Here is a 110,667-nt window from a genome sequence, read left to right on the forward strand (position 1 = left end):
TCCATTGAATCATGCGCATCTTTTTAGTGATGTCGGCATACCCGTCTATAAGCCTCAGGTAGCAAATTAGCAATAAAAACCATGTTTGTGGACATATTTTGGCTGGACTAAAACCTCTAGCTTCACCTCTTCCTCTCTGCTGTACTGTCTTCATTCATACTGTACTGTCTGAGTCAGCCCCATGTTCTGTCTTGGCCAATCATGTACTTACTGTAAGGTGGTTCTGTACACCTAGAATATTGTCCTCAAAAAACAGGAACGTTTCAAACCTTCTGGTTAGAAATAGCAGTAGTGACTGTATTCAGCATTATTTCAGTGTCTAAAAATGATTAAATAACCATTTCAGAAAGGAAATGATTTGTTCTGAGCACTTCCTGGTTGGAGTATTCCATTGCAAGAGTAAAACGTCACTCAAGTTTTTTACACTTGTATTTACATTCCTACAACCAGCAGATTTGTTCATTGTCAAAACAAATTAGCATTACAAAGGCAAAGCTTACAAATACATTATAAATTGAGAAAAGTTCACATTCCATGTCCTTCTTGTTCATAAAATGCACCTCCTAATCGATAATACCTTCATGTAGCCCTTGTAATCTCAAAACTACTGCTCTGGAGTTCCCTCCACCCAGGACTAAAGAAACGCTTTAAACCCCTCAGAGAATAACTCAAAAATATCCTCCCAATCCCTCCATATGCAATGTGTCTGTCACAAAGAGTAGCCATCCTCAATATAGACTGGGTTTTGACCTGTACATGGACCTCTTGCCTTTCTTTTCCAACAGTATGATTGCCATTCATTTAGTGCTTAATTGCTCATCCTGAAATAGTAAATTTAGCAGATCCTCAATTCTATCAATTGTGATGCCTTTGAGTGGCATGCTTTTTCACCTGTTCTTTTTCCATTGAAGAACTGAGGTCATCCTCAGCTGTCAGTCTTGTTATAAACAGACCCATTTTAAAGCAGAGAAGGATAGGTGAAGCAATAATCAAGGAATCAATAGTCAAAATCATCATCATGGATCAGACGTGGTTGGTCCAGCATAGTTGGACATCCCTCCCTGTAAGTCACTCAGCTTTCTCTCTGTAGCTGTGGCATCTCTAGACGTCGTAGAAGAGGCGAACCAGGTGATAGCGGATCCCAAAAGCCAACGCACTCCCCAGTACCTGAGACAGAGACAAATATGAATTATGCGTTAAAAGTTATTCAAAGATATCTTAGAAATGCTCACAAAGGGGCTTCATATACACTACATTACCAAACTGTTGCCACAAAGTCAGAAGCAAAAGAATAGTCTATAATGTAGCATTAAGATGTCCCTTCTCTGGAACAAAGGGGCCTAGCCCGAACCTTTAAAAACAGCCCCAGACCATTATTCCTCCTCCACCAAACTTTACAGTTGGCACTATGCATTGGGGCAGGTAGCGTTCTCCTGGCATCTGCCAAACCCAGATTTGTCCGTTGGGACTGCCAGATGGTGAAGCGTGATTCATCACTCCAGAGAATGTGTTTCCACTGCTCCAGAATCCAATGGCGGTGAGTTTTAAACCACTCCAGCCGATGATTGGTATTGTGCATGGTAATCCAAGGCTTGTGTGCGGCTGCTCGGCCATGGAAACCCATTTCATGAAGTTCCCAACGAACAGTTCTTGTGCTGACGTTGCTTCCAGGGGCAGTTTGGAACTCGGTAGTGAACTCAGTTTGGAACCCGTCCCGTTCTGTGAGCTTGTGTGGCCGACCACTTCCCGGCTGAGCCGTTGTTGCTCCTAGACGTTTCCACTTCACAATAACAGCACTTATAATTGACCGAGGCAGCTCTAGCAGGGCAGATATTTTACGAACTGACTTGTTGGAAAGGTGGCATCCTATGACAGTGCAACATTGAAAGTCACTGAGTTCTTCAGTAAGGCCATTTTACTGCAATCTCTGGAGATTGCATGGCTGTGTCCTCGATTTTATACACCCTGTCAGCAAACGGGTGTGGCTGAAATAGCCGAATCCACTAATTTAAAGGGGTGTTCACATCATTTTGTGTATATATATAAATGTACCTTAACTTATTCATTGAGTACAGCTCAATGTTCAACACCATCGTGCCCTCAAAGCTCATCAATAAGCTAAGGACCCTAGGATTAAACACCTCCCTCTGCAACTGGATCCTGGACTTTCTGACGGGTTGCCCCCAGGTGATAAGGGTAGGTAACAACACATCCGCCACATGGATCCTCAACACAGAGGCCCCTCAGGGTTGCGTGCTCAGTCTCCTCCTGTACTCCCTGTTCACTCATGACTGATCAAGACACAGGAGATGATTGTGGACTACAGGAAAAAGAGGACCAAGCACGCCCCCATTCTCATCGACGGGGCTGAAGTGGAGCAGGTTGAGAGCTTCAAGTTCCACCAACAAACTAACATGGTCCAAGCACACCAAGACAGTCGTGAAGAGGGCACAACAAAATCGATTCCCCCTCAGGAGACTGAAAAGATGTGTCATGGGTCCTCAGATCCTCAAAAGGTTTTACAGCTGCACCATTGAGAGCATCCTGACAGATTGTCACTGCCTGTTATAGCAACTGCTCGGCCTCCGACCACAAGACACTACAAAGGGTAGTGCGTACGGCCCAGTACATCACTGGGGCCAATCTTCCTGCCATCCAGGACCTCTATACCAGGTGGTGTCAGAGGAAAGCCCTAAAAATTGTCAAAGACTCCAGCCACCCTAGTCATAGACTGTTCTCACTGCTACCGCACGGCAAGTGGTACCGGAGCTAGGTACAAGAGGCTTCTAAACAGCTTCTACCCCCAAGCCATAAGACTCCTGAACATCTGAACAAATGGCTACCCAGACTATTTGCATTGCTCCCCCCCCCCTTTTACACCGCTGCTACTCTCTGTTGTTATCATCTATGCATAGTCCCTTTAATAACTCTACCTACATGTACATATTACCTCAACTAACCAGTGCCCCCACTCTGTACCGGTACCCCCCTGTATACAGTCTCACTATTGTTATTTCACAGCTACTCTTTAATTACTTGTTACTTTTATTTCTTATTCTTATTTTTTTTAAACTGCATTGTTGGTTAGGGGCTAGTTAAGTAAGCATTTCACTGTAAAGTCTACACCTGTATTCGGCGCATGTGACATATACAATTTGATTTGACTCAGAAATTAGACCCGTTGTCGATACCTGTATGAGTAGCATGATGGTGGTGAGATCTCTCTCGTGTGTGGGTCCCAGTATCTTCAGCACCAGGTTTATTAAGGTCATGTTGTTGCACTCCACAAACTCATCATCGCCCTCCTGTCCACGCTTCACTTCCAGCACCCGCAGCATCTCTGCCACCTGATGAGTGAAAAAAATACACAACAGCACAAATGATAAACACACTGTCATTCATTATCCACTCAAGTCAAAGCTTTCTTTCATTCATATCAATCTACCTGACCCAAGTCAAACATTTGCACTGATTCCACTCTTTTGGACAACCAAATAAATGTCAAATTCATACCCCAACATGTGTACATATTGATTACCTGTAAAATAAGATTTCCCAATTTGGAGAGGTCCCTCCTTTTGAATTTAGACCAACTCATTCCTAGTTTTCCTGTGTCTGGGTTCAGTCTTCATGCATCAGGCAAATTTAGGAGGGAAAGAAAAACACACAATGAGGATCACATTTATGAACAAGGGATTATCTGAAAAGAAAAGATCATGGAATTGTATCAAAAGTACTATACGATATGTATACGATATCAATGCTATCATAGGAGTAAGGGAGAAAGAGCTGTAGTGTTACCTGGGGAGGCGGTGCCTGGGACAGGGTACTACATGGAATAGCTGGGGTAGTGAGTAGACAAAGTTGACCACTTGAGGAATGAAGAAGAGCAGCATGGTTTTGCTGAAGTGCCCCAGGATTCCTACCACTGCAAAGGTCATCCCCGCAAAGTAGCAAAAGGTGTCTCCCACAAACACAGATGAAGGGTACCTGTAGTAAAGGCAACACATGTAAATTATTGCCAACATACACTACAACATGCTTTATAACAGCAACACCATAAACAATAGCCGTGTCTTGAATAGTAGGCATTTTAGGTATGAAAAAATAATGTTTTATAGTTAAATAAAATAGAGTTTGCTTAAATGCCAGGCTGTTAAACTCATTTCGGTTTTTCATTTAGCAGAATTAACTGCACACTTTTGAGGAAGAGAATTTTCTTTTGACATCAGCTGATAATGAGGTAAGAGACGCACTGTACCCAAATTAACAAATGGCGGTAATGCGCATTAGATGACACACTCTTAGGATGGGTGAGCCTAGTACAGTGCCTTCAGAAAGTATTCACACCCCTAGACTTTTTCCACATTTTGTTGGGTTACAGCCTGAATGTAAAATGGATTAAATCGAGATTTTGTGTCAATTGCCTACACACAATACCCCATAATGTCAAAGTGGAACTGTTTTTAGAAATGTTTACAAATTAATAAAAAATGAAAAGCTGAAATGTCTTGAGTGAATAAATAGGGTCAATAAATAGACAATGTGTGTCAATCCAATTAACATAATAAAGAAATCCCCATCAAAATCTGTCAATTTAAGCTAGAGATATGTTTTTTTTTGCATGGGTTGTGTCTCAATCCACCACATCTGCCTATGTAGGCCTTCCGCATCTGCAGTGGAAAGGGGCCAAGGTACAGAGGTGTTTGTCAGACCATTAGAGATACCGAAAATCGTTCTTCTCACGGGAACGTCTGTAGCGTCCGAACGGTTTGGCCTACAAAAAGAGGAGACTTATGAACACCATGGTGTTCTCCGTTTGGCGCTACTACCCCAACAAGTCTCAGTGGACTCGTCTGAAGGTAACTAATACACATGAATGGAAATATGAAGGTAGTTTTGTGCCCCAAAAAACAAGGGGTTAAATATGTGTCAAAACAAAAAAAAATATTTACTGAGCATTCTTATATCTCCTAAATACAGGACAGACACTTCAAAACCTAATTACTTATTTTGTGACTCTTTTTTTCCATTTATGAATGTGTTATTCAATATGTTTCTATGGGCTATAGTAGTAAAAGCCAAATTTAATATTTTATCAAAACATGTTCTTAAAATATTTGTTTTGATACTTAAAGGGGTCCTACAATTCTAAATCAAATAGCTAAATGAGCCATGGTATGACCATCTTAAAACAATTCCATATGTTAGCTTAATAGGACCCCCCCTTAGACTTTTAGAGGTTAACATGATTTTCAAATGACCCATCTCTGTACCCCACACATACAGCTAATTGTAAGGTCCCTCAATCGAGCAGTGAATTTCAAACACAGATTCAACCACAAAGACCAGAGACGTTTTCCAATGCTTCGCAAAGGCCACCTATTGGTAGATGGGTAAAAATAAAATAAGCAGACATTGAGCATGATGAAATCATGTTATGCGTCACGGTTGTTAGAATGGACGGACCAAGGCATGATTTGAGTTCCACATCTTATTTCACAGTGAAACTTCCAACAAAACAATTTAAAAAAATAAAAAACGTGACTTACGTGGTGCAACAAGCACATACACAAACAATATCCCACAACCCAGGTGGGAACAATGGAGAACTTAAGTAAGATCCCTAATTTGAGACAACGACAATCAGCTGCCTCTAAAACAAACATAGAAATATGAACTAGAACACCCCCCCTAGTCACGCCCTGACCTAGAACACCATAGAGAACCCGAGGGCTCTCTATGGTCAGGGCGTGACATTATGGGTATGCTTGACATCGGCAAGGACTAGGGAGTATTTTAGGATAAAAAGAAAGGGAATAGAGCTAAGCAGAGGCAAAATCCCAGAGGAAAACCTGGTTGTCTGCTTTCCAACAGACACTGGGAGACAAATTCACCTTTCAGCAGGGCAATAACTTAAAACATGAGGCCAGATATACACTGGAGTTTCTTACGAAGATGACATTGAATGTTCCTGAGTGGCCTAGTTAGTTTTGACTTAAATCGGCTCGAAAATCTATGGCAAAACTTAAAAATAGCTGTCTAGCAATGATCAAAAGCCAACTTGCAGCTTAAAGAATTTAAAAAAGAATAATGTGAAATATTGTACGATCCAGGTGTGCAAAGCTCTTAGAGACTTACCCAGAAAGGCTCACGACTGTAATTGCTGCCAAAGGTGATTCTAACATGTATTGACTCAGGGGTGTGAATACTTATGTAAATGAGATATCTGCATTTCATTTCCAATAAATTTGCTAACATTGCTTAAAACATCTTTCCAATTTGTCATTATGGGGTATTGTGTGTAGATGGGTAAGATTTTTAAAATGTATTTAATCAAATTTGCATTCAGGCTGTAACCCAATAAAATGTGGAATACATCAAAGAGTATAGATACTTTCTGAAGGTACTGTATTTTGATATTTGTTACTTACTGCATTCATTTTTGCTAAACAGTGCGTTCTAAATAGTATGAGGTACAATTAGTATGTCGGTTTAGTAAGTAGTCGACAAGACAGATTTCAGACACGGCCAGCGTCTCCAACTCACCAGTTGTGGTAGAAAAGTGCTAAAGTTGTGAAGAAGAACGGGAGCATGAAGTAAAGGGAGAAAATGTGGTCGTCTCTGTAATCTCCTGCAAAAGTCAAAAAGAGTGTGCACAATTACATCCACATTTCTACATATTAGACCAGGAAAGGTTCCTTGATTTAAAAAAAACATTTGGTAGGATGTGTAGACACATAATTGAAGCACTGAGAACAGGGGATGTTGATGAAAGATAGAAAACCGCCACTTACCACCAAGCTCAAGCAGGTTGAAGACGATGATGGAGCCAGAGATGAAGAGTGCCTGTCCTGACTCGATGCCGTTGATGCCTGCCAGGATGTTGATGGCATTAGTACAGAAAACTGCCAGCATGCCCATGTAGACATAGTAGAGAATACCTACAGAGAAGAGAGAACATCAATCAGCATAAGATGTACAACAAAGCATGGAGGATGACTTACAATGTTAGTGAAATTGATACAACACTGCCAGCGAGTAAAACGGATTGAAATGACGTCATTACAACCAGGTAACAAACAGATATACTGTTTGTAAAGTAGTTGGAATTTATATAATTTCAACCAGCTTTGCCTGAAGAAACACTATGGATATTTATAATCCAGCTCTCCTGCGGCTGTGTGCAAACTAAGTGGAACTTCAAGAGAAATTTGCATTGTGCCCAAACAAAATATGTGATACAGATGACGTTGTGTTTGCCTGTCTGTCATTTTTATTGTGACATTCACTCACCCAGATCCAAGTGCATCCCCAGTAAGAGCCTGAAGGGCTTGGGCACCACAATGACAGTGTTGCCGAAGTTGGTGAAGTAGACCATGAGCAGCGGCAGGGAGGCTATGGTGGGCAGCAGGAGCTTGTGTCTCCAGCGCAGGTTCAACACGTCATCAGCGAAACCCAGGAAGATCATACAGCAGATGGCGAGTAGAGCGCCAATTAGCTGGACAAACTGGTCAGGACAGGACAAGCAGGCAGAAATGTTGAGCAATGTCAGCCTGTCACATTACGAATGTAGGCCAGAGATATACTTTGTCTGGTATTTTTTGTCTTGCAGTCTCTGATTTTTGTGTATCGTGCTTTGTGTGGTCCGCAAGAAGAGTACCTGTTGCTATAGATGGGTTAGCTGACAACGCCACTAAAAACAATTAGCACGCTTCAATGGGGCAGAAGTCCATGTGCCGTTGTGATTCTGGATGGTCAGATAGCTAGCAACAATGACAATAAGCTGCCATGTGGGTACCGTAGGGGGCTTGTTTTAGCTAGTTTTATCTTGTTCTTGATACCATCTCTTGTTTTAAGGTGTTTTGGCTAAAAAAACAACTGTACTGATGTATGAGTGAAAACAAGTGTTCATTGTGCACATTTATTTATTATTGGAGATGAAATAGTTTACATGTTGTCAACGATCTATGCCAACCCCCTCTGTTTTGCACCATGGCGCACTCGTCAGTTCTCTTTCGTTTTCGTAATGGGTTGCCAAATTACTTAATATCAAAGATGTTTAAAGTCACACCACAACCTTACTGTACCCACATGACCTGTCACTATAAAAGGCAGTGTGACGTGACATACTGTATTTTCTTCACTCGTGTTTACACTATATATACAAATGTATGTGCACACACCTTCAAATTAGTGGATTCAACTATTTTAGCCACACCAGTTGCTGAAAGGTGTATCAAATCGAGCACACAGCCATGCGATCTCCATAGACAAACACTTGCAGTAGAATGGCCTTACTGAAGAGTGACTTTCAACATGGCACGGTCATAGGATGCCACCTTTTCAATAAGACAGTTCGTCAAATTTCTACCCTGCTAGGGTTGTCCTGGTCAACTGTAGGTGCTGTTATTGTGAAGTGGATACGTCTAGGAGCAAAAACGTCTCAGCCGCTAAGTGGTAGGCTACACAAGCTCACAGAATGGGACTGCAGAGTGCTGAAGCGCGTAAAAATCACCTGTCCTCGGTTGCAACACTCACTACTGAGCCATTGGATTCAGGAGCAGTGGAAATGCGTTTTTTGGAGTGACGAATCACGCTTCACCATCTGGCAGTCCGATGGACGAATCTGGGTTTGGCGGATGCCAGGAGAACGCTACCTGCCCCAGCCATTATGGGGTATTGTGTGTAGATTGATGAGGGGAAAAAATATTTGATCTATTTTAGAATAAGGCTGTAACGTAACAAAATTTTGAAAAAGTGAATGGGTCTGAATACTTTCCAAGTACACTATATTCTCTATTCTAGTCAAGTCATCCTATAACTAACACCTTTTCTATTTATATAATGTTCATGTCTATACACACCATCATACACATTTATATTCTGGACTGTCATTGCTCGTTCTGATAATTCTAAATTCCTTTATTTTTATGCTTTGGATTTGTGTGTATTGTTAGGTAATTACTGCACCGTTGGAGCTAGAAACATAAGCATTTCGCTGCACCTGGGTTAACTTCTGCAAAATATGTGTACGTGACCAATAACATTTCATTTGGGAGCTAGATGTTGTCCTACGATCACTTCTGAGATCATCATTTGAGCCACGGTTTTCACTAGAGCTATGTGAGCTCTCAGTCAAGAAAGCCTTTCTATTGGCTATTGTTTCAGCCAATCGTGTTAAAGAATTACATGTGCTTTATACCCTTCCTTCATGCCTCACATTAGCAGAAGATGGATCTAAGGCAGTGCTTCGGCCAAATCAAGCAGTCTTACCTAAGGTGCTTTCATGATCACATACTAAACAGCCCTTAATCATAGCGACATTTCACCCGCCTCTCCACAGGACACTTTGTCCGGTTAGGGCATTGAGTGCCTATCTTGCTGCAAAAATAACTGTTCGTCAAACTTTTTGTATGTTATGAGGAGAACACCAAAGGCACACTGTTTCAAAGCACATTGGGTTACGCTGCAGCAGGTAGACCAACTACAGACGGGACGGAAGCACACCAGGGGTATGGCCACTTCATGGGCCCTGTTGAGAAGGACCTCCCTGGACTCTTATCTTTACTGCTGCAAGTTGAGCAACACCGATGACTTTCATGAGGTACTACAGAATCTCCATCAGTGGGGTCTGTAGTTTTGGACACGGCACGCTCTCTCAACCCAGATACGTGAGCATAATGTGAACCTTGAACCTCATTTTGTAAGTTCTAACTTTCAGCTTGCTTATACAGTTGTATACCACCATTGTAATTCTGTGGTACCCTGTTGGGTAATTATATTCTATTGCATCCTGTGGTGGATGCAAGGACATCCCAGGGACTAAGTTAAAAGGTTAGTTATCCCCCTCTTTGGAATAGCATCTCCCATAGGTCGTTTGGCGACCTGGTACAAAAACGAAAGGGAACGTTGGGTTATGGATGTAACCTTGATTCTCTAAGTAGAGTAACGGGTCGCCAAGCTTTCATGTCATTCCTCCACCTCTGTGGGGTTCAAGTGAAGTAACAGACAGTATGTCACGCCACACCGCTTTTATAGTGACAGGTCACGAGGGTACAGTAAGGCTGTGGTATAACTTTAAGCATCTTTGATATTAAGCTTCTCAATCACATCGCTAAACAACCAAACCGTCTATTGCAACAGCTAATGGGGATACAAATAAACAAATAACAGACAGAATAATAGGTACAGTATAGTTAACTCCCCCAGTTCCCTCACCCACCTCATTGTGTGGGAAGCCAGTGCACTGCTCTTCTACAAAGCAGCTGAGGAAAGGCACGGGGATGAAGCAGAACATGATAATGAGGAACACGGTCCCACTGATGACGCCCTGAGACTCTGGCCTGCAAAGAGGAGAAATTAAAATAAGTCAGGACAAAACCACAACAAACAACGAGCCAATGTAAAATAGATTAACATAGGCTATTGGATAGTAGATCATTGGTAAACAATTTACATTGATAAACGTACACTTCCTTCTTGTTCGTTTTGTTGAGATCCATCCCATAGAGTCTGGCTGAGATGAAGTGGTCTTTGAAGGCTGGAATTAGCTTTAATGTGGCCAAGGACCCAAGTGCAGACATGCACCCATTGATAACAAGGGGTAGGACAGGAATTGGCGACATGTTTTCTGGATAAGACTTGCCTGACTGCCTATCTGATACCTATCTAACTACCTGTGTTAGATAGCTAGAGATATGTGATAGCAAGTTAACTAACTAGCTCAAGCCGACACTCAAACTTTGAGCAAGCTAGCTTACACTGTCAACAACTCCACATAATGTGTCTTCATATTGAGAGAATGAGCTTTAACAATTTAACAATAGTAGCTAGAAACTAAAGTTGTGTTTATCTGACAAGCTAGTTAACAAGCAAGCTAAATGATCTGACAGGTAGCTAGCTGGTACAGACTGCCTCTCTTTGTATCATCAGCATTCGCAGAATCTTCTACCGAAGCATGTGTTCAATCATTTTTCAAATAATATAAATCGCGAAATGACATGCATATTATCCGAAAAATACAGCTTGCTAAAACGACAATCCCTATATTCTCAGTTCTTGTTCTTTCCAATGTTTAACTCAGTAGTTCCTAGTCGAACGCTGGGACAACCATAGAGAATGCTAGAGAGTGCATCGCTATTTTACTATCCATTATGGCGTCTGTGAGCGCACGAGCAGCGCTATTGAGGCAATCTATATTTTGAAGTAGTCAATGTTTTTCTTCACATTTGGCTGATCCCTCCTGACCTCAACATGGTCATCAGGAAGGACCAGCCAATGAAGTCGGAAATACCACCCAGTTGACTACATTAAAATGGTGGAAATAACCTTTTAGCTACTAGAAGCCTTTATCATTCTCTATGGGGACAACCGAAGTTCCACGTCTACTTCCGGTTATGTGAACCCTGGTAAGGTTATTATTAATGTGACAACAACTCTCTTCACAACTCTCTTCACAATTATTTCAATTATTTCTCACGTAATTGGTTTCACTATCTATCCAAATTAGACCTCTTCATTCTGATCGAAAATGGGTTTTAAAAATGGGTTTTAATCCGTTTCAGACGGACGCATTACAGGGTAACACGGAAGTTTGCTGTAACTCTTATTCTTCGTTTCTGAATGTATCGTAAATCCGATGTCATTGTATACAATGACACTTACTCAGTGGCGGTTCTAGCTTGTATGGCTCCCTGGGTGAAAACTAAATTGCACAAATCCTATATCACACAGATATAATAACACACATAAAGAAGAGAACCTGATTAGTACACTATTGCACTTCAAACAAGAAACACACAAACTAAATTGCACTACTAATTTAATTACTAATTGCATCAGTACTGTACAAAGTCAGAGGTGCGCTATTTGTTAGCGCACCTTTGTTAGCGCTCCCCCTACCTTGGGCTTCCAGTGGGGAGACCTGAGGTCAACCTACCCCGCCCCCTCCCCATCTCGTACTGAGTGGGAGACCTTTCCAGGCAGTAGCCTGCCTAGCTCACAAACTAAAATCAGGGCGCCCACTCCGACAAGGTTAATTGACCCACAGTCCCACACGGTGACATGATGTCATTGACATGACGTGCAAATGAGAGATAGAAAACGGATCACGCAAATGTCACATTTCGGAAGATTTATTTAATTTGTTTATTTATTTATTTTGTGTGGGTGCCCCATGCCGCCCCGGCAACATGCCGCCTTGGGCGGCTGCCCATGTCGCGTATGCCTAAATCTGCCACTGCACTTACTGTTGGACTGCATGGGCAGCGGTAGGTTAAACCTTTTCCTCTCCTCTGGTAATACTTTAGTTAGTTTGCATTATTATCAGGCTGTTGTGTTGCCAATTTATGACTGGCATAACAGGATCGCTATATTCTCTCCTATTAAAACATGTTACACATATTCTTGTACAAGCCTTCATTTCTCTAAAATGTGTGCATATGCCTGACAATGACTGAATGCCATGGAAAGTTCCAATCCTTCCACCAGCAGTAGCTGCGGTGGGTAAAATCACTAAGGAAGCCTGAAAAAAGCCGTAAGTCAGACGTTTACAAACACTTAGATTGGAGTCATTAAAACTCGTTTATCAACCACTCCACAAATGTCTTGTTAACAAACTATAGTTTTGGCAAGTTGGTTAGAACATCTACTTTGTGCATGACACAAGTAATTTTTCCAACAATTGTTTACAGACAGATTATTTCACTAATAATTCCCTGTATCACAATTCCAGTGGGTCAGAAGTTTACATACACTAAATTGACTGTGGAAAATTGCAGAAAATTATGTCATGACTTTAGACCTTCTGATAGATTAATTGTCATAATTTGAGTCAATTGGAGGTGTACCTGTGGATGTATTTCAAGGCCTACCTTCAAAAACCCTCAGTGCCTCTTTGCTTGACATCATTGAAAAATCAAAATAAATCAGCCAAGACCTCAGAAATAGAATTGTAGGCATCCACAAGTCTGGTTCATACTTGGGAGCAATTTCCAAACACCTGAAGGTACCACGTTCATCTGTACAAACAATAGTAAACACCATGCGATCATGTGTAACAGTATAACTTTATAGACCGTCCCCTCGCCCATACCCGGGCGCAAACCAGGGACCCTTTGCACATATCAACAACAGTCACCCACAAAGCATCGTTAACCATCGCTCCACAAAAGCTGTGGCCCTTGCAGAGCAAGGGGAACCACTACTTCAAGGTCTCAGAGCAAGTGACGTCACCGATTGAAACGGTATTTAGCGTGTACCACCGCTAACTAAGCTAGCCGTTTCACATCCGTTACACATGCAGCCGTCATACCGCTCAGGAAGGAGACGCGTTCTGTCTCTTAGAGATGAACGTACTTTGGTGCGAAATGTGCAAATCAATCCCAGAACAACAGCAAAGGACCTTGTGAAGATGCTGGAGGAAACAGGTACAAAAGTATCCATATCCACAGTAAACCGAGTCCTATATCAACATAACCTGAAAGGCCGCTCAGCAAGGAAGAAGCCACCGCTCCAAAACTACCATAAAAAAGCAACTGCACATGGGGACAAAGATCATACTTTTTGGAGAAATTGTCCTCTGGTCTGATGAAACAAAATAGAACTGTTTGGCCAAAATGACCATCGTTATGTTTGGAGGAAAAAGGGGGAGGCTTTTGCAAGCCGAAGAACCCCATTCCAATCGTGAAGCACGGGGTGGCAGCATCATGTTGTGGGGGTGCTTTGGTGCACTTCACAAAATAGATGGCTCATGAGACAGGAAAATTACGTGGATATTTTGAAGCAGCATCTCAAGAAATCAGTCAGGAAGATAAAGCTTGGTCGCAAATGGGTCTTCAAAATGGACAAAGACCCCAAGAATACTTCCAAAGTTGTGGCAAAATGGCTTAAGGACAACAAAGTCAAGGTATTGGAAATGGCCATCACAAAGCGCTGACCTCAATCCAATAGAACAGTTGTGGCTAGAGCTGAAAAAAGCGTGTGCGAGCAAGGAGGCCTACAAACCTGACTCAGTTACAACAGTTCTGTCATGAGGAATGGGCCAAAATTTACCCACCTTATTGTGGAAAGCTTGTGGAAGGCTACCTGAAACATTTGACCCAAGTTAAACAATTTAAAGGCAATGCTACCAAATACTAATTGAGTGTATGTAAACTTCTGACCCACTAGGAATGTGATGAAAGAAATAAAAGCTGAAATGAATCATTCTCTCTACTATTATTCTGACATTTCACATTCTTAAAATAAAGTGGTGATCCTAACTGACCTAAGACAGGGAATTGTTACTAGGATGAAATGTCAGGACTGGTGAAAAACTGAGTTTACATGTATTTGGCTACGGTGTATGTAAACTTCCGACTTCAACTGTATATACAGTGCCTTGCGAAAGTATTTGGCCCCCTTGAACTTTGCGACCTTTTGCCACATTTCAGGCTTCAAACATAAAGATATAAAACTGTATTTTTTTTTGTGAAGAATCAACAACAAGTGGGACACAATCATGAAGTGGAACGACATTTATTGGATATTTCAAACTTTTTTAACAAATCAAAAACTGAAAAATTGGGCGTGCAAAATTATTCAGCCCCTTTACTTTCACTGCAGCAAACTCTCTCCAGAAGTTCAGTGAGGATCTCTGAATGATCCAATGTTGACCTAAATGACTAATGATGATAAATACAATCCACCTGTGTGTAATCAAGTCTCCGTATAAATGCACCTGCACTGTGATAGTCTCAGAAGTCCGTTAAAAGCGCAGAGAGCATCATGAAGAACAAGGAACACACCAGGCAGGTCCGAGATACTGTTGTGAAGAAGTTTAAAGCCGGATTTGGATACAAAAATATGTCCCAAGCTTTAAACATCCCAAGGAGCACTGTGCAAGTGATAATATTGAAATGGAAGGAGTATCAGACCACTGCAAATCTACCAAGACCTGGCCGTCCCTCTAAACTTTCAGCTCATACAAGGAGAAGACTGATCAGAGATGCAGCCAAGAGGCCCATGATCACTCTGGATGAACTGCAGAGATCTACAGCTGAGGTGGGAGACTCTGTCCATAGGACAACAATCAGTCGTATATTGCACAAATCTGGCCTTTATGGAAGAGTGGAAAGAAGAAAGCCATTTCTTAAAGATATCCATAAAAAGTGTCGTTTAAAGTTTGCCACAAGCCACCTGGGAGACACACCAAACATGTGGAAGAAGGTGCTCTGGTCAGATGAAACCAAAATTGAACTTTTTGGCAACGATGCAAAACATTATGTTTGGCGTAAAAGCAACACCCTGAACACACCATCCCCACTGTCAAACATGGTGGTGGCAGCATCATGGTTTGGGCCTGCTTTTCTTCATCAGGGACAGGGAAGATGGTTGAAATTGATGAGAAGATGGATGGAGCCAAATACAGGACCATTCTGGAAGAAACCCTGATGGAGTCTGCAAAAGACCTGAGACTGGGGCGGAGATTTGTCTTTCAACAAGACAATGATCCAAAACATAAAGCAAAATCTACAATGGAATGGTTCAAAAATAAACATATCCAGGTGTTAGAATGGCCAAGTCAAAGTCCAGACCTGAATCCAATCGAGAATCTGTGGAAATAACTGAAAACTGCTGTTCACAAATGCTCTCCATCCAACCTCACTGAGCTCGAGCTGTTTTGCAAGGAGGAATGGGAAAAAATTTCAGTCTCTCGCTGTGCAAAACTGATGGAGACATACCCCAAGCGACTTACAGCTGTAATCGCAGCAAAAGGTGGCGCTACAAAGTATTAACTTAAGTATTACATTTTACATTTTACATTTACATTTAAGTCATTTAGCAGACACTCTTATCCAGAGCGACATACAAATTGGTGCATTCACCTTATGACATCCAGTGGAACAGTCACTTTACATTAGTGCATCTAAATCTTAAAGGGGGGGGGGGGGGTGAGAAGGATTACTTATCCTATCCTAGGTATTCCTTAAAGAGGTGGGGTTTCAGGTGTCTCCGGAAGGTGGTGATTGACTCCGCTGTCCTGGCGTCGTGAGGGAGTTTGTTCCACCATTGGGGGGGCCAGAGCAGCGAACAGTTTTGACTGGGCTGAGCGGGAACTGTACTTCCTTAGTGGTAGGGAGGCGAGCAGGCCAGAGGTGGATGAACGCAGTGCCCTTGTTTGGGTGTAGGGCCTGATCAGAGCCTGGAGGTACTGAGGTGCCGTTCCCCTCACAGCTCCGTAGGCAAGCACCATGGTCTTGTAGCGGATGCGAGCTTCAACTGGAAGCCAGTGGAGGGAGCGGAGGAGCGGGGTGACGTGAGAGAACTTGGGAAGGTTGAACACCAGACGGGCTGCGGCGTTCTGGATGAGTTGTAGGGGTTTAATGGCACAGGCAGGGAGCCCAGCCAACAGCGAGTTGCAGTAATCCAGACGGGAGATGACAAGTGCCTGGATTAGGACCTGCGCCGCTTCCTGTGTGAGGCAGGGTCTTACTCTGCGGATGTTGTAGAGCATGAACCTACAGGAACGGGCCACCGCCTTGATGTTAGTTGAGAACGACAGGGTGTTGTCCAGGATCACGCCAAGGTTCTTAGCGCTCTGGGAGGAGGACACAATGGAGTTGTCAACCGTGATGGCGAGATCATGGAACTGGCAGTCCTTCCCCGGGAGGAAGAGCAGCTTATATTTTATTTTATTATATTAGCAGCTCCGTCTTGCCGAGGTTCAGCTTGAGGTGTTGATCCGTCATCCACACTGATATGTCTGCCAGACATGCAGAGATGCGATTCGCCACCTGGTCATCAGAAGGGGGAAAGGAGAAGATTAATTGTGTGTCGTCTGCATAGCAATGATAGGAGAGACCATGTGAGGTTATGACAGAGCCAAGTGACTTGGTGTATAGCGAGAATAGGAGAGGGCCTAGAACAGAGCCCTGGGGGACACCAGTGGTGAGAGCGCGTGTTGAGGAGACAGATTCTCGCCACGCCACCTGGTAGGAGCGACCTGTCAGGTAGGACGCAATCCAAGCGTGGGCCGTGCCGGAGATGCCCAACTCGGAGAGGGTGGAGAGGAGTATCGAAGGCAGCCGATAGGTCTAGAAGGATGAGAGCAGAGGAGAGAGAGTTAGCTTTAGCGGTGCGGAGCGCCTCCGTGATACAGAGAAGAGCAGTCTCAGTTGAATGACTAGTCTTGAAACCTGACTGATTTGGATCAAGAAGGTCATTCTGAGAGAGATAGCGGGAGAGCTGGCCAAGGACGGCACGTTCAAGAGTTTTGGAGAGAAAAGAAAGAAGGGATACTGGTCTGTAGTTGTTGACATCGGAGGGATCGAGTGTAGGTTTTTTCAGAAGGGGTGCAACTCTCGCTCTCTTGAAGACGGAAGGGACGTAGCCAGCGGTCAGGGATGAGTTGATGAGCGAGGTGAGGTAAGGGAGAAGGTCTCCGGAAATGGTCTGGAGAAGAGAGGAGGGGATAGGGTCAAGCGGGCAGGTTGTTGGGCGGCCGGCCGTCTCAAGACGGCCGGCCGTCTTAATTAATTTTGCACACCCAATTTTTCAGTTTTTGATTTGTTAAAAAAGTTTGAAATATCCAATAAATGTCGTTCCACTTCATGATTGTGTCCCACTTGTTGTTGATTCTTCACAAAACAATACAGTTTTATATCTTTATGTTTGAAGCCTGAAATGTGACAAAAGGTCGCAAAGTTCAAGGGGGCCGAATACTTTCGCAAGGCACTGTATATATATTTATGTTTTTTTCTTGGTAATTTTTTTGCGGAAGCCTGGCTTCCCTTGTCATCCATGAATACATGCCACTGTCCACCGGGAAGATAATGTGATAATGTATCATGTTATCATGTGCCAGTAACCATGCCAGTAGGCTATTATATTTCGTCAATGTCTCTAGGTGTTGGGGCATTTGACTGTCGCTGCCAGGACACCAGTAAAACAGTGCAGGTTCCGGTTAAGGCACACTGCTCTGAAGATGAAGCATTCTAATTTTATGGACATAACATGGACCAATAAAAGACCAGTTCTCATTTTGTCCTGAATTTTTACAGTAATTTACTTCATCTTGGCACTCCCCCATTGTAAAAAATATTTTGGAAGCTATAGAAATGCATTTATTAATGCCTACATTCATTTTTGCCATATTTATTATCTTACAAACAACTTAATGTATAGACACTTTTAAGGTATACAATGTGAGCTAAACATACACCAACAAATCCATATAAAAACATTTTCCTTGGAGTATCATTTTTTGAGATGACTAATGTTACTGTCCCCACTACAACAACAAAAAATACACAAATACACGTCCTTGAAAAGTGTAATTGAAATACTGTAGAATTCCATTCATTCAATATGGAGGCCTGCGTCTACTGGGAAGTGCCAATATGGCCTACCGGCAGCTTTGAAATGCCTTGAAATGGCCAATAGTAACAAAAGCAATCCAGGGTTGATTTACATCATTGGTGCGCGTCCAAGGAGGACTTGCCGAAAAATAAAATGTTGCGTGGCCCTTTAAATGTATGGTTCAGAGTGGTTGTGCACGCGCTGTTTGTGCGACTTGACAGTTCATCAGTTACTGCGCAATAGCGTACCATTGCCGAATTTGTACTGGATCGGATGATCGGAGGGCATGCAGGCTATAAAACAGTTGATATCCAATCATGCAACTTATTGAGGATATAAATAGCAGTTGCACATTGATCGGGAAACGGCACAACCGCTGATCATGACAACCGAAGCACATTCGGATGACGGACACAATGTATCCCGCGGTTACCGATTTCTTGCTGTCGATGCCTCCACTGACTTAAATGGTGGCGCTGTCAGATCCGACCTTTCGTGAATTACACTGTAGGCTAATTCCGTGTTTTACTATTTTAAAGGCTAATGCAATAGGATTACACTCACTCTTCAATCAAGAGCAACAATATAGCACCAGCATTTGTTTTATTTATGCATGGTTTATTCTACTGTAGAGTTACGTAATGCATGTTGTGTTACTAAATATGGCAACCTTTTGATATGACGACGCAATGTGCCTGCAAACACACATGCAGCGTTTTGCATGTGACTACAGCCTATAGTGCCATAAGTGCACAGCATTTTAGTAACACACAGTTGTAATTACAGTTGTCATGCATTTACAAATCTAACTTGTGATTCTTGTCATGGCTAGATCTATTCAGGTTCATTTCAAATAACCAACCTAATTAGTCCAATCTTTCTTGAATATTTCTTAATATATTATTAATAAATATGCTCTTGAAATATGTAAACCTAAATGACTCATGAATGACTGTTCTCTGGCCCTCCACCCCTATAGGCATACAAAAGAAGACCCAAACTTAATCCTCCAGTCTGATGATATGAGAAGCACTAGATGATGATGGAGATGCTCTGGTACATAAACTGGCTGTGCCTGATGGGTCTTTTCCTGGCCTCCCTACTCATCGTGTTGGCCTGGCTTGTCCAGTACTCCCTGGATGTACTACACCCGACGAGCCCCAAGTCACTCACCCAGGGCTGGGGTGCCACATCCAGGCTACTCCCACCTATCACCCTCTCCCACCGGACTCAGGCTGGGGGTGTGTGGGGCACCCTGCTCAAGCTCTGGCTCGGACGGGATCGAGGAGGAGCAGCGTCCGAGGCCGGGGTGAAGGGTCTGCTCACATCACTGTTCTCCTTCAAGTCTTTCCGGGAACATTGGCAGAGGGCTTGGGTCAAAGTTCTCAATGAACAAGCCTGCAGACATGGGGTAAGTTATTTTTGTTGTTGCTCCTGGCTGTTCTATGGCAAGATTGACTAATTCATTAGACGTGGAAGAAATCATGTCGATAAGAGCATTGAGCATCAAAACCCAATATATAATTAGCCTGTTACAGATTGCTTGTTTTGACATTACCTGTCAAGCAACACATCAGCAGTTGAAATCTGAAAACGTTGTGCCATAATGTGTGTCTGTGTGCTGTAAGTATGTGTAGGCAGTGGTATCTCCATCATTCCAGGCAGCAGGCTGGGAGGTGGGCAGTGCTTCTCATTGTTGGAGTTTTGTGTGGGAGTTTGAGTGTCACGATAAGCAGGCGAGAGAGACCGGTTATTGTGTAACCGCACTGAATCAATCCACATGTGAGTGGTGAGACCATAGAGATGTGTTATAATATGTTCAATTTATTTCTGTGGGTGTGAGACAATCCCACAAAGACCAAAGTATGAATGTTCATCTGTGTCCCAAATGGCACCATATTCCCTACATGGTGCACTATTTTTGACCAGGGCCCATAGCGCTCAGGTCAAAAGTAGTACACTATGTAGTGAATAGGGTGCCATTTGGAATGCCGGCCATGTGTTATATAATCAATAACTATCCCTTTTCACCTGTATGGCAACACAGAGATGGTGGTATCAAGGAAAGGGCTGAAATAAGCAGCCACTCTCTGATGACTGTATGCATGCACTCAAATGGATGCCAATACACAATTTCTCTATTACTGGGTAATGCACATCCACTTTCAGTACAAAGTCCGAGCCTAGAAAACCCTTTCATTTCTCCCTGTCATGCTGCCAGTCACAAAGAGACCGTCTGCCCCCTACTGTTGTAAGTCCTGTGTTTGCGGTGGACACCAGACTGTTAATGTACTCTTACTTTATTCAAACTCTACGTTTGATGTGCCTGTATCAAATCCCACTGCTCTGTCTACTGCCTTAGTGGGCACCTTCGACCACGATCTGTGTGGGTGAGTGCATGTGTAAGAATGTGTGCGTGTTAAAGTTTAAAGGGGCTCAAACTACCACCAGTCAGCTCAAAATGTGTGTGCTGTGTACGTGCACATATGTACGTGCGTCCATGCGCGTTTTTGTGTGTGTATGTGTGTTAGTTTAAAGGTAGTCGAACTGCAACTCCCTAGGGTGAAAGGGGACACTGCTCAGAGCTCTCCTGTTGTTCTGACCAACAAAGGCTATTGTAGACCCAAAGATGGTACTGTACAAAGACCAGAGCGTCAACAAAACCCTGTAAGTCTAGTCCAGGAAGACATAGAGGAAAATCCAGTTTGTGTGTTACTACAATGCAGCCAACAATAACATCCTGGTGCAATGGATCAGATGCAATTATAATGTTGAGGCATGGTCCAAAAGCATTCTTGTAGAATGTATCACTTCATATTTTCCACACTGTTATATTCCTTCAACAAGCTCTGCAACGGAACTCTCTTTCTAATCAAAGAGGGTCAAATGGGTGTTTTATAGAGAACAGAAGGCTTGTTAAGTTAAATGCTTTGCACACCGTTTCCACCCCTCTGCCTAGCGAATTAAATACTAGTGCTTGTTCTGCAACCCAGATATAGCCTCCCCGTTGTCAGGGGGTTAAGAACACGGTTACATCATTTTTTGCTTACATTTCACAGCCAGTCTGCAAATAAATGAGAAGACAAGGACAAGACCGCATAAGAAAAAAGCTGTTTACCCATGTGGTGTTTAATTTGTACTCTGGCTAACTGCCAAAGCTGATAGAGGCACCTAATGTTGCTATTTCCTCTGTGTTACGAAAAAACCCGCAATCAACTCTCATTGGTGTAATCTGTGTGCTATCTTGGATTAGGCCAACAAGTATTTTGTGTGGGCAACTTGGCATCCCAAGCACATCAAAGTCTCTGGTAAATTTTACATCTGTGAGTAGGTTGGTTGTAGAAGGAATGTCATTGTATCCTTCACCGACTAAAGCCTTACATGTTGACCTCACACAATCATCCAATAACAGTGTTCACCCCCCTCATTTTGCTAGGCCCAACAACAGACTCTTACTCGATTTAATGGACTGTATGTATATTAACCCACATTTTAACCTATGACCTACTGTATTTGAAGGCAAAACACAGTTCCACAATGAACCTGTGGTGTTTAGCATGAGGTGGTCACATGCCTGTGTCTTAGTAAGAGGTCTTTGGTTCCTCCTTACCAGCTCCCCTCATCTTCAAATACACCTGACCTGAAAAACCAGCCGGAAGGGTTGTGCTGCTACAGTATGACAAGTGTTAGATAACCAAGGGTAGGGCTGTGGCGGTCATGCCATTTTGTCAGCCGGTGATTGTCAAGCAAATATCTGCTAGTCTCGCAGTAATTGATTAACATAAACACATTTAGCATCTCCTGTCTTCTATGCATAGCCTACAAGCCACTGATGCAGACCTTTGGAACATCTACATTTTAAAAAGTCAAATAAATCCATGTAATGTAGCCTATACCATCACAATAAATCCATCATTTATTGTAGACGGGTCTAAAGAAACATGATATTAAGAAAATGTAGTCTATTTCAGAAGAATAGAATAGCATACTCGGAGTTGTCCTTATGTTAGGCCCTGATCTGGCTATACGACAGTGGGCTCAAATGACTGGCACCCCTGACTGGCAATGCACAAAATATAAACAATGTAATTGTAGAGAAACTCAAAATACTAACATGTGAGAAATACTGTACTTTATTAATGTCCTCCAAATCAAGGTTTCACTATTAATGGCATCCTTAAAGATTATTGTAAATAACAACTACCAAAATTAAATCAGGAATTCAATTCCACTTATTTATGTTTATCTAAGTCTTAAGGAACTATATTGAGCCGTTACATCACTTCCTGTTTCACTAGTGTATAAAAATGAGGTAACACGCTGGCTAATATTAATAATATGCGTGTCAATCTCTCCTGGCTGAAAGTGGAGTGTGAAGCAACACAAACACAGACACATGCTTACACACACACACACACAATGACACACGCATTATACATGCACATGGATTTAGTACTGTAGATATGTGGTGGAGTAGGGGCCAGAGGGCACACACAGTATGTTATAAAATCTGTGAATGTATTGTAATGTTTTTTTTAATTGTATAAACTGCCTTAATTTTGCTAGACCCCAGGAAAAGTATGTTAGGCCCTGATCTAATAGGGATCCATAATAAATACAAAATACAAATATCCCTTTGTCATCCAACACCATGAAAAAAACAAATGAACTGGCAGTTCAAAAGAGACAGATGTTCATATACCTTTATTAATCTGGTAGTGGCTACAAGAATATCCAAAAACAATTGAATATACCACTGAGCACTGTCAGGGCAATTATTTAAAAAAATCAAAAGATATGGAACAGTTGAAAACCTCACGGGTAGAGGACTGAAATGCATTTTGCCCCCGAGGATAGGGAGGAGGATGGTGAGGGAAGCAACAAAATCCCCAAGAATCACTGTGAAATAATTGCAGGCCTTGGTGGCATCTTGGAGTCACCAGGTTTCAAAAAGCACCATCAGATGCCACCTCCACAACCACAGGCTCTTTGGAAGGGTTGCCAGAAGAAAGCCCTTTCTGACCCCAAGACACAGACGCAAGCACTTGGAGTTTGCCAGACGTCATTTCAATTATGACTAGAAGAAGGTGCTCTCCAAAATTGAACGTTTTGGTCAGATACAGCATTGGAATGTTTGGCATTGAAACAGATGCATACAAGGAGAGGCATCTCATACCCACGGTGAAATATGGTGTTGGGTCAGTGATGATTTGGGGCTGTTTTAATTCCAGAGGTCCATGGGCACTGGTTAAGATTAATAGCATAATGAATTCCACCAAGTATCAGGCAATTTTGGCTGACAATCAGGTTGCCTCTGCCAGAAGGCTGTGACTTGGCCGTAGGTGGACTTTCCAACAAGACAATGACCCAAAACATACCTCAAGATCCACACAGAAATGATTTTGTTGTCACAGAACCAATGTTCTGCCATGGCCATCTTAGTTGCCGGACCTCAATCCAATCCTAAACCTGTGGGCTGACTTGAAGAGGGCAGTTGATAAGCGCAAACCCAAGAATGTGAAGGATCTTGAAAGGATCTGCATAGAGGAATGATCCAAAATCCCTCCAAATGTGTTCCTTAACCTTGTCAAACATTAAACCTGACTCCATGCCGTTATCCTTGCCAGAGGTGGTTGCACTAAGTACTAAATGAGGAGTGCCAATAATTATGAAATCTTGATTATCCTTATCCAATTCCAAGACGCATATTGAAGATATTGGAAGAACTGTCCACATTTACTTTTCGTCAGCCAAGAAGATGAGTAGGACTAACAAACAACAAAAGCACTAGTTTATGTCAATCTACTATCCCCCATAGTACAAAAGTTGACCTATTCTGTGGGACAAGTAAATATTCCAAACATAGTCCGGGACTGTTGTGGGATGCGATAGATCCCAAAAAGTGTACAATGTAATAATGTGCAGGTTTGCCCAAAGATATTGCTTTTGTTGTTTTGAACTTGACAGTAACACATGTGAGTCTTGGGGGATTATTGCATTTTTTTACTCAGTGAACGTTATTTTTGCACACAGGTGTAGCCTTGTGCACTTGATCGATGTCTACTATAGTGGCCACTATAATTGAGCAAAAATAGAATGCCTGTTTGTTTCATTCTATTTCTACTTAAGATGTTTTTTTTCCAAAGTGAAATATTTAGATGTGTGTGTTTAGAGGTCGACCGATTATGATTTTTCAACACCGATACCGATTTATTGGAGGACCAAAAAAAGCCAATGCCGATTTATATAAAAAAAAAATGGGGGATTTAAATAATGCAAAAGCAAAGTGTTGGAGAAGAACGTAAAAGTGCAATATGTGCTATGTAAGAAAGCTAACGTTTCAGTTCCTTGTTCAGAACATGAGAACATCTGAAAGCTGGTGGTTCCTTTTATCATAAGTCTTCAATATTCCCAGGTAAGAGGTTTTTAGGTTGTAGTTGTTATTATAGGACTATTTCCCTCTTATACCATTTGTATTTCATTAACCTTTGACTATTGGATGTTCTTATAGGCACTTTAGTATTGCCAGTGTAACAGTATAGCCTCCGTCCCTCTTCCTCTCCTCCCTGGGCTCGAACCAGCAACACAACGACAACAGCCACCACATCGAAGCAGCGTTACCCATGCAGAGCAAGGGGAACAACCACTCCAAGGCTCAGAGCGAGTGAAGTTTGAAAAGCTATTAGCGCGCGCTAACTAGCCAGCCATTTCACTTCGGTCACACCAGCCTCATCTCGGGAGTTGATAGGTTTGAAGTCATAAACAGCGCAATGCTTGACTCACAACGAAGAGCTGCTGGCAAAACACACGAAAGGGCTGTTTGAATGAATGTTTACGTGCCTGCTTCTGCCTACCACCGCTCAGTCAGATACTTAGATACTTGTATGCACAGTCAGATTATATGCAACACAGGACACGCTAGATAATATCTAGTAATATCATCAACCATGTGTAGTTAACTAGTGATTATGATTGATTGTTTTTTATAAGATAAGTTTAATGCTAGCTAGCAACTTACCTTGGCTTACTGCATTTGCGTAACAGGCAGTCTCCTTGTGGAGTGCAACGAGAAAGAGGCAGGTCGTAATTGCATTGGACTAGTTAAATGTAAGGTTGCAAGATTGAATCCCCCGAGCTGACAAGGTGAAAATCTCTTTCTGCCCCTGAACGAGGCAGTTAACCCACCGTTCCAAAAATAAGAATGTGTTCTTAACTGACTTGCCTAGCTAAATAAAGATTAAATAAAGGTGTAAAAATATATCTAAAAATCGGCGCCCAAAAATACCGATTTCCGATTGTTATGAAAACTTTAAATCGGCCCTAATTAATCGGCCATTCTGATTAATCGGTCAACCTCTAGTGTGTGTGTGTGGTCACAAGCGTTCTATTATAAAGGCTGTCATGGCTACCTGCAATATTAGTGTATTGTTTTTTTTCTCAAGATCTCCGAAGTACATGTCTATAGTCTAAATCAATCACGCAGGTACAGCACCGATTACACGGAGTACCAGGCAGTTAGCAGGTTTGGTAGGCTACTAATGACCATCAGCAGCATCAGAGTTTGGCTTACCATGACTAAACGCTCACATGGAATTTGACTGCCTTCATGACTCGTGGCGGTAAAATGGTCACCATAACAGCCTTAACCAAGGGGCGAGCCATGTCACCGTCATCAAGCTCTCCGCTCCTCACACACAGGCACCTGCCAGGCATGTTGCCCTGGACACTCGGTAACAGATACCTTGGCAACAGTCCCAAACCATGGTGTCTGCGACTGACTCACGTTCACACTGACCTGTGCACTGTCACGATTATGTTTCTGCATCGGGCAAAATAGGCATCAGTGTCATTACATGGTCGTTACGTCGGGATGGAGAAACCTGAGTAATTTTATTACATTATCCTAAAATGCTGCTCTGGCACCATCCACTCATGTTGTTATAGAATACTTGTTGTGCTATGAAGACATGGCTATTCAAGTTTAAAATTACCACCAAGATTACCATTACCATATCCTACACAGCATCATCAGATATGTGATAATCCACTAAAGGCTATATTTTGTAATAGAAATTAGAAAAGTTGTATCTTACTCATAAATAAGTATGTCTGTCTTCTGATACACTTAAATCCTTACACTCTAGGCATACAGTATGTCACCACCTGACATCAAACTGTAGAGTCCCATGGCCTTATTAGTCTTGCATTACCAAACTCCCAGGTCTCATTCCCACGTGTCGTGCAGGGAGCATGGAATCAACTGAGGCTACCATAGCCTTAACCTGAGTGTACACCCAAGTCCGTCTTTGCTTGGAACTAAGCTGTCATGCTGTAAACCATGGCCCAAACACGCAGACACTGAGGCAAAGAGCTTGCATTCGGAAAGTATTCATATCTGGACTTTTTCCACATTTTGTTACATTGCATTCTTATTCTAAAATGGATTAAATTGTTGTTTATTTCTCATTAATCCACACACACATAATGACAAAGCAAAAACATTTTTTAAATAATTTTTTGCTAATGTATTAAAAATAAAACACTGTATTCAGACCCTTTACTCAGTACTTTGTTGAAGCACCTTTGGCAGCGATTACAGCCTCATCTTCTTGGGTATGATGGTAAAAGCTTGGCACACCTGTATTTGGGGAGTTTCTCCCATTCTTCTCCACAGATCCTCTCAAGCTCTGTCAGGTTGAATGGAGAGCGTCGCTGCACAGCTATTTTCACGTTTCTCCAGAGATGTTCGGGCTCTGGCTGGGCCACTCAAGGACATTCAGAGACTTGTCCAGAAGCCACTCCTGTGTTGTCTTGGCTGTGTGCTTAGGGTCGTTGTCCCGTTGGAAGGTTAACCTTCACCTCAGTCAGGTCCTGAGCTCTCTGGAGCAGGTGTTCATCAAGGATCTCTCTGTAGGCCTCCCGAGTGGTGCAACGGTCTAAGGCACTGCATCGCAATGCTTGAGCTGTCACTACAGACCCGGGTTTGATCCCAGGCTGTGTCGCAGCCAGCCGCGACCGAGAGACCCATGAGGCAGCGCACAATTTTCCCAGCATCATCTGGGTTAGGGGAGGGTTTGGCTGGCCGGGATGTCCTTGTCCCATCGCCCTCTAACGACTCCTTGTGGTGGGCCGGAGCGGATGCACGCTGACTTCGGTTGCCAGTTGTACAGTGTTTCCTCCAACACATGGGTGCGGCTTGCTTCCGGGTTGAACGAGAGTGTGTCAAGAAGCAGTGCGTCTTGTCAGGGTTGGAGGACACATGACTCTCGACCTTCGCCTCTCCCGAGTTTGTACGGGTGTTGCAGTAATGGGACAATACTGTAACTACCAATTGAATATCACGAAATTGGGAAGACAAAGGGGTAAAAATAAAAATAAATAAAAGGATCTCTCAGTACTTTGCTCCGTTCATCTTTCCCTCGATCCTGACTAGTCTCCCAGTCTCTGCCTCTGAAAAACATCCCACAGCATGATGCTGCTTCACTGTAGCGATGGTACCAGGTTTGACGCTTGGCATTCAGGTCAAAGAGTTCAATCTTGGTTTCATCAGACCAGAGAATCTTATTTCTCATGGTCAGAGTTCTTTAGGTGACTTTTGGCAAATTCCAAGTGGGCGGCAGGTAGCCTAGTGGTTAGAGCATTGGGCCAGTAGCGAAAAGTTGCTAGATCGAATCCCTGAACAAGTTGCTAGATCGAATCCCTGAACAAGGTAAAAATCGGTTGTTCGAACAAGGCAGTTAACCTACTGTTCCTAGGCCGTCATTGTAAATAAGAATTTGTTCTTAACTGACTTGACTAGTTAAATAAAGGTTTAAAATAAAATAAAAAAATGCTGCATTAATGTTTTGGTACCCTTCCCCAGATCTGTGGGGAAGGGTACCGGATTCTAACCTCAACATCCAAACCTTACTACCAAGGATTATCAAGAAAAAAACTTCTAACAAACCAAACCTGCATAAGAAACACAGCAGAACCTGGAAATACTATCTTACTCAAAACTGAGTGATTAATGTTCAGTCAGAACCTATTTCTGAAGTCAAGTTTTTTTTACTGACTTCTGGCCACTATCATAAAGGCCTGATTTTATTTGAGATGGGATAACTTTCCTGAAGGACAACCATCTCCACAGAGGAACTCTGGAGCTCTGTCAGAGTGACCATTGGGTTCTTGGTCAACTCCCTGACCAAGGGCCTTCTTTTCCGATTGTACAGTATGGCCGGGCGGCCAGTTCTAGGAAGAGTTTTGGGGGTTCCAAACTTCTTCTATTTTAAGAATGATTGGGGCCACTGTGTTCTTGGGGACCTTCAATGCTGCAGACATTTTTTTGGTACCCTTCCCCAGATCTGTGCCTCGACACAATCCTGTCTCTGAGCTCCTTGGACAATTCCTTCGACATCACTGCTTGGTTTTCGCGCTGACATGCAGTACACTGTCAACTGTGGGACCTTATATAAACAGGTGTGCCTTTCCAAATCATGTACAATCAATTGAATTTACCAGGTGGATTTACAGGTGGACTCCAAGTTGTAGAAACATCTCAATGATGATCAATGGAAACAGGATGCACCTGAGCTCAATTTTAAGTCCCATAGCGAAGGGTCTGAATACTTATGTAAATAAGGTATTTCTGTTTTTTTTAAAACCTGTTTTTACTGTGTCATTATGGGGTATTGTGTGTAGATCGATGAGGAAAACAATTAATTTTAATTAATTTTAGAATAAGGCTGTAATGGAACGTGGAAAAAAAATCAAGGGGTCTGAATACTTTCCAAATGCACTGTAGGTGAGGAAGCCAGGGACACACGAGTGTGTGTATGTCTGCGTGCGTGCGCCGTGCGGGTCTGGGCTGTCCTGGCATCCAAGTGTCTGATACTATGTGATGGATGTGTTCCATTTCCACACACAGACTTTGGCGTCGATACCCACACATCATTTGGTGTGACGGACACGGGTGTACCCCCACTCTCCTGAAGATGCTGGATCAGGATATTGTCATCCGTGTTAATCGGTTCTGCAAACACAATTCCACAGTGCCATTTTAGTCCGATTTACCACTGGTGTGCTGCTGATGGAGACGGCTCAAAGGAGTGCATATGCCTATGTGAATGGGAGAAAGACTGGAGGGGAGGAATGCAGAAGTGTGTGTGTGTGTGTCCGGTTAAATGATGATGATCAACAGGGTAAACTAAGAAGCTTTCCCGTCTCTCTCGCGCTCTGTAATCCAGGGATTTGGCATAAGGCCTCAGCACAGCTGGTTACGTGTGACTCGGGATGTCAACAGAAGGACGTCCTCTGGGAGGACGCACACACACACAATTACACATGGTGCTGTGTAATTACAATTATAATCACCTCTATTGACTAGTACTGTACAAAATCATAAGTACACGCCTCTGGCTAATGTATCAACACATGCTCCTATCCACATGGTGGGTAGCACATATGATGGCGGATCATATAGATTTTCATTTAAAACACAACGCACATCAGACAGACACAGCTCTGACCGGCGGACTCATTCCACAGCGTAATGCTCCAGACTAATGCACACAGAGAGAGAGCAGATGCTTACAAACACTAACATAGTGGCTCCAGCTTCACTTATGCATGAGAATGCTAAAGCAATTAAGCACACAAACACACACTGACCTCTTTGATACTGCGTACGTAGAACATGCACATATACAGTACTCTCCTCCGATGGATGCACATGAGGGTCCTCTCTTCTGATGTAGTTGTTTACTAGTGTGTGATGCAACAGCTTCACTGCTTCCACCTTGGGAGATAATTTTGGAAGTCCTTTGATGAGAGATTGAGGAGCTGTGGCATTGTCTGTGTGATGTTACTCAGCCAGAGGTTAAGGTCTATGAGTAGAAGTAGTGTTATTGCCGGGTTCCGAAACATTTAGTGACATGTTGACAAACAAAATTGTGACGTCATTTGAATGGTAAGAACGAGTATAAAATAGTAACCCTATTTGAAGAAAGACTTGAGTTTTATATAGCAAGGCTTTATGCTGAGCAGGGCCAAGAAGGTACTCGGAGCAAGCTGGTGTAGGAGAAGGCTTGGTTGGCATCTGCATCATCAGTAATGTCATCCCATTGTCTAAGTGGTCTCTACACTACAGGTGGTGGGTCAGTTTGGGAGGAGCAGGTTACAGCCTCACTGTGTGCATCACTGTGCATCTGGAGGAAAGGAAAGAAGACTGTCTGCTGATGGGTGGCTAGGGGGGGGATCTTCAATTATAATTAGCCTGATGATTATCTCAAGACCAAGGTTCTCTCTCTCTTTCTGTGACCGGTGCTTTGTTGGTCAACAAATGGCGTCCTTCAAAAAGCTTCCTTCAAAAACATTTATCTTCATTTTCCAACACCAGTAGATGGTTTTGTGTGGGAAATCTGTGCATCCTCTCTGATTTAATGCTGCACAAAAATATAACTTAATTTAAAATGTAAAACACGCAGTATGAGTCATGGGTAGTAGCGTATCCATTGAAATGTGATTTGCCGACTGCATTATGCCATGTGGGCAATTCCACTCCAGTGGGAGTGGGAAATATGTTGTTGTTGTATGCCAGATTGTTTCCATCGCAGTCATTTAGCTTTGGCGGTGCACCTCAGCAAAAATCATTATGCCATCACAAAAAAATATAGAGCATGAAGAAATATGTCTGCCTAGGTGCATTTTTTTAAAGATGCTAGAACAGTCCATATTTAAATTGACTCTGCAAACAAAACGAGTAATGAATAGACAAATCTAACAACCCCATAGTAGAATAGTTTAGTGCTTTCACAAAGTGGGGCAAAAAAGTATTTAGTCAGCCACCAATTGTGCAAGTTATCCCACTTAAAAAGATGAGGCCTGTAATTTTCATCATATAGGTACACTTCAACTATGTGTTTGGCTGTCATTTTAAGTGTGTGTGGATAGTCCAGTGTGTGTACATAGAGTCAGTGCAACAGAGTTATTTTTTAAAAAAATGGGTAAATGTAGGTATCCATTTGAATAGCTATTTAGCAGTCTTGTTTAGAAGTCTTATGGCTTAGGTGTAGAAGCTATTCAGGGTTCTGTTGGTTCCAGACTTGGTACCACTTGCCGTGCAGTAGCAGAGAACAGTCTGTGGCTTGCGTGGCTGGAGTCTTCCTCTGACACCGCCTGGTATAGAGGTAATGGATGGCAGGGAGCCCAGCCCCAGTGATGTACTGGGCCATACTCACTACGCTCTGTAGCGCCTTGCGGTCAGATGCCAAGCAGTTGCCATACCAAGCGGTGATGGCGTTGAACGCTGAACTGTAGTTAAAGAACAGCATTCTCACGAAGGTGTTCCTTTTGTCCAAGTGGGAAAGGGAAGTGTGGAATGCAATAGAGATTGGGTCATCTGTGGATCTATTGGGGCAATATGCAAATTGAAGTAGTTACAGGTTGTTTGGGATGATGGTGCTGATGTGAGCCATGACCAGCCTTTCAAAGTATTTCATGGCTACAGATGTGAGTGCTACAGGGCGAGGTTGAAAATGTCAGTGACACCACTTTCCATCTGGTCAGCGCATTCTCTAAGTACGCATCCTGGTATTCCGTCTTGTGAATGTTAACCTGTTTTAAAAGTGTTTCTTCGGCTATGGAGAGTGTGATCACACAGTCATCTGGAACAGTTGTGCTCTCACACATGGTTCAGTGTTGCTTGCCTCAAAGTGATCATAGAAGGCATTTAGCTCATCTGGTAGGCTTGTGTCATTGGGCATCTTGTGGCTGGGTTTCCCTTTGTAATCCGTGATCGAGCCGGAGTAGTAGGATTCAATCTTAATCCTGTATTGATGCTTTGCTGGTTTGATGGTCCGTCGGCGGGCGTAGCAGGATTTCTTATAAGTGTCTGCCAGGTTCTTTATACCATGACTGTGGAACAAGCCAACATATCCATTAACTTCCATATTCACCAATTTTTACATGTTACCTCATCCTTAATTAATTAACAGCTAGAACTTTGCCAAATAATATCAAACGTCATGACTATCAATTACTTCTAGAAATTCACATGATCAACAGTGGTGGGAACCCTTTCATAAAAAGGGGCTGAATGTGCCATCACTTCCTTTACAACACCCAGGATGAGATGAAGCAAATGGAATGCACATCAAGCTAAGTACACTGCTCAGGTTCTGAAAACAAATGCAGTTAGCTAACAGACATTCAAATACAGAAAGAGCACAACATAACGACTCTTAAAAATATAAGGGGATCATTTTAACAATGGACCAGAGATCACTAAAATGTGGTGTTTGTTTGTTTATGTTACAGCTTGCTGTGTGCCCACTGTTTTGTCTTCCCCCGGCTCCCAACACCTCGCTCATATGGCACTCTGTGGCACATTACACACACCGGTGCTCAGTAAACAACTAAATAGTAACTTGTAATTCGTGAAAATCTGAAATAGATGGTGACGGAAATGAGAACCGTCACAGGGTGTGAATACTTTCTGAAGGCACTGTAGTTACCCAGAGACCCGTGGGCCTTAGGACAGTGACGCAAACACAAAGTGACACCCTGGACATCCTCAGGAAGGATCTCGCTCTATAAATTCCCCCTGTAGAGACTCCCACTCTCTCAAGAACAAAGCTGTAACCGCTGTAACTCCCACATGAGGAGTAAGCCAATCTTTAACGACTCGGTTGTTCAACCATATAGCATCAGGTGCGGTAAAGAATGGATTTTAGACGATTTAAATAAGAAAAGTTTCATTGTAATGACTCAGGATATATGAATGTAGTCTCATTGTATTACACAAATGACTGAGGATGATGGTATTGACCTTTTCAATGTTTTTTTTGTGCACCGTGTTGGGATTCAAAGTGATTGATAATAGTGGGGGGAAAGTACAGTAGATGCTGCTCTACACTAGCTTAACCTCATGGTGAGGGTAAATGTTTGTCATGCCATGTTTTTGATTTATTGAAATTGTATGGTCATAGCTATTATTGAAGGCAAAGTGAAATCCGAGAGTATATGCAAAGTTATATAAACTGGAGGGTCGAGTCACTGTCTAATCAAAACCTTCACTGCACACCGCGTAGCTATGGGGGGGGGGGGGGTGTTGAGTAAGCGCTCCATATGCCAGGACAAACGGATGTTGCCTCATGACTCTTCTGCTGCGCAATGATCGCTACATATTTCTGTCTGAGACTGTCGTCATTGAAGTCGTTTGTGGTGATGTCAAAATTGTACAAAACAAAGTCCTCAGCGATTGGCTCGTCTAACCAATCGAGTAATAAAAATAATGACATATACATATTTACAACTGTAACAATGATAAATGTCCATTGGAGGGTGTGCGCAGGGTATATGTCCATACAAGGTGCAGCAGGAGGGGGAGGTATCTGCCTAGTATTCAGCAGCCTGATGGTCTGGGGGTAGACGCTATTGGCCAGTCTGATCGTTTTTGCCATGATTTAATTATTATTATTATTTTTTTAACCTTTTACTATTTATTTATGATGCTCATATACTGTGATGGAAGCGAGGAGAACAGGCTGTGGCTCGGGGGCTGAGGTACTTTATGCTCTTTTTGGCCTTCCTGTGACACTAGTGATGGATTTTTGTTTTAGATTCCGTCTCTCACAGTTGAAATGTACCTATGATAAAAATTACAGACCTCTACATGCTTTGTAAGTTAGAAAACCTGCAGATTTTGCAGGTTATCAAATACTTGTTCTCCCCACTGTATGTCCTCTGTGGAGACCATAAGCACGTAGCCCTTGTTATCCTATGGGGCTCTCCTCTGCAGCTCAGAGTTTTTACGCTCGAAGCGTGAAAACAAAAGGTGTTTAGCTCGTCCGGTAGGATGCGACGGACGTGACTGGCTTTCTTTTTGTAATCCGTGATCTTTAGAAGCCACACACCTGGTGTCCTAACCGCTGAACCTCCACTTTATCCCTATACCTGTGTCTTGCAATCTCTCCTTCTGTTTCCTGACAAGGCTGCAATCAATCTAAGGTTTTTAATTCAGTAAGTTTTGAAAGACACCATCGGTATCACATCATCTATGTATGTATTGATGAATCCGGTGGTTCAGTCAGTGTATACCACAGGCCACAATAATCATCCTGATCAACTCTATGCAAAGGCGATGTGTCGCGTTGCATGAGGAAAATGGTGGTGACACCAGATACTGACTGGTTTTCTGATCCACGCCCCTACCGTTTATTAAGGTATCTGTGACTAACAGATGCATATGTGAAATGTTTTTTAAAAGTTTCTTTTTTACATTGAATAAAAGCAGAGACACAGAGCTACAAAATGGTATGCCATACACTGCAGTTGATGAACAACGGGAAATTAATCCTGCTTTGAAAGTTGATAAACTTGTAACTTCACTTTTGAGAAAATGGCCTTTGAGTGTTTTGGTACCTACTGGAGAGCTCTTCTTTGTCTACACCCATTCAGCATTGTTCACACCCTCTTAATCTTTAGCATCACCCTTCTCTTTAAGGGTTGATTGAGTGTTCTGTTCTGTCCTAACAACAACAGTCAGGCACTCAAGCTAACTGGCTAGTGTAAGAGAACCATTCACTGACCATTTTACTCGCCCTAGCAGAGATGTTTAGGCTGTTTTTATGTCATCCAGAGCATTGGTGAGTGCAACTGTGCTGCTGGCAACAATTTACGTTTTTTTGCCATTGTTGACTGACAACGTCCATATTCAATGGGTGTTGAGCATTTGTAAATTTGTCAGTTATTCTGCACTCTGGCACACTCAAACAAGAGTGCTCTGAGATCGGCGTAGATAGCCAGAGCGAATTTACCAGCTACATCTATCAACAGTTGTCACAGTGATATTCTATTTAAATGGTTACTATTTTGTTAAAACATGTAGCTTCCTATCTAGGTAAACAATGAACCATAATCCTAACTCATGACAATACTACCCTGCATATATCTACAGGTAGCTAACCAACCAGGTTCAATGTTAACTAGCTGACATTAGGCTATAACTAGCAAAGCAAATGGCTCTGAGATACAAATAGTAAGATCAGACATATAACATTAGCAGCGAGCTAACAGTACACTAACTTGAAATTAAAACAACTTTGTCAAAATTAGAAATGTGTAATGTCTAAAAATGTAGCTATCTTACACATCATCACATCATGGATGGACTCCTCTCCCTGTCACAGATGCCATGGTTGCCCTTAGATTGAAGATGTAATCTGGAGACAGGGGTTTTCTCCATCTCCTTAGCTATCATACTCTAATTTCACTGATTTCGAAACTTGTTCTTCCAGAAAGAGAGGACCTGCATAAGGTCCTCTGCATAAGTGTTGGAGAGCAACACTTATGCAGTTCTACTAAGTGATGATAAAAAAAAAGCTGCATTAGACAGGATTACCTACACATACTGACCAGCTCAAATAGACAGACTCGTTCAATATGGCAGACCAATCCGAACTCCTCTCTCGGCATGTCCAGCTCACTCATTATCTCAGACAATAATGGCTAGCAGGGAAGGTTGCTGTCTTTTTTTCTGTGGCTAAACCAACTAGGCTCGTAATTTAACAATTGTATTCATATTTACAGATGGCATACAAGTCTGTTGAAAGTGTGCTCCAGAAGGCATTTCTGCCAAAAACGCATTTTGATAATAAAAAAAGTTTACGTTCAAATGGCTCACCTGCGACATACGCCTAGTTTCCTAAAACGAGTCACATTCCCAGTCATGTGAAGTCCAGAGATTAGGGCCTAATGAATTTATTTAAATGGACTGATTTCCTTATTATGAACTATAATTCAGTAAAATCTTTGAAATGTTGCATTTTATATATATTTTTCTTATCAAATAAATGTGGAAGTATAAAATATTGAATGAATAAACAAAAGGCACCCGATGGACTATCAGACCATGAGAAAAAGGATTCTCTGGTCTAATGAAACCAAGATTGAACTCTTTGGCCTGAATGACAAGCGTCACCTCTGGAGAAAACCAGGCACCGCTCATCACTTTTTGAATACCACATCTGGAGATAATGTGACTTTTGGTTCATGAGAAGATTTTTATGTATTTTCTGCATTAGCATATGTGCTAACAAGCATCTATAGGTCCGGTGTGACCATATTTGAATGCAGCATCTAATGAAGACATTAAAAACTGTTGTAATTAGTCTAAATACAAAATCTGGAGTGAATATGACATGTTTCATGAGAATAAGATGATTGCAGATGATCTTTGAGCATTAGTGTTACACCTGCAAAGAATGAGTTAATAGTGTTTTTGTTTTTTGAAATATCAATACGTCCAGGGACATCCATGATAGCGATGACAAACTTGATAGGCCACTGTGGAGTGGATTTACAGTAGCTTAAATGGACACGTAAAATCAGAATACTTTTTTTTTACTCCGGCATCTTTTGACCAATTGCTTAGCTTTTCTCAAACTAAGTATACCCTTTACAGCAGTTGGCAAATCAGGGTCACACAGAGTGCTTCTTAGAAGTCTTAAACAAAACTATGTTGAAACAAAAGTTGACACCTCACACATGGTTATGGGCTTAAAAAAGGAAGACCATGTACCATGTTAGATATAGAAATAAATTACATCCAAATATTACACTTAGTATACATCAGAAGACTGAAATATAACAAAACCCTTTGACTTAGAAACACCAGATTTTCGGCGGGTTTTTAGAAGTAATGTTTATTAATTATAGGGCTTTTTGAAATCATGATTAATAATAAAAAATATGAATAACATTCCACCCATCTACTGGTGGCCATCTTTGAATGCATCAACGTTATTTTCACAAACTCTGAATGCATCAACGTTATTTTCACAAACTCTTTAGGGACTCCCATATACTACCCACCATTGCGACCTGTACGCTCTCGTTGGCTGGCCCTCGCTTCATACTCATCGCCAAACCCACTGGCTCCATGTCATCTACAAGACCCTGCTAGGTAAAGTCCCCCCTTATCTCAGCTCGCTGGTCACCATAGCATCTCCCACCTGTAGCACACGCTCCAGCAGGTATATCTCTCTAGACACCCCCAAAACTAATTCTTTCTTTGGCCGCCTCTCCTTCCAGTTCTCTGCTGCCAATGACTTGAACGAACTACAAAAATCTCTGAAACTGGAAACACTTATCTCCCTCACTAGCTTTAAGCACCAACTGTCAGAGCATCTTACAGATTACTGCACCTGTACATAGCCCACCTATAATTTAGCCCAAACAACTACCTCTTTCCCAACTGTATTTAATTAATTAATTTATTTTGCTCCTTTGCACCCCATTATTTTTATGTCTACTTTGGACATTCTTCCATTGCAAAACTACCATTCCAGTGTTTTACTTGCTATATTGTATTTACTTTGCCACCATGGCCTTTTTTGCCTTTACCTCCCTTCTCACCTCATTTGCTCACTTTGTATATAGACTTGTTTATACTGTATTATTGACTGTATGTTTGTTTTACTCCATGTGTAACTCTGTGTCGTTGTATCTGTCGAACTGCTTTGCTTTATCTTGGCCAGGTCGCAATTGTAAATGAGAACTTGTTCTCAACTTGCCTACCTGGTTAAATAAAGGTGAAATAAAAAAATAAAAAAATATGTCTTTCAGCTTCATTAAGTAGTACCCGCAAAACACCAGTCTCAACATCAACAGTGAAGAGGTGACTCCGGGATGCTGGCATTCTAGGCAGAGTTCCTCTGTCCAGTGTCTGTTCTTTTGCCCATCTTAATTTTTATGTTTATTAGCCAGTCTGGGATATGGCTTTTTCTTTGCAACTCTGTCTAGAAGGCCAGCATCCCAGCATCGCCTCTTCACTGTTGACATTGAGACTGATGTTTTGCGGGTACTATTAAATGAAGCTGCCAGTTGAGGACTTGTGTGGCGTCTGTTTCTCAAACTAGACATTCTAATATACTTGTCCTCTGGCTCAGTTTTGTACCAGGGCCTCCCACTCCTTTTTCTATTTTCTGGTTAGAGCCAGTTTGCACTGTTCTGTGAAGGGAGGCCCTTAAATACACAGCGTTGTACGAGATCTTCAGTTTCTTGGCAATTTCTCGCATGGAATAGCCTTCATTTCTCAGAACGAGAATAGACTGATGAGTTTCAGAAGAAAGTATTTTGTTTCTGGCCATTTTGAGCCTGTAATCAAACCCACAAATGCTGATGCTCCAGATACTCGACTAGTCTAAAGAAGGCCAGTTTTTTGCTTCTTTAATCAGTCAGTTTTCAGCTGTGCTAACATAATTGCAAAAGGGTTTTCTAATGATCAATTAGCCTTTTAAATTATTAACTTGGATTGGCTAACACAATGTGTCATTGGAACACAGGAGTGATGGTTGCTGATAATGGGCCTCTGTACGCCTATGTAGATATTCCATAACAAATCATCCGTTTCCAGCTACAATAGTCATTTACAACGTTACCAATGTCTACACTGTATTTCTGACCAATGTGAGGTTATTTTAATGGACAATTTTTAAAATTTTCTTTAAAAAACAAGGACATTTTTAAGTGACCCCAAACTTTTGGACATTTTTCAAAGGTTTTCAAAAAGGAAAATCTATCCTGATGGACCTTATGGGTCCTCATGCAAATTTGTTCAGCATGAGGAAAGACCCCTACGTACAAAGTTGAAATTTTGTAGGTCAAACGAGGTGGCGGATATGAGGGTTTAAGTGAGACTGCTTGTAACTGCGCTACCTATAGGCCAATCAGTGACATTCTTCTTGACAAAGTTTCTCGTGGCCTTTAGTTTCTATGTCCCTGGCAGATGAGCCAGGGACATAAAGCCCTTAGTCAGTGTCATCGCCTTGACCCCAATTATTATTTTATTTTTTTCAGCTTCATTTACCTGGTCCTCCATCAGTGCGATCAATGGGAATATGCCAATGATTATGGGCCTTTGACAGACCATTTCTTTGAGTACCAGCAGGGGCTGCTGGAAAATGTAAATTCTTCCCAAACCCTGTGAGAAGTATCCTGACAACATCTTCTCCTCGAAGGAAGGTCTTCAACACTGAAAACTGTTCTTTCAGAGCATGCATCTCCTCCATGCACACAAGCACATGTGTACTTACAGACACAAACACAACATGGCCGCATCACACCAGCCACCTCTTGCTTCCCTATAGTTCCATTTGATGGCGATTTCAGTAAGACGATGAGCAACACATGCTCTGACAATAGGGGATTTGTTTCCCACTCCCAGCTCTCTCCTCCTGAGACAGTTAAAGCTACTCATTGAAACTTAACTTCTAATCCTCTGTCACCGGTACACAGAGATTCACAAAGGGGTCTCCAATCTCAAGTCATATTGGGGGGGCGGCAGGTAGCATAGTGGTGGGCCAGTGACCGAAAGGTTGCTGGATCGAATCTTTGAGCTGACAAGGTAAAAATCTGTCATTCTGCCCCTAAACAAGGCAGTTAACCCATTGTTCCCTGGTAGGCCATCATTTGAAATAAGAATGTTTTCTTAACTGACTTGCCTAATTAAATAAAGGTTAAATAAATAAAACATTGAAATATCCTCTGCTCTGAATCTAGTTGACTGGGTTATGTATTACCAATTGGCAAAATATCTAGCAGAATTTGATCAACACGAACTGACAACTCTCCGACTGTGGGATTTGGTTTTCATCATGGAGACCGGATGCGATTGCTGCTGTCAACCACGTGCACCTGGTCTGTGATGATGGCACTGGCCCTGCCCACAACACAACAGGGAATTTAACATGTGAATGAATCATAGCAGTTCATTAAAATAAGCCTTTTCAATGAGCGTGCCATGGCAGCCGGGCTACTGGAGCATTCAGAACATGTTTCATCTCCTTGCCAATTCCTATGCACTTGCCAACAGCACAGAGAATCTAACTGTATTTTCCTTTTTACTGAAGTGACTGCAGTCTTTGCTCTGTCATTCTCACATGGAACAGATGGTGGTAGCAGACAGACAGACGTATGGGAGAACCTGTGTAGTATTATGCCACAGAATGGATTCAATGGGGACATGAAGTCATGGGTCTTGAACTAATGTACTATGACAGAGAATGTGTCCCTATCCTTACAATAAATATATTCTGTTGGTATTGCAAGGAAGCATTTGCATTTTTCACATACAAGCAATGGATTTGTGTCAGCCACATGCTTTGCATGGGCATTGTATCTCTCTCTATCAGGTGGTACGAAGTGCTGGGAATTGTTTAATTGATGGGAAGCATATGCAATTTGTTTCAAGAGGAGTGTTACTAGAGGTACTTTTCACTGCAGGAAAAGCTCCGAATCTGATGTATTTGCATTTCAATGAAGTCAAGTCATAGTGAGGTCTCTTAGCAGCTGTTGGAGTTTAAGCCTGAGCAGGCAAGGCCAACTCTATTATAATCTATATCATTGCTACAAAAAATCTGCTTAAATACTTCCTCGTGTGTTTAAGCCCTCTAGATTAGACTGATGTACAATGTCTGTTTTTGCTTTTTGCTCTCTCTTCCTCAGAGCTCCATCCAGATCACCTTTGACAACAGTCTCCAGCTCCCTGCCTCTGCTATTGTAGATAGTGTGACCTGCACAGACCAATCACCTACCACTATGGTGAGTATCAACTGAACATGCATGCCTTTTCTGGAGGTTAACATGATATAGAACACATAATGTGTTATTTTTTTATCAAGACAAGACTTCTCATAGATCCATTTCTTCTAGTACATTATAGATTCTAATGGTGGTCTCTTCCCTCTCCCTGCTCCAGGTCTTACAGTGTAAGTGTGCGGTTGACACTGTAACGTTCCCTGTGACTGTCACCCAGCAGTCACCTGCAGCTGTTTCCATGGATACCTACCAGATCACCATAAAGCCGATGCTGGCCCAGGTATGACCCATCACCATGGTTTTGCATTTGTAAGTTTGCATGTGTGTGCCTCTCAAAAAAAAGTTAACCCTGTTGAGCTTTCACTTCATTGATTTGCCCTCAAATGGAATGGTGTACCTGCGTTGGATGAAACCTCATAGGCATATGTAAAATCACTTTCATTAAAATGAACTCTCCCACGCTTCATGTCTATTCCATTGAGTTGAGCTATACTAAGTAGGGATAGTTCACTCAAATTACAAAATGACATTGGTTTCCTTACACTGTAAGCAGTCTATGGACAAGGTATGAAAGCAATCCATGCTTTGGATTTTTTTACCTGGCCACTGTTTAAAATGCTAACTTTTTAGCATTTGTGGCAATAATCCAATACAGGTAAATTTGCACCTTTTGCGCTTCATGTCCAAATCATCCTAAAGTATCCAAAAATGTATTGTGTAACTTAATGAAGTTACTTTAAGATGGTTTGGACATGAAGTGACAAAATGCTAATATAGATACCATTGACTTGCATTGGAGTTGTGCCACAAATGCTAAAATGTTAGCATTTGAAACAGTGGCCAAGTAAACACAACCAAAGCATGGATTGCTGTCATACCTTATCCATAGACTGCTTTCAGTGTAAAGAAAGCAATTTGTCCTTTTGTAATTTGGGTGAACTATCCCTTTAAACCAGCTTGCGACTGACTGTAACCTGCCTGTCCCCCTCTCCCCCCAATCAGTTGGTGGTGCGTCTGGAGGAAGTAGAAGAAGAGGGTCTGCTGGTGTCCTGGACTTTCTCCCAGCAGCCGATCTCCCTCACCGTGGCCCCACGCAGGATCCAGAGAGAGGTGAGAAACAGTCACACTAAAGGTCCATTTATATCTTGCCAGGTCGAAAGAATGAAGTACCGTCGCTTATATGTGAATTCAATTCGGAGCATGTTGGGAATGTGTTGGAGGCCGTTGGTTGACAATGTCCCCCTTATGGAGAATCTGATGGTCTCATCGGTTTGGCCTCCTATGACAGTAGCAAATTACGATGGTCCTATTTTTATTCTTTATTTATTTTACCTCTATTTAACTAGGAAAGTCAGTTAAGAACAAATTCTTATTTTCAATGACGGCCTAGGAACAGTGGGTTAACTGCCTTGTTCAGGGGCAGAACGACAGATTTGTACTTTGTCAGCTCGGGGATTCGATCTTGCAACCTTTCGGTTACTAGTCCAACGCTCTAACCTGCCGCCCAATAAATAATATAATAATACTCGTAGGAAAGGTTTATCTTTAGCTCACAATCTGTCGATACTATACTATTAGAAAGGTACATCTTTTTTATTATTTTTTAAATCTTGTGCATATTGTTTTGTATTACTACTGCACTATTGGAGCTAGAAACACAAGCCTGCGATAACATCTGCAAATCAGTATACATGATCAATACACTTTGATTTGATTGGAACCCTCTATGGGAAAAGGTTCTACATGGAACCCAAAAGCAAAAGGGTTCTACCGGGAACCAAAAAGGGTTATTCAAAAGGTTCTCCTATGGGGACAGCCAAAGAACCCTTTTAGGTAGCACTTTTTTTTCAGTGTGGGGCCCAGAGTTTTTTCAGTCCAGTTCACCATACACTTAATCTGTTTACTATCTAATATATTTTAGTCTGTTTGGTGTTCTTCTTGGTGGCAGGTAGCTTACTTTAGTGGTCTTTTGTGCTCAGGAGAGTGATGCAGAGATAGACCCGGACATGATTCGGGAGCTGGTGAAGGATACTCTGTTCAGCACACAGCCAGCCATGATCCTCAACCTCAGGGCCTGTGTGTCCAGCACTACGGTAAGACCATTGCACTACAACTACGCTGCAAGTGTTTTCCTTCCATTAGAGTTGTTTTTAGCCTGCTACATCAGACTAGAAGCATTGAAACTGAGGCAGAAATCAAAAGCAGCGAGAGCTCACATCACTGACTTGATGCTTCTGCATACGGAACAGCGTGTCTCATTGAAACGCACCCAATGTAGTCAACTGCGGCTAGTAGGCATGGGAAAAACCACCATGCGAAACATGCAGTATAATTACCATTACCACTGGTAAAACCTTCCTGATAGGCTGAACCAACAGCTATAACTAAATGTTTTATGTTCTAGTGATTTGACTCTCTGGTCTGTAATTCCATTTCTCTCTTTATGACTTCCAGTTCCCCAGGGCAACAGGCCTAACCCCGACAGGTCTGACCCCCCCCGTCCCAGAGTTTACCCCCCATACGAAGGCTCCTGCTTCGCCAGCTCAGGGGGAACCTGCCTCAGAGCAGGTCAGCTATATTCCATCAGCCACGACCCACCATCTTCTCCCAAAAACCAGAGTCGATTACTGTGTGTGTGTGTTTGTGTGTGTGTGTAGCCAAGTCATGCAGTTCAGGGGAGCTGTGCTGTACCGTGAGCCTGGACCAGCCATCAACAGAAAGGAGGACCTGCTTCCTGCCTGCAACCCCCAGCCCTGACACCTCACTGGACTGGAGTGAGGACATCTCACTGTAAGACAGCTAGCCATAGCCCAGCCAGCCGCTGGCAGTCACACACATATGACCCGATTATAGATATGAATTATTGCTATTTTACAACAGAAATAAACTACAATAATAGTTCAACAATGATTTTACCATCAAGTGAAAACTCTAAATAGCATGCACTCATTGTTTGACACTGTTATGCCTACTGTGAGTCTAACATACAATCTTTGATTATCTGTGATTGTGTTCTGCAGGGATCTGGCTCCAGAAACCAAAGAGCTGAGAGTGAGAATGCTGGAGAAGACCACCAAGGGGGAACGTAAGGCTCCTCTCAATTAGATACTTATTATTAAAGGTCATAGATTAATGAGAAATTGCCTATCTGCTTTTGTAAAGACTATAGACCCTCTACACCAGTGGTTCCCAAACTTTTTATAGTCCCGTACCCCTTCAACCTCCAGCTGCGTACCCCCTCTACTAGCACCAGGGTCAGTGTACTCTCAAATGTTTTTTGTTTTTGTTGCCATTATTGTAAGCCTGCCATGCACACTATACGATACATTTATTAAACATAAGAATGAGTGTGTCACAACCCACCTCGTGGGAAGTGACAAAGAGCTTTTATAGAAACAGGGCACAAATAATAATATAATAATAATCAATCATTTTTCTCTTTATTTAGCAATCTTACATATAAAACCTTACTTGTTCATCAAAAATTGTGAATAACTCACCACAGGTTAATGAGAAGGGTGTGCTTGAAAGGATGCACAGAACTCTGCAGTGTTGGGTTGTATTGGAGAGAGTCTCAGTCTTAAATCCTTTTCCACACACAGTCTGTGCCTGTATTTTGTTTTCATGCTAGTGAGGGCCGAGAATCCACTCTCACATAGGTACGTGGTTGCAAAGGGCATCAGTGTCTTAACAGTGCAATTTTCCAAGGCAGGATACCTTGAGCGCAGCCCAATCCAGAAATCTGACAGTAGCTTTTGATTAAATTCAATTTTCACAGAACCCCTTTTCAATTTTGATGAGGCTCTCTTGTTCAGATATCGGTAAGTCGACTGGAGGCAGGGCATGAAAGGGATAATGAATCCAGTTGTTTGTGTCATCTGTTTCGGGAAAGTACCTGTGTAATTGCGCACCAAACTCACTCAGGTGCTTCGCTATATCACATTTTACATTGTCCGTAAGCTTGAGTTCATTTGCACACAAAATTATACAATGATGGAAAGACCTGTGTGTTGTCCTTGTTAATGCAGACAGATAAGAGCTCCAACTTCTTAATCCATAGCCTCAATTTTGTTCCACACATTAAATATAGTTACGGAGAGTCCCTGTAATCCTAGATTCAGATCATTCAGGCGGGAAAAAACATCACCCTGATAGGCCAGTCGTGTGAGAAACTCGTCATCATGCAAGTGGTCAGACAAGTGAAAAATGATGGTCAGTGAAAACTTTAATCTCGTCTCTCAATTCCAAAAAACATGTCAATACTTTGCCCCTTGATAACCAGCGCACTTCTGTATGTTGTAAAAGCATTACATGGTCACTGCCCATATCATTGTATAATGCAGAAAATACACAAGAGTTCAGGGGCCTTGCTTTAAAAGTTAACCATTTTCACTGTAGTGTCCAAAACGTCTTTCAAGCTGTCAGGCATTCCCTAAGGGAATGGTGGATGCTGCAGTGTATCCAAGTAGTGTCGGGAGCAACTGCTTGCAGGCTTTTTACCATCTGTACAGATACCAACACATTTTGACCACCAAAATCCATTGATGTCACAAAGCTGTCCAGTATTTTAAAAAGACCCTCTCCTGTTGGCCTGGTTTCCAGTGGTTTGCAGAAGATGTCTTCCTCTTCTGCAAACCACTGGATACGGACATATACCAGGAGCTGCCCCATGGCCTGACACATCTGTTGACTCATCCAGCTGTAATGCATAGAATTCACTGGGTTGTATGTGAAGCGGTAATTGTTTCAAAACATCTCCTGCCATGTCACTGATGCGTCGTGAAACGGTGTGGTATGATGATAGCATTGTCCCAACCATACTTGCGGCAGCAGGGAGAATTAAGTCCTCCACAATAGTATGGGGCTTGCCTGTCCTAGCCACTCGGTAGCTCACCATATATGACGCTTATAGCCCCTTCTTATTAATGGCATCTGTTGTGTCTTTATAAGGACACAAGGTGAGACACAAATGCAAACACAGGAAGCAGATGGTCGCGCTCCGATATTTATTAATCCAAGGGGTAGGTAGGTCGGGGACAGGCAAGAGTTCAATAACCAGATCCGAGTCCAAACAGTACAAGGGGAAAGGCAGGATTGAAGACAGAACAGGCAGAGTGGTCAGGCAGGTGGGTTCAGAGTCAGGACAGGCAAGGGTCGAAACCAGGAGGACTAGAACCAAAAGAGACTGGGGAAAAAAATAGGAGCAAGGAAAACCGCTTGTTGACTTAGCAAACAAGGCCAACTGGCAGAGAGACAGGTAACAGGGATATATACACCGGGGATAATTAGCGACACCTGGAGGGGGTGGAGACAATCAAAAGGACAGGTGAAACAGTCTGACAGTCTTAATTCTCGCTCAAAAAACTCCTGTTTTTTTTCTTCTTCAAATTGGAATGTTTTGTTTCTAAATGTCTGTGAAAGAGTAAAGGTTTCCCACGAGAGAGTAACGGAGTAATGGATGTTAATTATTTGACTAGGCTACCTGTATTTGACATTGTGTTGTTATTTCGCTGAGCACTGAATGGTTTCATTTTATTTTGGCAGTGAAACGAGGCTATTCAGGCGAGAGAGAAAAAAATCACCCAAATGTATAGCCCTGTTTAAAAATATAAAAAGATCTTTATGTGAATCAGATTTTTATTTGGCGTACCCCCGACGGCATTGTGCGTACCCCAATGAGCACAATTCCTGCCTGCATTATAATCCAAAATTTGTGCCCGACCTTGATTTGTTGGGAGATTTGTCCAAGAGAATCCTTTGTGATTCCCAGAAGTAGGGCTGTTGCCCTAGTTTGGGATTTCCAATACTATAAAGACTATATTCAAACCATTTTTCAAATGTCATGTTATACTCTAAGTAAGCAAAACACTGTGATGTTGTCTTCTCTGTATTTCTATGCTTAGTCTTTCTCTTTTGGCAGAATTCTTGTCTGGCTTTGCCTCGCTACCCTTGGACCTCACCCACAGAGCTCCTACTGGTCAGCATGTGCTGTCAGTTAGCCCAGGGCACGGCCTGGCACCCAATGCTACGGTCACCTTTGAGGTGAATGGCATGTGATAGGTGGAATGCTGTTCTAAAGTGTGTAGATAATAAGTTGGTGTGTTACAACATAGATGACATAGAAATACAATGACAGAACATTGATTTGAATGGAGAGTGTTCTCTCTTATCATATTAATGTATTGTGGAGCACTCCACATGATAATCCTAGAGGGTAAAACATAGTACATAACAATACTTCCAACACAGTCCATAACATGAATGGTAATCTGGGTCCCTCTCCACCTGTAGCTGGTGTACCTGGAGGTAGTGGACCCCCTTGGAGCTCACTACACCACACCCCTCCGCACCTCCATCACCCCGACCAAGAAGGTGGATGTGGACCGGACCATCATGCCAGACGGCACCATCGTCACCACCGTTACCACCATACAGTCACGACCCAGACCGGGAAAACTAGGTACAGTAGGTCTGGGTGAGTTAGCATATGGAGGGGCCGGAGAGTGGACTGTAGCTAATCATAATGACAAATATGATATTGATTTCTTGATAGTACTGATTCTATGAAAAAAAGAGGATTGCAACCCTGCACCCAATCCTTCATTTTACTATACTCTATTGCAATGGTGGAAAAATACTCAATTGTCATACTTAAGTAAAAGTAAAGATACCTTAATAGAAAGTGACTCAAGTAAAAGTGAGTCACCCAGTAAAATACTACTTGAGTAAAAGTCTAAAAGTATTTGGTTTTAAATATACTTAACTATCAAAATTAAATGCAATCTCTAAAATGTACTTAAGTATCAAAAGTAAAGGTATAAACCATTTCAAATTCCATATATGAAGTAAACCAGACGGCATAAATGACTCAAAGTGATCTTGACTCAGAAAAGGTTTGTGACCACTGCAATAGAGCAGTGGTGTAAAGTACTTCTTAAGTCGTTTTTTGGGGTATCTGTACTTTACTTTTTATTTTGGTTAACTTTTACTTCACTACATTCCTCAAGAAAATAATGTACTTTTTATTCCTTACATTTTCCCTGACACCCAAAAAGATGGGTGTGTGAATTTGACCATTTTCCTGTCAAAATGTAATGAGTACTCAGAACGTACGCCTATGCAACATTAACCTCTAAACATATGGAATAGGGAGAATATGTATTTTGATACTTGAGTACATTTTAGAGATTGCTTATAGATCAGGCTTATAAAGTGTTGAACAAAGTGTTGACAGTGCTGAATAAACTAAATCATAAATCTACTCATAAAAACATCAGCTCTTTGCTGTATTCGTTGAGTCGCTCTCTAGTCATGGTTTTTAAATCTCATAGTATCAACTTTGCTGTGCATTTTAGGCTTATTTTTACAGTCTATGGCTTGAGGAAATCTGATTGGCCAGCGGTAGGCCCATAGGTGCACTTAATTTGCTCTCTGGGCCTGCCGGGTAGGTGGAGTTCTACCTTCAGACACATGAAATGGTTCAAAATGGGAACACTTTGCCTTCCCGGTGCTAGGGCTGCTGAATCAAGTGCACCTACGGCCAACAGCATGAAGAAAAAAATAAATAAATAGGAACGCAAGGCTTTATCATCTGGGTTTTTCTCAAAATGTTTGGTAATCTACAAGAAATGCGTTGGAGATCGACCTGTTGGTCGAGTTGGTGACCACTGCTCTGTTGCTTCTATTGACCCTCACATCCTCTGTCTCTGCGTTTACTCAGGTGACTCTCCCTCGCGGTCCCCGTCCAAAGTGGAGGTGACAGAGAAAGGGACCATATTCCTCACTGATGGCTGCCATAGCAGGACCAGCTCCAGCCCTACTCTAAGCAGTGAGTTATGTTCCTCCATCGTTTCATAGCCTGGTCTCAGATCTGTTTGTGCTGTCTTGCCAACTCCTATGGTCATTGTTATAGTCATTATTATCACAAACAGATCTGGGGCCAGGCTAATGGCTCCACACTCTTTAACACTTACTTCCACAGATATTTATTCTATTATTTTTCAACATGATACATCCAGTGGGTCCTCATTTAGTAGTTGTGTCACGTTATGGTGCATTACAGCGCATGCCGTTATGGCTCATTCAAGGCACCAGAGGGCATCTTTGAGCACATCTACTCCAGCCTGAGTTAAATAAATACTGTGGTAAGCAGTAGTGGTGCGTGGGTCAGCTGTTTGTTCACCCGTAATTGCTAATAACCCATCTGCAACACATGATATATGTGAAAATCTTAGGCCCGCACCCGACTCTAACCGTCAAATCTAGAAAATGTGCTGTAGGCTACAGTTAGAGAAGCCAGAAAGATTTCTTGACAAGGGGTGCAGGATTTTTTGTTGTTGCCTAATTTTATATATGGTTCTGCTTATAATTTCCAACATTTTAGTAGGCTATTTGTTAGTCAACTTGTCTATAATTAGATACATGCATCTTCTCCTCTGTCATTACATGTTTCCCTAGAAGACTCCAGAAACCCTTGCTCACCAGAATGTCATAAATGATCAAATGAATGTTTCAATCTAGTTTACATCAGTAAAGTTTTCTGTCATCTCTGCTTCTTTCGTGGTGCAAAGATGTTAAGCAATAACTCAGCCCCCAAAAATGTGAAAGATTTTGACTGGTGGTAAGTAAATAGAAAGCTGTGAAAACGATCCAACATGTTTCTGATGAGATTTCAGTTTGCATATATTATGTGGTTGAAATACTATCAGCTTTTATGATGCTGATAAAGACAGCACAGACGGTCCCTAACTGTGCATTCACATTCTCTCAAGCTTAAATGCTTAAAGAAAGAAATCATATCTCCACTCTTGTTCCCGAGTGAAAATGTACAATTTGTGTATTATTTTACTGCAAGAAATGCTTAATTCTGCAGGAGTTAATATTAAGACAATGTGAGAGGTTATAGACCTACAGTCAGTGTAATAATTAAAATAGCACTTTGATAGACCAGAGCCTTAGATATGCAGTTTTAGAAACTGTTCTTCATTTTGTAAGCATTACATAGCAAAGTAGCCAGAAGGTTGTGGATTCACAGACCACTGTGGACAAGGGTAGGGGTGAAATGATATCATTATAATAAAAGCACTGCATGAATCTATCATTGTTGTTTGCGGTCCGAGGAAAAAATAGCTTTTCATAAATGCATTTCATGCAATTCTGCATCATTTTACATAACTGAAGACAGGCAGAATATATTTATATTTTTTTTATACCACAACAGAGCATGACAGCGAATGAGCGCTTGCTGCAGCACCGGAGATGTTTGCTTACTACAGTGGCTTGCGAAAGTATTCACCCCCCCTTGGCATTTTTCCTATTTTGTTGCCCTACATCCTAGAATTAAAATTGATTCTTGGGGTGAGTTTGTATCATTTGATTTACACAACATGCCTACCACTTTTTAAGATGCAAAATATTTTTTATTGTGAACCAAACAAGAAATAAGACAAAAATATGTCAATAGTTTGTAGAGCCACCTTTTGCAGCAATTACAGCTGCAAGTCTCTTGGGGTATGTCTCTATAAGCTTGGCACATCTGGCCACTGGGATCTTTGCCCATTCTTCAAGGCAAAACTGTTCCAGCTCCTTCAAGTTGGATGGGTTCCACTGGTGTACAGCAATATTTAAGTCATACCACAGATTCTCAATTGGATTGAGGTCTGGGCTTTGACTAGGCCATTCCAAGACATTTAAATGTTAACCCCTTAAACCACTCAAGTGTTGCTTTACCAGAATGCTTAGGGTCATTTTCCGACTGGAAGGTGAACCTCCGTCCCAGTCTCAAATCTCTGGAAGACTGAAACAGGTTTCCCTCAAGAATTTCCCTGTATTTAGCTCCATCCTTCAAATCTGAATACAGATATTAAGCTGTTGGTCAAAGATACCTTTTTTTAAGTAGGGGCGTGGATCAGAAAACCAGTCAATATCTGGCATAACTAACATTTTCCTCATGCAGCGCCACACATTTCCTTTGCATAGAGTTGATCAGGGTGTTGATTGTGGAATGTTGTCCCACTCCTCTTCAATGGCTGTGTGAAGTTGCTAGATATTAACGGGAACTGGATCACGCTGTCGTACACGTTGATCCAGAGCATCCCAAACATGCTCAATGGGTGACATGTCTGGTGAGTATTGTCACGAACCGGCTTGAAGTCCGTGGCAAGAGGAGACAACGTGGAGATTAGGAATAACAAAAATATATTTATTAACTTAAGTAACGTAAATACAATTAACAATGGTGTATGTAGTCATTAATCAGTCGTGTAAGTGAGTGGTTGCATCCATAAATGTGATAATGAGGGGTGTTGAAAGGTGCCAAAGCAGACAAACAAAACAGTCACAAAAATGCCACAACCAAAATCAGTGTGTCTGCATGGAGAGAGTCTTCTCAATGAATGGGGAAGAGGTGTATTTATCCCAGGACACACCCGGGCCCAGGTGTGTCCCATGTCGCTCACCACCCTGTCAGCTCCACCAACTGACATCCTGTTAAGGAAAGCAAGAGCAAAGAGAAAGAATTCGGCAGACAGAGTGGGAGGGTTGTCACAGTATTCAGGCCATGGAAGAATTGGGACATTTTCAGCATCCAGGAATTGTGTACAAATCCTTGAGACATTATCATGCTGAAACATTAGAAGATGGTGGCAGATGAATGGCACGGCAATGGGTCTTAGGATCTCGTCACGGTATCTTGGTGCATTCAAATTGCCATAGATAAAATGCAATTGTGTTCAATGTCCATAGCTTATGCCTGCCCATACCATAACCCCACCGCCACCATGCGGCACTCTGTTCAATGTTGCCATCAGCAAACCGCTCGCCCACAAGACGTCATACCATCTGGCCGGTACAGTTGAAACCGGTATTCATCCGTGAAGAGCACACTTCTCCAGCGTGCCAGTGGCCATCAAAGGTGAGAATTTTCCCGCTGAAGTTGATTACGACGCCAAGCTGCAGTCAGCTCTAGACCATGGTGAGGACGATGAGCACGCAGATGAGCTTCCCTGAGACGATTTCTGAGAGTTTTGCAGAAATTCTTCGGTTGCGCAAACCCACAGATTCATCAGCTGTCCAAGTGGCAGGTCTCAGACGATCCCGCAGGTGAAGAAGTTGGATGTGGAGGTCCTGGGCTGGTATAGTTACACGTGGTCAGCAATTGTGGGACCGAGTGAACATACTGTCAAATTCTCTAAAATGACGTTGGAGGCGGCATATGGTAGAGAAATTAACATTCAATTCTCTGGTAACAGCTGTGTTGGACATTCCTGCAGTCAGCATGTCAACTGCACGCTCCCTCAACTTGAGACCTCTGTGGCAATGTGTTGTGTAACAAAACTGCACATTGTAGAGTGACCTTTATTTGCCCCAGTACAAGGTGCACCTGTGTAATCCTGTTTGATCAGCTTCTTGATATGCCACACCTGTCAGGTGGATGGATTATCTTGGTAGAAATGCTCACTAACTGGTGTAAACAAATTTGTTAATAACATATCTGGGAACTTTTATTTGAGCTCATTAAAAACATGTGACCAACACTTTACATGATGCGTTTATATTTTTGTTCAGTGTAATTGCCTAATACAGTGTGCATAAATGAGGCCCGTACAGATGACTTGCCTGTCAGTTTTTCCTCCCTGTACTCTTTCATTCAGTTTCTTCTTCACATCAGAAAAGAATGACTCTAGTCCTTAAGAAACTCACTTTATATAGACTAGAACTATTACCCTTTCCACACTGTGGTAATTAAAGCCAGTTTGTTATTTTATAATTATTTGTTTTTCTTTTGTCTACTGCCCACATCTTATTGTCACAATAGAAACATTCTCCATTTTTTCTTATTCGTGCTTATGAATTTAACATGTTAAATCTGACTGCACTATTTAATTGGTCTGTTTGTTTAAAAGAGGGAGCGAAACCAAAAGCAAATCAGCATTCTAACTCCCCCCTTGCGATGATGTGACGCGGTCGACCACGACCTGCCGCAGTTTACCGCAAATGTGCTGCAGCATAACTTCAACTTTTAATTGAGGAACAACTGTGTATGACTAGTGTTTTGTGTGTTTGTGTCTAGCTGATAGTCCCCTGTCCAATGGGCTGGACCCGGTGGCTGACACGGCTATAAGACAGCTGACGGAGAACGCCAGCAAGGTGTCCAAGAAGACTCCCACTAAACGGAGCACGCTCATCATCTCTGGCGTGTCAAAGGTTAGAAACAAACAGTGGTGTCCAAACCATAGAAATAGAATCTAGAGCAGCTAGCTGTTTTCTGCCAATCTCACAACACACTGCGCTGATGGGTCTGGTGCTGGAGTAGCTAGGAATACATATATTGTGTACATACTGTATATACATATTGTTACATTTAGGTTTTGTAATCATGTAGGACATTAGTTTCATTAGGCTCAAATAGATGTACCGTAGTTTGGGCCTCAGTGTCTGTCTCCTGTGGGTGAAATTTAAATGGATTTAATACCTCAGGTTCCCATCTCGGAGGATGACTGTGGCCTGTCTTGTGGCTACGCTGCAGCCATGGATGCTGCCCTGCAGGGAGGAGGAGCCTCCAACTACTATGGGGCGGGGCAACATCAGGAAGCAGACGAGACCACGCCCTCGGATGTGTCTGAGCGGCCGTCTGTCGATGACGTGGAGTCAGAAACGGGCTCCACTGGGGCCCTGGAGACACGAAGCCTCAAAGACCATAAAGGTACCAGGCTGCCAGAGCCCTGGCTGGGCCTGCTTCAGACCAATTCTACTCATACTCTGGCTGTCCCGAGTACTTCTCTCTGGAAATGTCCAGTATTTTATTGAATCAAGAAAATACAATAAGAGGAAATTGTGTTGTGGTTTGCATCATCTTACGAGGATAATTAGATATGGATGTAAATTAATATGTAAATGTTTTGATATAAATTTACGGTATTTATGTAAACTGCAATATCAATATTGTATTTTCCAAATCACCATAATACACCATGATGTAACTCCTGTCTCTATTACGCTCTTCTAGTGGGCTTCCTCCGCAGCGGAACCAAGCTACTATTCCGTACAAGACACCGAAAGAAGGACCCAACCTTCAGCCAATCCCACGAGGACCTCTCCAACCTGGCCAGTGTCTCTGCCTCTTCTGCCTCTGGCACCATTGTGCGTAAGAAGTCCGGCAGCTTCTCCCGACGACTCATCAAGCGCTTCTCCTTCAAGTCGAAGTCGAAGGACAAAGCCAGTGCCACCAATGGAGGGCCAAGCACAGCAGACAACTGATAGACAACTGAATGGTGTAGTGGATGGCTAATGGCATTGCTACCGCCTTCCTGAGACTTAGAAGTAGGCTACTGTTGCCGTGGACCCAGAAATCGCCCTGGCTTTTCTGGGTCAATGGTATTGGGTTGGGTAGGATTGTAGGACTGCTTGGTTGGAGGATGCTTAGCATTGGTCATCCTGTCCCACCATTTCTTCTTCTGTTTTCACCATCAGATGAGGAACCCAAATTTGCCACTTTTATTTAGTTTTTGCAGGCAGAACACGTACACCCCAGGTTGGTGGTTACCTATCCTGCATCTCTTACCTCTGATAGGACTCCTTTTCCGCTGGATGAGAAACGCACACGTCAGGGACAGATAGATGGATCCAGGGACTGTTTGCTTATTATCAAAGCCATTTCTTTTCAGAAGGAGCCTCTGCTGCTCTGGTGGATTTAAAGGGGGTTAAGGGGGATAACGAAAGTAGGAATAAACTTGAAGATGTTGCAATTCAACACTAAAGGGGCAGTAGGTAGAGTGAGTGTGGCCTCTTCCAAATCAATTTATTTAAAAATATGATTTTCTTGGTTGCACTTTATCAGATTGTTTACAGCACTTGACAGCTTCTTCTTGTGTTAATTTTATTGGTATTTGTATTGTTTGCTCTCTGATTCACATGATTATCCTTCTGTTTCCCCAAAAAAATATTGGGTCACGTTTGGTGGTTTGCATTATGTAGGCCTAGTAGAGCCATGACTAGGCCTTTCTTTCCTGCTTAGGTTGTAAATGTAATCTTAAATAACAAACTTAGTTGAAGAACAAATATCAACCCCTCGCATAGGTCTTAAGTTGGTGGTAATGTTGACATTCATAGTGGCTTATACATTATGTTTTAACAATGTTGTTCATAATTGTAAGTTGTACAAAAACCAAATGCAGGCATACTTATGTCTGTGTTTTGTATTTTGTTTTTTTTAGAAAGGGAAATCTTCAAGGCAAAACTGTTTTAAATGATCAGCTCAGACCCTTTTTAATTTGTATCTACTAGGCAAGTTGAAATACCTCAATCGCCTGAGTACTAACGTTACACATTCTCTGGGTCAGAATTATTGATGGAGGATATGCCATAAATATCTTTAATAGTTGAATGGTAAATGATATACAGATTGAGTCCTCTTAATATTAATATCAGGGAATTATCATGGTTGAGGTAATAAAAAAAAATGGTCAGATGGTTATTATGACTTTCTCCCCCTGTAATGCAAGATTGTTGCTCCTTAATTCAAGTTGAGCTTAAGATGTCACAGTCCTCCAGGACATGCGTTGTCACGCACAGAACATAGGGTAGTGTAAAGATGTACATAAAAGTAGTTATCTTGTACAGTATTGGTATATGCGTTTTGTAAGACAATTATTTTGCCATCCTCTCAGAATTTGTATTGTGTATCCCTAAAATATATTTGATGTTATAGTAAGGGAATGTGGTTCAGTAGTAATAGACAAGGAAATATTGTTACTCCTGCCCCACCTCTACTATTTAAGACAGACTCCCATAATCATCATAACATAGTACTGTTTGCCAAGTAAAGTCACACACATAATTTAAGTTTTCTTTATGAAATTGTCACTGAGGTAACATCACTTTTTTTGTTGGTTGAAACCCATAAACATTACTACTTGAAGTTACAGCTTGTCTGAAGACAATGTATAACAGCATACAGTGCCTTCAAAAAGTATTCACACCCCTACACATTGGGATTCAAATTGATTTAAGTGCGGGGGGAAAAAAATCTAAATTGTTCAAAGCTTAATAAAAAATCAAACACTAATATATCTTGATTCGACAAGTGTTCAACCCCCTGAGTCAATACATGTTAGAATCACCTTTGTTAGCGATTTACAGCTGTGAGTCTTTTGGGTTAAGTCTCTTAGGAGCTTTGTACATCTGGAATGTACAATATTTATTATTTTTTAAACACTTCAAGCTCTGTGAAGTTGGTTGTAGATCATTGCTAGATAGCCATTTTAAGTGTTGCCATAGATTTTCAAGCCGTTTTAAGTCAAAACTGTAATTAGGAACATTCAATGTCGTCTTGGTAAGCAACTCCTGTGTATATTTGGCCTTGTGTCTTAGGTTATTGTCCTGCTGAAATGTGAATTTGTTTCCCAATGTCTGTTGGAAAGCAGAATGAACCAGGTTTTCCTCAATGATTTTCCCTGCGCTTAAAGCTCTATTCCGTTTCTTTTTATTGAAAAAATAAAATCCCTAGTCCTTGCAGATGACGAGCATATTCATAACATGATGTAGCCCCCACCATGCTTGAAAATATGAAGAGTGGTACTTAGTGATCTGTTTTGTTGGATTTGCCCCAAACATAATGCTTTGAATTTAGGACAAAAAAATGCATTTCTTTGCCAACTTTTTGGGAAATATTACTTTAGCGCCTGCAAACAGGATGCATGTTTTGGAATATTTGTATTCTGTACAGACTTCCTTCTTTTCACTCTGTCATTTAGGTTAGTATTGTGGAGTAACTACAACATTATTGATCCATCCTCAGTTCTCCTATCACAGCCATTAAACTCTATTTATTTAACCTTTATTTAACTAGGCAAGTCCGTTAAGAACAAATTCTTATTTACAATGATGGCCGACTTGTAAAGCCCAAACCCTCCCCTATCCCGGACGACGCTGGGACAATTGTGCGCTGTCCTATGGGACTCCCAATCACGGGCCAGTTGTGATACAGCCCAGGTTTGAACCCGGGTCTGTAGTGATGTCTCTAGCACTGCGATGCACCACTCGGGAGGCCTGTAACAGTTAAAATCACTATTGGCCTCATGGTGAAATCCCTTAGAGGTTTCTTTCCTCTCCAGCAACTGAATTAGGAAGGACGCCTGGATGTATTGATACACCATCCAAAGTGTAATTATTAACATTTACATTGCCATGCTTAAAGCGATATTCAGTGTCTGCTTTAAAAAAATGTTTTACCCATCTACCAATAGGTACCCTTCATGCGATTACAATTATCTGTATGTGTGGGGTTAATTTAATTTATTACCCCTTTTTCTCCACAATTTCATGGTATCTAATTGGTAGTTAGTCTTGTCCCATCGCTGCAACTCTCATACGGACTTGGGAGAGGCGAAGGTCGTGAGCCGTGCGTCCTCCGAACCACAACCCAGCCAAGCCGCACTGCTTCTTCACACAATGCCCGCTTAATCCAAAAGCCATCCGCACCAATGTGTCGGAGGAAACACCGTACACCTGGCGACAGTGTAGGCGTGTATTGTGCCCAGCCCGCCACAGGAGTCGCTATTGTGTGATGGAACAAGAACATCCCTGCCGGCCAAACCCTCCTCTAACCCGGACGATACTGGGCCAATTGTGCGCAGCCCCATGGGTCTCCGGTCGCGACCGGCTGCGACAGAGCCTGGACACGAATCAGGATCTTTAGTGGCACAGCTAGCACTGTGATGCAGTGCCTTAGACTACTGCACCATTCGGTTGGCTGTGGGGTAAATTTTTACTCCTGAACGTATTTAGGTTTGCCATAACAAAGGGGTTGACTACATATTGACTCAATTTAGATTTTTTTTAAATAAAATCTAAAGCTGAAAACTAAATTCCACATTGACATTGTACGGTATTGTGTTTAGATCAGTGGCAGATAACCTCAATATAATGCATTTTAAATTGAGGCTGTAACACAACAAAATTTGGAAAAAGTCAAGGGATGTGAATACTTTCTGAAGGAGCTATATGTTTTTTTTTTAGGGGTTCAAGCAATTTGATGGAAAACTCAAATTCCTGCGAAACAGTAAGCTATTTTGGTGCAACATTGTAGGATGGTAAAGGGCCATGGACCACACAGTCTCATGCCATGCCAATTGTACACTTGCCGCTATAATAAACTATTGAAAATGGAAACTTTGAAAGCTCACGCCCCTCTGCCCGTGTGATGCAGCGTCATAAATTCGGTACATAGGTCGCTCTCCTTACAAGGAACAAATGTGCATTAAGGACCCATAACAAACAAAAAAAAGTTTAACTAACCCAAACTAGACCCACAGCCTGTCGTTTCCAATGGGAACCAATTCGTCAGTGGACAGAACCTGCAAGAAGGGGCAAGCTAGATCCTTTCTATTTGAAGCCTATAAAGTATGATGTGATCATTTTAAATGTTTAATTTATTTGAAATAAATGTATTTTTTAAAACACTGATACTCATCATTTGTCACACTCTAGTGTAGGGATGTGTTGTTTGAATGTCATACTGTATGTGGAACAATACTGAACATTATGTTGAATTGACCAACTTTAGGTTTCCTCCCCAAAATACTTTCTCTACCTGTCGTCAGCTTGCTGGAGTTCGAGGTGCTTATTCCTCCTTTGGGTCCAGAGTTAAGAGAATGAGAGAAAGGGGAGCATTACTTTTCTAGTCCTGCCAGGTCACATGGTATCACAACTAGGCGTCTAGAGCCATTATTACAACCCATTGTCTTTTTAGGGAATTGTACTTGAAATTGGGACGGAAGTGCCCACGCACTAAAAAGGCTCAGAAGAAGACGAGAGTTAAAAGAGCTAGTGTAGCCTGAACGGCACACTTGAGCTAACCTTCTTCAAGGAAAGAAGAAGACTAGAGCACAGCCACTGCAACTCAAGCAAGGAGTCAACAGAGAAAAGCAACAAGCATAAGGACACCAACTCCGGACCAAAGGAGGAACCCCAACTCAAGAAGAAAGGACATCTTCTTCCTTTGTTCTTCACATGCAGCCTGAACAATCAAGAAGCCACAATGGACTTTGATCACAGACTGAGAATAACATAATTTAATGTTCAGGATCTCAAGCTCTTCAATTCTTGTCTTTCATTCTATTTCCTAACTTTTCATGATCATTCTCATTATGTTTGTAAATATTTAGATTAGTGTTATTAAATGTTGATTGCATAAATACATTGTGTTTGTCTTGTTATTCTGGTAAAGAACTCTCAATTGATTCTCAAAATAAATTCATACCTTCAGATTAGTCAACTATTACTATTGTTCCTATTTTAGTCTTAAGAGTTATTACTAAAATATCTCATAAACCACATCTTCTTAGAATACTATTTTTGTCCAATACAGGACTGATGCCTTGTTAATAATCTCATAGACATGTGTACCACTACCACACTAGGCTAAATGTGTGACTGAGAAAGGAGCCCCAAAGTTTCACTTTTGCTTGGGGGTAGAATGACAGAGACGGTGGAGATTGCCCAGTGAACATGCCGACCAGTGGAGGCTCCTTAGGGGCTCCTAATAATGACTGGAACAGAGCAAATGGAATGGCATCAAACATTTGGAAACCATGTGTTAGATGTATTTGATACCATTCCACTGATGCTGCTCCAGCCATTACCATGAGCCAGTCATCCACAATTAAGGTGTCACCAACCTCCTGTGATGCCGTCTCCTGTGAATGTCTACAGAGAGACTACAATTTCCATAAGTGATGGAGGCAGGCGATGGCCCATACCTAGCCCATTTAACCATCTAATCAAGGGACACATTCCATTTTTTTCTTTGAGGGATACTTTTTTTGCAGGCGGGGTGAGCAGATTATGTTCCAAAACAGATTCCAAACTAACAACATGGCTGTGCAGACATAATATTTTTTTTATGGAAAATAAATCATGCATTTTATTTTTCACAACCAGATCTGACCTACCCTATATACCCAGCTACCTCAGGAGTCGCCCCTAGGTGGCAGCAAATCTATGACTCACAAGCAATGAAAAGACAAAACTACTATTGTTAACCCAACCTGTAAATGGTGAATGTACACTAGATTGCGGTAAATTGCCGCGTGCCGTTTAGGCCGCCCATTGTGACTCGCTTGCTGGCAGCATGATCGATTGTGCGTCAATTGTCCACATGGCTGGGAGAACCTATTCAAGTAAGTAAATACTTTTCGAAAATGTAAAAAAAAGAGGTATTATTAGCTACAGTGCAGGCTAGCTCAAATGAGCTAGCTGGTTGGCTAGCTAACGTAAACTCACCCCATTCGGTACAAATGTGCGCAACCGTAACATTCACACGAGGCTACAAAGAAAACGAATGGGACTGTGTTGACTTCAAAATCGGGGGTGTGAACTACGTTTCTATATTCAAGCATTGATCGACATGGTAATGGCTCTATAGTATTGGAGAAAAGTTGAAAAAACGGACCCTCCGTTACTTCGTGACGTGTCGTAACGTACAGCACGCATAAAGCAACTATTTCTGTCTTACAATCTCTCTCCACCAGGTGTAGTACTTCTCTCATCCTTTAAAAACAAGAAATGGACAGTGACGGGGGGATACCTAGAATTTTTTTGTTTCATCATTGCATGCGATCATCATTCTCAAAGCCACTCTTTACTTCTAAGATCACTTTAGCACCGCCCTAAAAACCTGATTCAAATTCGACACAAACCTTCATATAATATAAACTCTTTATAGTGTTTTACTTAAATTTTTGAGGCGATAAGATGATAAGTTGGACAGATCGAGTGAAAAAAATCAATTTTCCCACACAACATCTCCCTTCTCACTATCACGCATTAGTTTCACTTCTCCACCTCCCATTTTTAAAAAGACCCGACGGGGCTCATTGTTTTCTTGAATCATGCAGAAACGGGCAGCTTGGAGGTCATGTCATTCTTTTTGTTGGAAATGGGTGAAATTGTGCATTACAATGGTATTGACATTACAGTTGATCTGGAAGTATTACATTTTTGGGGCGCTAAAATAAGGTCAATTGTACAGACCAAGGTGATGTACAAAAGTGAGTGAGTTTACGTTAGCTATCTAGCCAACTTCACATACTGTATAGAAAGCTAGCTAAGTGAATTAAATATCACCAGCTACATAACTTCATATTAGCTAGCTATCTTGATGTATTTATCACTATAAAAAACAAACTCCAAATGCATTTGTAGGTAGCTAGCCAACAGCCATGGAGGAGGGTGAAAGGATAGCAGCCCCAACTGTCAAAGTGAGAGAGTAGGCTATTCTGGATAGGGCAGGTAACGTTATTTTTGTGTAGTTCCTGTCCCTAAAAGTGAGGACAGAGATAATATTAACATAATATTCAGTGCGGTGTAATTTGACTATAATGAAGTCTGTTTCTTGTGAGGTTTTCTGTCCTCAGATAAAGAGGGCTATGAAAGCCTGTCTACATATGAAGAGGTCCCAATGAAGAGCAGTGGTTCTCAGTCCTGGTCCTGGGGACTCATTTTTGTTTTTGCATTAGCACTGCACAGCTGATTCAAAATTCAAATGATCAACTTATCATCCAGCTTCAAGTGGTATTTATGTATTCATTTGTGATGCTATCCTTGATAGGATCCTGTTATTATCATATGCACATATGTGTGCCCATGCATCTATATATCCAATGTTATCATGATTTGTTATCAGGGATATTATACTTTAGTATTCCACAATGACCTGGTGATGTAAAAGTCAAATAATTACATTGTCTTCCATATTCCTAGATTCCTTGTAACTGGAGATTCCTTCAAAACGGTTGCCTACAGTTACTGTGTAGGGCACTGCAATGTTGGGTGACCAGGGCTATCTGAGACTGCCTCCTGGATAAATTCAGGTGTGTGAAGGCTACCCAGTGTCCTGCATAACTTCATGAAGATGGACACGAGATCCAGGAGGGGATCTGCAGCTCGCCGTCGTGTGCCAGAGGAGAAGTCTTCTGCTCTGCAGGATGTTTCAAGGATGGGGTCCAACAATACAGCAAGAGAGGCAATCCGTGTGCAGGAGATCTTCACCTCCTACTTCTTCGAAGAGGGTGCTGTTCCCTGGCAACACCATAGACCACACTGTGCACAACCAAAGTCTATTGTATGAGTCATTCACATTGCAATTACGAGTCTTCTTCCATTTACTTAGCTATGTCAACTGCAGTTATTCAATTCTCTGTTTCTCTCCCTTTGATTTCTACTTCTCATGTGAGGGTGCTGTTTAGGTAAGGGTCTGTACAAAAACAAAACAGGCTATTTCAGATCACCCATATTGAAAAAATGTAGAACAATTAGACACCCTATAACCCACACCTACACACTCATGTATCAATCTGATTGATTGATTGTGTTGTGCACTAAGTAGGCTCGTGTGTATAACTATGTTTTTTTTCTACCTTCAAAGAATATACAATGACGCGGCTAATTTATGGATTTTTCCCGCTTTCACAAGATTCATGGCCCCTGCATCATATGCATTTCTCTGTGTCTTTGCCATGATGAGGGTGACAAAATTACTACCGTAATCAGAATGATGGGAAGTTTGAGCGCGCTCGATTTTACGTCACATTATGTGATGGTGCTCATTTTTTTGGGGCCATGAATCTTGTGAAAGCGGGAAAAATCCATAAATTAGCCGCGTCATTGTATAGACCGCGAGGTTCAAAGCGTGGGAATAAAGTAGCGGCTTATAGTCAAGCAATTACATTACTTTGCGTGTTTGTGGTGCTTTCAAGACAACTGGTGCCATGTTCAAAACAAATGGGAACTTGGAAATCTCAGACTTCAGTGCGTTCAAGACAACTAGGAACTAAGGACAAAAAAATTGCTCCGACTGGAAAAAAATGTTTTCAATGAAAGGTCATCCAACTCGGGAACCCAGGCCTCTTTCTAGAGCTCTGACTTTCCGACCTGAAGATCACTAACGTCATGATTCGACCTTGTATTTTTCTGTTTAAAAAAACAAGGTCATATCATGATGTTGGTGATCAGAGCTTGAAACATGGAATTCCGAGTTGGATGACCATTCAAAAAGATTTTCCCCTGTCGGAGCTCGTTTTTTCTGAGTTCCCAGTTATTTTGAACACACTGAAGTTAGAGATTTCCGAGTTCCCAGTTGTTTTGAACGCGGCATAGAGCTCGCCAGTTTGTAGTCTTAAAACTGGGAACTAAATTACCTCTGGTTCATTCAGCCATCCCTTTGGGGGAAATAAATAGGGAAAGAGTAACGTTTTGGAATAAACGGCGAAGATAAAGTCTGAAGTTAACACAAGTTTAGGAGCAGGGTTGGAAATGAACACCCCCAAAAGCTCAATCAGAGCTCAGTGTCGCTGCTCTTCAATGGCGGTGTTTGTGGACTCACTCTACCTATGTTTCTTGGGTTTGGGACCACAGCATGCCAGGAGAGGCCTCACGGATCCTTTTTTTTCAGGAGGATATCCCTCAAGAGGACGTACTCTCAGTATCAAGAATATGCATATCCTTAGTTTCATGTCCTCGGCTACAGACAATAAGATTTGGGTATGTCATTTTAGGCGATTATTTTTTTAAAGGGTCCGATCCTTGGGATGGCGGAGCCTATGTGTTGTTTGCTCCATAAAGAGATGACTTTGTCACAAGAGAACCTCTCACTCACACACACACACACACACACACACACACACACACACACGCCCCTCTGGTTGTAGGACTGCCCAACACGGGTGCATAGTTTAGCACTCACACAAGGTTGGTTTAAGTAGGGCTAATGACAAGGTAGCAGGGTGGACACCTTTAATGACCCCCGCGCTACACTTCATAAAAACCTCACACCACAGTCTCCTATGAGCAAGGTGGCTCGGGTTTCACATAACAGCCTGCATACACAGCCCGTTTCTGGTCAGGTGACGCAATCCCTGTTCGGGGACGGCGCTCTGACTCAAGCGAGCGCCTCTGTCAGTGCAGTACAGACCCGTGCTGCAATCACGGAGGGCTTGGACAGCAAGTTTACAAGTATAACCAATCTGTCATCACCCCTGTTTCTCACAGAATGCGCTATTGTTTCCTCTCCCTTTCATGGGAGGCTCGCCTTGGGCTGTACCGCCGCTTTATTGTCGGCAGACAGCGGCGGCAAGGGCTATAGGGGATTACAGGCATTTCCTACTGAATGCACCAAAGCTTCGCACTTTCCCGCTTTGTCATTATTATTGGACCGGGCGCTGGAGAAGGGTTATACCATCCAATTTCACTGGACCCCTCCCCATTTACGGGGTTGGTGTAGACGGTAATGAAATCGCACCAAAAAGTCACCGCTCGTTGCAGAGATCACAGAACTTTTGGCGAAGGATGCGGTCACAGTGGTTTCACGAGAGCTAAGGAACAGCGGGCTATATTCGCTCTACTTCCTAGTGTCAAAAAAAGATGAGGGGGGGGGGGGTGAGGCCGATACTGGATCGACGCATTTGCAAGAGCGTAGCCAAATGAATGCTCGGAATGCTCACGACAAAATGTCTGCTGGGATGTGTCCATGCGAAAGACTTTTGCATAGACCTGAAGGACGCATACATTCATGTGCCGGTGCATCCGTTTTGCCTTTCAATGGGTGGCATACGAATACACAAGGATGCTGTTTGGGTACGCCCTGGCACCTCGCATCTTTTCCAAATGCGTGGAGGTGGCAATAGAACCATTGCATTGCCAGGGGATAAGGGATTTGGATTACCTGGACGACCTACTGGTGCATGCCCCGTCAGCAGAGATGCCGATCGCACACACAACACAGATGGTGATTCATCTCACACATTTGGGGTTCATGTGAATTGTGAAGAGCGCACCTTGGCCCAGTCAACAGGATTGTCTACCTGTGTATACAGCTAGACAAATCAAATCAAATTTTATTGGTGACATACACATGGTTAGCAGATGTTAATGTGAGTGTTGCGAAATGCTTGCGCTTCTAGTTCCGACCTTGCAGTAATATCAAACAAGTAATCTAACAATTCCACAACAACTACCTAATACACACAAATCTAAGTAAAGGGATGGAATAAGAATATGCACATATAAATATATATATTAGCGATGACCGAGCGGCATAGGCAAGATGCAATAGATGGTATAGAATACAGTATCTACATATGAGATGAGTAATGTAAGATATGTTCTCCTGTAAACATTTCCACCACTGTCCTCCATTCTCCTGCTACTAGCTCCGGTGAGTTCAGGCGGGTTGTTAGCTCCCGATCGCTCAGGGGCTCCATAGTTTGCGGAGATGATTCAGATGCTGATTTCGCCACCTCGTCTCATTCCACATCGATGGGACACGTTGTTTCAGGCAGGAGGCTGAGTGGGCTGATGGTCTGGTTCCTGAGAGGAACAGGTTAGAGTGCTGTGGGTTATCTGATGCAGTGATCAGAACCATACAGGGCTCACGTGCCAGTTCCACATCCAGGAACGTGTTTTCACAGTGGTGCGTCACAAAGAACGTTGACCCGTGTGCTGTCAAGTTGAGAGCGTCCTCTCATTCCTACAGTGTATATTTGATAAGCAGTGCTCACCCGTCACTATTAAGGTGTTCGCGGTGGCGATTTCAGCTTGTCATGGGGGTTTTGGCAGAGACACCGTCTTCAGTCACCCACTAGTGAAATGCATCCTATTGGGAACGCTTCGGCCAATGCCTGGAGCCACGCTCCCTCAGTGGGATAAGACTTTGGTACTCTAAGCGCTTTATAAGCCTCCGTTCGAGCCATTGAACCAAATCCCCTTCAAAATGTTCTTTGAAGATGGCACTGTTACTCTGACCACTGCTAAGCGTGTCAGGGATTTGTGCGCTCTTTTGATGAGGCCCGACCGCCTTGCCATTAATGGCAATCAGAGCAGGGCTGTGTTACGTCCTAACCTCTTAAATTTATTAAGATTTCATACAGATAACAGATTGTAGATTTGTGGACCTTCTCTACCCCTCCGCATGTTGATAGGAGAGGAACGGCTCCATCGCCTGTGCCTTGGCTTACCACTTGGAGCGCACGGCGGCCATTAGGTCATCCCCTCAGCTGTTTGTGTGTCACGGTGCTGCGACACTCGGTAGACCACTCTCTAAACAGCGTCAGTTTCATTGGCTTTGTGAAAGCATTGAGATGGCTTATGAGGCTGCAGAGCGTCCATTGCCTCTGGGTAGAAGAGCCCACTCCACCGATGGAGTTGTGGCTTCTGCTGCTCTTTTCGGAGGAACAGGGATAGAGGATATTTGCCCGGCGGCATCCTGGTCGTCACAGTCCCCTTTTATCAGTTTATATCTTTCAGATATGTCTTCCAACTCTCTGGCTCAGTCCGTACTCAGTGTTGCTGATGGGAGGACTTGAACTAAAGGAGAAAGATGCTGGGTCAATGGGCATGTTCCCAAGAGGCCCGCTTTTTCTCTATTAGAGTGACATATGAGACTTGTCTGAACTGACTGACGTTCAGTGCAGTAGATTTCATGTATTATTTTTTTTACATGCCAACAGTTTAAGACTGTGTTGGGGCAGAATGATGAGGGAAATAGTATTTGTAACCTTGTATTACATTACTATTATACCAATCTTTGAAATTACATTGGAGCGTTATTACTGTCTGAGCGTTCAGTTCAGCATTTGCCCATGTTTTATATACTCTTTTCCCTGTCATCATATATTAACTGTCTGCATGTGCAGTACAGTTTCTAGGTTGATGTTTTTTCAGTGAAGCGGATTTACTGATAATACGGTCTAGGGTGACACCTTGTGACGATTCACTGTAATATCAGTTGTGCGGGAATATTGGAATGCAAACTGCCTGATGGTTCAGGTCGTCCTTTTCTTTGCCCGCTAGTCTGTTGATTATTCCTCAGACTAGGTGCGGTGGATTTACTGATGACACGGTGAAGGATGACACCTTGAGTTGTATCACTGTTGAGTGTCAGTTATTGAAGGAATATTGGAGAGGTAACTGTCAGCTTGTTCAGTTCAGTTGGGCTCGTGTAATTACTTTTCAGCCCACTAGTCTTCGGTTTCCTTAAGACTTGGGGAGGCGGATTACTAGAAGCACGCTGTAGGGCGACACCTTGTGTTGCAAACACTGTAGTACAAGTTGTTATAGGGATATTAGAGCATTAATTAACGTCTGCTTGGTTCAGTTAATTTCAGCTCATGTCCTGCATCTCTACCCACCAGTCTTTGTGTTCCTCAGATTGAGTGTGGTGGGTTACCGAAAACACAGTGTAGGGTGACACTTTGTGTCACTTCTCTGGTGGGTCTGTTTTTCTTGACAGGATATTGGAGCACTATCTATCTGCTTGTTCAGATTAGCTGTGTTTCATATTCTAGTTGTCTGTTCACTAGTCATTGGCTTTGCCTTAGACTGAGTGTTGCAGATTTACTGAGGACACAGTATATTGTGAGACCTTGTGTTACTGTACTGTGGGACTCGGTCAGGGGCGGACTGAAACAATAATTCAGGCTGGGAATTTGACTCCATCCCAGGCCAACCTGTTCATGCATACCACCAAACCGCTAATTTTGTAGGCTAACCCTATTTGTTGATGCAACGGGTACCAAACTAGTTATACATTTGGCCATTATGTTCATCTGGGAAGAAAGTTATCCACATTACAAAATACAAACATTTGGGACTGACCAACAAGTAGCCTATCTGAAAACTGAGTTTAAGGTATGCTATGGCTATGGGTGCACCCTCAAAAACTCACTAGGAATACACCAATCATAGCACATACAAATGTACAAGGTATGCCCCCGATTACAGTCCTACTGATAATCTCATAAATACAGCACATATTAATCTAAAATCATAGCCTACATGTTTAGGTTTGTGCATTTAAGTTGTACCTGAAGGTTCCTGCTCTGAGTCTGACTCTGAACTGACCACCATCTCCAGTTCTGCAGGAGCACCTGAAGCTCTAGTGCTGCTGCTGCTGCCTTCTTCACCTTTGCAAAGAACATTACTGTAGCCTGTTTCTCTGTACGGTGTATGTGCACTTTCCCTAGCTTATGTGGCATGAGTCATGACCGAATGCTGGCAAGTCCATAGTCTAGGTTTACTATTTTTTTACTAGTTTAAACATATTGCCTTCAAATGTCATATTATGATCGCTATGTTGCACTCATTGCTATGATATAATTACTCCACGAAGACGTGCAAACTGTTTAGCCTACCGGCCGTTATGTCACCATTATTAGCTAGGCTACTTAGCTAGCCATGCTGGGTGTCGTGTGTGTGTGTGTGTTTTAGCTAGTGGTTTTGACTGACCTGTTCCCTTACTAGCGAACATGTCGTTTATTTTGCAGCATTTAGCTGCGTCTGTGGCAAGGGCCTTTCTCTTTTTTATTCTCTCCCTCTCTGCTCCACCTTTCCTTTTCTGACCGTCCATTTCACCGTACGACTTGTCTAAAATGTTATCGGTAGAGAAGCAGGTAGACGGTTGCTAATATGCGTCGCAGAGACCTGATGTCATTTTTGGCGTGGGGACACTGCAGCGAGAGAGTGTAGCGCTTGATGCGTGGCTTCTCCGTCAACTCATTCCTGCTTGCAATATTATCGCTGGTCAAGTTGACTATTCACCGCAGGCCAAAACGACCCTCAGGCCACCGGGAAATGTCACGGTGCTCCTGACGACCAGTCCGCCATTGGACTCGGTCACAGCTATTGCTAGGCCCAACCTTGTCATTACGTGGGAAGTGTTGGGCTCGGGAGCGTTTCGCTACACCTTAAACATTAGGGAGCGTTTCGCTACACCTTAAACCAATAGGAGAAGAGGCGGAGCTCCACGATATAGAACGATAGTTATCAAAGTTGTAACTCCAGCTCTATATGTGGAGCAGAGCCCCATGGGCCTTAAGGCCTTATCAACCCACAGTCTCGCTGAAGATCATTTTCAGGAGGCTGATTGTGGGGAGGCAATCCCCATATATAGGGACACATGTACTCCCATTTGCTGCAGGTGTGTGCATAATACATTTCTCAGGCTACTCACTGCCTCAGCAGCAGGGTAAACCAACAAGAGCAGAGCTGCATTATGGGGCTCCCCGCCACTCATAGAACTGGAGTTTTAAAAAAATCATCATAGACCCCTGAACTATAATTTTTTTTGTATTAATTTTATTTCACCTTTATTTAACCAGATAGGCTAGTTGAGAACAAGTTCTCATTTGCAACTGCGACCTGGCCAAGATAAAGCATGGCAGTGTGAACAGACAACAACACAGAGTTACACATGGAGTAAACAATAAACAAGTCAATAACATAGTGGGGGAATAATAATCTATATACATTGTGTGCAAAAGGCATATGAGGAGGTAGGCAATAAATAGGCCATAGGAGTGAATAATTACAATTTAGCAGATTAACACTGCAGTGATAAATGATCAGAGGAACATGTACAGGTAGAGATACTGGTGTGCAAAAGAGCAGAAAAGTATATAAATAAAAACAGTATGGGGATGAGGTAGGTAAATTGGGTGGGCTATATACCGATGGACTATGTACAGCTGCAGCGATCGGTTAGCTGCTCAGATAGCAGATGTGTAAAGTTGGTGAGGGAGATAAAAGTCTCCAACTTCAAAGATTTTTGCAATTCGTTCCAGTCACAGGCAGCAGAGAACTGGAAGGAAAGGCGGCCAAATGAGGTTTTGGCATTAGGGATGATCAGTGAGATCCAACTGCTGGAGCGCGTGCTACGGGTGGGTGTTGCCATCGTGACCAGTGAACTGAGATAAGGCAGAGCTTTACCTAGCATAGACTTGTAGATGACCTGGAGCCAGTGGGTCTGGGGACGAACATGTAGCGAGGGCCAGCCGACTAGAGCATACAGGTCGCAGTGGTGGGTGGTATAAGGTGCTTTAGTAACAAAACGGATGGCACTGTGATAAACTGCATCCAGTTTGCTGAGTAGAGTATTGGAAGCTATTTTGTAGATGACGTCGCCAAAGTCGAGGATCGGTAGGATAGTCAGTTTTACAAGGGTAAGTTTTGCGACTTGAGTGAAGGAGGCTTTGTTGCGGAATAGAAAGCCCACTCTTGATTTGATTTTGGATTGGAGATGTTTGATATGAGTCTGGAAGGAGAGTTAGCAGTCTAGCCAGACACCTAGGTACTTATAGATGTCCACATATTCTAGGTCGGAACCATCCAGGCTGGTGATGCTAGTCGGGCGTGCGAGTGCTGGCAGCGAACGGTTGAAAAGCATGCATTTGGTTTTACTAGCATTTAAGAGCAGTTGGAGGCCACGGAAGGAGTGTTGTATGGCATTGAAGCTGGTTTGGAGGTTAGATAGCACAGTGTCCAAGGAAGGGCCGGAAGTATACAGAATGGTGTCGTCTGCGTAGAGGTGGATCAGGGAATCGCCTGCAGCAAGAGCAACATCATTGATAATAATAATAATGAATAAGCTGTATCACTCAGCATTTTGTGGAAGGACATGCACTTTATTGATTCTTGATGTTTATCTTTTTATTATTGGATCCAAATTATTTATTTTAACACATTGAGGCAGGTCACAAAAATGTTATTAAACATTATACCCTATTAATAGTAATACATGATCTTTTAAACATCAGAAAGCATGCTCACCGTTGTTTATGTATTTTCATTGCGTAATTATGGAGCAAAGTATTATTTTGATAGGTAAAAATCTGAGTGTCTGCTAGATTTTTTGTATCTAACGTTACCTACCACATTGGCTGTTGAAAGAAAAAGTTAAATTTCCCACCGTGCTTATGAGATCTTCTTTGTTTTGATCTATGATATAATGGCAGTCAGTTAACATGACCTTTACGAATTATGAAGCATTTGTGATTTGTTTGTATTATTACATATTCTAAATTCTTCAAAATTCAAAAAAGTGAGGTTAGATGAAGATTACCTCATAGAACAAAACATATAAGATGCCTAAACCTGTGTTAACCATAGACCGAACGGCGTTCATCCAAAAACACCATCCATTTTCCTCATAGGCTTTGTCCAACGAACCATTCATTGCCTACAAAAAGACGCCATTAATATGTCTCTCTGTCGTTGGTAGCAGTAGCTCTACCCCCGCTCCCCAACAATTCGTTGTTTACCAAATTCATCTGTGATATACCTTGCTACAAACACGCTGATTCATGTAACAAATAATTGTTTCGTCTTCATAGACTGCTGGCTTTCCACCAAAAATTAAAATAGGGAGGGAGGGTATTTGATTGGCGTGACATTTCCCCCCAAATTTGAGAGAGCAATGTGATCCAATGACAACAGCGATAAACACAACAAACCAATCAAACACGGTCCTCAACTACTCTGATATGCACAGAACATTCAGGCCAATGAGGGTTCATCTCTTTCAAGCAGTTACAACTCAAAGCCAATTATATGCGCCTTCTCATTTCAATATCCAATAGGATTTGAAGGCGGGATTAAATTGCAGTGTTTATATTCCGCAGTAGTTCCTTTAGCGTTCATTATTTCCTTGAACCACAGCCTGTTTGATCTCTGTTATACCTGAGTCTTGAGAATCTGCATCATGTCTGGAAGAGGAAAAACCGGAGGAAAGGCCCGCGCTAAGGCAAAGTCCCGCAGCTCCCGCGCTGGTCTTCAGTTCCCTGTAGGTCGTGTCCATCGCCTGCTGAGGAAGGGCAACTACGCTCACAGAGTAGGTGCTGGTGCTCCCGTGTACATGGCTGCTGTCCTCGAGTACCTGACGGCTGAGATCCTGGAGTTGGCTGGCAATGCCGCTCGGGACAACAAGAAGTCCCGTATCATCCCCCGCCATCTACAGCTGGCTGTTCGTAACGACGAGGAGTTGAACAAACTACTCGGCGGTGTAACCATCGCCCAGGGAGGTGTGTTGCCCAACATCCAGGCTGTTTTGCTACCAAAGAAGACAGGGGCGGCCGCTGCACCAAGCGGGAAGGCGGGAAAGAAGGCTTCCTCACAGTCCCAAGAATATTAGTTGGCGATTTAAATAAACCTCCACCGAACTCTTCAACCAAAAGGCCCTTTTAAGGGCCACCCACACATTCTGAAAATTGTTAAATTTCCATTCCTATTTTCCTTTGTTGAAAATGTGCTGTTTTTTCGCGCTTAAAATTCTTTAGGTTGCAATAAATGTTCTTTTGATACATCTTGTCACGTTTTGTATCCATTCGAAGGTTATAAACAAGTGAGTAAAATCAATGTTTGAGCTTACCTTAAGTGTTTGCGACAGGGTTGAGCATGCTAACAATAGCCATTACACTACTGTTGGGGGAACTTGGCTAACCAATATACCAACCGTAGTTCTCAAAAGACATGGCGATTACCTTTGCCTAGTTTGTCGAGACCACAAATGAACTAGATAACTATGTGTACTGTGTCTCTACATCTCGTTGTGACAGGTTCGGGTGGACTCCAGACAATCTGATGAAACAAAGGCGATGTGTAGTTTGTACCCAATGAAGTGTTCAGGAGCCGCACTCCTGCAGCTGAATTATCTAACGACCTTGTTTCCAGTGCTGAGAAAATAATCGAAAAACTGACCTACATCGGTTCAATTTGAATTAAATTTCGTTCTTCCTGTTCGCAGTTTCTCTAGAGAAATCAGATCAAACGACGATTTAGGGAGTTGTAGTTTTATACAGTTTAACGCAGAAGGTAATTAACTACAATGACCATTATCCATTGAGCGCATACGCGGTCTGTTTCTCTTTTACTCCTGCTACAGACATAATTCAAGAGGGATACATGAGCTCTACCTGATAGTTGGTAATGACAAATGTATGCACTTCAGTAACTAAAACAGCAGCTAAGCAAATGAAATATCAAACAAGTAATATATAAATGACGTTTGGTAAACTGATGGGCAGTCACCATCATGGGACTTTTGTTTTAGTCTGTTACTGCATTTAATGTATAACTTTTAAATAATTGAAACGACCTCAAAAAGCACTAAACACTCAGTACAACTGGTCGGTATTTATAGAGCTGAAGCAGATATGAAGGCTTCATAGAAAGCACATAATGTATACATACATGGCACTATCGGTATGATGCATTTTCCAGTAAGAGTTGATAGTTATATATTCACTTGTGACAACATTCTCTTGCTGTCAATAGATTCCAGGTTTGAACATCATTTTGTTCTTGCTTAGAAAAGTGATTAAAAAAAAGTCCAGGGGCCTTGCCTGAGATGTGTCATATGGTTCAGTTGTAATACTGTGTGTGGAGTTGGTCAGTCATACTCACAGAAATCTTTTGTTTGGTACATTCTTAACCCTCAGCATCTATACAAATTTTCACCTAGTATTTACCCAGAGTAGTAGCTCATACATAAATAGGATCATATACATTTAGCTTATACAATACAACTGAGGTGAATCTGTACATATTCAGAGTAAACATTATTCAAGACCCTGCCGACTTCTGCTGGTCTTGGATGCTGACGATGGCTTGCACAGTGTTAGGCAGCCAGTCCCAATCCACTCCCTACTTGTTCCCCTTGTCCGAAAGGTTAGAGAGCCAAAGGAAGGGGTAGGGAGCAAATTGGGACCCGCTGTAGGAGTGGAGAGAGGGCCTTAGCGTGCGTCGTTGAGTTTCCGAGCAGTGGTCAGGATCTCCATGGCTCCTTTGCTGAGCAGGAGATCGGCCAGGTCCACCCCCAGCTTCTCAGCTGCTACCTGGGCACACTGAGGCACATTGTGGGCTGTAACCCCAACATGCTGGATGTCTGCCGCCGACACTAACTGAGAAGAGGAAAATGGAGACAATCAATTGGCTAAAATATCACATTCACTTTCTAGGAATAAAATGACACTAGCCATAAATCCAAACGTTCACCACAATGTTGAAACTGAGCATATCAGTTTAGATTCCAGGATAATCGTAAGCATGACCACCATACAAAAACAGAAAATATCACATACAGTAAATAATACATTAAGAATATGGCATGACGGCCATATAAAAATAGGTCCTGTCCCCAACCTTATTTCCTGGGTCTACACTGGTTTCCATGGCCTCCTTCAAGCTGTCAGCTCCATCTAGGCTGTACACAGCACCAGTCAGAGAGAGCTGGAGCAGGAGAGAAGAGCATTAAACTCATGAGCACACCCACGCATCAATTACAGAAAACTTCCATCTGTAGATCATTTCGACAGTCTACTGATTATTTTAAATAGGCCATTGGAAGTGACCGAATAAAATCAGTACAGTACAGCAATCTGCTTAGAGGTAATTCTGCTCAGCTCTACGGTTGGTGGTTTCTGCATCTATTCCCGATTCTGATTAGATGTCTAACTATTTCCTTACCACCGAGTCCTTCACTTCTGTGTTCACAGCAACTGGTACACTGCAACCTCCCTCCTGTTTACAAAAACGATCAAAGCAGCAAGGGTCAGAGTGATAATATAGAAGGCTTTGTAATATTGATGCACACAAATTATGATCCATGCAACAAATTGATTGTGTGAGGCAAGAAAAATACACATTCAGTTCTATAAGCTGCAGCTTTTGAACTGCACTATCAGCAGGTGCAGCTGCCAGCTAGTGTCTTGTTTATGTTTTTGTCAGGCGTGTGTATGGGGAAATGCATGGTTAACTTGCCAGGCGTCTGAGAAAGGCCCTCTCTGCTATGCAGCGCAGCACAGTCTCTGAGTGGTGCAGGGTAGACACCATCTCCAAGATGTCACAGTCTCGCGCCCGCACCTCCACGGCAAGGGCACCCTGGGGGATACAGACTCTCTTAAAGTCTCAGTGCAGTCAAAAATGTGATTTACCTGTGACACATTGGTGTCCTTTAGTAGTGGTTTCTTTGCAGCAAATCGAACATGAAGGCCTGATTCATGCAGTGTCCTTCGAACAGCTGATGTTGAGATGTCTGTTACTTGAACTCTGAAGCATTTATTTATTTGTGCTGCAATTTCTGAGGCTGGTAACTAATTAACTTATCCTCTGCAGCAGAGGTAACTCTGGGCCATCCTTTCCTGTGGGGGTCCTCATGAGAGCCAGTTTCATCATAGTGCTTGATGGTTTTTGCAACTGCACTTGAAGAAACTTTCAAAGTTCTTGACATTTTCTGGATTGACTGACCTTCACTGGATTGACTGACCTTCACGTCTTAAAGTAATGATGGACTGTCATTTCTCTTTGCTTATTTGAACTGTTCTTGCCCTAACAAATAGGGCTATCTTCTGTATACCACCCCTACCTTGTCACAACACAATTAATTGTCTCAAACGCATTAAGAAGAAAATAAATTCCACAAATGTACCTTTAACAAGGCACATCTGTTAATTTAAACAAATTAAAGCAGCATGGCCCCATCCTATCTTTTGTCAACAGTACAGGCTGCTGGCAGTGGTGTAATGGTGTGGGGAATGTTTTCTTGGCACATGCCCCAAAGAATTCAGGCTGTTCTGGAGGAAACGAGGGGTCCGGCCCGGTACTAGATGGGTGTACCTAATAAACTGTCCACTGCGTGTATATTTCCACATTGATGTTGGAATAATACTGTGAAATTGTGAAAATGATAATGCCCTTTTAGTAAATTAGTTAATAAACCAACAAGAAAGAGATCCAAAGTTCTCTGCCAATAATAGCTAGTTTTCAATGTTCCCCTCCCCAATCAGACCACTCCCAGACAGTCCTAACAGAATTCTTACTTGAGAAATGTCTCTGCTATTTTTGTGTTTTTTTTTGAATATTTGATTGAAAACAATCAGAGTAATGTGCTTTATTGTTACCAAGACATTTTTTAATATTGAGATAAAAACAGCTGTATTGGACCTTTAAATATCATCAAAGGATTCATAAGCCTTCAGTCTCCCAAGATGAAATAATTTACAGTGAATCTACGCCAACATGCAGAATAGATGTGTACGGTGTGGCACTCATGGTGTAACGGTTATAACGGCTGGCACCCCAGGTGCTTCCTGTAACCAACAACAATAGCTAAAAACTGTACCCACCTGGCCAACAGCATACATACAGTCCTCAGGGCCAAGAACCTGTGGAGACAAACCCAACAAACATTTCATTTCTACAGCAGCTTCTATAGCTACCAAGAGACATACAACACAACAACATTATCAAATCAATTTTCCTAGCATATTTATCAACTTAAGGAAAGGGGGATACCTAGTCAATTTATAGGTATGCACTCTGAAATTGTATTGTTTGGTGAAACGTATGTGTCTTGTGTTATGCCATGACATTTGCCTTGAGGCTGGTTGCATTGTACCTGGCTGACTCGTGCCTCCCACCCCATCCTCTTCAGCCCTGCTGCCGCCAGGATGATGGCAGCATAGTCCTCCTTTTCATCCAGCTTCTTCAGACGAGTGTTGAGGTTACCTCGCTATAGCGCTCAGGTTAAGGAACAATTACTAGGGGAGACTGGGGGCAATTGTAACACCTTGAATTTTGCCAAACAGAAGCTAGCTAGAGTGATGAAACACACAGTACATGCCCATTTAGTTTTTTCCTGCTTGAAATATCTCACATTTTATGGGCAATTTTGTAAACTTATTTTTTTTTAGGGGTTGAAAGTAGTTTTGTGTATTTAAAAGAATTGGCTGTATTTTTCTTATATTGCGCTGAGCATTAATGTCTAATAAATCCAACTAGCATAATTTGTTCACTATATGTTGGCTAAATATTGACGTGGTCACTATTCAAGATAGCGCCTAAGCAACTTTGCAGTATTCAGTTTTTTTGTGTGTTATTTCTTACATAAAAATGTTCACAAGTGTTTCACTACACCGCAATAACATCTGCGAAATTTGTGTATGTGACCAATAAAATTAGATTTAATTTGTTGTCTCTTGCTAGAGGCACATGAGGTTGTGACATGGCTGCTGGGTTGGGGGCATTCGTAACACAGTGTTAAAATGACCCTGAGCCAAGCAGCCAAATGATGAAAACAAGTGAATTTAACTTTAAGATTGTATGAATTATACATATAATAACAGTAAATAGCCTTGGGGTCCTGTAAAGTGCCAAATAAGTTGTAAACTGATATAATCTCGGTACCATCGACTATTCAGATGTTTTGAGAGGAACCAAATGGCCATGTAATTATTGGTTACGTACGTAGAAATTGTCATATTTCTTGCAAAATCATTACATACGTCTCTGATATGATTATTCATAAACATTACTTTTAAAAATTTTAATACATGTATTTGGTTGATTTTGTAGGTGTTACATTTGACCGCAGCTACTATTACAATTGCCCCTGCATGACTTTTCCGATTAAAATCAATATTGTGATCCGACAGGTATGAATGATTAGGTGACAGATATATAAGACACTTGAATGACTGGCCGAGTTCAAGTCTTCTCTGAGCAATAAATAGAGTAGGACAAAAACTGTTATAGTTGCCTCCAGTCTCCCCTGCAATAGCTACATGCATGAATACTGACAGCAATAAGACACACAGATGGACAGACAGTAAATCATAGCAGTTCTGCATTAGAAAACGATACAATGTCTTTAAACTCCAGATGAGGAAACCTCTTCTTCAGCTGAGCAGCTCGACGCAGAGAGCTAGTACCAATCACACTGTGAGAACAGAACAGACACAGACGTCAGTGGAGTTTGGTCTGAAAATCATCCATTGAAGTTCTCAAAAGGATCAAATATAGACATACACATTGAGCATTGCATTGTAACAGTCAGTAATTCAAAAGGGCGTGGTCGCAAAAAACAAAATAAAAAAACAACCTAAGTTTAGTCTTTTTTTGCAGGTGCAGTTTTGCAATTGCTCCAACTGAATATCATAGGATATGTCATGTCCTAGTCTTAAAGCTTGATGAAGACATTATAGGCTGTGTGATGCGTGTCAAGTTTACCACAGAACACTGAGAATTGGTCTCTTTCATTCACTATTCTCCCTGGCATAGTGGCACACCTACCTGCCATCTGGCAAAGTGTCCAGGGTCAGTCCACTGTTCTTTGGATGTAGCACCACTGCATCATGTGGGCTTTCACGCCTTTGAGAAACATTGGAAAGGAAGAGAAACATATACACAGAGAATCTTAGTATTCAAAAGGGAAACTTATTTAGCAAAAAAGACATAGGCCCAGACTCAATGAATGTGAAAACTAAAACGAATTTCCATAGATGGGACATTTATTGGAAGACATCAGCTTCCGGCTGTTGTTGTTGGTACTATCCATCCCACAACACTGTCACTGCTTAGTCCAACTATAAGAAGAGTGTGGATGACAATGGACAGTGCTGATGATGTACTAAGTAGGGTTTGTACTCACTGAAGCACGGCTCCTATAGTGAAGCCATTGGGCAGAGTTGTAGGGAGGTCTTTGAGAGAGTGCACTACTAGGTCTACCCTGTTAGAAAGAGAAATGCTGGTTATAGAATAGTTGTACACTCCAAGTTTTTGCATTAACTCCACAGCCTTGTCATTTCCAAACACCAAAATAAACCCCCATTTCACAATATGGTTAATAATATAATAAAGAACTGCTCTTTATTTTCCAACCTCTAACGCACTCATCTACAAGTTACTGACAAAATAAAGGAAACACCAATATAGTGTCTTAATACGATGTTGGGCCACCACGAGCCGCCAGAACAGCTTCAATGTACCTTGGCATAGGTTCTACAAGTGTCTTGAACTCTATTGGAGGGATGCAACACAATTCTTCAACGAGAAATTACATAATTTGGTGTTTTGTTGATGGTGGTAGAAAACGCTTCAGAATCTTCCTTAAGTGTTCAAGTTGGTTGAGATCTGGTGGTCTAGCCATGGTAGTCAAAATAATGGGCAACTGAGCTTTCTCACACATGACTCTAAGCATGATGGGATGGGGGCTTTGTCATCCTTTGGGGACATAGCCATGGTAGCCAAAATAATGGCATGCCCACCATTTTTATACATGACCTTAAGCATGATGCAATGTTAATTGCTTAATTAACTCAGGAACCACACATGTACGGAAGTACTTGCTTTCAATATTCTTTTGTATTCTTTGTTTCTTTTATTTTGGCAGTTACCTGTACGTGTTCTTATGCAATGAAATCTGATAGAGTTCAGAGTTGTGTCAACAGAGGGAGCTATTTATCAGACTTGCTACTTGTCACCAGGAGAGTGTCAGTCAAATCAATACTTCCATTAACATTGTCCATACTTACTCATTCCTCTCCAGAGCATTCTCGAGCTCCTTTGTGAAAAGACTTTTCTCACCTATCTGAAACAACCAAGACACATTTGTAGACGCTAAATACAGACATACCAGCCACGTTGCCATACCAACAGCATTGATAAAGTTAATAAAATTAGCATCATGCAATGGATTGACAATGATCTCAAACTTACAAATACAATTCAAGCATTATTTATTCTGAACTAACCTTTGATAATGCAGTGTCCAAGATTTTGTCACCAATTGTGGACATGGCAACTGGAAGGAATGAAAAAGTAGTGTATTACAATCATGACTATGAATGACAGTGGTAGTGAGGTCATCAGTTCCATTTCAGCAGATTCTCTTTAAAAGACAGTCAGAGCAACAAAGCCGAAAGACAGTAAACTGTGTGTCAGTACAGTTGTATGCTTTACACCATCTTCTCCCAAACACAATCTACTATTTGTTCAGTAACTGAAAGGCTGACAAACAGAGGAAAGAAATACAGAGAGAGAGTCAGGGAGGGAAAGAGAGAGCGGGAGGAAAAGTGAGAGAGCGAGAGAGATTGTATGGCTGTATGAGTGTTTTTGTATTACGCATCTCTACTTTTCTCACCTATTTCAAGATGGACATCTGGATAAAGTGTCTTCAGTTTCTCTGCCACATAATTAGTCTGGATGCGAGCCAACTGAAATATAAAAATACATTATTTTATATTATTACATACATTATGTAGATATAAAAGGAATGATGTGCCAGGTGAAACTGATTTATCATCATTGCTTAGAGCAAATGTGGGCACTTTCTTTGATAAATGCTACGACATGGACATTAATGTGAAAAAATATGAATAGTGAACATTGAACAGTGAACCATCGTATTTTTATATAAAAGATCTAATAATGAGAGAAAGAATAGCGGGTTTTGCATTTGGTCAAGTTAGTGTGGGAGAGGTTGAAGAACTATTGTTATCCATCAATAATGATAAGCCACCATTTATTGGTATTGACAACCTCGATGGGAAACTATTGAGAATGGTAGCAGACTGTATTGCCACCCCTATTTGTCATGTCTTTAACCAAAGCCTAAAAGGAGTGTCCCCCCACAGGTGTGGAAGGAAGCTAAAGTAAGTCCACTACATAAAATTGTAAAGCACCATTTGCTGTCTCTAACAGCCATCCAATTTGTTTGCTGCCTATTCTTAGTAAATGCTATTTTTCTAAATAACAAGTTAACTACTGACCATTCAGTGACCACTCGTGTCCTGTGGATGGGGGCTATGTCATCCTATGAGGGCATAGCCATGGTAGCGAAAATAATGGCCTGCCCAACATTTTTATACATGATAAGCATGATGCGATGTTAATTGCTTAATTAACTCAGGAACCATGCCTGTGTGGAAGCACCTGCATTCAATATACTTTGTATCCCTCATTTACTCAAATGTTTGCATTATTTAGGCAGCTAGCTGTAACTCTCCAACCATGTGATGTAAAGGTGATGTTTTTTCAATAACAAATGAGGATCAATAACATTAAAGGCTGCACTGAAATCTAACAAAACAGCTCCAACTATCATCTTATTATACATTTCCTTTAGCCAATCATCAGTCATCTGAATCAGTACAGTACAAGGGGGAGTCCACACCGGAGTAGGCAGAAAATATTTTGGTATCTCGGATTGTCCTGGCAATGGGAGGAAGGATGCTTGACAAACTTTTTATTTATTTTTATCATGATGAAAGTGACCATTTCAGGTCCTTTTTTAGATCTATACATGACTCCTGTAAGATGTTATGATATGTGAATCGTACATAAGACAGACAACCTCTTGGTGTCATTATCCTCCTTATCGTGTGGTCTAACATATGGAGTATATCTAGATTCTGAAATAAAAATGTTCACATTGAACATAAAAAATATTAATATCTCAAAAAGTACACTAGTATTTTGCCTTTATAGACAGTATTTGGAACAATATACTCTTTAAACATGTCACATTTTAGAGTAGGCTCTCTGCTAATTCTGAAGTGATGATACATTTTATGAGCAACACCAACACAGTAAATGGGTCAATGGAGCTGTGCATAACGAGTGTGACCATTGAGCAAGTCGAGGAAGCTGAGCTCCTAGGAGTAACATTGGATGGTCAAGTAAGTTATATTGACTAGGTTGCATTAAAGAAGGGGTGAGGTATGTCTGTTACAAAAAGTTTGTGTTTTTGACTAAACTAGACTGTACTAGTTGTTCAGGCGCTGGTCTTGTCCGATCTTGATTACTGTCCAGTAATATGGTCAGCAGCAGCAAAGAATGACCTAGTGAAGCTGCAGCTGGCTCAAAACAGAGCAGCACAACTTGCCCTTAACTGCACACACAGAACTAATATCAACAACATCAATTATAGTCTTTCCTGGTTGAAGAGAGATAGACTATTTCTCTTCTAGTCTTTTTAAAAACATTTGTGTATTGAAAATTCCAAACCACTTGTATAATATATTTGCATACACTTCAGTTAGACATACATATCCCACTAGACACGCCACTATGGGTTTCTTCACGCTACCCCAAAAAAAAAAAACTGATTTAATGCGTCAATCAGTTATGTAGAGCAATGTCATCATGGAATGTTCTGCCACCAGAGGTGGCAAAAAGCAAGTTCAGTAAAAACTTGCACCTCTTCTCTTTCTAAAGATCTAAATGAACTGTACTGTATATACAGTTGAAGTCGGAAGTTTAAATACACTTAGGTTGGAGTCATTAAAACTTGTTTTTCAACTACTCCACAAATTTCTTGTTAACAAACTATAGTTTTGGCAAGTCGGTTAGGACATCTACTTTGTGCATGACACAAGTAATTTTTCCAACAATTGTTTACAGACAGATTATTTCACTGCATCACAATTCCAGTGGGTCAGAAGTTTACATATGACACTAAATGGTGTCATGACTTTAGAAGCTTCTGATTGACTCAAATGATGTCAATTAGCCTATTGGAGGTGTACCTGTGGATGTATTTCAAGGCCGATCTTCAAACTCAGTGCCTCTTTGCTTGACATCATGGGAAAATCAAAAGAAATCAGCCAAGACCTCAGAAAAATAATTGTAGACCTCCACAAGTCTGGTTCATCCTTGGGAGCAATTTCCAAACCCCTGAAGGTACAATGTTTATCTGTACAAACAATAGTACGCAAGTACAAATACCCTGGGACCACTCAGCCATCATACCACTCAGGAAGGAGACACGTTCTGTCTCCTAGAGATGAACGTACGTTGGTGCGAAATGCAAATCAATCCCAGAACAACAGTAAAGGACATTGTGAAGATGCTGGAGGAAACAGGTACAAAAGTATCTATATCCACAGTAAAACGAATCCTATAATCGACATAACCTGAAAGGCCGCTCAGCAAGGAAGTAGTCACTGCTCCAAAACCGCCATAAAAAAGCCAGACTACGCAACTGCACATGTGGACAAAGATTGTATTTTTGGAGAAACATCCTCTGGTCTGATGAAACAAAAACAGAGCTGTTTGGTCGTAATGACCATTGTTATGTTTGGAGAAAAAAGGGGGAGGCTTGCAAGCCGAAGAACACCAGCCAACCGTGAAGCACGGGGGTGGCAGCATCATGTTGTGAGGGTGCTTTGCTGCAGGAGGGACTTGTGCACTTCACAAAATAGATGGCATCATGAGGTAGGAAAATTATGTGGATATATTGAAGCAACATCTCAAGACATCCGTCAGGAAGTTAAAGCTTGGTTGCAAAAGGGTCTTCCAAATGGACAATGACCCCAAGCATACTTCAAAATTGTGTCAAAATGGCTTAAGGACAAGAAAGTCAAGGTATTGGAATGGCCATCACAAAGCCCTGACCTCAATCCAATAAAACATTTGTGGGCAGAACTGAAAAAGAGTGTATGAGCAAGGAGGCCTACAAACCTGACTCAGTTACACCAGCTCTGTCAGGAGGAATGGGCCAAAATTCACCCAACTTATTGTGGGAAGCCTGTGGAAGGCTACACCGAAGCGTTTCACCCAAGTTAAACAATTTTAAGGCAATGCTACCAAATACTAATTGAGTGTATGTAAAATTCTGACCATCTGATGAAATACATAAAAGCTTAAATAAATCACTCTCTTCTATTATTCTGACATTTCACCTTCTTAAAATAAAATGGTGATCCTAACTGACCTAAAACAGGGAATTTTTACTAGGATTAAATGTCAGGAATTGTGAAAAACTGAGTTTAAATGTATTTGGCTAAGGTGTATGTAAACTCCCGACTTCAACTGTAGGTATGTGAATATGTATACATTAAGAGTGTGTAAATAGTTTTTAAATAATTGTCTCTTGGTGCCTTGACAATATATTACTTTTAATTTTAATGTAATAATATCTAAGGCCGTTCTTATCTATAACTGTTCTTTACCTTTTCATGTATTTTCTGTTTTATGTGGACCCAAAGAAGAGTAAATGCTGCATGTGCAACAGCTAATTGGGATATGAATAACATCAAGTTAACCACAAACGTATGCATTGTCATCAGTTATATAGCCTGTGCAGTATCTGTGACACAAGGCCACAGCCACTTGTGTGACTATCACAATGGTGACAGATCAGGGATGAGCTCTTATCAGATGAGTACACACAGACCCACCCTTTTCAAGTTGACCTCCCTTCCTAACCTCTTCCTAACTAATATGGAGGTTAATACAGGGGCTTTTTGAGAGGACATTTTACTATGATGACTGAATGATTTTAAGTCAACATTTGGTGACCAGAATTAGTGAACGGTAATATTAATGACATGAAAGTGTTCAAATATCCTACAGTGGATCATCTGAACAAGCTTGTGAATCAATTAATGATTCCATTTTTATTTAGTCACATGCACAGATGTAGTTGCTGTGTACAGTGAAAATCTTAAGCTCTGAGAGCCAACAGTGCAGGTGTGAATAAAAATAATTATTATAATGATATACATTTACAACTAAATGAATGAATGAATTTACCTGGCTCTTCCTGGTCCCCATCCTAATGACCCGATTCACTGTTCCGTTTCCATCCTGTTAATAAAATAACAAAAATACATCAACGACCTTATAAGCCATCTTCCTAATAACTCCAGCTTATTAGGCAAGTACCAGGTTAAACCTTAAATCACTCACTCTAACACACTTATAAGGTCCTTCCTCCATTCTTTCGGGTGACTTTAAAAAGGGGGATCTTCCTGGTAAGGGTGAAAAAAGACGAGAGCTCTTCCTCAGGCTCTACAATGATGTGTCTGTGAGGAGTATGTGAAGAGCACTGCTATGAGTGTCCTTGCCCTGTAGTGTCTTAGACTCTAGCCTCCACCCTCCTGGCATATGCTGATAAATTAAGAATGCAGATTCATTGTGTCAGTTGTTGGGTGGTGTGTGGTAAGCCTACACATAGCCTTCACACTGTATTATTTAGGGACAAATTAAGAATTTAGGCTATTCTTTTCGCATTTTTTCTTGTCATTGTCAGTGCATGTAACACTTATCAATCCAATAATAATACAATCATTCAAATTGAATTACATAATATTATTTTAATTGTTTAAAAAAAATGTCTGATCCACTCATAAAATTGAAAATGTTCAACCCTGCAAAATTGAGATTGATATAGTTTTTCCAATTTTCTAGTTGATCTTTTTTTGTTTGTAGAGTAACAGCTAGGCCTAGCCTGTATGTAGAAACGGAAGGTTAACTTACAAATCTGCACATAATGGCATTTTATGTACACTTCCTATGAAGTCGCCTTATAGGCCTATGCTTATCCATGCTTACCTAAATCTTGTGAATTTAGCCTTATGCATGGATTGCGTAAAGAAGAAAGATTAAGCTTCCCTGCCAGACCCCGAACCCCTGTGATGGCTACCTTGCATAGCCACTGGACAGCGGGCATGGGTATAGACCCATCTGGGACAAAAATCAGAAAAAGTCAAGCGGTCTGAATACTTTCTGAATGCACTGTAGACAGGTGTGTGCCTTTCCAAATCATGTCCAATCAATTTAATTTACCACAGGTGGACTCCAAGTTGTAGAAACATCTCAAGGATGATCAATGGAAACAGGATGCATCTGAGCTCATTTTCGAGTCTCATGGCAAAATATCTCAATACTTATGTAAATAAAGGTATCTGTTAATTTTTTAAAAATGTGCAAACATTTCTAAAAACCTGTTTCCACTTTGTCATTGTTGGGCAATCTGTGTATATTGATAATGATTTTCTTTTAAAAATTAATATTAGAATAAGGCTGTAACGTAACAAAATATAGTAGGAGAAAAGGGGTCTGAATTCTTTCTGAAGGCACTGTATGTAGCCTATTGGCCTACTGGATTTAGTTTTTTAATGCAGTCATCTCGGTTTGCATTTGAAATATATTTGTATCCTTTGCTTGTTCAATTGCAAAGACATTGCCAATTATGTATTGTAGTCAACTTTGTTTCTGAATTATCAACGGTCACAGAGAGACAAACAAACAACTTGATTCTATGTTGAGCAGAGATCTTCTGTGTATAAAGTGATGCGGAATTGAAAAAAAAAACATCTTACAAAGCTGTTCTAGGAGTAGTCTGAGGCAATCAGTAAATAAATAGCAACTTTAGTAACGATGGTTTTGGGAAACAGCTGGTCGATTTAACAATGCTCCTAAGAAGGTTCTATAAATTAAACTTAGCCTTAAAATGCTTTTGGGAAACTGGACCCTGATGAATTACAGATACTCACAGCCAAGACACTTTGAACGTGTTAATTCAGATTTCCACGCCAAAGATTTTTATAACTAAACCAATATAGACCACAGCCTGTCGTTTCCAATGGGAGCAAATTAATCAAAGTGGGCACAACAAGCAAGGAGGTGGGCAGAGCCAAGCACGAGCTAGCGAAATCCTATTGGCACGCTCTAGCATGTATTTGCATATTTCTGTTAGGGAATGCCTGCTCTGAAGTGCGTGTGTGCAATAACTCAATCCGCCCTTACACTCCAAACAACGTATAAAACAGTAGCAGTTAGACATGGCAGTTAGATTGCAGTTAGATTTATTTATTTTAATATACCAGCCACTCAGATTTTTTACCAGACAAAAAAAAAATCTGCCATAATTACACACCAAAAATGGATGAGCATACTTAATTATTCCTTACTATTAAGAAGTAAATGTGGTATATTGCTCAATTTAATATTCTGCAACCTGAGTCTTCAGAGACTAAAATGTTCAGCTGCCCCTTTTAATTGGTAACAGGGCCACTGAGCATAGATAGAACAAATAGAATCATTCATATATAAATGTGAAGCACCCAGTTGGTTTCCACTCACTACCAAAATATGGTGGCGAGAACAAGCCCAGTGGCCGGCAGTGGGGAGAAATGGATTTGGGTCGACGTCCTGCAAATTCTCTCATCGATGAAGCATTTGATGTCAATACAGTTCTGTTTCCAAAACTAGAATATGTTACTAACAGAGTGGACTACCTTTTGTAAACTTAACCCTTTGCCAAATATTTTTTTAAATGGGTTGTTTAGGAGTGCAAGGGCGAATTGAGTTATTGCACTTCACCGAGTAGGCGTTCCTTAAGGGAAATATGCAAATACATGCTAGAGTGTGCCAATAGGCTCTCACCTCCTTGCTTGTTGTGTGATTAATGATTCATTTGCTTCCATTGGAAAAGACAGGATGTGGTCTATCTGGCGTTAGTTATACAAATATATGACTCGAGTCATCACGTCTGCCTGTGAGAATCTTACTAGTAGAGGCTGACGATGTCTCTTTCTGCTAGCTAGTGAACAAAACAATGTAAATATCCAAGATACACAAGGACAAAGGCACACTTTAGTAGACTTGAGTAAATTAGACCAACTTTTATGCCTGTGCGCATTACTTCTAAAAACATATATTTTAGCACTTCACTAGCAGTGCTCACAGCCCCCCAGACAGGCAGTGTTGCTGCGTAAGGTGGGATAACGTTAAGATTCAGATTTCTTTGTGCATTACAAGATATGAAACAAAACGGCAGAAATACTTTGAAAACAGATATTGCAGCATTTATTTAGCCACAAATCACAACTCGCACTATTTGTATGAAATGCTGCACTGTTGAGCCTTGACTGTGAACCTCCACAGGTGTCAGCTGTTAATTTTAGGCCCTGATATAGGCAAAAGGGTCAAGTCTACAAAACGTACTCCACTCTGTGGGTAAACTAAAGATAAATACACTGATTTACAGTTCATATAAGGAAATCAGTCAAATAAATAAATTATGCCCTAATCTATGGATTTCACATGACTGGGCAGGTCTGCAGCCATGGAGGGGCTTGGGAGGGCATAGGCCACCCACTTGCCAGCCAGGCTCACCCTTTGTGGAGCCAGTAGCAGCCAATCAGAGCTTTTCCCCCACAAAATGGCTTTATTACAGTCAGAAATCACCCCCCCCCCCCCCCCAAGACAATCCCGCAGGTGAAGAAATCGGATGTGGAGGTCCGGGGCTGGCATGGGTACACGTGGTCTGCGGTTGTGAGGCCGGTTGGACATTTCTGCAGTCAGCACACTTCCTCGAAACTTGAGACATCTGTGGCATTGTGTTGTGACAAAACTGCACATTTTAAAGTGATCTTTTATTGTCCCCAGCACAAGGTGCACTTGTGTAATGATCATGCTGTTTAATCAGCTTCTTGATATGATTATCTTGGCAAAGGAGAAATGCTCACTAACAGGGATATAAACAAATTTGTACACAAAAATCTGAGAGAAATATGAAAATTTCTGGGATTTTTTTCATCAGACCAACACTTTTACATGTTGTGTTTAAATTTTTGCTCAGTGTAATTTTGGGAACAAGAAAAACATATTGACATCAAATGTTTAATTGATCAGAACATTTGCAGAATGTTGGCTAAAATGTATCTCGTTCCTTCTTCTCCCACTAGGCTTCCTCTTATCACCATATTTGGTGGCGAGTGGAAATGCCAACTGGATAATTATACATCCAGTGAAACATCTGGCTCATTGTTCCATCTGTGGCTACGCTAGCTTCGACCTTATGTTGGTGCTAGCAAGTAGGCAAGGTGTCAACAGCCCCCTTCAAATTAGTGGATTTGTTTATTTCAGCCAAATTCGTTGCTGACAGGTATATAAAATCGAGCACCAAGCCATGCAATCTCACTAGACAAACTTTATTAGTAAAATGGCCTTACTGAATAGCTCAGTGACTTTTATCGTGGCACCGTGATAAGAACTAGTCAGTTAATCAAATTTCTGCCCTGCTAGAGCTTCCCCGGTCAACTGTAAGTGCTGTTATTGTGAAGTGGAAACATCTAGGAGCAACAACAGCTCAGCCGCGAAGTGGTAGGCAACACAAGCTCAGAGAACGGGACCACCGAGGGCTGAATCGTAGAACAGAATGGTCTGTCCTTGGTGGATTGCAACACTCACTACAGATTTCTAAACTGCCTCCAGAAGCAACGTCAGCACAAGAACTGTTAGTCGGGAGCTTCAATGGGTTTCCATGGCCGAACAGCCGCGCACAAGCCTAAGACCAGCATGCGCAATGCCAAGCGTCGGCTGGAGAGGTGTAAAGCTCGCCGCCATTGGACGAAACGCGTTTTCTGGAGTGATGAATCACGCTTCACCATCTGGCTGTCTGACGGACAAATCTGAGTTTGGTGGGTGCCAGGAGAACGCTACCCACCCGAATGCTTAGAGCCAACTGTAAAGTTTGGTGGAGTAAGAATAAGGGTCTGGGGTTGTTTTTCATGGTCCGGGCCCCTTAGTTCCAGTGAAGGGAAATCTTAACGCTGCAGCATACAATGACATTCTTGACGATTCTGTGGTTCCAACTTTGTGGCAACAGTTTTGGGAAGGCCCTTTCCTGTTTCAGCATGATAATGCCCCATGCACAAAGTGAGGTCCATACAACTTTTTTTTTATCGAGATCGGAGTGGAAGAACTTGACTTCGCCCAACATCAGTGCCTGACCTCACTAATGCTCTTGTGGCTGAATGGAAGCAAGTCCCCGCGGCAATATTCTGCTAGTAGAAAGACTTCCTAGAAAAGTGGAGGGTGTTATAGCAGCAAAGGGGAACCAACTCCATATTAATGCCAATGATTTTGGAATGAGATGTTCGACGAGCAAGTGTCCACATATGTACAATACATGACGAAAAGTGTCTCTCCGCCCTAACAATGGCAGTCGTTGTCCACCAAGCGGCACTACGGCATCTTCATGCTTGTGTGACACTTTTGAATTTGCGTCAAAAAGGTTTTAAAAAGTGTTTTTAGATCGTGTCCTTCGCTTCCCGCCTGCCGAACACCTGCCCTCACTGTCGTTAACAGAGCTGCAGGAGAACAGTGCCCGACAGGCGGGGGTGAAGGACACCGTCAACCTGTCGTCCCCACCTCCCGCTAAGCACAGCATCAGACGGAAGGCTAAGGCAACACTGTGTATTAGCTGGCTTGCTAGTTAGCTAGCACACGGTGTCGCTCTTGCCTCCAACCTGCTGTGTACCGGAGTCCTCCTGAGGACTAGCTGGCAAAGCTACCACAGAGTCCTTTGCTCCCGCCTGCCGAACACCTGCCCACGACATCTTTAACAGACCTGCAAGAAAACAGTGCTTGACAGGCGGGGGTGAAGGACAGTCTACCAGTGTACGGATAACTATCTACCGTTAGGTTGGACAATAGAATGAGTCAAAATTCACCCAAGGCTGAAAAATGTTTAAGGAACGTTGGCTGAGCTGGAACACTAGAGCAAGGCCATAGAATATAAACTTTGCCGAGCCTCTTCTGATTAGAGTGATGCTTAGAATTCCATTTACCATAAATGTCACAAAAAATGTATCCCTTTTTATTTTACCACTACAATCTGTTCTTAGGACAAATCTGAAAAAGAACAACTTGTGTAGAAAATAAACATCCGCACCTCGATGGTGTCAACTGTGCTTACATCTGCATAATGAGGAATTATTGAAAAAAAAATGAAAAAACTTCTGACTTATTTCTCTAAAATGAATAACATAAAATACAAATCCTCAGCAATCTACACATTTTTGCAAATGAGACTCAAAACTGAGCGCAGGTGCATTCTGTTTCCATTGATCATCCTTGAGATGTTTCTACAACTTGATTGAAGTCGACCTGTGGTAAATTCAATTGATTGGACATGATTTGGAAAGGCACACACCTGTCTATAAAAAGGTCCCACCGTTGATAGAGCATGTCAGAGCAAAAACCAAGACACGAGGTTAAAGGAATTGTCCTTAGAGCTCAGTGACAGGATTGTGTCGAGACACAGATCTGGGGAAGAGAACCAAAACATGTCTGCAGCATTGAAGGTCGCCAAGAACACAGTGACCTCCATCATTCTTAAACGGAAGAAGTTTGGAACCACCAAGACACTTCCTAGAGCTGGCTGCCCGGCAAAACTGAGCAGTCAGGTAGCAGACAGAGAGGTGACCAAGAACCCGATGGTCACTCTGACAGAACTCCAGAGTTCCTCTGTGGAGATGGGAGAAGCTTTCAGAAGAACAACCATCTCTGCAGCACTCCACCAATCAGGCCTTTATGGTAGAGTCGCCAGACGGAACCACTCCTCAATAAAAGGCACATGACAGCCCGGTTGGAGTTTTCCCAAAAGGCACCTAAAGACTCTCAGACCATGAGAAACACGATAACCTGGTCTGATGAAACCAAGATAGAACTCTTTGGCCGATTTCCAAGCATCACATCTGGAGGAAACATGGCACCATCACTACAGTGAAGCATGGTGGTGGCAGCATCATGCTGTAAGGATGTTTTTCAGCGGTAGGGACTGGGAGACTTTTCAGGATTGAGGGAAAATGAACAGAGCAAAGTACAGAGAGATCCTTGATGAAAACCTGCTCCAGAGCGCTCAGGACCTCAGACTGGGGTGAAGGTTCACCTTCCAACAGGACATTGAGCATAAGCACACAGCCAAGACAACACTAGAGTGCCTTCAGGACAAGTCTCTGAATGTTCTTGAGTGGCCCACGCAGAGCCCGGATTTGAACCGGGGATTTATAATTTTTAATAAATTAGCAAAAATTTATAAAAACCTGGGGTATTGTGTGAATAAGGGGAGAAAAACTATTTTTATCATTTTTATAAATAAGGCGGTAACCTAACAAAATGTGGAAAAAGTCAAGGGATCTGAAAACTTTCCAAAGGTACTGTATACTAGGTTGAGGTTAGTTGTATTACTTTTACCCATTTTTCTCCCCAATTGGTAGTTACAGTCTTGTCCCATTGCTGCAACTCCTGTACGGACTCGGGAGAGGGGAAGGTTGAGAGCCATGCGTCCCCCGAAACACGACACTGCCAAGCCACACTGCTTCTTGACACACTGCACACTTAACCCAGAAGCCAGCTGCACCAATGTGGCAGAGGAAACACCATACAGCTGGCATCTGAAGTCAGCGTGCATGCGCCTGGCCCCCCCAAAGTCGATAGAGCGCAATGGGACAAGGACATCCCGGCTGGCCAAAGCCTCCCCTAACCGAGACAATGCCGGGCCAATTGTGCGCTGCCTCATGGGTCTCCTGGTTGCAGCCGGCTGCAAAACAGCCCGGGATCGAAACCGGGTCTGTAGTGATGTAGTACCTTAGACTGCTGCGCCACTCGAGAGCCCAAATAAATAAACAAATAAATATTACTGTAAAAGTAATGAGTAATCATTTTAGAAAATCATGGGACATATAGTCTTTGGTTGCATGCTACTTTATGTCAAACATATTGCTGCTATAGCCTATACCTGATGCTTAGTGATCTTATGCTGCCATCTATTGGAAATATTTATCAGTTAATTTATTCATTCATATAAAGACTGAGAAATAAAGTGTATTTTTCTTATTAATACCTGAGATCAGTCTCAAACCTGCCCCACCTATCTCACCCCAATTGCTGGAATTTTACATAGAGGTTACTAGGTCACACCCAGTTCAAACCACATTTGAAATATAAAACATAACATGTGGCTTGTTTATCAAGTGTTCTGCCTTGCAATAATAAATACACTGCTCAAAAAAATAAAGGGAACACTTAAACACAATGTAACTCTGAGTCAATCACACTTCTGTGAAATCAAACTGTCCACTTAGGAAGCAACACTGATTGACAATAAATTTCACATGCTGTTGTGCAAATGGAATAGACAACAGGTGGAAATTATAGGCAATTAGCAAGACACCCCCAATAAAGGAGTGGTTCTGCAGGTGATAACCACTTCTCAGTTCCTATGCTTCCTGGCTGATGTTTTGGTCACTTTGAATGCTGGCGGTGCTTTCACTCTAGTGGTAGCATGAGACGGAGTCTACAACCCACACAAGTGGCTCAGGTAGTGCAGCTCATCCAGGATTGCACATCAATGCGAGCTGTGGCAAGAAGGTTTGCTGTGTCTGTCAGCGTAGTGTCCAGAGCATGGAGGCGCTACCAGGAGACAGGCCAGTACATCAGGAGACATGGAAAGAGGCTGTAGGAGGGCAACAACCCAGCAGCAGGACAGCTACCTCCGCCTTTGTGCAAGGAGGAGCAGGAGGAGCACTGCCAGAGCCCTACAAAATGACCTCCAGCAGGCCACAAATGTGCATGTGTCTGCTCAAACGGTCAGAAACAGACTCCATGAGTCTGTGCTTACAGCCCAACGCCGTGCAGGATGTTTTGCATTTGCCAGAGAACACCAAGATTGGCAAATTTGCTACTGGCGCCCTGTGCTCTTCACTGATGAAGACTGAGCACATGTGACAGACATGACAGTCTGGAGACGCCGTGGAGAACATTCTGCTGCCTGCAACATCCTCCAGCATGACCGGTTTGGCGGTGGGTCAGTCATGGTGTGGGGTGGCATTTCTTTGGGGGGGGGGGCGCACAGCCCTCCATGTGCTCGCCAGAGGTAGCCTGACTGCCATTAGGTACCGAGATGAGATCCTCAGACCCCTTGTGAGACCATATGCTGGTGCGGTTAGCCCTGGGTTCCTCCTAATGCAAGACAATGCTAGACCTCATGTTGCTGGAGTGTGTCAGCAGTTCCTGCAAGAGGAAGGCATTGATGCTATGGAATGGCCCGCCCGTTCCCCAGACCTGAATCCAATTGAGCACATCTGGGACATCATGTCTCGCTCCATCCACCAACGCTACGTTGCACCACAGACTGTCCAGGAGTTGGCGGATGCTTTAGTCCAGGTCTGGGAGGAGATCCCTCAGGAGACCATCCGCCACCTCATCAGGAGCATGCCCAGGCATTGTAGGGAGGTCATACAGGCACGTGGAGGCCACACACACTACTCAGCCTCATTTGGACTTGTTTTAAGGACATTACATCAAAGTTGGATCAGCCTGTAGTGTGGTTTTCCACATTAATTTTGAGTGTGACCTCCATAGGTTGATACATGATTTCCATTGATCATTTTTGTGTGATTTTGTTGTCAGCACGTTCAACTATGTAAAGAAAAAAGTATTTAATAAGAATATTTCATTCATTCAGATCTAGGATGTGTTATTTTAGTGTTCCCTTTATTTTTTTGAGCAGCGTATAATAACTAATACAAAATAATACAGCAAAAAAAAAATGTTTTGATTTTTTAAATGATCAAAATGCTACTAAGTACTATAATGGCATATACTAACGTAATATTACTACTAAAATAGTTTCTAAAGTGTTTTAGGCTACCCTACCCTAGAATTAGGTTTTAGGGTTAAGGCTAAAATAGGTTATACATAGGTTTAGGGTTTTTAAGGCAAAAACCAGTATGGGTTTATGGCCTTCTGCAAGTACTAGATAACTCATTTGCGACACTTTTTTTCCCTCCCTTTTTTATTAACAACAAATCAATACAGGAAGTACATGAGGGACCACAAGTATATATGGATAATAATATAGATAATATACAATGGACAATTGAGCTTGGGGGTACAATATCACATAATATAAAAATATAATAATATATGCCATTTAGCAGACGCTTTTATCCAAAGCGACTTACAGTCATGTGTGCATACATTCTACGTATGGGTGGTCCCGGGAACTGAACCCACTACCCTGGCGTTACAAGCGCCATGCTCTACCAACTGAGCTACAGAAGGACCACATTACACAATACCTTAAGGGACATACATACACTTGTAATTCTAACAGCTTTTCTGTTAGTAGAGTATTTAATTATTTTTGTAGGGTAAGAAAATTTGTTTTTTTTGTTTGTAGATTTACATTTGTGAATATGAAATTTTCCCAAAAGAATAATGAAATTAATTACATAAAAATGTTTCAGCTTATTCCTAACGTAGGTAAAGAATCCAAGCAGTACATCTCTCCACAATAATGTTAAACCTTCATAAAATTGTTCAATTATAAATCTACTGATGTCTTGCCCCAGTTTTCTTACATGAATACAATGCCAAAGAAGATGCACTGTTTCTGGGTGGTCATTACAAAAAGAGCAATTTGAGTTGATGTTTTCCTTAAACTTCTTCATATAGTGGTTGGCAGGATAATATTTATGAATAATTTTAAAGGAAACTTCCTTAATTTTGTTAACAAGTATGTGTGTGGCAACATCCAAACTTTTTTCTAACGGATATGATCAATAAATCCATTCCAATAAGAAATGACATAAGGTATACAACATCCTGCTGAAACAAGGTTTATATCGCTCTGTTGTTGAATGGACCAAAAGAGAAACAAATCTTTCCTACTGATAAGTCAACAGGGTCAATACAAGGTAGGCTCTGAGGCTCAGGTCTTGACACGTTCCTGAATAACAGAGCAACACCCGAGGGAATGGCATCTAAAACAATTGCAAAATCTTACTTGGACCTTGTAAAGTGATAAGAATTCCTTATAACCGAGTAAAAGACCCTCTGCATTTACAAGTTGGCTCACCAATAGGATATTATTTCGGAACCAATATTCTAAACACAAAGAAGTATTTTTATACAATATATCCCAATTATTTCATATATAATATCTGTGTGGAGAAAAATTGTGTTTATAAAATAAGGGCCATGACAAGAAAACCTGCTGATGAAAAGCAGAAAGTTTCACTGAAACTTTGTCAATATTATAATTGCAAAACAACATGAAGGCCACCAAAAGTAGAGAATATATGATGAGGAATAAAATTCCAGATAGAAGTGGGTCTTCTTAGGAATTGTTTTATCCAATTGATCGTAAAAGTATTATTTAAGGTAGTAAAGTCCAGAAAATTCAGCCCATCATTCTAATCAGTGTTCATTACAACAGTTTTCCTAATGTAATGGGTACGGTTTCTCCACAGAAAGTTGAAAAGCATCTGGTCTATCTCTGCTTATTTTACTGTCAAGATAGAAAGATAGAGCTCCATATGTTAGTCTAGAGATACCTTCAGCCTTGGTTATTAGGACTTTTCCTTTTAAAGATAAGTCCCCCTGTAGCCATTTATTTAGCTTCTTCTGGTTTTTTTTAATAAGAGGGTTCAAATTTAGTAAGCCTCTAGACTTCTGATCCTTTGTAATGGTTATGCCTAAATATGTAAGTTCTTCTTTTACTGGAATACCATAATATGAAGGTGTTGCAATCTTTGACAGCCATGAGTTCACATTTATTAATGTTAAGATATAGACCAGACACTTTGGAAAAGGATTGTATCACATTGATCGATATGGGAATTTGGTTAGCATCTTTCCGAAAAAGTGTAGTATTGTCAGCCAGCTGGCTTATAATCATTTCTTTACCAGCTATGGAAATACCTTGTACAGGACTATTATTTAAATAATTTGCAAAAAAGTTGGGCGATTAATAAAAACAGGTACGGAGAGATATGACAACCTTGCCTGATTACGCTCTTTCACTCAAATCTAGGTGAGGTGCCATATTTCAATTTGATAGAGCTGTTACCATTTGCATAGAGAGTCTTAATAGCATTACAGAAAAAAATCCCCAAAGCCAAGTCTCTCAAGGGAGTGGAAGAGGAACTGATGTTCTACTGTGTCAAATGCTTTATAAAAATCTAAAAATAATATAAAGCTATCCTCCGTTATTAGTAGTCAAGTATGTCTAATACTAGTCTGACATTGTAAGAAATATGTCTGTCCCTCATGAAGCCAGACTGTGTTTCATCAATGATTGCATCCAGGACTTCTTTAATTATTTTTACAAGTAGTAAGGCTAATATCTTATAGTCATTATTAAGAAGACAAATTGGACGCCAGTTATCGATAAGCAGCGCTTCTTTTTTAGGCTTAGGTATCAGTGTTATTAACCCCGGACTCATTGTAGGAGGGTGAACATTGTGTTTAATACTCTCTAAAAAAGACTTCAAATAGGAAGGGAGCTACTTATTCAGAAAATAATTAGTAAAATTCTGATGTAATTCCATCAACACCTGGTGATTTATTGTTCTTTAGAGGTTTGATAGACTCTATAATCTCTTCCAAGTTTGATGGGTTCATCACACTGTTTATATTCTATATCACTGATAGAGTGAACATTATTCAGTGAGTCAAAAAACATATCTGTGGATTCCTGACAGTACATAGAACTATACAATTATGTAAAAATTGCTACAGTATTTAGCGATTAATTTTTGGTCATCTGTAATAACACCATCCATGTTTAACTTATGGATAGTGTTATTTTCAGAGTGGAATTTCTCAAGTCTAAAGAAATAGTATGAATTCTGTTCTCCTTCCTCAATCAATTTTTTCCTAGATCTAATAAAGGCCCCTTCTGCTTTTAATCTATATATATTATCCAGTTTATTTTGTACCTCAATTAATTCCATCTTCTCCTCCCCCGAGAGGCTGGCTGGGGACCTCTGACAAATGGAAGTGATCTTAATGATCACCCTTTCCTCCTCAGCTCTTCTGGTCTTAGCAAGATTACTACCATATTTTCTAAGGTATTTGGACACCTCAAATTTAAAGAGCTCACAGTTCTTGCAATAAGATTTTTCTTCACAAGCCCTTTCCCAAAAGTGTGAAAGCAGATCTTTAACCTCAAACTTAACTATATCATTATATAATAATGAGCTATTTAACTTCCAGTAGGATGCTCTACCAAGGTTAGTATCAGGGGTAAATATTTTGATATCAATGTAAATGGCCCTATGGTCTGTGAGGGGAGTAGTACAAATATTTGTAGTAACACACTATCAATACATTTGGATAAAAGCCAAAAAATATATTCTGGATTGTCTGGAACCTGTTTTGTTACTCCAAGTGAATGATCTGTCGGCCAGAAACCTCTCTCTCCATATATCAGTAAGATCAAACATTTCCATAAAAAGTATTAAACCCAAATTCTGATTGGTTGGCCTACCTTGGGGCCATCTATCAGTTTAATTATCTATAGCAATGTTAAAGCCCCCTCCTATTAATAATAACGAATTGGGAAATTTAGATAACCAATGAAGTATATGTTTCCCTATAGATTCAAGCAACTCATCATTCTCATGTTTGGTGTTGTACCCGTAGAAGTTTACAGTAATGAGCGTACTGTCATTGTAACTGATCACAAGACAAATAAAGTGACCAAAGGGGTCACATTCCAAGTGTAGAATATTACCACCAAAGGTATTTTCCATTGTAGTGACACCAGCGGAGGGTTCAGATCCATGGGAGTGCAAAATATTGTTGCCCCACTGTGACCTCCAGAAGTTGGCATCAGCCGAAATTGAGTGAGACTCTTGCAAAAAATCTAAAAGCTGTTTGAAATTGTTTAGCAAATAAAAATAAGGCCTTGCGCTTCACATTTTTTCGTAACCCCCTAGCATTAAGAGAAACTATAGACAAAGACAAAACAACAAAAATTACATAAAAGTATTCAAAAACATAGGAGCAGTGAACGTAAACGACAAGGAACAGAGATCTGCACCATTTAAGTCAATTTAAGTGAAAATAGTTTATTCCATAAACTTTTTTAGAGCTAGACGTTATCCAGCTTTTGAAATTCAACTTAACTGGAAATTATGTTCAAGACAAGGGTTCTTGTAGTAAGAGAGACTAAAAACCCTCTTTAGTGTAATCAGGAACTATTCTGAGAAATAAAATACAAAATAATATTTTAAATAAAAGGGTACCTATTGCTTTAAGTGCATATGAAAACTGATCATAAAAAAATGAATAAAAAATGTTTTACATATTGTTTAATATATTGGAAAAATAACCGTGTAAAGTCAGAGCAGACCTGTATGCCCTTTAAAACAGTATCTTAGTTACTATATACATAAAAGATAAATACTGCTTTCAGTCTTCTTCGTCAGTTTGTAAACAAAATAGGTTTTCTGGTCATACAAGAACAAACTAATAAATTGAAGGACCTGAGTATTCCGAAAAAATTGTCAAAATAGTCATGCCACACTTGCTAGACTCATAATCTGAGTTAACTGCGTCAGATTTTACAAATCAATGAGCTCGACCTCTATATTTCTAAAAATGAACAGATTGACGCATATAAAATTACTCAGCAGCCATTTAGAAACAAATCACCCAAAAAAGTTATTTAAAAAAAAGTACTGTCTGTTTAAAATCGGCCACATCTTTAAGAAGAGGACAGGGACATGCGTTTTGTTTAGGTTTTACAACTTTTTCTTTAAAAAAAAAGTGGTTAACCTTGACCAGAAAATGTTGGTTGAGGGCTATGCGCCAGCCATTACTAGCACTACGGGTTACCACAACGTATACCCAGGAGAACAGTGAGCTTGCTCACCAAGTAGCCGTAACCCTGTTAATAATAAATGAACAGAGGTAAATCTACAGGGTTAACGCCCTAAAATAACATCTGCTTTTTTTCAAGATTACTTCAACTATGGCAAGTAGCTGTGACATATGGCAATATTATGAAACTGAGCTCCATGGCGGATGCATTTAACTCGTTTTTATCAACAACAAAAAAGCGTTAAAAATGTAATGTGTCCATCCTACTACCGTTGTCGCAGCTGGAATCAAACATTATTTTTGCATTAACGTCACCCACTATATTAGAGCGTCCCCGCCTCCCGCTAATTTAACATTTACCAATATATAAAATGTATAAAGGGAGGGTTCCTGCAAATGCGGTAACTTCCACATACATGAACGCCCCGAATTAGCATCCTTCTCCAAATTAGCTGCTGTGCTAGACGGAGCGAAAAACGCGTATTCAACCACATCAGAGTTATAGGTGCCGTTTGAGAAAAATGCGGGTCAGACTGTTTCAATACAGGTATCCACAAATTATACAATTATAGGATCACGGATTCTTTAAATAACTAGATTTTCGTAAACAAGTACCCCTCCCCAAAAACATTCCGGCAGTTATTTGTCAGACGCTGCATATTAACCACCCAGGACGCCCATGGGCGGCGTCTTTTATATGGCTATTAACTGGCTAGCTACACAGAAACAAGTCTATGTGCGATATATATCTGGAGTGATTAATTGAACGACAACTAACCACTTCAGAGGCATACATGTTTTTATAACGCTATCTTTCGGCAGTACGTAATGGCATGCTAGATTATTTCTTGAACGTTTCCTCCACGAGGAGCCAATAACAAATACCCATTCATTTGTTTAGCCAATAGCAGCGCGTGTTATGTAGTTTTCCACCAATCGATGTTCAATGAAGGCTGTCCCAAAAACTAAACTCCTCGAGCACCGTACTCTCAGATTCTTACCTGTGCGTTTAGAACTTCACCAGACATCTCCTTGCAAACAAACTGCCCAGAGATGTTATCAAAATGGTGTTCAAAATCATTAAAATATATATGCTGTTATCGTAACGAAATAGTAAATGAATGTCAAATTCCAATCCACCTTGGATCAGTGACCTCGACGACCATGTCATTTCCGTCAGAGTAAAAATGAGGCGTGGCGAGTGTAGTTATGTGGCGCGTTTAAGGGAGTTTGACTATGTAGGCAGCGCTGCCCTGTCTGTCCGTTTGTTTCTTTGCTCACCATAGTTGAGAGACCCAAGGCATAAGCCTACTTTTCTTACTGATAGCGTGGCATGTAGTTCATAACTAGTGTAGCTATATAAAAGGCATCTTTCCCATAATATTTATACACAGACAATGGTTTCTCTGCTAATAGTAGTATTGTATTGAACATTAGCTACTTATTTCAATTGACAGTCTTGTGTAAACACATTTATTTGTATAATGACTGTTTTGTTTATTTATTGTAATGGGTAAACCTGGGAAATAAGATGATGGCTGATGGGTTGCAGTGCACTTAGTTAATAAGTCTGTGTCATTTGGATTCAATGCACTTTCGGGGGAATCATGGCGGAATTGGATGGCGATATTGAAACGAAAAGCGAGTCGAGTGGAGTTGGAGAAGATGAATGGAAAACAGTAGTGTTGAAGAAAGTGTTGAAAACTGAAGGGGATGATGAATGTGTGTCAGACAAGTTTTTGTTTCTTGTTTGGATGTGATTTTTGGATAACAATGTTTATCTGGGATATCAGTTTGGGGGTTTCGAAGAAGGTGAATCTTGTGCTGGTAAAAGTGGGATCAGTCAGTGTGACCACGAGTGGACTTGTCCTGATTAATAGTGTGTCTGAGGAACAGAGGAAGAAGGCAGTGACCACTGGGACAGACATCAATTCAACATTTATTCCACATTGGTTCAACACCATTTCATTGAAATGACATGGAAACAATGTTGATTCCCGTGTGTGGGCATCACAAGAGTTGTGTAGTGCTTCGAACTCCGGAGTAGAGCACCTGCTAAAGGATTCATCTCTGGGGTGTTGTTGGATACCCTTGCGACAAGAATCCCCGGTGTGGTTAGTGCCCGTCACACTGGCATGGGCACAGTTTTGCAGGTCTGAGCAACCCCCCCCCACAGTTTTATAGTTAATCTAGTTCTATTTTACACATTGTGATAATTTTGCAGCTTTAAAGCAAATTTCTAATAAATAAATGTTTTATCATGGCTTAGGGCGTGTTTATATGCTATCTGGGGGGCCTAACCACCATGGCCGTGATGCAATTGGGGTGGGGATCATGACTCAGAGTTCATGGAATGCCCTGTAAAGGCATTTTCATACATAGGGTTTGGTTTACTTCTAGCAGAACTTGGCTAAGTGAAGCGAATATCTGTGCTCGCAAACTCCCTAAAGACCTTCGCTTGAAAAATTAGAAAAAAACAGCAACATTACTGTTGTTTGAGCTACTGTAGCAACAACATAGCCATAACACTTCCTCAAAATAATCTGAATTGATCTAAGATAAATCAAGAAATCTCTAATAAATGTATGTTTTTGCCAAAGAGGTCTTAATCAAGGAATTTTTCAATCTAACAAAGATGTTTGGAGCAGTTTTTCTCAAGTGAAAAAATCATCATGAAAACTAGTAGTCTCTTGAAAGACAACAAACACTTCACTGAAGAATCCCCTTCCATAGTTCATTCCTACAAGGAGTAGTACTGTTGACCAATCACCGACCGAAGGGGCGTAGACGTTGGCAACCGAGCTTCAACTTGTGTCAAGAAAAAAGTGTGTGTGCAGGGAATAGACAAAAATTTGGACAATAACTTCAAAATATATTGGCATAATATATGCGCAAACTGTTTAGACTGGGAAGCATGCGACAGGCTAAAGAAAGTAGGAGGTTGATGTGGCAAAAGTTAGGGTGGTCTATCAGATTTGCTATGTGTAGGCAATCAAAATAATTGTGGGAGCTAGTGGCACTAGTGTTGAAGATATGGTAGTGGATGTACCAGAGCCCACAGTGAATATCCGTCAATCAAGAGCACCGGATATGCTACATGTGAAGAAAGTGGATTTGTGGCATTCATTGCAACTATGATAAACTGCACGGGTCAAATAAAAAGGAAGTCGAAGCAAAATCTTTGTGGATGCTGAGGAAAAATATCTTGTGCTTCAGGAATTCAGATCTGCAAGGGTTATTGGTGACGGAAAATGTGATGGCCCTCCCAGGCTCCTGGATAATTCATTTTAACAGATGGAGGGAGCATTTTGATGAGTGATTTTGGGGTAGTTAGCAAGTTTTTTTCTTTCTAAATATATTATTTTATGATATTTTTTTGCTGCACAGTAGGTGGCAGCAACACAACTTTTTGGACGTAGTCCGCTGCAAAACCCCAACGAAGACGATTCAATCAAATACAGAATGGGAAACCCAGAAACGTCACAGGGGCTATAAAGCTGATGCATCTGTTTAGAATGTTTTCTCAGCACAGAGCTGAAGATGGAGTTACATCGGTATGTCACTGATAGCAAAGCCCGGAGAAGAGGAATATTGGAACAGGGACACGGAAAGGTTGATTTCGGTCTGTGCCAAGCAACTTGACTAAAGGTAATTGAAAGGAGTGATTTCTGGGGTAGTGTTAAGTGTGAAGGTGGAGCAACTGAAGTTGAAGATTCCTGGTATTTGTAATGCCCATCATTTGGTGCGACACAGACTCGGTGGGGAGCGTGGTGAAACGGAGGTGTCAGTCTGTCCTTTTGAGCTTTGATTCTTTACCTAACAAAGTCATGTTAGGATATATAAGTTATGAGGTTGGAGCTTTTGTGCCAAATCCCACTGCGGTGTTTCAGGTGCCACGATTATGTGTTGGAGAGAGATTCCAAAATGTGGGAAGTGTGCAGGAGGGCATTGGACAGAGGATTGCATAGTTTCTGTGGGAAAAGTTGTGTGTCATCTGAAGGGGTAACCATGTTGCTAGGGATCGGAAGTGTCTGGTAGGAGAGAGGCAGGTTGAAGTGGCCATGCTCAGAAGTGAAGAAGGTGTTTTATGCTGAGGCAGTCAAGAAAGTAGAGGAAGATGTCTCAAGGGTGAGATCCTGAGAGGGTCCCTGTGAGTAGTAGATCTGTGCCAGCACAGAGGGATAGGCCAACCTGCACTTGGGTGTATGAGATTTGACTTCAGAAGAGTTACAGAGTGTGTTGAGAGGTGGTGTCCCGTCCACCCAGGCCTTTGGCGTGGTGCAGGAGCAGATAGGGTCAAAGTAGTTGGAAGGGTGTTTATATTTTTTCTATACATTTTGTATCACAAAGTGTAACGGATTTATACTATTGTCCAGTTGGGGACGATAATGCACCATATTGGATGCCCACCACCATTAAAGCCCACTGTAGAAGAATAACATTTTCTTACCACCAAATATGGTAGTGACAGGAAGTTCAGTCATAGGTAGTGGGAGATTTTGTCAACAATGAAACATCTGATCTCAATACATTTTTCTATTCCCAAAACTACAATCTGTTACAAACACACTGCACTGTCTTATAGACTTGACACTTTGCTAAAGTGTAAAAAAAAAGTGTTGTTTAGAAGGAGTGCAAGGTCGAATTGAGTTTGTGCACACACAGACTTCACGGAAGAGACGTTCCCTAACGGAAATATGCAAATACAAGCTACAATGAGCCAATAGGATCTCGCTAGCTCTTGATTTAACCACCTCCTTGCATGTTCTGCCCACTATGTTTTGCTCCCACTGTAAACGACACAGATTAACCATCTTGGGTTAGTTGTAAATATCTTTGGTTCAATGCATTATTTTGAATGAGTGTTGCTTGCTGTTGATGGTGAATAGGGCTCCAACGAGGGGTTCTGGAAGTGGATTCTCACTATTGGTATTTTACTGCTGCTCTTTAACTACTTGTTATTTTATTTCCTTTTATAATTAATATTTAGACTGCATTGTTGGGGCTTGTAAGTACGCATTTACTTACTGTAAACCTGTTGTATTCAGCGCATGTGACTAATAACATTTGATTTGAGCAAACTCCAAGCGGGCTGTCATTTACTGAGGAATGGCTTCGGTCTTGCCACTCTACCATAAAGGCCTGATTGGTGGACTGCTGCAGAGATGGTTGTCCTTCTGGAAGGTTCTCCCATCTCCTTAGAGGAACTCTGTCAGAGTGACCATCGAGTTCTTGGTCACCTCTCTGACCAAGGCCCTTCTCCCCCGAATGCACAGTTTGGCCGGGTGGCCAGCTCTAGGAAGAGTCTTGGTGGTTCCAAACTTCTTCCATTTAAGAATGATGTAGGCCACTGTTCTTGGGGACCTCCAATGCTGCAGAAATATGTATATAGGTACCCTTCCCCAGATCTGTGCCTCGACACAATCCTGTCTCTGAGCTCTACACATAAATCTTTCGACCTCATGGCTTGGTTTTTGCTCTGACATTATTATTATTTTTATTTATTTTTTATTTTCTGTTATTTTACCAGGTAAGTTGACAGAGAACACGTTCTCATTTACAGCAACGACCTGGGGATGAATGAGCCAATTCTAAACCGTAAACTGGGGATTATTAGGTGACATGCACTGTCAAGTGTGGGACCTTATATAAGCAGGTGTGTTCCTTTCCAAATGACAGACTTCCTAAATACCTGTTTTTTTAGTGTCATTATGGGGTATTGCATGTAGATTGATGAGGGGGGAAAAATTATGTAATCAATTTTAGAATAAGGCTGTAACTTAACAAAATGTGTAAAAAGTTGAAGGTTCTGAATACTTTCCTAAGGCACTGTATGTATGTGTGTCATGGGATGTATAGACATTATGGACAGTATGTGGATAGAATATTTAGTATATCTGTAGAATATGTAGGATACAATAGTATATATATATATATATATATATATATATATATATATATATATATATATATATATATATATATATATATACACACAAGGCAATAGCTGAATAGGATGGCATTGACAAGAATACAGTATATAAATATGAAATGAGTAAAACAGTATGTAAACATAATTAAAGTGACCAGTGTTCAGTGATTCCATGTCTATCGGGCAGCAGCCATACTATTTTTGTCCAAACTGCATCAGATACATGGTCTACACATTTTTTATTTTACTAGGCAAGTCAGTTAAGAATAAATTATTATTTTCAATGACGGCCTAGGAACAGTGGGTTAACTGCGTGTTCAGGGGCAGAACGACAGACTTGTACCTTGTCAGCTCGGGGATTCGAACTTGCAACCTTTCGGTTACTAGTCCAACGCTCTAACCACTAGGCTACCCTGCCAGTGAGATAGAGGGGCAACGTTTCGCTCGATCGGATGTTTTATCTGATACTGATGCGTCTTTCTGTCGGTGTGCGTCTCGGTCAAATAAATGATGAATATTTTTATATTTTATCTGGATGGACAAGGGGGTATGGTAGAGCGGGCCAGGCCCCCTAAGGCCTGCCCATAACGTTGGCCCTGGCCAGCTGTTTGCCAACTGTGCTAAACTGAACCATGCATACAAACCATGCTGAAAAAGAACATTACCCAATTTTAATAATTGTAATGGTTCTAGTGCCCACAAAGAGTATGCACATGTTTATATAAATTGGTGTCTATTAATTGGGTAACATTCAGATAACTGGTCAGCAGTTTAATCAGATTTCAACCAAAAACCACATCACAACCAATACAAGACATATTTTTCATGACGTCAAAAAGACTGGGTCAAACGGCAGTCAAGCATCGATCATCATCCCCAAAATAAGAACCACTGAATGGCTCTGAATTCACTGTCAGCATGCAGTCAAAGCTAAAACCACTTTTAGAGCGAACTAGTGCTCTCAAATCCCGATGTCGAAAAAAGATGGGAGTTGTATTCATAAAATTGCTAACTAACATGCATTGAGAAAACAAGTTATAGTAAGTGGCTAGCTAGCGTTAGCAATGTTTGGTGTTCAATGACACAGAGCTGGTTAACCAGCTGACCTAGCAAACAATGTAACAAACGTTTAATTTCAGATTTTAAGAAAACTTCAACAGGCACTGCATTTCAGGAATCACAGTAACAAGTACTACTGCTGCACTGTTCAATTATTTAGCCTTTTAAACATTGCCATAGCCTTCACTTGCTTTCATGCAATTTAAACGTGAGCTTGTCCGAGGTGTAAAACACCGACGACAGTTGCTATCCATTGGAGTCCTGCGATTGGTTGCGAAACATTCTCAAGCGGGGCTTAGCGATGGGTCAATTCACTATTTCAAAAAAGAGATAGCCTCAATGGCGCTGCCCATGTTGTCATTGACTCTATAATGGCACAGATATAGAGGACTCATCTTTGTCTCTATCTATGGACCAGACCAAGAGGCCAGGGTTCGGATCTAGAAGTCCAGTTCCTCCTGCTCCTACAATTTTGATTCGGTACTGCAGTTTAACTGATTCCCGGCCCAGAAAAAGGCAATTTCCATAGACGGCCACAGAGAGAAATCAAATTAGAAAATGACTAATAAGACACTTTAGTCATCACATTTGCGCACAAAACATCCACTGAATTATTCAAATTATTGTCGCAGAGGCCGATTTTTTTCTTCTCCAGCACTCACAAAGATATAAACCTTTTCTTTCATTTTCAATGTTTGCCACGTTTTTGGATGACGTCGCTGTTGCTCACGCTGCTCCCTGTACGCACTGAGTGCTAGTGCGCATGTGATGTTGGTCCATATAATCCGGATGAAACCTGGAAGGTCTATGAATCAGTGTATGCGTACATGAGTGCATGCTGCTCCAATTTCAACTGTACTGCCTGCGGCTATGGAATCCTGACCTGTTCACCGGACGTGCTACCTGTCCCAGACCTATTATTTGACCATGCTGGTCATTTATGAACATTTGAACATCTTGGCCATGTTCTGTTATAATCTCCACCAGGCACAGCCAGAAGAGGACTGGCCACCCCTCATAGCCTGTTTCCTCCCTAGGTTTTTGCCTTTCTAGGGAGTTCTTCCTAGCCAACGTGCTTCAACACCTGCTTGCTGTTAGGGGTTTTAGGCTAGGTTTCTGTACAGCACTTTGAGATATCAGCTGATGTACGAAGGGCTATATAAATACATTTGATCTGGTTTGATGAGTAGATTACCTTGAAATGAGGGAAAGGCTGCTTACTTCGTCGGAGGACGAGGACAGCGTCGTGAAGAAGGCGCAGCAGCGCCCATTCAACCTCAGAGGCTGAAGAAATTTGTCACCAAAAGCACTCACAAACTTCTACAGATGCACAATCGAGCATCCTGGCGGGCTGTATCACCGCCTGGTACGGCAACTGCTCCGCCTCAACCTTCATCAACGTTTAAGAAATCCATATTCCTCCCTAAAATCTCACCAGAAGGAACAGATTGATGGTTTCAGCCATGGTATTCTCATTTTCCTTATATTGTTTAACTTTACCTAACAAGCATCAAGTGACAATTTTTCGGAATACTCAGGTACTTCAATTTATTAGTTTGTTCTTGTATGACCAGAATACCTATTTTGTTTACAACTGTACGAAGAAGACTGAAAGCTGCATTTATTTTTTTATGTATACAGTAACTAAGATACTGTTTTAAAGGGCATACAGGTCTGCCCTGACTTTACACGGTTATTGTTCTATTTAGTTATTAATACTTATTTCCAAGTGAAATAGGTCTTAGGAACATGTATATGTAAAATATTTTTTATGATCAGTTTTCATATGCACTTAAAATAGTACTGTAATTGCTGGACTATTAAGCGCAGCTGAATATAAACCGCACCCACTGAATTATTAAAAAATATGTATTTTGTACATAAATAAGCCGCACATGTCTATAAGACGCAGGAGACTACCGGTACATTGAAACAAATGAACTTTACACAGCCTTTAAACGAAACACGAATTGTAACAAAAATTAAACAGTGGCCTACCAAGAAATTCATTGGTCACTATCTTCCTCCTCCTGTGCACTGAAACCACTGAAGCCATCTCCTTCGGTGTCGGAGTTGAATAGCCTCAGAATTGCTTCATCCGATGTTGGATCGTTTTCATTGTCGCTCTCGTCACTTTCATCCGGAAGCAAATACCCCGCTGAGCTCATGCTGCCCCTTCAACACGCAGCAGTCCAGCCTTTCGAAACCCGTTGATGATAGTGGATTTTTTGACAATGCTCCACGGTGTCAGGACCCACTGGCAGACTTGACCATAAATTGCTCTTCGCATGCGGCCCGTTTTAGGGAAGGATTTCTCCCCACTTGTCATCCAAGCCTCCCACTGAACAAGGAGCGCCACCTTAAATGCACGATTTACACTGATGTCGAGTGGCTGCAAATACTTTGGGCCATCTGCTTTTCTTCCCTCTGAAAGCTGTTGTTGTCTTTTTGCACTGAGTCAGTTCCTCACGCTGCTTTCCAACGTCTTATCATCGACTCATTAAGGCTAAGCTCCCGTGCAGCAGCTCTATTTCCTTTTCCAACAGCCAGATCGATCACTTTCAACTTGAAAGCTGCATCATATGCATTTCTCTGTGTCTTTGCCATGATGAGGGTGACAAAATACTACCGTAATCAGTATGATGGGAAGTTTGAGCGTGCTCGATTTACGTCACATTATGTGACGGTGCTCAGTTTTTTGGCGGCATGAATCTTGTGAAAGCGGGAAAAATCCATATATTAGGCGCTTCATTGTATAATCCGCGAGGTTCAAAGCGTGGGAATAAAGTAGCGGTTTATAGTCCGGAAATTATGGGTAGATACCCTTTTATTTAAATTATTATTTTGTATTTTATTTTTCAGAATAGTTCCTGATTACACTTTTTAGTCTCTCTTACTACAATAACCCTTGGTTTGGTATTGAACATAATTTTCAGTTGAGTTGAATTTCAAAACCGGATAACGTCTACCTCAAAGTTTATGGAATAAGCTATTTTCACCTTAAATTGACTTAAATGGTGCAGATCTCGGTTCCTTGTCATTTATGTTCAATGCTCCTACGTTTTTGACTCATCCTACTACAGTTAATACTTTGTTGTTTTGTCTTTGTCTATAGTTTCTCTTAATGCTAGGGGGTTACGAAACAATGTGAAGCGCAAGGCCTTATTTTTATTTGCTAAATAATTTAGAACAGGTTTTTTCTTTTTTCAAGAGTCTCACTCAATTTCGGGCTCAGGTCACAGTGGGACAACGATATTTGGCTTTCCAGTGGATCTGAACTCTCCCCTGGTGTCACTACAATGAAAAATACCTTTGAGGGTAATATTCTACACTCGGAATGTGACCCCTTTGGTCATGTTATTTGTCTTGTGATCATTTACAATGACATTATGCTCATTACTGTAAACTTCTACGGGTACAACACCAAACATGAGAATGATGAGTTGCTTGAATCTATAGGAAACATATACTTCATTGGTTATCTAAATTCGTTATTATTGATAGGAGGGGACTTTAACATTACTATAGATATAGTAGGCCAACCAATCAGAATTTGAGTTTAATACTTTTTTATGGAAAAAGTTTGATCTTACTCATATATGGAGAGAGAGGGTTCTGGCTGACAGATCATTCACTTTGAGTAACAAAACAGGTTCCAGACAATCCAGAATTGATTTTTGGCTTATATCAAAATGTATTGATAGTGAGTTTGTTACTACAAAATATTTGTACTGCTCCCCTCACAGACCATAGGGCCATTTACAAATTTACATTGATATCAAAATATTTACCCCTGATACTAACCTTGGTAGAGCATCCTACTGGAAGCTAAAAAGCTCATGATTAAATAATGATATAGTTAAGTTTGAGGTTAAAGATCTGATTTCACACTTTTGGGAAAGGGCTTGTGAAGAAAAATCTTCACAAAGACCAGAAGAGCTGAGGAGGAAAAAGGTGATCATTAAGATCAGAGGTCTCCTGCCGGCCTCTCTGGGAGGAGAAGATGGAACTCATTGAGTTCCAAAATAAACTGGATAATATATATAGATTAAAAGCAGAAGGAGCCTTTATTAGATCTAGGAAAAAAATGATTGAGGAGGGAGAACATAATTCATCCTGTTTCTTTAGACTTAAAAAAATTGACTCTGAAAATAACACTATCCATAAGTTAAAGATTGATGGTGTTATTACAGATGACCAAAAATGAATCGCTAAATACTGTAGCATTTTTTTACAGAAAATTGTAAAGCTCTACGTACTGTCAGGAATCCACAGATATGTTTTTTTGACTCACTGAATAATGTTCACTCTATCAGTGATATAGAATATAAACAGTGTGATGAACCCATACAATTTGAAGAGATTAGAGTCTATCAAACATCTAAGGAACAATTAATCACCAGGTGTTGATGGAATTACATCAGAATTTTACAAATTATTTTCTGAACAAGTAGCTCCCTTCCTATTTGAAGTCTTTTTTAGAGAGTATTAAAAACAATGTTCGCCCTCCTACAAGTGAGTCAGGGGTTAATAACACTGATACCTAAGCCTAAAAAATAAGTGCTGCTCATCGAAAACTGGCATCCAATATGTCTTCTTAATAATGACTATAAGATATTAGCCTTACTACTTGCAAAAATAATTAAAGAAGTCCTGGATGCAATCATTGATGAAACACAGTCTGGCTTCATGAGGAACAGACATATTTCTTACAATGTCAGACTAGTATTAGACATACTTGACTACTCAGACCTAATAACTGAGGATAGCTTTGTATTATTTTTAGATTTTTATAAAGCATTTGACACAGTAGAACATCAGTTCCTCTTCCACTCCCTTGAGAGACTTGGCTTTGGGGATTTTTCTGTAATGCTATTAAGACTCTATGCAAATGGTAACAGATCTATTAAATTGAAATATGGCACCTCACCTAGATTTGAGTTAAAGAGAGGAATTAGGGAAGG

General features: G+C 41.5%; 4 protein-coding genes and 1 long non-coding RNA gene across 6 annotated transcripts; 3 read left to right on the forward strand and 2 right to left on the reverse strand.

The window, feature by feature from the left end:
* Nucleotides 1-414: 414 nt before the first annotated feature.
* On the reverse strand, nt 415-11,385 carry dpagt1 (dolichyl-phosphate (UDP-N-acetylglucosamine) N-acetylglucosaminephosphotransferase 1 (GlcNAc-1-P transferase)). Its single transcript, XM_046314165.1, has 9 exons — nt 10,474-11,385; nt 10,226-10,346; nt 7,297-7,510; nt 6,798-6,944; nt 6,550-6,634; nt 3,802-3,990; nt 3,539-3,626; nt 3,192-3,347; nt 415-1,167 (listed from the first exon to the last, which is right to left on the reverse strand). The coding sequence occupies exons 1-9, from the start codon at nt 10,626-10,628 to the stop codon at nt 1,102-1,104; spliced, it is 1,221 nt and encodes a 406-aa protein (XP_046170121.1). The 5' UTR covers nt 10,629-11,385; the 3' UTR covers nt 415-1,101.
* Nucleotides 11,386-18,574: 7,189 nt separating this feature from the next.
* On the forward strand, nt 18,575-56,433 carry c2cd2l (c2cd2 like). Its single transcript, XM_046314175.1, is given in 16 exon segments — nt 18,575-18,849; nt 19,322-19,753; nt 40,828-40,923; nt 41,081-41,200; nt 41,923-42,030; nt 42,900-43,013; nt 43,375-43,413; nt 43,415-43,475; nt 43,572-43,710; nt 43,941-44,005; nt 46,841-46,962; nt 47,212-47,380; nt 48,641-48,748; nt 52,991-53,124; nt 53,398-53,623; nt 53,927-56,433. Coding segments are annotated over 15 exon segments (2,127 nt in total). The 5' UTR covers nt 18,575-18,849; nt 19,322-19,378; the 3' UTR covers nt 54,178-56,433.
* Nucleotides 56,434-59,953: 3,520 nt separating this feature from the next.
* On the forward strand, nt 59,954-62,472 carry LOC123993296. The gene is made up of 3 exons (XR_006831425.1): nt 59,954-60,098; nt 61,123-61,491; nt 61,681-62,472. It is a non-coding gene; the product is annotated as an uncharacterized LOC123993296 (long non-coding RNA).
* An 8,906-nt stretch (nt 62,473-71,378) lies between these two features.
* LOC124005195 (histone H2AX) lies at nt 71,379-72,047 on the forward strand. Its single transcript, XM_046314202.1, has one exon. The coding sequence runs from the start codon at nt 71,450-71,452 to the stop codon at nt 71,876-71,878; it is 429 nt and encodes a 142-aa protein (XP_046170158.1). The 5' UTR covers nt 71,379-71,449; the 3' UTR covers nt 71,879-72,047.
* Nucleotides 72,048-72,864: 817 nt separating this feature from the next.
* hmbsa (hydroxymethylbilane synthase a) lies at nt 72,865-99,893 on the reverse strand. Of its 2 annotated transcripts, none has more exons than XM_046314190.1 (14): nt 99,714-99,893; nt 84,058-84,111; nt 79,664-79,736; nt 79,275-79,324; nt 79,056-79,111; nt 78,173-78,250; nt 77,815-77,892; nt 77,386-77,461; nt 76,142-76,255; nt 75,870-75,908; nt 74,506-74,625; nt 74,212-74,265; nt 73,888-73,974; nt 72,865-73,646 (listed from the first exon to the last, which is right to left on the reverse strand). In XM_046314190.1, the coding sequence occupies exons 1-14, from the start codon at nt 99,738-99,740 to the stop codon at nt 73,479-73,481; spliced, it is 1,074 nt and encodes a 357-aa protein (XP_046170146.1). In that variant the 5' UTR covers nt 99,741-99,893; the 3' UTR covers nt 72,865-73,478. The 2 variants fall into 2 exon arrangements, with proteins under 2 accessions (XP_046170146.1, XP_046170138.1); XM_046314182.1 differs by lacking the exon at nt 99,714-99,893 and adding an exon at nt 84,214-84,371.
* Nucleotides 99,894-110,667: the final 10,774 nt, after the last annotated feature.

The sequence above is a fragment of the Oncorhynchus gorbuscha genome, linkage group LG02 (assembly GCF_021184085.1).
Source record: "Oncorhynchus gorbuscha isolate QuinsamMale2020 ecotype Even-year linkage group LG02, OgorEven_v1.0, whole genome shotgun sequence".
Classification (NCBI taxonomy): Eukaryota; Metazoa; Chordata; class Actinopteri; order Salmoniformes; family Salmonidae; genus Oncorhynchus; species Oncorhynchus gorbuscha.

Coding starts and splice junctions, on each gene's coding strand:
- dpagt1 (XM_046314165.1), bottom strand. CDS start 10,628: ATGTCGCCAATTCCTGTCCTACCCCTTGTTATCAATGGGTGCATGTCT. Junction 3,627..3,801: donor CCCAGGCACCGCCTCCCCAG/GTAACACTACAG, acceptor TGATGCATGAAG/ACTGAACCCAGACACAGGAA. Junction 1,168..3,191: donor CCATCATGCTACTCATACAG/GTATCGACAACG, acceptor TCTCTGTCTCAG/GTACTGGGGAGTGCGTTGGC.
- LOC124005195 (XM_046314202.1), top strand. CDS start 71,450: ATGTCTGGAAGAGGAAAAACCGGAGGAAAGGCCCGCGCTAAGGCAAAG.
- hmbsa (XM_046314182.1), bottom strand. CDS start 84,243: ATGGAGGAAGGACCTTATAAGTGTGTTAGA. Junction 79,325..79,663: donor AGATGTCCATCTTGAAATAG/GTGAGAAAAGTA, acceptor CATTCCTTCCAG/TTGCCATGTCCACAATTGGT. Junction 77,893..78,172: donor ACTATAGGAGCCGTGCTTCA/GTGAGTACAAAC, acceptor TGTTTCTCAAAG/GCGTGAAAGCCCACATGATG.